This window comes from Pteropus medius, unplaced genomic scaffold, assembly GCF_902729225.1.
Source record: "Pteropus medius unplaced genomic scaffold, Ma_sr-lr_union100, whole genome shotgun sequence".
Classification (NCBI taxonomy): Eukaryota; Metazoa; Chordata; class Mammalia; order Chiroptera; family Pteropodidae; genus Pteropus; species Pteropus medius.
Genome location: NW_024351730.1, coordinates 43 through 144221, shown reverse-complemented (window position 1 = coordinate 144221; position 144179 = coordinate 43). Strand labels below are relative to the sequence as shown.

Here is a 144179-nt window from a genome sequence, read left to right as displayed (position 1 = left end):
GCACCTGATCTTCCTAGGTGGTCTTCCATCCAAGTACTAACCAGGCCTGACCCTGCTTAGCTTCCGAGATCAGACGGGATCGGGCATGTTCAGGGTAGCATGGCTGTAGACTCTATTTTAAGATTTATGAGATTGTTTTTTTCTTAATATGATAAAAGTCCTCAGCAAAGGACTTTTCATAATATTCATGATATGTATGTTTATTGATAGGTTTTTTCTTTTTAAAATTCATAAGCACATGATTCCAAAATTAGTTTATATAAAAAGATAGCCATTGGAAACTCTAATTCTCATCTTTGTCAGGGCCTACTTGACTCCTCCATCCCACCCTCCACCCTGTGGTATCCATTTTTATTAGTTCTTATTTATCCAACCATTGTTTATACAGAGGTAATCAAAAAGGAAAACAAAATATGTTCTTCTCTTTTATAGGTGTATTTTCTACAAATAGGATGTTTTATTTCCTCCATCTGCTTCAGTTTTCAATTAGAAAAAAATAAAATCTTATTAACAAATTCAGTTCCTTTCTAGTAGTTCTCCTTTACAGTATAGTGCTTTTCCTTTGGGAAGTCTAATATATGGCAGCAGGAGTTTCTGTCACAGGTGATTTTTAAAAAAATTCCTTAATCTAATTAGGTGAACTGCAGTAGATCACAGTATATTTGAAAATTATTGAGTAGGAAAAAATCCCTTCAAACTGAACAGCCCCTCAGTGTGTTCTGTGTTTATATATGATTTTGAAGGTATGATATACACTGTAGTAGCATTCTTTAAAAAACAAAGCATGATCTTTCTAGTAAATAGTATTCATTTTTGGTTAAGTCTAATGGCTAACTTTCCTTTCTTTTTATTCATTGTAGTTAAGGCAGTCCCAGTCCTACTGCACAGACACAGAATGTCTTCAGGAGTGTAAGTAATGGTGGGACAGGAGGAGGCTTGGCATTGGGGGCAGAATTAGAGGTCACATAACTGTGAATATTTATCAGATATTCTCATAGTCTGCTCTTTAAGGAATTGTTTCTCGGTAATGTATTTCCTACTAAATATTTAATTTTTTATCTTAAAAAATAGTGGAGTTTTTTTGGCTTCAAAAACAAACTCTGTTCATTGAAGAAAATTATAAAAATAACAGAGAAGAAAAAAAGAAAAGGAAAAACTTCCAGAATGCTAAAAGATAACCACTGTTGACAAACTTGATATAAACCCTTCTAGACCTTTTTCTTGGCAAATATATGTGTAACAGGGCACCTTTTGCTGGTTGAACTGGAACATTGAGGCTGCTAGTACCAATTCCATACTCTTTTCTTAGCATCTATTTTCATCCATTGCTAGCTTTGAGAACTGAGTAAAGAGAGGCCGTTCTTTCCCAAGGTTTGAAAACTTTGGGAGCCTGTGAAGTCATTCCTTTGGTTCTGACATTAGCATTCTCAAAAGGGCATGGGCAGTGGAGAGGTTTCTCTCCATGTGGCTTTATGTGCAGTAGTGATAGTAAAGTGAGAATTAGAGCAGGAAGATGCATCCTACATGGTGACTGTAGCTGACAGACCTGATGGCCATTATGTGAGGCATCTTTTTTCAGTACAGAAATAACTGGAAGGGTACATTAAGGGGAACTAATAACTAACATTTAAGCCTGTCATATTAATTTGACTATTAAGGATGGAAGTAAGACATTCACAGGATGGTGAAGCCTGGCACAATTAGATTTCATATACATTTATAAAAATGGGATTACTTTGTATGTATTGTTTTTCACTACTATATTATGATATATCGGTATATATTTATCTTAAAAATATATACTGACTAAATAATATTCTATTATGGGGATATACCAGTTTTTAAATGAAGCCCTTTTATTGGAATCTTAGGGTGATGATATATTTTTTATTATTGTCACTGTTAGGGCCAATCAGAGTTCAGTGTCGCCCCAACTGCAGAAGGGAGGGAGAGGGATAAAGATGGTGCAGAATTGTAGTTAGCATTTTCCCTTACATTTTCTCTCTGTTCTTCCTTAAATGACTTACAGGTCATTGAGATTTAATAGTTTTATTAAAGATATACTTTAGAAAGACAAAGAATACCCCAAAGAGGCACATGGTCCCAGCGCTGCAACCAACACAAAAAGGCCACAAAAAAGAGAACCTAGAAGGGGGAAAAGAGACCAAGAGTGGGAATGTCTGCCTTATATTTGGGCTATGATGGGTGGTTCCAAAGGCATTCCTAGGTGATTGGCAAATGAGGTCATTTTGGTTGACATCTGGCTGTTATATAATTCTTTGGCTAGTGCGCATGTGCATACCTAGAATTCTACTACCATTGGGGTGTTCTTTGGGCAGTCTCTAGGCTGGGCCCCTATTCCTTTGTTCACCCAGTTACTCATGTCTGACTAGCTACCTAACATTATTATAAGCAATATTTAAACATTCTTGTATGTACATTTTAAAGCTCTTGACATAGTGCTAAATTGCTTTTATTAATAGGCTAGTTGCTTTTTTTTTTTGAAATCTTATTTATTTAACCAGGATGTCTGGCATTTTTTCAGCAATTAACACATGTGCAAGATGCTGATATACAAAATCTATACCCCTCTCAGTGTTCCCCCAAAGTAACTAGCATTTTCTTTTCACAGAAGAAGTAGCTGGGGTTGAGCGAGGACACGGGGGCAGGGAGGGGGGCTCACCCAGGATTACCACTGCCCCCGCCATTTGTGGAAGCCCCGGGGTGGAAATTCTGAGTTCTCACAGCCTATCTGGAGTATAATGACAACAAACAGGGTCACAACTTAGGCTAATTGCTTTTACTTAACATCTCTGAAGCTGAGTTCCACATTGTTACATATTTGAAATTAAAACAAAACATAAGTACCATTATGAAGAGGCTTGTTATTACATTATTGTTGTTACTGCTGTGTGAACTGGGTGTCCCTTCAAATTCTGTAAATATTAACAACTTTGAGAAATAGGAGCTGGTACAGTGCTTTGCCCAAAGTAGAAATTTTGTCAAAACGTCCATTGGTGCAACAGGGCAATTATGCTTCTGGACCAGAAGGTAATGTTAATGTGCAGATGTTGTGTTAGGTTGTTAAGATGATGGGCGGTGGTTCCCCCACTTCACATTTCCTTATGTTGCTTCTTCAGTAGCATTCATTAATCTACAATGTGCCCTCTGATAAGCAACTTAAATTTTTGCCTCAGCCGGTAAAGCTAAAACTTATTCTTACTAGTGAAAATAATTTTACTGAATTCCTTACAGGAAAACTAGTGTTTATTACATTTGTGATATTTGTGACCCTTGAGGCAGCCCCACCTGTAAACCAAATAGACTCTTATTTCTGGGTGAAATTTTACTTCCTTAATCTAAAGGCAAACTCTAGATCTTGAATATTAATTTAGTCATATTGACCAGTTTTTTTTCCCCCCAATTCTTTTAACATTTGTTGGAAATCCTTTTTGAGAGCCATATTTTTAAATGATTTAAGCAGTTGTTTCCTCTGGGTAATAGAATCACCTTTTCTGTGTATTCTGAATTTTTTCCAGTGAGCTCAGGCTATTTTCATAAAATATAAATCAGGGGTTCCCACTGCCCCCTTCTCAGGTTCATTAATTTGCTAAAGTGGCTCAGGAAAACAATTAACTTACTGTCACTGGTTTATTGAAGATACAACTCAGGAGCAACCAAATGGAAAAGATGCATAGGGCAAGGTGTGGGAAGAAGGGATGTAGAGCTTCACTGTCTTTTCTTGGGATGTCACCCTCCCAGCACATCAGTGTATTCACCAGTTAGGAACTCTCTGAGCCCCATTGTTTAGGGTTTTTATAGAGGTTCCGTTCTATAGTCATGAATGATTAAATCATTGGTCATTGGTGATTAACTGGATCTCCAGCCTCTCCTCTCTCTAGAGGTGAGGGAGGGGAGCTGAACATTCCAATCCTCTAATAACACTGGTTGTTAAGCTCTGGGAACCCATCCATCCCCACCCTGAAGCTTTGTAGGGGCTCACCAAGAGTCACATCATTAGCATAAACTCAGGCATGGTTGAAAGGAATTTCTTATGAATAACAAAAGATGTTCCCATCATCCCTATCACTCAGGAAATTCCAAGGGCTTTAGGAGCTCTGTTCTAGGAACCAGGGTGAAAAACAAATGTATATTTCTTATATCACAATTTCTCATTACCCATTGGGCCTGCCATGGTGTGTTGCATATATTTGAGATGATTTAATTGAATAGGAAGCTCATTACTTATGCAGTTGCAGAATTTAATTGCAGTCTGTTAACAGATCTAGTTGTTGCATGATTCTTTACATTGGGCTAAATTTTACTTCATTATGATGTCCACCCACAGTTTTGCTCTCTACAACAATATAGAATAAGTCTGCTCACTCTTCTGAAAGACTGACTGTCTTTCAGATAAAGAGTTGTATGGAAACCAGCTCAGTCACTAACTTACTTTTGAAGTAAACGGTAGCTGTACTGATAGCAGTTAATTACTGTATATAATCCCAAAATTATAGGCTTACAGCCTGTTGGTACATTGTCCACTTTCTATTTCTACTTTTCCCACGGGAAACCTGTGAAAGCGTTTGGAAATAATCCCTCTAGATCTGGCAGCTCATAGAGCCTCCCTTTCTACTCTTTCATCTTCCTTTGTCTAGCTAAGCTAGTAGCTTCATAGGGAATGTTCTTTTTGGCATCTTATTTATAATACTCATGTTTGCTTAAAACCAAAGACTTAACCCTTAAGCGAAACAGAACACTGTATTTTGGTATATAAAGCCTTTTTATATTTTTATAATTTGACATCTTTCCAGACCATAAAGTAAAAACTATTTACCCTGTTAAGGCAAATAATTTCCAGGAAGTGAGAGAACAGATTTTATATCCTCAATGTGATTGAGTGCACCTTAATATTTATATGTACATAAAGGTTATCACAAAAAAGCCCACAGTGGCCTGATCATTTAAAGGCCCATTTACCTCTTCATACTGACCTTAAAATAGCTGCTCCTGATATTTGTTTATATCAGCTATATGCAGTGTCAGGAAGTTTGAGTAGCATACCTATTCTGAGACTTCATGAAGAAGTGGATCTTGTCATCAGGGACTGTGTATAATCACAGAAAGCCTACAGTGATTTTATTCAACCAGGGTCATTCATTTCTGTTCCTGAATATTTCAAGAAGTCTAAATCAATTCAGATACCAAGATATTTTAAGGCTACTTTTTAGTTTAATTGAATATATTTAATTTTAGATATGATTCAAAAATAAAGAAGTTAATTAGTATACAGTGAAAAGTTGTTTTCCTACTCATTCTCTCATCTGCTCAGGTTCTATCTCTAGGTGTTATTAGTCTTCTGTGTTTCTTCCCAGAATTTCATATGCATGTACAAGCAAAATATGTAATTTGCCCCCTAATTTTGGACACACTATTTTTCACTGCTCATTTTTTCCCCTGTCAAATAGCATTTCTCATGGATACTTCCTTCAGTTTCTTTTACAGTTTCATAGTATTCCATTGTGTAGACATACGATAATTTATGAATCAAACATACTTTTCTGACATTTAGGTTTGTTTCAGTTTTTTGTTAATAATCTTGCATAATATGCCCACGTGAAAGTATATCCTAGAGCCAGTGTTAATTTTTTGAGACCTCTACAGATGAAAAACATTGACTGTGATCAAGAGGTTTGACTTTAATTGGTCCATCTGAGATGAGCCTTCAGTTAATGGAGAAAAAGAAAAATGATCTTATTAAATCTTGAAGGTCAAAAAAACTATATCCATTTAGCCTTTTAAGTAGAGAAATTCTACTGCCTACTTACTACCCTTCAGAAATTTGGAGGCATCCTTAACTTTTTTTTCTTCCTCCTCTTACCACCTGTCCAGTCAGTCCAGTCACCAAGCGATGTGCTTCTTCCATACTAGGACTATTTGTTTTTGACCCTTTTCCATTCCTACTTCATTATCTTATCCGATTTAGTTATTCCCAATAGGATATATCTGCCTTTAGTCTTTTCTGTGCTCAAGTTCAGGGGTCCCCAAACCTGTGCTACTAACCAGTACTGGTTTGTGGCCTGTTAGGAAGTGGGCTGCACAGCAGGAGGTGAGTGATGGGCCAGCAAGCGAAGCTTCATCTATATTTGCAGCCGTTCTCTAGCGCTAGCATCACTACCTCAGCTTCACCTCAGATTTTTAGACATTAGGTTCTCATAATGCAATGGTTCCTGGTGCGAAAAAGGTTGGGGACTGCTGCTAGTTGACCCTAATACTGGTAATGGCTAGTATTTATTGAATACCTGCTGTGTACCAGCCACTGTGCTAAGTGCTTTTCATGTACTGACCATTTCAGTCCTCACAACTACTCTATGAGATGATGGTAATGTTTCTATTTCATAGGTAAAGAAACAGGCATGGAGTTTATATAGCTAAGAGACAGTCCCAGTTCTTAAAAAGTTAATGACCTAATTAGGAGAAATAGGAAGCCATTTCTTCAAACTAAAAATGTGACACTAGTCCAGAGAAGAAAGGAAAGAGTGGGCAGAGGAAAAAGAGGTTTTTACATAAGAGAGAGGAGTATAGGATATAGGTGAATAAATGGAGGTTAGGTATAAGAACACACCAGAAAGAGAGAAATAAAGAGTACCCTAGGAGTGAATTTGCAAAGTTGGCAAATACTCTCAGCCAAACTAGTACTGATATATTTAAGCTTTTAAAATAATGCTGGTTCCTGACTCCATTCCTGAGCTGCTCCTAGATTAGATGGTGTGAGACAGGGTCTTGGAATCTATTGTGTTGATATTGTTACAAGCTATTCTGATGCACAGGAAGGCCAGGAACCACTGGTTAAAGAAAGAGTTAATATAGGCCCTTATATGAGGAAATGCCAAGCTGAAAGAGTTCATAGTTAAAGCAGTAGGCAGTAAAGAGTGAGTCACTGGGTTGGTCAGCAGAAATATGTTAAGAGCAAGTGTCTTAAGCAGACTTTTCTGGCAGCAAAATGCAAGAAGGAAAGGCTGCAAAAGGAACCAAGCTAGAAGACAGTTACAGAGAACTAAGGGTCATAATATCACTATGAGACTCTTAAAAAGGAGTGGGCATTTTGTCAGAGCTGCTTTGTTCAGAAATATGAATTAGGAAATTTATGATCTGAGAGTTAACTCTCGGAAGCTTCAGAATTTTTTACTTGCAAAGAGTAGCAAAAAGTAAGGGACCCATTTTCCAAGTTGAATAACATATGAGTTTACATTGGAGTTACATTTCTGGTCTATGCAATCAATCTCGTATTTTATTTCTGAGAGAGAGAGGGATACTGTAAGAGGTGATAATGTATAGAAGGCAGTTATCTTTTTTGACTAACTTTAAATAATCTAGTTTTACCTAACAGTTAGTTAGCTTATTTATGAATAAGCTCATTTATATAAAACCCTTTTTAAATATTTTCCAATTTTACTACCTACAGGACTAATACTTTTTAGGGGTCTGCCTCACTATGTGATAGTTTCAGAGACTATGACATAGCAAAGAGGTCAAGAGCACAGGTTCTTTAGTGAGACTCTATATTTAAATCCCAGCTTTGCCACATACTACCTGTATGATATTGGGATTTAACCCACCTTTCTCCCAGTTTCCTCATCTATAAAATGAAGATATGGTAGTACCTACCATAAAATAAGATTGTTAAAAAGATCAAGAGAGATAAACCCTGGTAAAGAGTAACTACTGAAATTCTAGCTATTATTTAGTAATAAAAATAGATAGTATTTGATTAAAAAAAAAATCACTCTTGGAGCAGTGTAGAGGACAGAATTACAGGAGGCAAGAATAGATGTGGGGAGATCATCATCTCAGTAGACCAGACAAGAAATGATGGTAGTTTGAGCAAGTGTGGGAGTGGAGCTAGAAGGAGACAGATCTGAGTGATTATTTAGGAAATAAAATTGACAGAAACGTCATAATGGGTTAAATAGAGATGGGTCATTGAGAGAGAACAAAAGGTGTTTTTATAGGTTTCTGGCTAAGGCAGCTGGATGAATAGAGACCCAATTTGGTGGAGCTTGGAGGATGGGGCAGGGCTAGATGCTCATGATTTTAGTTTGGGATATTGAATATGTTAAGTGCGAGATGGAATTTAGTCATCTGTGTTTTTAAGAAGCTGCTGGATGGTTCTACTGTATACCAGTTTAAGAACTGTTGATGTGAAGATAAAAAAAAAACTGTTGACGTAGATAGTTGGAGATTTGAGTCTGAAGTTCAGAGAGGAAGGACTGGGTATAAATTTAGGTGTGGTTTGCATATTGAAGGTAAATGAAGATACAAGTGAGGATGATAGTGTATAGAGCAAGAAGAGATGGAACCTAAAGTTGACCATGATGAGTTCTAAAATTTAAAAGCCAGAAAGAGGGAAATGAACATGCAAAAGAGTCGCTAAGTGTTAGAAAGAAAATCAGGCAGTGGTAATGCACAGAAGACGAAGAAGGTGTTTTTATTAAAAGGGAGAGAGTGGTCATGGAAAATGAGAACTGAAATTACCCATTAGGATTAGCAGCGTGGAGGTGTTAAAAGTGACCTTTTGAAGAGCTTTTGAATGATAATGGAGGTAGATACCAACTAGAGGAGGGAATGAGAGGTAGTAAAATATAGGCACCTCTCAAGATGTCAGTTTTGATAGCTGGACAGGGAAAGGGGTTGAAGGAGGAATTTTTTTTTTTCCAAAGAAGAGATAAACTTGATCATGTTTAAGTGATTATGGGTTGGCTGCAGTGGAGAAGGGGGTGTTGAATATACAAGAGAGGGGATAGTAGATAGATCACTGCGAGAGCAATGGAATCCAAAGCACAAGTGAAGAAACTGGTCTTAGTTATGAAGGGAGTAATGTTTAATATAATAAGAGGGACCAAGGAAAAGAATGGATATAGATATAGAGGAAAAAAGCTGCTGATGCATTGTGTGATGAGTAATGCAATTTCGGTGACTCTTTAAGTACTGTGTTAGTTGTTTCTGGGGAAGTGATTGGAACAGAGGCTTCATTTCTATCCAGCCTGTTCTTGGGCTAGCTCAGCTCTTTGCTGGACTTTTTCCCCTTTGGTCACTAATCCTTTGGCCTTAGCAATGCACCCATCCCTTCCCTTTCTTGGGAGTGAGCTCTGGGCCCATGGACCCCAGTGCAATACATCAGCTTAGTTTGAACATCTTGTCTGGATTTCTTTCACTTTTTCCTGAGGCAAGGAGAACTAAAACCAAACTTGTTGACAGGCTATTTTGGTAACTAAAGATACTGTGTTTTTCTTTAGAAATCCAATCTTCTATAATTTTTATTTCTGACAATTGAGTTCTTTAATATACTTCAATAAAAAAATCTGTTTCATCTATTAGAAATTTTTTAAGCTCATACTATGGGCCAGGCACTATAATAGGTACTTGTTATTCTGAATTAAATAAGATATGGCTGCCTCAAGGAGCTGGGAAAGACTGATGCTTACACACACACACCCTGACTTATTTCTCTTATAAATGCATACATTTTAAAATATCTAAACCCGAATCCAACTTCTTTTTGCAAAAAAAGGTCAATTTAATATCTCTTTGAGAATATCATTAAAGAGATCTTTAATCTATACATTATACAACTCAGATGTTCCCTTTTCCTTGACCTGTTTTTTTTTCTTGCCGCTTCTGTAATTAAAATGCAGAATTTCCTCCCTTACCACCACCATCCAAAGTAAAGTGTCCTTACTGTGTATCAGGTGATCTTAACCCAGGTTCTGTAGATCTCAGCACATATATGGATTGGTGGTTTTGTGAGTCTAGGAATCTTTCACAATCGTGTGTAAAATTGTTGAATGTGTATACATGGATTCATGTGGTGGAAAGAGTCCTTATTTTTTATGAAATTCTCAAAGCATTTTATTACCCCAAAATATTAAGAAATACACTATTAAAATGTTTATTTAATAGGTTTTGGCTTTTGACTATTTTATACCATTTACTATTTAGATTTTCTCACAGGAAGAAAGGGAAAATGAAAGTGCAGTATTTCATAATCGCACTTCTTAAAATTGTTGATACAATTTTTTATATTAATACAATTTTTAAATTGTATAATCATGTTATAATCATGCTACAGTTTTTCTTGTAAATACATTTTTTGTTTGTGTTTAGTACCAGGACCCTCTGTTGATAATGGCATCAGTATTACCATGATTTTAATGGCCTGGATGGTTATTGCAGTCATCTTGTTTCTACTGAGACCTCCTAATCTAAGAGGATCCAACTTAACTGGAAAGCCAACCAGTCCTCATAACGTAAGTGTTGTGGATTAGAAACTCATTGCAGTGGGGTGATGGGTGTGGCCTTGTAAAGGGGGATGAGTTTGTCTTGACTGAAATAACTGCATTAGGAAAAGGAAGATTTAATTCGTGCAATAAATTCTTCCTGTGTAGTCCCAGTAAATCTTGTAATCCCAAATGGTTTAGTCTTCATGTAATTACATATAGAGAGCAGCATAGTAGCCCAAAAATAATTTAAAAATGAATTTCAATCTTAGTCATATGAGAAACATAAAAAATGATCCATTTCATGATAATTTACAGCAATATTTCTCAATTCTCAGTCCTGTACTCCCCAGTTCTATCTACTTCAAAATTGATCCTTTGCTTCTCATGCTTCCAGCTTCCTAAATTATACTAGCTGCAGTCCAAATGTTTTTCTCCCCTCTGTCCTAGCTATTAAATACAGTAGAGACACTGAGTCTATCTGGCTAAATCCTCTTTTCCTCTTGTTTTCTCATCCTATTTCTCTCAAACTCATTTTTCCAGTTTTGTATCATAGTAGATCAGCTGAGTTGACAAAAGCAGAGGTAGGAATCATTCATATTGATAAATCTTGAGAGTCATGATTATAACTATTTTTAGAATCTTCTAAATGAAAAAGAACCTCCATGATAGAATTCCTTTTAATAATTTTTAGAACCAGTATGTGTGTGTGTACACACACACGCGCGCGTGCGCACACACACACACACACACACACACATTTGATTTGGATATCTTTAAAAATATTTCTGTGACGGATTCACTTGTTGAACAAATTATCCTACTAATTTCTTTCTTCACCCTTCACTATGTGAAATTTCTAAAATAATTGCTTCTTTTCCCTAATCTTGTGTTTTTAATATAAGAAAGTTCAGTTAGACTAATTTCTCATATAAATATGAAAGCAAATGTGCAATGTTAATTGGTCGGTGTTTTGTTTTTTTTAGGATTAGAACATTTAGATATGTAGCATGCTAGCTAATTTAATTAAGAGGGCATCATTAGCACTATATAAAAAGTCTTAAATTTATTTTTGTTTCTTTTTGGAAAGAGGGGTACCCGTAAAATATCTTGTATATTTTTTGATAAAGTGCTTTCTCAGCCTTTTTCTTACTTTCTGTGTACAGTTTTATTACTTTCATATCAAAGAGCAACTTCCTTAGTGTTTGGAGCTAAAGCAATCCAATTAAATAAGCTGATGTAGAAGCCATTAAAAAGTGACAGAAATGCAAGATTACAGTCCCCTGAACCTTAGTTCATTGTAGGCCAGCAGTTCTAGGAATAGTAGTCCCACTGCCATAAGAATATGCAAGAAGACATTGACTAATTTCAAGTAGAAAAACTGATCCCCCTCAACGAGAGCCTCATATAGCATTGTCAGAGTAAATAAATGGAATCTTTCTGAAGATTCTTACAAGTGCTGATCTTTCCTCTACAGTTCAGATGCTTTCTATTCCAAGTAACAAAAATCAGCTCAACCTGGTTTAAATAAGTGCTTTATTGGTCTATACATCAGAAAATCCAGAGATAGGGTCAGTGTTTAGAAAGCTTAACAGTGTCATCAAAGACCTCGTTTCTTTCCTCATACCATCAGCTTCCCTTCATTCCAAGGTGGGTTCCCTTTGTGGTCATTAGATGCCTGCCAGTAGCAACTGGAACTTCAGGTGTTCCCATTAGCATAGTGTAGATAGAAACAAAATTCTCTAGCTTCACTTTGATTGTACTGTATTCAATCATCACCTTAGTAAGAAGGATGAAACCACCTTTATTGGTTTAAATATCACCTGTAGAGTTGTTAGGGAGAGCAATTTCACTCATAACATACCATTGTTACACAATTTCACTTTCTTCCATACTGCAGGGAAGAATGAGACAAATGTCTGTGAATCACAGTCTCAATCTAGTGTTGCTTAATGCAAAAATATATGAAAAGCCCAAATAAGAATATGACTTGTGGTGAGAGGGTGGAGGGCATTGCTGCTCAGTTCTTACTATATGTGTTAGATTGGTTCCACTGGGATATAAGAAGTCAGTTCCATAATTTCTCTCTTTCTTATGTCAGGGACAAGATCCACCAGCCCCTCCTGTGGACTAACTTTGTGATATGGGAAGTGAAAATAATTAACACCTTGCACGACCAAATGAACGAAGATGACTAGAGTACTCTCTTAATCTCATTAGAACTGTTCTTTTCGCATCTGCAATATGGGATGGTATTGTTTTCATAAGCTTCTAGGAATTTTACTTGCAAGCTTATTTTTGCTTCCGGTGTTATCACCACTCCTATTTACAATATATTTGAGTAAGTGATTCTGTAAAAAGTTACATGAGCCCTTTAGTTATCCTAAACGTAAACATTCCACTAATTCTGTTTGTAACTGTGATCATAATTTTTATGATGATTTCTGGCCTGATTGAAGGAAATTTGAGACTTCTGCATTTAAATATTTTAAATAGTTTTGATAGATTTTAAAATTACTTTTTTCATAGGTATTTATAAAGTTATTTGGGGTTGTCAGAGATTGTATGAAAGAAAATTAGAACCACGTTCTTGGGACTGTGGCAGCCTTTGGAATATTTTACAAGTTACAGCTAAAATCTGTATTGTCCACTACAACTTGTGACTAGAAAAGGAGGAAAAAAGAAATGAAGTAATTGTTTGCTAAGTTTTTTTATTCACATAAAAATATCCTTAAAAAACTTTGAATAAACATAATTTAAATATGATGGAGGATTTACAGTCCATTATGTAACATTTGAGCCACTGTACACTAACTAGCCTTACAAGGTTCATGAAAGGAGGAACTTTTTTTTTGCATTTGTCAGATATAATCTATACATTAATAATCTCTATTTTAAAAATAGGTGCCTCTCACAAAGCTTTTCTGATCTAACACTTCCCCTGTTAAATGAAACTTATAGTTGTATTGGGGGCCTCTTTGATTACTGCCATTTGATTGCTATTTACTTATTTTATACTTTGAAGAAAAAAATTTGAATCTTTTGTTACCCTTATGACTTTACAAATGTTTAATGAATTATTGGTTTATTCCAAGGGAAAAGGAGGAATATGAGAAACAAGGATCTTTTTCTGACCCGTATCTCATTCTTGTTGGGTAATGGGATGGACTGGGGTGGGTAGGAGCATTAATACAGGTAAAATTTTGAAATGTATAAAAAGTAAAAGGTTCCATTGTTTTGGTTAGTTTGAAAGAAAATGAATACAAATGGCATTTTTAAGAAGTCTGCATGACTTATGTGGTTATGGAATTTTTTCCTAGCAAGTGATTGCAGATGATTTATCGGGGCTAGAAGATATTTTGCATCAATGTAAGGGTTTTTTCCCCTTAGACCTGTCTAGCATTTTATTGTATCGATCTGAGAATCTGAGAAATTACTTGTATGAATTGAATAAACTTCTCTATATCATTGTACTGTTTTAATAGAGTCTCTGATACAATTGATGCCCTTAGGGTGTATTTTTCTCTTTATTATGATTACATTTTGGGCCATAAACATTGTAAGGGCTTCATTTCATTATATAATGCATTAACTGCTTGCATTCCTCCTGTGCTCTTGGCTTTGTGCTCAACTTCTTGAAATAATATAACCTACTCTTTTTTTTTTAGTATATGTGCTGCTGAAGCGAGCACATTATAACCTACTCTTAATTACTTGTGCTAATGAAGCAATGTTGTAACACAGGTAAGTCACATCCTGGATAAGTAAACACCATAGAGTTAAGGTTTTTCTTCTTGCCGTAGCCTACTGGAAGCCTTCCCAGCTGTATATTTAAAGCAGAAAGGGCATGAATGGGTTAAGATGGAGCTAACTGCCTAATGCATTCCTTTTTCCGCCCTTGCTCCCTGAAGGCTTGCACATATATCCCAACAGTTCTCTATGCTGCTCGAAAGGCAATCTCTGGCAGAGATACTGATGTATTCACTGAATCAACAGTTCATAAATAATCGAGAATTGGCTTTGGTAGAAGACATGGCTATGACATGGAAACAATGTCTACTGTTTGCTAGAGACCTAGAAATCTGGATTTTTATTCCTGGTTCTTCATTTCTGTCACATACACTTAATTGACATTACATCTAGAACATTAACCTTTTCTTATACAGCCCATCTATTTAACTAGCAACAAAAGTTTTTAGTGGAATAGTAAGTCTTGGTTTTTTGCTTGTAAAATTTCTCTGCAGTCCTGAAAAAGACAGTGTACTATAGCATATAAAGTATTACTGTTAACCTAACTAGTAATTTAGATTCTTTTTAATTCTTAAAGCTTCTACATGTAAAATGTTAACATCTTTTATTAAACAGTTTTTTATTGAGCACATTCTTATTCATTACTTGGCTTGTAAACATTCACCTGTACTATGGCAACAATCATAGCCAATCATTTGAAATAATCTGGAAAAAAGAAAGATAAGTCCTGACATTTTAATCACTTTGGACTCTTAAACATTCCACAAATGCCATTAAGAATTTATTTTGTTTTAGAGTCATTTAATGTTCTTTTATGCAAAATAATGTTTTTTTGCTTCCCATTTGGAAAAAGTTAACATTAGAACTGTGTATAGTAAAAGATTTTATTATATGTCTATCCAAGCACTGTCCTATGGTCTTGAAGTCACATTTTAAACAATTTGCAGAGATTTTCTGAAGTAACTATTAAGTTCAGCTATTTGTGGTATGTGATTTGATTTGATAATGTTTATGGAATTACCAAATTCTTATATTTTCAAAGGAACCTTGGAAATTTATCACTCTGAATGAAAGTCTGTCATTCTAAATGAGTATGCGCTAAAATTTGACCAGCTCAACTTAAGACAAAACAACTGGAAGGAGAAAGTTTACAGTTAATGGGTTAAATTTTTGTTGCATATTAGATTTAGTCAACATTATAATATCTCTAAATGAAAAATCATAAGTATTTGTTACCATGTGTGATGATTACTTTGTTAAAAGCAAAAGTGGTCATGTGATGTACTAAGTGTTAATTGCTGTTTTTAAATGTTTAAATCATGCCAAACAAATCCGTCTGTGCCACCCAGGGTTTATTGTAATCTTTTACTGAGTATTTGGATTGGGATAAAGGGCTTGTACTATGCACTTTTTATTAATGAATAAATAGAAGACATTAGTAACACTCATTGTTTTCTGTTTGGCTTTTGTGAGAAGAGAAACAAATATCTTTTGTTAGTAAAATGTTAACATCTTTTATTAAACAGTTTTTTTTGTAAGACTTTACCCCTAACTAAAGACTTTCCTGAGAGAGAACTTTCAGTTATAAGAAAAATATTTATATATTAGCAGTATGGGGCCAGTATTCAGAAGTAGGGATTCTAAGAAGCACTAGGAAATTAATTGCAACTACATTTCTTTCATAATTCTATTTTATTTCTTCCTATAATATAGGGTCAAATAGATATTTGCTTTTTGGGACTAATATCCAACAGTGTTAATTATTCGAGCAGACATATGTTACCTATAAAGAGCTATATGTGTAACTGTATTGAAAACACTCAAAAGTGAAAATTTGCTTTTGTTCTGTAACCTGGAATTGATCCATATACAAAAAATCATTAAAACCTATACATATGTAAAAATGGTAAAATTGCTCTGGCATGATTATGATGTCAGTGTGTGATACTTAAATGTTATTTCAAATAGCAACATTTGTGAAATACATAATTGCTGGAGATAGTTAATGGTTTTAATCTAAAGTTTGTCATGTGTGTATGTAAGTAGATAACTAGATCCTCAGTAAAACTAAGTTTTCATTTAATGACTCTGAATACTAGTACTCCTCCCAGAAAATGGAATTTAATAAAATAAGTTTTTTGCTTCCTGCCATTACACCTGGTTTTCTCATTCAGAATCTCAATTTCTAGAGTTGCCTCCCCCATAAATGTTTCATAAATACCATGATTATCTCTTATGCTAAGATTTTATTTTCACTTACAGTTGACATACAATATTAGTTTCAGGTATACAACATAGTGATTAGGCATTTATATAACTTAACAAAATGATCACCTTGTGCTAACATTTTGAAGAACTGGAGTGTTCAGTGTGATCTTTTCTCATGGGGAACTTAATTTTACATATCTTTTCTCAAATGAACTATGTTGGTTCAATAAACATCTCAGCAGGTGTTTTTATTGTTTACTGCTTAACTGTTTATGCTTTAAAATGTATGCTATTCAGGAATAGATTATAGAAATTATTTTAAACATCAGATGCCAAATTAAGATGTTTATTAAAAGGGAGGTAGAAGGAGATATCTGGGAGGCAGGGAATACCTAAAGGTGAAGAACAATATGTGTAGTTTTAAGAATAAAGCAACTTTGATATAAAAAAAAAATGTATTCTCTTATACAAAACTGCTTATTTCTAGGAATTTTAGGACTGAGAAAAAAACTTTAAAATCCCTGCCATGTCAGAGGCTTTACCTCTTAAATATCTGGTCCTATACTGCTTATAACTTTAGACACTCAGGCTGTATCTTGATGGTTAATGGATTTCAATTGCATTGATTCTATTTGTTTTGAAAAACTGAGCAGAATTATTTAAAAAGCACAAATACTACATGGCAGATTCAGCATTATTGAGTAAGTCTCTTATGTTGTTTTTAAAGAAATGAATCCATCATATGGTCTCTCATTAATTCAGTAACAAAGGAAGAGGGGCTTTCAATACAAAAGGCATTACAGACCCTAGTCTTAATGTAGCTTTCCTTGACAAATAATTAGTATATGAACATTAAACTTTGGAAGTCTGGATGTCTTAAAAGGGATGCCTTACAATTAATCATCAAGTGCAATTTTGTGGTTACAATATATAGAACATGTAAATCTAACAGGAGAGCCTACATCTCCAACAAATGGGCTAAGATTTATATCCTTGCAAGTGTTCTTAACCTTCATTTTTACTTAACAGCCTTAAAGACTACATTTTACTGTTTTGTCTCACATTGCACCTTTATCAGCATCCTTTTAACTTTCTCATTTTCACTAGCAACAGCTTATTGAAAACTTTAGCAGTCTCAAGCTTCAAGCATAATTCTGTTAGCCAAAGCTAAATCAGAAAATTTAAGGAAACCTTGGGCTAAATAAAGTAATATTGAAAACTAGTTTCTCCATTGAGGAATGGATAGAAATACAATTTTCTCTCTGCAACATCCAAGGAATTTTTTTCATTGTGTCACAATATTTTAAGAACTCAGTCACATAAATAGATGTAAACTGGCAACAGTTACTAGGTTGAGTTCCTTGTGCCCTCCCATATTAATTTCTGATGCTAATCTCTGAAAGCATTGAAGATACTCAGTGTTTTTGTTGAAGAAAGCTGACCATTTTTTTATCATTGTAATTTTCATCTAGTTCCCAAACTTCTATTTTCATTGTAGCAATTTGTGTGATAAATAAAAATATTTAGTATTGTCAATAATGTTTTAATCTTGGTAAAAAAAAAAAAACGTTAAAGTAGTTTTGTGTGAGCCTGAATTAATGTTAAGGCAAGCAATACAGATTTTTAGCTATTCTTACAACTAAAACATATACGAGAGGCTATTGCATATAGTGATAGCTATAGTGATTCTCAAACTCTCTAATTTGGGGACCCCAAAGAGCTTTTTTTTTTTTTATATGGATTATATCAATATTTACTGCATCCTCTTGAAACTTACTTGATTTTGTTAATGTCACCGCAGTAATTTTTAGTAAAAAAATTTTGCTGTATCCCAAATTTAAAACATTTAAAAGTGTTAGGTATTTTTAAATAATAAACCCAATAAACATTAATATAAAAATTTTAAATGAAAAAAATAACCATTTTCCAAAATGAAAATTTAGAAGAGTGGCACTGCCTTACATTTTGCCAATCTCTTTAATGGCTGGTTTGATAGAAGAAAGCTGGGTTATCATTTTTCTGCATTCAATGTTGCAATATCTTCCTTTCTTAAGAAACTATGTATGTCAGTTTTCATAAAAGACTAACAGTATTTTGAGCAGCCTATGCTTTGACTAGGGAGCACAAGTTATATAACCCTTAGGCAGCCCATTTAATTTGGAGCCTCAGTTTCATTGGATATGATACTACTTTGTAGCAAGCTGAAGTGAGGATCAAATGAAATGTTTGTAAAAATGCTTTGTAAAGCCCAAAATAAATGTTATGCAAAGGCCTTCACCATCCCAACACACACACCCTCCCTTTTCAAAACTAAGTTGTACGAAAACTATGGATTTAAGACACATCCATTGAATTTTACATTGGAAGGAATTCACCCTATGAGGAATGGACAATAGCACCTTTAGGTCAGTGTTTGGAATATGAAAAACATTAAAGATTAAATATCACAGTTTCCAATCAAGATTTTTAAACCTTGGTAGGTAAACTGTAAAGCAGATAAATTTTGACTAACAGATGAATAATTCCATTGTGAGAAAGGCTAAACAGCAAACCATTAATTAGGCTAGAGGTTCTCAACTTTTATTACACATTACACTCACCTGGAGAGCTTTGAAAACCACTGATGCCTTGGCCTCACAACTCAGAGGTTCTGGTATGGGGTTAATTGGTATGGAGTTTGGCCTAAGCATCTATAAGTGATTTCAGTAGCAGTTAAGGGTGAGAACCAGTGACCATAAAGAATGCTAAACCTTGTGTTTAGTTCTAGAGATGAAAAAACAGAAACAGAATAAAAAATAATTTTCTTCATACTAATTGATTTCTATATATGGGTAGGAGATTAACTGTGTTAAAGAAAAACAGGCCAAGGAAACAAAAACACTATTAAGGAATACAAGTGGGATTATTACTTTATAAGGAGTTGGATAACAAATTATGTTAACAGGGTAAATATTCATTACTCAACCATTAGACTTACTGGCCTTCAGAAAAATTAATTCTTGTGATGGTAAGGTCATTTGTTTTTAGTCCTTGTCCTCAGAAGTTTATATTCTATTTACAGGGTACAAATACAAAAGCTAACAAATAAGATGATTTCAGGGACTGCTAATTGCAAAGAGAAGTTAAAATACAAACAGTCGTGGTGAAAGAGCATTCTGAAGAGTGATTTGACTTGAGACCTGAATGATGCAGGTATGCAAAGATCTGGGCAGTTTTCCAAAAGAAAAGAGAAGTGCAAAGGCCCTCAGATTCAAACAGACTTGGCATTTTCAAGGGACGAGAATAAGGCCAAATGATCAGTATGAGATCAGTAACAAAGTTTAAATCTTGTAGGATCTTGGAATCCAAAATAAGGACTTTGGATTTTATTATGATTATAAAAACAAATGGAGTAGGGGTGGGGGATATATGATATGATCTAATTTATGATTTTTGATTTTTTTCAATTACAGTTGACATTCAATATTATATTATTGTTTATATTATAGTTTCGGGTGTACAGCATAGTGGTTAGACATTTATATAATTTACAAAGTACTCCCCCTGACAAGTCTAGTACCCATCTGACACCATATATAGTTATTACAGTATTATTCACTATATTCCCTATGCTGTACTTTACATACCCGTGACTATTTTGTAACTGCCAATTTTACTTAACCCCTTTCCCTTTTTACCCACCCCACAACCCACTTCTCATCTAGCAGCCATCAAAATGTTCTCTGTACCTATGAGTCTGTTTCTGTTTTGTTTGTTTATTTTGATCTTTAGATTCATATATAAGTGAGACCATATGGTATTTGTCTTTCTCTGTCGAACTTATTTCATTTAGCATAATGCCCTCTAGGTACATTTATGTTGTCGTAGATGGTAAGATTTCATTTTTTTTTATGGTTGAGTAATATTCCATTGTATATATGTACCACTTCTTTATCCAGTCGTCTTTAGATGGACACTTGGGTTGCTTCCACATCTTAGCTATTGTAAATAGCACTGCCATGCACATAGGGGTGCATATATCTTTTCGAATTTGTGTTTTGGACTTCTTTGAATAAATACTCAGAAGTAGAATTGCTAGGTAATAAGGTAGTTCTATTTTTAATTTTTTGAGGAAACTCCGTACTGTTTTTCACAGTAGCTGCACCAATTTGCAATCTCACCGACAATGCACAAGTGTTCCCTTTTCTTCACATCCTCACCAACACATGTTGTTTGTTGATTTATTGATGATAGCCATTCCGATAGGTGTGAGGTATCTCATTGTGGGTTTAATTTGCATTTCTCTGGTTAATTGTGATTTTGAGTATTTTTTCATATGTCTATTGGCCGTCTGTACATCCCATTGAGAGAAATGCCTACTCAGGTCCTCTGCCCATTTTTAAAAATTGTTTGTTTGTTTGTTTTTTTTTTTTTGATTAAATTGTCTGAGTTCTTTATAAATTTTGAATACTAACCCCTTATCAGATGTATCATTGGCGAACATCTTCTCCCAATTGGTAGGTTGTCTTTTCATTTTGTTGATGGTTTCCATTGCTGTGCAAATCTTTTGTTTGATGTAGTGCCATTTATTTGTTTTTCTTTTGTTTCCCTTGCCCGAGGAGATAATATCTATCTTTATATATATATTACTATTAGCAATGTCAGAGTTTACCACCTATGTTTTCTTTAGAAGTTTCATAGTTTCGGGTCATTCATTTAACTCTTTAATCCATTTTAAGTTTATTCTTGTATATGGTATAAGAAGGTGGTCTGGTTTCATTTTGTTGCATGTATCTGTCCAGGTTTCCCAACATCATTTATTGAAGAGACTGTCTTTACTCCATTGTATATTCTTGCCTCCTTTGTCATAGATTAATTGATCATATAGATGTGAGTTTATTTCTGGGCTCTCTATTCTGTGCCATTGATCTATGTATCTGTTTTTATGCCAGTCTCATACCGTTTTGATTACTATATTGTTTGATATCAGGTAGAATGCTACTTCCAATTTTGTTCTTCTTTCTCAAGATTGTTATGGCTATTTAGGGTCTTTTGCGGGTCCATATAAATGTTAGGATTATTTGTTCTAGTTCTGTGAAAAATGCCAATGGTATTTTGATAGGGATATCAAATTTGGGTATAGATATTACCCAAAGAATGCTTCCATTTATTTGTATCTTCTTCAGTTTCTTTCTTCAGTGTCTTATAATTTTCTGAGTAGAGGTCTTTTACCTCATTGGTTAAATTTATTTCTAGATATTTTATTTTTTATTTATTTCTGCATTTTTTTTTCCCAAAGCCTGTTTTGTTTTTTTTTTTAAATTTTTAAAATTTAGTTTCAGGTATACAGTACATTGGTTAGACATCTATATAGTTCATAAAACGATCCCCCCAATCACACCCTTCCTCCCCTCACCCTCTACCTAGCCAATGTATTAATGCTAACTGCATTCCCTATGCCATGCTCCTCATCCCCATGACCAACTATTAACTACTAATTTCTGCTTCTTTAGCTCTTCACCCCATTCTCCCAGCCCTCCAAACCTCCCTCCCCTTTGTCCATCACCAAATTGTTCACTATATTTGTGAGTCTGTTTTTGATTAGTTTGTTCTTTTTATTCCTTAGATTCTGCATATAAGTGAAATCATATAGTGTTTATCTTTCTTTGTCTGTCTTAAACACCTTCTAGGTCCATCAAGGCAGTATCCTTTTCCATCCCCTTCCTTTTCACATGTAAGGTTCTTGTTTTCTTACCTATTCAGCCACTCTCTCTTTTGGTTGGAGCACTTAATTCTTTTCCATTTGAGATACTTGTTGATAGGAATGTAGTTGGTACCATTCTTTATTCTTGTTTATCTGTCCTTCAACTTGAAATGATAGCTTTGCTGGAGAAAGTATTCTTGGTTGCAGATCCTAGGTTTTCACCATGTCAAATATTTTGTGCCAAGCCCTTCTGTCCTGCATAGTTTATTTTGAGAAATCATCTGCCAGTCTTATGGATGCTCCCTTGTAGGTAACTATCTGCTTATCTCTTGCTGCTTTTAAGATTCTCTCTTTGTATTTAAACTTTGGCATTTTAATTATGATGTGTCTTGGTGTAGGCCTCTTTGGATCCTTGGTTTTTGGAATTCTCTGAGATTCCTGGGGTTTTATGTCCATTTCCTTCACCAAGTTAGGGAAGTTTTCCATTATTATTTCTTCAAATAGCTGTTCAACATCTTGATTTTCTTCACTTACGATCAGACGAATATTTGGAGCCTTAATAGTGTCTCATATCCTCCTTAAATCGTTTTTATAGTCTTGGCCTCTTTTTTCTCGCCATTCTGATTGAGTGTCCTGATTGGCTTTCCCGTCCTCTAGCTAGGGCATTTGATCTTCTTCTTTATTCACTTTATTTATGTCTTTGTTTATTCCATTTAATATAATTCTTATGTCAGATAATGTGTTCTTCATTTCAGACTGGTTCCATTTTATAATTTCCATTTCCATTTTTATGTCTTTTTTCTCTTTGTTGAAGTTCTCACCGCATTTATCTACACCTCCCAAAAGTTCATTGAGCATCTTTATAACCAGTGTTTTGAACTCTGCATCTATTAGATTCCTTGACTCCATTATATCTGAATCTCTGTTCTGTTCTCTCATGTGGTTTCTGCTTCTTTGTCTTCCCATTTTGGCTGCCTTTCTGGATCTGTTTATGTGTGTTAAGCAAAGCTCCTAAGTCTCCTGGTCTTATTAGTGTGTATTTGTGAAGTAGGTGTCCAGTGGCACAGTCCAGAGAGGGGTTCAGCTGCAGACCAAATTTAGTCCAAGCCTCTAGCCCTCTGGGGCCATCTGTCAGGATTCAGCAAGTAATCCATAGATGCTGTGCTTATAGTTGCCTCAAAAGGCCACACCAGAAACCAAGGCTGCCTCCAGTGTGAGTCTCAGCAAGGAGCACCTGACTCTGAGGATACACCTGGATGTGGCTTAGGTCGAGCCACTAGTTGGGGAAGGTGGGGTTTCAGGGAATTCTCTGGGCTGGGCGTTATCCAGTTAGATGACATCACGGCAATGGTGGCGCTGTGTCTGCACACTGGGAGGCGGGAGGGCTCAACAGGGAACAATGGATACCGCCAGTACTTCTGTACAGAGCGAGCCTCACCTTGCCCTCTTCTGACACTGTCTCTCTGTAAGTCCCTGGTTCCCCCTTGTGCACAGCCGAATTGGCCCTGGTGCTCAGAGCGAGCAGGTCCGTCTACACAAAAATCTGCTCGCGGATGCGGCCCCTTTAAGAGGCTTTTGCTGCTGCCACTGCCGCTGCCTCTGTCTCACACAGTTGCTTGAGACCGGGGAGCCCTACATCTTCGCCCTGTCCTACCTTCTGCCATTGCAGGGTGCTTTCTTGGATTTCTCCCTAGTTGTATGGCTTGTTCATCTAGATCCCAGGCGATTTTTCCTTGCTGCTGCTCCTTGGTTTCTCACAACTTTGATTTGGTCGCCAGAGGGATGAACAGAGCCTTTATTATCCGTGCCATTTTTTTCTCCTCTTATTTTGTTTTTGGGTGCATTTATAAATGAGATTGTTTTCTTAATTTTTCTTCTTGATAGTTTGTTATTAGTGTATAAAAATACAACCAATTTGTCAATATTAATTTTGTATCCCGCAACTTTACTGAATTCATTTATCAGTTCTAATAGTTTTGGGGTAGAATCTTTAGAGTTCTCTATATATAGTATCATGTCATCTGCAAATAATAAGTTTTACTTATTCCTTTCCAATTTGGATGCCTTTTATTTCTTTTTCTTGTCTGATTGCTGTGGCTAGGACTTCCAATATTATGTTGAATAAAAGTGGTGAATGTCGAATGAAAGTGAACATTCTTGTCTTGTTCCTGTTGCTAAGGAAAATGCTTTTAGTTATTCCCCATTAAGTATGTTAGCTGTGGGTTTGTCATATATGGCCTTTATTATGTTGAGGTATGTTCCTTCTATTCCCATTTTGTTGAGAATTTTTATAAATGGATGCTGGGTTTTATCAGATGTTTTTTCTCCATCTATTGATCATATGATTTTTTTTTAATCCTTTTTGTTTATATGGTATATAATGTTAATTTACTGAAAGATGTTGAACCAACATCCCAGGAATAGATCCCACTTAATCATGGTTTATGATCTTTTTAATATATTGTTGAATTTGTTTTGCTAACATTTTGTTGAGGATTTTTGCATCCATGTTAATCAGGGATATTGACCTATAATTTTATTTTTTTGTAATATCTTTGTCTTGTTTTGGAATAGTTTGAGAAGGATAAATGTTAATTCTTCTTTGAATATTCTTTTAAATTCACCTGTGAAGCTATCCAGTCCAGGAGTTCTGTTTGTTGGGAATTTTTTGAGTAGTGATTCAATTTTATTAGTATCAGTCTGTTCAGATTTTCCATTTTGTCTTGATCTCAGTCTTGGGAGAGTGTATGTTTCTAGGGATGTATCCATTTCTTCCAGATTGTCCAATTTGTTGGCATATAATTGTTCGTAGTATTTTCTTATAATCCTTTGTATTTCTGTGGTGTCAGTTGCCACTTCTCTTTCATTTCTAATTTTATTTATTTGGGTCCTCACGTTTTTTTTTTATTAAGTCTGCTTAAAGATTAATCAATTTTGTTTATATTTTCTAAGAATCCACTCTTGGTTTTATCGATCTTTTGTATTGTTTTATGGGACTTTATTTCATTTATTTTCGCTCCAATCTTTATTATTTCCTTTCTTCTACTCTCTTTGGGCTTTGTTCGTTGTTCTTTTTCTAGTTCGTTTAGGTGTAAGGTTAGATTGTTTATTTCAGATTTTTCTTGTTTCTTGAGGTAGACCTGTATTGCTGTGAATTTCCCTCTTAGGACTGCTTTCACTATGTCCCATAGATTTTGGGTTGTGTTTTCATTTTTATTTGTCTGAAGGCACTGTTTTATTTCTTCCTTAATCTCATTGAAAACCCATTCATTGTTTACTTGCATGTTATTTAGCCTCCATGTGTTTACTTTTCAGTTTTTTTTCTTGTAATTAATTTCTAGCTTCATACCATTGTGGTTGAAGAAGACTTGATATGATTTCAATCTTCTTAAATTTATTGAGACTTGTTTTGTGGCCTGACATGTGGTCTGTCCTGGAAAATGTTCCATGTGTACTTGCTGCTTTGGGGTGAAATGTTCTAAAAATATCAATTAAATCCACCTGGTCTAATGTGTCATTTTTAAGGCCTCTGTTTCCTTCTTGATTTCCTGTCTGGATCATCTATCCATTGATGTCAATGGGGGTATTAAAGTCCCCTACTATGACTGTATTACTATCGATCTCTCCCTTGATATCCATCAATACTTGCTTTATAAATTTAGGTGCTCCTATGTTGCATGCACGAATGTTTACAAGGATTATGTCCTCTGTTGGATTGATCCCTTTATTATTATACAGTGATCTTGTCTCTTGTTATAGCCTTTGTTTTAAAGTCTGAAGATATAAGTGTTGCTATCCCAGCTTTTTAATTTCCATTTGCATAAAATATCCTTTTCTATCTCTTTAGTTTCAGTCCATGTCTTTCTATTGGAAATGGGTCTCTTGTAGACAACATATGTATGGGCCTTGCTTTTGTATCCATTCAGCCATCCTTTGTCTTTTTATTGGAGCATTTGAGCCATTTACATTTGAAGTGATTATTGATAGTTATTGCCATTTTATTATTCATATTTGTGTTCTCAGCCCCCCATCCCTGCTTCTTCTTTAACATTTCTTATAATACTGGTTTGGTGGTGATGAACTCCTTTAACATTTTCTTGTCTAGGAAGCTCTTGATTTCTCCTTTGATTCTAAATGATACCCATGCTGGGTAGAGTAGTCTTGATTGTAAATCCTTGATTTTCATCACTTTGAATAGTCCCTTCTGGCCTGCAAAATATCTGTTGAGAAATCAGCTGACAGTCTTATGGGAGCTACCTTGTAGGTAATTGCTTTTCTCTTGCTGCTTTTAAGATTCTCTCTTTATCTTTAACCTTTGGCATTTTAAATACGATATGTCTTGATAGGGGCCTCTTTGGATTTGTCTTGTTTGGGACTCTCTGCGCTTCTTGGACATGTGTCTGTTTCTTCTGCCAGGTTAGAGAAGTTTTATATTATTATTTCTTCAAGTAGATTTTCAATACTTTGTTCTCTCTTCTCCTTCTGGTACCCCTATGATGTAAATGTTAGTACACTGTATGTTGTCTCAGAGTTCCCTAAAATTCTCGTTATTTTGGATCCTTTTTTTTTTCCTGTTCCTATTGGGTGTTTTCTGCTACCTTCTTGCCTTGTTGCTTATTCAATACTCTGCTTCATCTAATCAGCTGTTGATTCCTTCTAGTGTATTCTTCATTTCAATTGTGTATTATTCATTTCTGACTGGTTCTTTTTTATGATCTCTATGTCCTTTTATACATTTATAATCTTTTTGAAGTTCTTACTGAGTTGATCTTTTCTTCCCATACCTTTGTTGAGCATCCTTGTAACGAGTGTTTTGAACACTGTATCTGGTAGATCGCTTGCTTCTATTTTGTTTAGTTCTTTTTCTGCAGTTTTCTCCTGTTCTTTCATTTTGGATGTGGTTCTTTGTCTCAGTTTGGCTACTTCTCTGTGTTTGTTTCTATGTATTAGATAGATCTGTTATGTCTCCCAATCTTTGTAGAGTGGCTTTATATAGTAGGTGTCCTGTGGGGCCTAGTGGCATGGTGTCACTGGTCACCTGAACCAGGTGCTCCAGGAGTGTCCATTGTGCGGACTGTGTATGCCTTCCTGTTGTTGTTGAGCCTTGATTGCTGTTGGCACCTCAGTAAGTGGGGTTGACCCTCAGGCTGACATGCTCTGGAAACTGGCCATGATCACAGTATGGGCTGACTCCATGGAGCGAGATTTGTCCCAGTGAGGCTCTGGTGCCTGCTATTACCACTCTCTAGATATTCCGTTTATAGAGCTAATCAGGTGGTGCTCTGTTGTGGTATGAGGCCAGCCACTGGGTGTGTTGGTTCTGAGGCCTCTTGGGAGAGGCTCAGGTGTAGGCCAAGTTCAGCCCTGCTTGTGCCTATCCCAGGGTAACCTGGTGGAGCTACAAAGCTATCTTTGGTTGGTACCTGCCTGTGCTGGGCCCAGAGGTGCATGGAAGAGGTGATTTTGTGACCCAAGGCTTGCTGCCACCCACACCGGGCCTGGGGCCACACAGCCAAAGGCACTGGGTAGTCTGATGTCAGTCACCATCTGCCTGGGGCCTGCAGACCTTGGAGAGTTTTTTAGAAAGTTTGCAGCATTGCTGAGATGCAGCCCTTGAAAGAGCCAAGTGTGGTGCATGAGTTGGATGGAGCACGTGTCCTGGGTGGGGCAAGTGGTGTTCACTAGGTTAATGCAGATTCAGATTTGGCACCTGCCTATGCCTGCAGGCTTTGTGGAGGGACACCTTAACAGGGACAATGATGGCCGAACCTCCAGCCCTTGCCCTGAATCCAAACAATTCAATTTCTCCCCATATGTCTCTAGCACCTTTCCAGCTGCTTTTCCTTTGCTAGAACTTAGGGTGAGTGTTTGTGAGTGAGAGTCTGTGTTTAGGCCCTTTAAGAGGATGTCTGGGTTTCCAGAAGTCCTCCCTCTCACTGGGATGGAATGGAATCCTTGCTGATTTTCACAGCCAGCTATTATGAGGACTCCTCAGCACTGAAGCCCAGTGTGAGGCTGGGACCCTTGCTCCTCAAGCAGGACCTCTGCAGCCAAGATATCTTTCCCAATTCTCAATCACCCAGTGTGTGGGACCACCCGGTGTGGGACGAGCCCATTTCATATCTCTACCCCTCCTACTGGTCTCCATTTGGCTTCTTTATATCCTTAGTTATAGGAGTTCCATTCAGCTAGTCTACAGGTGGTTCTCCAGACTGATTGTTCAATAATTTAGTTGTAATTTTGATGTGGTTATGGCAGGAGGTGAGCACAGCAATTACTTACTCTACCATATTGACTAGAAACCTCCAAAAATTATATGACTATCTTCACAGATGCTTTTCATTTAAAGGAAGCACTTTACAACTTCTCTTTGGCATATCTGAATTGCCGGTATTACTCTCTTGTGCATTGGGGGCATTATTAAGTAAAATAAGAGTTACCTGAATGTTAGCATTTCAGTACCACCAGTCATTCTGATAACCCAGACAGCTACTAAGTGACTAACCTGATTTATGATTTTACAGTCTCACTCTAGCTACTATGTAGAAGATGAACTGTCCATCAAGAAGGAAGGGAGGAAGCTAGTAAGTCATTGGAGTCCAGATAAGAGATGCTAGTACCTTTGACTAAGTTTGTGGCAATGTGAATTATAAAAGATCAGATTTGGGATTTATTTTTGAAGCCAATAGGCCACATTAATGGCCTGGCAACACATGGAATGGAAGGGAGAAAACAAGAATGACATCTGCTTTTGGGGCCTAAGCAACCACATGGTTGGTGATACAAATTGAGATGGGAAAGGTTGATGGTAAGGGAAATGAAGGGTGATACAGATTAGTAGCTAATATTAGTTAGAATACAGGTTAATTTGCTAGAACAGACTGCAGTGGCGCAATCCAGATAGACAACTCTCTTTCATGTCACGGTTCAAGAATATAAACAGTCTAGGGCTGAAATGCTTGCTTCAGATATTCATAACTTAGACTATCTTGTTGCTCCACTGACCCCTAGAAGAGTGCTGCTCAAACTGTTTGTCTTTGGACCACCCAATGTTCTCTGCATGTTCGAAGATAGTTCACTACAACACCCATTAAGTCAGTGTTATAGCCAGAGGGGTAAAGGAAAGGAAACATTTGAGGGCTTGCCTCTTTATGTAAGAGTTTATCCTGGAAGTTGTACATATCCCTTCCATTCATATCCCCTTAGCCAGAACTGTGCCATAGGACGATACCTAAAGGAAGCTAGACAATGTAGGCTTCATTCTGGGAAATATCCTCCCAGCTAAAATATTACTAAATAGAATTAGGGGTCAGCTGCAGTCACTGTCACAGAAGAAAAATAATACTTCAGTGTTGGCTATGATGATTTTGAGATGCCTACTAGACATCCAAGTGGAGCTCTTGAGTAGGTAATTGAATAGATATGTAGGGAACTAAGATTCCATCATAAAGGGAGATATAAATTTAAAGCAAACAATATAGATAGTATTTGAATCTTTGGGACTGGATAAGATCATTTAAAGAGACAGTAAAGACAAAGAAGAGAAGAAAACCCAGGAATAGGACCTGGGGTACTGCAATAGTTAGACCTCTGGTTGAGAGAGAGGAAACAACAGAGTAGACTGAGAAAGGAAAATCCAGTGAACGAAGAAAACCAGGTGACAGCTCAGTGGGGTCAAATTGTACTGATAAACTAGGGACAGAGAAATGAACATTTTGGCAGAAAGGATTCACTGGTGAACTTGATAAAATATATTTTGGTGGAGTGATGTGGAAGAAAACTCAGCTGGAGTAGTTAAAGTAGGGTAAAGAAGGAGGGCCAAAGTATAAGCAACTCTTTAGAGGAATTTTACAATGAACGGGAACAGAAAAATGGGCCAGTAACTTGAGTGGGATATGGGTCTAGGGTAAGAGGGAGTGGTTCTTATTGTTGTTATTTTATTGAGGTAGAAGATAAGAGTATCTACAGAATTATCAGGAGATACCCATAGAACCCCCTCCATTTCCCCATAGTGATATTACCCCTTTGTTGGTGTCAGCAGCACTATCATTTTGTTTGAGAGGAAGACCCACTGAGATCTACGTGTTTTTGCCAAGGTTCCCTCAAGCTTACCTTTCTACTCTCTTCCTACACTCATGGCCTTGCTGTAATAACTGGCCTTAGAGACTATTGCGATTAATCCTGTCATGTCCTATACCCATTTATTATCAGCATCCACTAGAAATCCAAGACTCCCAGGTTATTGCTCAACCATCTGCTTAAGCTGATTCAATCTCTCACCCTTCCTCATGTCCTGAACTTCCTAAACTCAAGGAATACTATCATCAGCAAAAGCACAATCTTCAATCTTTTCTCTGCATACCCACTCATTTCGCCAAAACCTGGCATCTTCTTAAGAGCACTGACTTTCCCATTGCCCTCTCAAATGGGAGCTGTTTTTTCCAGACCCTATAACCAAAGAATGTCAATACAGAGTGAGCTTTTCCCCAGTTTCTCATTTTGGCTGCCAGGCTATCCCTCTTTCCTCCCTTAAATTCTCTAACTCTTTGAATGCTCATGCTGACAGAGTATTCCACGTGATACCCTATTTTTTGCAGTCATTCATAGACATCTAGATTAATCCTCATTTCTTGAAGATTTTAGCACTGGACTTTCTGCCAGTTTTTTCAGCACTCTTCCTATCATGATTCTTGGTGATATCAGTATCCATGTAGATAATCTTTACAATACTCAGTCCCCTGACATCTCCTTCAATGATCTTATTTTCCACACAACTGCAGACATCCACTCCCATTGGCCTATCCTAGACCTATAGTTTCTACCTTTATTGCTTGTATATTCCTAAAAAAATTCTGAAAAACTATATACTGTCTTGTACCTTTTTTCCTTTTAAGAACTGCAATGCAAAGAATCTTAATGCTCTCCGTTAACAAAGGTTCATAAGTGTCTCTCCCACTTCAATAACTTGCTCAACTAACTATACTGTTGGTGTCATTTAATTTCCTTTAGAAGCTCAATTATCACAACTTGAGGAAGCATCCTGACCTATTATGTTAAATACTCCTATTGTATACTTTTATAAGACTATGTTTCTCCCCTTAATAAAGTCGTAATTTTACATTTGTCTGTGTGATTGATGTTTCCCCATAGAGTAAAATTTACAAAGGAAGAAAATGTGATTTTCTTAACTCACAATTATATTCCTGGTGACTAGCACAATCCTATCATGTAGTAAACACTTGGAGGAAATACTGAATGAATAAATGAATGAATAGTTTTAAACTGTAAAAGGAACCTGTTTATAAATTGAAATCCTACATGAAAATTGACATATAAAGCAGATAACAGTAGAACCGCTCTGAATTGGAGAAGGGAGGCAGATGTAGGAGGCCCAGAGCCCTGCCTGTTTCAACCTCCTACACATTCTCTTCCCAAGAAACCTAGAGCTCCATGAAATGGAATTTGAAAATAATTGACCTACATCAAGAAGTTCTTAAACTTTTTGTTCTCAAGACTCCTTTACACAGTTAAAATATAAAGACTCCAAAAAGTTTTTTCATGTTGATTATACCTATTGGTATAATATTAGAAATGAAAACTGATAAAGTATGAAAAATACATCAGTTCCTTTAAAGTGGCTAATAAGTCTATTACATGTTAACATAGTGTATTTTAATAAAAATCACTATAATTCCAAATAAAAAATCAGAAGATTGTATTGCTTGACATTTTTGTAAATCTGTAATATCTGAATTCATTGTTACAATGTCATATGTCAAAGAGCCTCTGGAAAATTCCACTGTATGCTTAATGACAGAATGAATAAAGCAAGTAACAGTAGTTTTATCAGCACATTTTGAGAACTACTGTAATAGATCCAAAGGTCCATTCTAGCTAGTATTGATATTCTTATTTAATTTCTGAGATGTTTTGAAGATTGAGTATTACCAAAATACTAACAAAGAATGTGAAGTGAATAATAGGCAGAAAAATGTTGAATTAAAAAAAAGGGAAAACTAATAGAAGAGTGGTTTTTATTAGAAAGCCAATTTTAATAGGTAACAAATCCATGTATAGCCAAGTTCAAAAAGATACCTCTATTGTAGTATGTCACATGCATTGCAATTACTTGTTCATTCATTTTGCGTCTTTGGTCTCTAGAATGTCTAACACTAAATATTTGATGGATGAATTTAACCGCCTACATACCCTATCACACTTTCTATAAATCACAGCAAACTATTTAATAAACATTCAGCAGCTTTTTAGAAGTCATGATCCTATCAAGAAAACCATCATCATCTATGTGGTATTTTATTGTCTTTATAAACTCCCAATCACTTTCCTCATGACGCATTTAAAAATGATCATTGACTTCAAGTAGATTATGTCATCTGACGTAATTCTTAATGAGGGAAACCAAAAGTCGTGACTTTTTTTCTTCTTAGATTTGAGGTTTAAGATGAACTTCAAGTAGGAAAACAGGAACGAACTGCTCTCCATATAAAAAGTGGGCATTTGTTAATTTTACCCTCCCTCATATACAGCACTTACATGCTGCATACTTTGCTAAATATCATGCACGGGCATCTCAGATCCCTAATTTGGCAGGAGTAATATCTCTGGAAAGTATCTCTGGAGGGCGTGGATGTCCTGCTTCTCCTCCCAGGGATCAGGGCGGGGGCACTAACTGGTCCAGTCATGCATGACCGGACTGAGCATTCGCCGGACGTGAGGAACCTCCTTTCCAGAAGCGGCGAGTCGCAAGGGATCTGACTAAAACTTAGGCCGTGGGCCTGCAGGGTGCGGCTGTCCCCAGGGCCCTGAAGGGTGTGGGAGGGGAGTAGGCCGCCGGCCGGGTCTAACCCGCCAGGTCTATTGGGCCTAAGCAAATGCCAGACCTCCAGGCTGCTGGAGAGACCGAAAAAGAGGGACGCGACATTCCGGTCACCTCAGGCCTCAGCCGGACTCGTATCCCCACACTCCGAGTATGGCTGGCCTGGCGCGCACGCGGCACCACCTCAGCGCCGACCGTCAGCCAGGACCGAGACACAGGAGGGAAACGGGTCCAGACAACACGACTGCCTCTGATTGTCGCACGTACCACGAGCCTGGGCCGCAGTCCAGCAGCGAAAGTTAACCCGCTACTCACGCAGCTCCGCCCAGCGCCGCTCGCGGCAGACGCGGAGCCGCTGATTTGGCCGGAGCGGATTCGCCCAGGCTCGGCCAGGGGCGGGGCAGGTTTCCCGCTCCCAGCTCTCCGATCTTGTAGGAAATAGGGCCTACTGTGGCGGGAGGAGGGGCAGGGTTTCGACGGAGGGAAAAGTCTGGGAAGGTCTGGTTAGGGAGGAATGAAGCCTCCGCCCTCCTGTGCAGAAGCCTTTAAATACGGGCCCGGGCCCGGGACTCGGGGTGAGGTGAGAGGAGATCTGGCGGATCGCAGGAGTGCGGCCCAGAGGGAGGAGCTGTCCAGGCGGTCCGGATAGGAGCAGAAGCCGCGCTCCGTGCTTGGTAATGGGCCTTTCCCCCGCTGGCCCCGCCGCGAGGTCGGGATATTGAGGGGTTCCGTCAGCATGTGGAGGGAGCGCAGCCGAGGTGTGCGCGCTGCTCGGGGTAGCTTCCTGTGCTTGGTCCCGGGCTTACCATCTCACGACCCTCACCTCCTCTTTTGGACTCTGAGCGGGAATCGCCCTTTGGATCTTTTACCCTGGGGATGGGATAGGTTGGGCTTTATGTTCAAGACTCTCGAGTCTTCCAGCCGCATCTCTTTCTGCTTTTTTCCACTTTCTGACTTAAGTGAGATTTTCCCGGCGCCTCAGAAAGCCGAACGTCCACTGAAGGAAGCGGCCTTCTGCTTAGGGACCCCATTTTGCTCTTAGAATTATAGTCTTTGTTTGTGTAAGGTCTGATCACCTGGGGCTCTGCCTCTTTCCTCACGTCACTTCTTAAGAAACTAAAGAGAATACGAAGCCAGAAAACCCTTTCGAGGGCGAAATCCTAAGACATTCTGTTGTCACATCTGAGCTGGCCTGGAATCCATTGTTGGCCGCCACTGTATGATGGTTTTATTTCATGTCAGGGAAGGCTTTTCTTGGGTGCTCTAGGAGATCGTGTTGGTGTGAGAGCTTGAATCTTCTTATGTAGGAAAATGATTGAGTAGGATTGAGAATTCTGGTATACAGAAAAGAGGAATTCACGGGAGCTTTTCACGGATATACAGGGGAGTAGCTGTCCACTGACTGCCCTCAAAGACACAGTGAGTCTTTGAGTTTCTTAATATCCTCTAAGAAATGGAGAACAGTAGTCTGGTCTGTTTCTTCAGGGAGATTCTGGAAATGAAAGAGCTTTACTGTCTGTTCTGAGATGTGCTTGGTTGTACCCAGCATCTAGTTCAAGGTAAGTAGTAGACAGCCCTGACTGAAAGGATGTCATTTCTTTTCTCATTGCTGCATTTCTTTCTGTAACATAAAATCTTTAGCTAATAATCACATTCAGTTCTCTCTCTTGCTATTTCTACAGTTTATATGATATCTTTTAGCTATAACGTTAACACCCTCTCACTGGTTAAGTATTTTTCCTGGGTCAGGCATCTGTTAGTGTTTAATTTTTGGAAATGATTAAAATGATTCATGAAGTTGATGTATCCAGCTATGACATCGATTTCTTTAGCTACTGGGTATGCAGAATATACTGAAGAGGGATATTTGTTAGCCATGTCTTCTAGATTGAAATACTGATCTGAATTTATAAAAATTTAAATGAAGAGTAGTTTTAGAATGGCCTGTTTTTTTTGTTTGTTTGTTTTTTTTTGTGATTTTCCCAAGATACAGAGGTAAAAACTCATTTCAAACTGGCTTATAAAGTAAGTAACCATTCCCATTTCCCTGACAGCACAGTAGAGAGGGTCAGAGGGTACATAGAAGTAGAAATAGAAAATGAAATCAGAAGACATCAGTGTTGGGGAAAATGTATCACCGACACTGTATCATGCTCCATATTAAAGCTTATTAATGATTTTATTGAAACTTCTAAGTGATAATTTATTTGGGTTTGCACAAATTGTATATCTACCTCCTTCTGTAAATTTTCCATTGTCATCTATAAGCCATACTTAGGAAATAGCAATGCAGGGATACCCACATGCAGTTCTATAATACAGGTTCACTTGCTATCAATAATTTACCCTAGCTGCTGTAAGGTAAGCTGAATACAGCCTGGCAATCAAAGTGGATAAAAAGTAACTGGGAAGACATGCTGAAGTTATACTGAAGAAGAGGAGATGATAGGATTCTGGACAGTCTCTACAAAAATACTAGGATTAGCCATCTGAACTAAATATATTCACATACCAACCAGGCTTCATCTCAGAAAGATAGGCCCTTATGGGGAGTTACTCATTCATTCAATTAATATTTATTGAGAGCCCACTGTTCTAGGTGGTGAGGTGAACAGCAGCAGATAAGAACTGTTAGTCTGGGAGCACATTATTAAACAATGAACTTCTTGAGCCCAAATTGCCTCATATAGACGTTCAATCCATGTTTATTAGGAATTTTAGCAGAACCTGTTCTGCTTGATTTGAGGGCATAGTCTGCCCTAATAACCTCTTGGCTATGGAAGTAAGTGATAACCCCAAAGATCCTCTGGTCCAAAAATACTTTGAGATATCAGATTTTAGGTATTCTAGATATACTGGTTTTTTTTTCTAAGCATTTTTTTATTGTTAGTTTCAAGTATACAGTACATTGGTTAGACATTTATATAGTTTCTTAAATGATCCCCCCTCTATTACCCCTTTGCCTCTACACATAGCCACTACATTACTGCTGACTGCATTCCCTATGCCATACTCCCCACCCCCGTGATCATCGCTTAACTACCAATTTGTACTTTAACCTTTCACCCCTTTCTCCTAGCTCCCCAACCCCCCTTCTCTCTGGTCGTCACCAGATTGTCCTGTGTTTGTGAGTCTGTTTTCTATTCGCTTGTTCTTTTTGCTCTTTAGATTCTACATATAAATGAAGTCATATGGTATTTGTCTTTTTCTATCTGACTTATTTCAATCAGCATAATAACCTCTAGGTCCATCTATGTCATTGCAAATGGTAGGATTTCATTTTTTTATGGCTGAGTACATATGAACCTTAATTTCTTTATCCAATCATCTGTCGATGGGCATTTAGGTTGCTTCCATATCTTAGCTATTGTGAATAATGCTGCCATGATCATAAGGGTGCATAGAGTTTTACAAATTATTGTTTTGGTTTTCTTTGGATAAATACCCAAAAGTACAATTGCTGGGTCAAAAGGTAGATCCATTTTTAATTTTTTCAGGAACCTCCAGATTGTTTTCCACAATGGCTGTACCAATTTATAATTCTACCAAATGTATGAGAGTCCCTTTTCTCCAACTTCACCAACACTTGTTGTTTTTTGATTGATGATAGCCATTCTGACAAGTATCAGGTGATATCCTATTGTGGTTTTAATTGGATTTCTCTGATGATTAGTTATGTTGAGCATCTTTTCATGTATCTATTCATATGTATTTCCTCTTTGGAGAAATATCTATTCAGCTCTTCTCCCCATTTTTTAATTGGTTGGTTCGTTTTTTGTTGTTGTTGTTGAGTTGTATGAGTTCTTTATTTATTTTGGATATTAACTCCTTATCAGATGTATCATAAAACAAATATCTTTTCCCATTCAGTAGGTTGTCTTTTCATTTTGTTGTTGATTTCCTTTGCTGCGCAAAAATTTTTTAGTTTGATGTAGTCCCATTTGTTTATTTTTTTCTTTTGTTTCATTTGCCCAAGGAGCTGTATCCGAAAATAAATTGCTCATAGCAATATGAGAGTTTATAGCCTATGTTTTTTTCCAGAAGTTTTATGGTTTCAGATCTTGCATTTAAGTCTTAAATCCATTTTGAGTCTATTCTTGTATCTGGTGTAAGAGGGTGGTCCAGTTTCATTTTTTTGCATATGTCTGTCTAATTTTCCCAACACTATTTATTAAAGAGACTGTCTTTACCCTATTGTATATTTTTGCCTCTTTTGTCATATATTAAATGAGGGTATAGATGTGGATTTATTTCTGGGCTCTCTATTCTGTTCCATTGATCATTGTATCTGTATTTATGCCAGTACCATGCTGTTTTGAATAGTCTTGTACTATAGTTTGATATCAGGTAATGTGATACCTCCAACTTTGTTCTTGCTCAAGATTCCTGTGGCTATTTGGGATCTTTTGTGGTTCTATATAAATTTTAGGATTATTCTAGTTCTCTGAAAAATGCCATTGGTATTTTGATAGGGATTGCATTGAATCTATAGATTGCTTGGGCCATGAGCATGGTATAGATATACTGGTTTTAATTAGAGAGAGAAGTTGGCTAGCTGTCTAGTAAAGGTGTTACAGTGTGTGGTAGTTCTTCATGTTCATCATAGTTCAGGACTTGATCGCCTTGCGTATCTGGAAGGTAGATTCCCCGCTACACCCTCATGGACCCAGAGTTAATGACACTTTAAATGTCAGCTTATAATAATTATACTCATAAAAGACTGATGAATACACTAGAATGGAACTTTGCTCTCACCGTAGGGAGATTTTATTCCAGTGCCTGAAATACTTGTGTATCAAATCCAGGCCATCCCTTGTTAGTGTTATGGTTCCTGGGAATCTGAATTCATAAGGCAACATGGAATCATTGGAGAATATGCCGTCCAAGCATTGGGAAAGGCTATTCTTGCCCCATCTCTCTGAAACTTGAATACTTTTGACTTCTAAATTCTGTGCCACTCTTCTCTAGACAATGCTGAAATAAACACTTATTCTTGTTCTTAACTCCCTCTTTTCAGGCTGATCCCCTTGCCAATCCCCTTTCCTTTTTTTTTTTTTTCCTTTAGTGGTGTTTGTTAGATTTTAGCTACACTATTAATGCCATTGGTTTTTAGGTTACTTTCAGCTATATATGTTACCTTATAGTATTAAATTATAGCCTCATGTATTGTTATTGTTATGCTTTCCTGAAAGGGGCATCCAAGACCCACTTTCAATTTATTTCCACCCTAGGAGACAATTATTGCCACTCACTACTTCTTAATACCAATTTTTTTGGCCCAACTAGGCAGATCTCACTTCTTTAGACTCATTTCCTCTTATTTTTTTTCCTATTTCTTTTTTTAAAATTAAATTTATTGGACTGATATTGATTAATAAAATTATACAGGTTTCAAGTGTACATTCAATAACACATCATATGTATATTGCATCACGTATTCACCACCCAAAGTTAAATTTCCTAGACTCATTTCCATATGTAAGTCCTTATTTATTTCCTTCTCATCTGGAATGCCCTCCCCAACTTACCTTTTCTTTCTATATCCTACTCATTCTTTAGGCCAACCTTAGATTCCGCCTTTGCCTAGATGTAGATGTCTTCTTATTTTGATTTTTTTTCCTTCTCAATCTTAACACTCGTTTTGACAACCAATTATATTGCTTTTTATAATTTAACCATATTACCTGGGTGCAACTAACTCCTTTCCATCTTTAAGTCAGTTTAAAAGTCACCTTCTCAGAGTCTTTCTTTAACTACCCTATCTAAAGAAGTCTTTTAATCATAGACAGCCGCTCCTCCAACATGTTTATTTTCTTTATATGGAATTTATCACAACTGCCATTATTTTGTTTGTGTGCATTCCTACTAGAATACAACTATGTAAAGTTAGGAATGGTATCCGCCATGTTCACTATTGTATCCACAGTACACAAGACAGTAGTGACAGTTACGTATAGTAAGGTATTGTAATGTTTTTCGATGGAATTATTTCCTACATAAATTGTTAAATACTTAAGTGTCAGGACCTATATTTTTCTATGGTCAAAGCCTCTGCTATGCCCACACAGTAGACTCTTCAGTTGGGAATATTAATTTTTCATGAAAGTGAAGAAGGGAAAAGGCCTGAAGAACTTTTTTGGAAAACAGATACCAAGCCTTTTCTATTATAGAGGAGGGAACAGCAGCAGTGAATGAATGCTGGAGACACATCTTACATCTTTGGTACGCCTGCTCCAGGCTCAGGTGTTCCTTCCACAGTTGTGAGCTTTTCAGAACATTCCCTTGAACTTAACCACTTAGCAATCCCAATGCAGTGTTTTCCTCCTGTGCAGTTTCTCTTTCTCCTGGCATATAGGGCACTTGAGGCCTGAAGAGTGATAAAGGGCAAACTGAAAAGTAAAGGGTGAGGAAAAATGAAACACGGATGGTTGCCAAAGTAAATTTTGTATTTTTGCTGGGGTTAATCTTGGAGTCCTAAACGTTTAACAGGAATATCATATTTTTATGGCTATACAAGTGATAGTAGGGAACTCTTAACCTACTTATTTAGATTACTAAGGAGAGAATCTATCAGATTTAGCATGGTTTTACTATTTCTTGGTAAGTACATCCACACAATGGAATACAGTGTAACTTAAAAAATAAGAAAGAGGAGAGGAAATGAACAGGTCTTCAGAATACCTTAAGTGAAAAAAGCCAAATGTTGATAGTATATATGGTATTCTACCTTTTAAATTTAGAAAGAAAGGATTATTAATACATATCTATTTACTGTACTGTATTGAAAACACTGGAAGGATACACATGAAACTACTAAAGGGGTTGCTTGTGGAAGCAAAGTAGGGGATAGCAAAGTAGATAGAGATGGGTAGGCGTGAGGCTTCTTAGTGTATAGACCTTGTTATACAGATGGAATTTTTGAGCCATATGAATGTATTACCTATTCAAAACAAAAAAATAAATTTAAAAAATTTCTTGATGTAGATCACTAAGAATTTTGCTTTCTTTTATAGAATCGTTAGATTCCAAATTCTGCTCATATACTGTTTAACTAAAATTCTGTTTCTTTTTATAGTTTAAAAAAGTCATTAGACATCAGACTTTATGAGTTGATATCTGCTAATAATGACCAATAAAGATCAATTTATAAGCCAAATTGTTTACTAATACAGACCAGGATACTTGTATGGGTTGGTCAGCTCATTCTCCTCTAGCAGGGAAATATACCCAGAGAAACAATGAAGATTAGAACACTGTTTGATTAATACAGGTTCAGTCTAAAGGTAATTGGATCATCTTAATTATGTGCTTGTATATCTTTTTTCATAATAGGAATATACTTGCTAGGCTTTGTAATTAGATGAACCTTCCAGAGTGCCTTCTCTGATCTATGCAGGAGTATATGAATAAATTCTTAAACTCTCTACCATTTTTATTTTCTTTGGAATCCATGAATTAGGACTTGGCAAGTACTAAAATTCTAAGAACTTGATGAGTTTCACAATTTTTGTTCTCATTATAATGAATAAACTGACATTCTTATGTATAAATTTGTTCTTTATAATTTTGATTAGTGTGAATCAGTTTACTTAATGGCTTTTGAAAACGTATCAAAATCTGTGTAACAGCTTTGGTAACTACAGAAATTACTTTCCTTTATCTTTGAAAACGAGTTTAAGATCATTGTCAAATACCTGAAAATAAACTGCTGAAGTCAGATTGGGTGGGGAATATACTCTCAGAGGCCAATTTTGAACTATGGAACTAATCTTAATATTTGTCGTGTTAGTCTAAACCTATCTCAAGGCCGACCTTTGTATACCAATATTCATTTAAGCAAGATTTGCACTGGTATGTTCACCCTTGAACTTTTCCTTCATCAAAGTTGCCCTACTGTATTAGAGGTGTAAGTAAGGTTTTATTTTGCTTCTTGATTTTCTAAATATTGTGTCATTATAATCTTGTGGCTCTTCTCCAGTAATATCAGTTACTGTAATTTTTCCATGTTTCATGCTAGTGCAGCCGAGAATAGGCTAGGTCATCCAGTTGGAATGTTATTTTTTATCACTCTTTTCATAAATCTTAATGAGTGTGAATGTAGAAAATCTTTCCATATATCTGTCACCTGACAGTTCTTATCAAGTGATGAATGTTCAATGTGATTTCTTTAAATTTTCTGTTTTTAATGGAATAATCTTACTGTTTCCCTTCTAGTATAATGATGTTTGAAATTAAGAAGATCTGTTGCATTGGTGCAGGCTATGTTGGTGGACCCACATGTAGTGTCATAGCTCAGATGTGCCCTGAAATCAGGGTAACAGTTGTTGATGTCAATGAATCAAGAATTAATGCATGGAACTCTCCTACGCTTCCTATTTATGAGGTAAACTATATTAAGCAACTCTTTGTTTCTTATGCTTCTTGTTTTCTTACTGTTTCTGTTAAATAATTTACTATTGATGTAAAAATTTATGACTGCAACTGATTAGAAATTAAATGAAAAAATTTAGATATACAGTGTTATGGACATTGTAATTACAATTATGTCGGGGGGCAGTGTCGGAAGCCAGCCGACCAAGTCAAACCGGGTACCTGAATGGGGGAGCGGGGACTGAGAAAAAAGAGAAGACAGACAGGGTGCAGGAGGGAGAACAGATCTCACAACTGTCTCTCTGAGTTTATTTCTTATGCTTCTTTTTATACATAATCTGTTCCTTTGTGTATCCCAAGATAACATAATTAAAGTAACATCCTGAAGATCGAGGTACAATCGACACTCCCTTTGACACTCCCTTTGTCTATACTTAATCTTCTTCTTCCTGGAATTCCACAGAACCAGCCTTTTCCTTTTTATGCAAGCAGGCCTCCCGAGATAAACCATGCACTCTTTTGAATTTGGGGAGCTTTATCTCCCTACAGGGCAGAAAAAATTTAATTACAATTATGTCAAGTATGGTCAAGGAAAGTGGAAAGAAGTATATTAGAAGTGTATGGCCAAGGAAAGTGGAAAGAAGTGTATATTAGTGCAGTGAGGGTATAGGTACTTTTTTCTCTTCTCTGTTTTCTAATTTTGTCTGTTACTATGGTTACCATATTATAATAGTAAAATTAAAAAGTAGTATTCTATAAACATAAAACAATAGATGTTTATAGTATTCATGTAAGTGTGTTACATTTTTGGATTATTGCACTTATATCAGGTAAACCTTAGATGGATAAATGGTGTCTTTCATACTTAGTGTTTAATATCACAAATTTGTTTAATTGGAACTTCAAATTTATGTGAATTCAGAGAATTTATAGTTGAGAAAATATGCTTTAACTATTTTATTAAGCTGGCTGGGTCCCATTTTTTATTATTTCACTGTAAAATGAGTTCCTGATATGCTCTTGAAGACCAATAGGGAAACATTTGAAAACTTCATGGTAGAATTCAATGTATCATATATATAAACGTTGGATAGGAATGCTTTGTTATTTATAAGACTGTTGTCAGCCATAGTCTTTGGGCATGATAGGCCTTTGGAAGGGAAGTCTCAACTCAGATCTATCTAGGATAAATCTTCCTGCTCTTTATAGGTATGTGAAACAAAATCCATGAAAAAGCACCCTTAGAACAGTGGCAACTCAACATCATGGATTTACTCATGTGAATCAGATTTAAGATTTTAAAAAAATACCCTCTGTGTATGTGGTAGCTTCTGTTTGTGCTTTACCCTTTCTTCTACCAAATGACCTACCTATGATGATAGTTCTTTAAAACCCCAATATTATAGCATTTCTTTCCTTGTTATAAGTATAACATTACTACTATATTTGGTTTGGGGAATTTTTAAAAACATTTTGGAATGATAACTTGAAAAAGCATTTTATAATTCCGATATCCATAAAAGGGCTACAAGTCATCTGAAATGCTGTAAGCCATATTTGTATCCAGTCATTTAGTAACTAATTCTGCCAGCAGTGTACTCTAGTCTTAAAAAACAAAAGGCAGCTATCAGAATGGCTAAAATTATTACTACTGACGATACCAAATATTGACAAGGATTTAGAATAATTGGAATTTTATACACTGCTGGTCAGAATGTAAATTGGTACAGCTGTTTTGCAATACCGTGTGACAGTATCTACTAAAGCTAAAACTATGTATAGCCCATGACACAGCAATTCCACTCCTAAACTGTATATCCAACAGAAATGCATACATATGTGTACCAAAAGACAGATATTAACAGTGCTATTCATAATAAACCCAAATGGAAAACAACCTAAATATTCATCATCAGTAGAATGGATACATAAATTATAGTTTAAATCCTGCAGTAAAACATTATGCTGCATTGAAAATCAGTGAGTCTTTCAGACTGACTGCGGGGCATGAGTTGACTCCCACCCAGAGGAGGCTCATGTGGGATTTCAAGCGGTTGCAACAGGACTCACCTATGGTGTCAGTGGCACATCATCTGAAAATAACATGCAGTAGAATGCAGTTATATTTTGATCAGAAGGGACACTCTTTGAAGATAGTGCTTTAAAACAAGTAATAAAATTTTCTGAAGAATATCCAAATAAACCACCAACTGTTAGGTGCTTATCCAAAATATTTTATCCAAATATGTATGCTGGTGATAGCATATGTTTAGATATTCTTCAGAATGGAGTCCAACATATAATATATCTTCTATCTTAACATCAATTCAGTCTCTGCTGGATGAAGCAAATCCAACCAGTCTAGCCAATAGTCAGGTAGCACAACATAAAAAAATATTTTTGGCTGCTGTTGAGTGAAGTTGAAATGATTAATAAAAGACAACTGGTGTGTTAATCTTTTTCATCACTGTTATATATAATTTACCTCTCAGTAGAAAGGCTAACAAATATTAAGTGCCACAGGTTTTAAGGATTCTGCAGAAAAAAAAATCCTTCAGTTTAGAACCTAAAAAACTTGTGTATCTTGATTAATGTACTTTTAATTGCATGGTATGAACTAAGCTATTGCTTACATAAATTTTTCATATCTCCTGTTTGTATTTTTTTCCAACTGTGGAGTTTTAATGACAATATATACATTTTGCAAAACTGTTCTTTTTCCAAATATCAAATCTTATTTTTAAATTCTTTAGATTTTCAAATTATAGAAATATATATGAATATTGCATATAAGTTGTTAAAATACATAACTACAAAAAATCAATAAAACTACTGCATACAAGAATATGGTTAAATTCTCACAAAAGTAGTATGTTGCCAGACACAAAATAACACCTATTGTATAATTCCATTTGTATAAAGTTCAAAAATAGACAAACTAATCTAATTCAGCATGATGGTAATTTGAAGGGTGGTAGTGGCTAGGAGAGGGCACATTGCAGGCTCTGATTTACTGTTAATATTCTAACTCTTGATGGATAGTTGTTACACAAGTGTATTCACTTGTGAAAATTGAGCTATACATTTTTTTATACTAATGTATATGTACTTATCTGTACTACCGAAGGGTGTCTTGTACTCAAAAAAAAAGTATACACCATCTGTAATATTTGGAATTATACAATTTTTTGGAGAAAACAAAAAATTAATTGGTCGGGCATATTCCCTGGCCAAGTTCTTATTTAGCCAGATTCTTATTATTGATATTACTATTTCTATTATTTGAAATCTGAAACTCTTCCTCCTAAGACTTCAGTGCTTTAAATTTAGGGTATATAGTTATATTAAGAGATTTAAGATCTAAAATGATTCATTTTCTATATCTTGTTTTTTCTCAATAACTTGCCCTTTATAAACAAAGAAACAAAAGTATTTCTAGTTGTTTCACACTTTTATGTCATACATAAATTTTTTCTTCTTTAAATTTCTCTAAATAGAATTTAAAAGATTTGAAAATCTAGCTAACACTGTGCTTATTAAAAGCAGTGTGTGAGTTCTCAAAACAAATCCTTTAATTGCATTGTCTTTACTTAATGGTTATTAGTTAACTAAATGGTTGATTATTTGGTTTCTAAAGTCTTACTTTCACCTTGCTTTTAATATGAAAATTAGTTGATGATAATATAGACAGCTGTTTCAGTTCTGCACTATTTGATGTAGCCTATAAAGGAAGTGATGGAATCTTTTTCCCCAAATCAGCTGGCTTTGCAGGTTAAAAACAGGGCACTACTACTTTAAAATTCTAGGAGAAATCTTCTTAGCAAGTAGAATGATTTTCCTCTTAGCAAGTAAATGACTTTAGGCTTATAATTTTCATGTGTCTTTCTTAGACGTCAGTTATTCCTTAAATTTATAAATAAAAAAATTTAAAAAAGATTTCTATAAGGTTGTGTTAAAAAAAAAAAACTTGGAGAAATGAACTGTATGATCCGATTATTCATTTTCAAAGATATGTTAGGCCTTTGTTCCATATTTATTCTTTATGTCGTAAATGTGACTAATCCTGCACATTTCCTTGGCCATATTAGTGATGTAAAACAGAAATAACTATAAAAGAAGAAAAATGAATGGCAGGTTTAAAAATGAAATGGCAGAGTTCATGCTGCTTTCTGAATTGCTTTATTGAGTAACATATATTGTTACTAGTTGTAATTTATTGAGTAACATATATTGTTACTAGTTGTAATTTTATATTGACCTACCTTGGACAATGAAAAGAAATATTTTTATTTCCAGAGCAACCTTGGAGATATTTGCAGTCAACTTTCTCCTGTAAATCTGTATCCTATAATGCATTTTTTCTATAATGCATTTTTAAATATACAACCAAATAGATATGTTTTCAAAGATACTATAAAAATCTGTGGCATTGCTTTTTCATGTTAGGAAGTCCCTGTTGGTGACTAAGGTTTAACTCATGGCCACTGATAGAGAAATGATAACTAATATATAATTATAATATTTAATGTGCTCTTTCAAGTACACAGCCTCTTTGAGAATGTTTCCGCCTTCACTCTGTTCACTCTGAGACTCACTATACTAGAGAAATATTTAGAAGGAGAAATAGTAGGACATCATAGTAGATAATATAAGATAATATAAGAAGGGGAAGGAATCTAGAATGATATCCAAGTTTCCAGTTTGGATAATGAGTGTATGACTGTGTCATTTATTGAGATCAAGAATTCAGGGTGTTGTGGAGGGTGGTGGGAGATGAAATGGTAAATTCTATTTGGTTTTATTTAGTTATAGAGGCTTTGGGATGTCCAAATAGAGGTGCTCAGGAGACTGTTGGATATATATCAAAAGTTTAGGCAAAGGATTCAGGGCTGGAGATGTAAAGTTAGGATTATGCAGGTAGTAGTTAAAAATCAGTGAAGCTGAGCTCTCCCAAGAAGAGTTTATAGAAACAACAGAGCATGGGTCAAGGATAGAACTCTGGAAAACTCTAATGGATGGTAGGTGTAGGAGGAAATACCATAGAGAATGAAGAGTATTTCAGAGGTGAACCAAAAGCCAGAAGAGTAGTGCAAGCTCCATAAAGATATTTTAATCTCTCTCTTTCTTTCTCTTTAGTTTATTTGTTGCAGAAACCAGGTTGTTTATCCTGTAGAAATTTTTGGTCTGGATTTTGCTGATTGGGCTGGTCTGATTAGATTTAGACCTAGTATTTTTTTTCGTTTGTTTATTTTATTTTTGTAAGAATACTTCTTAGGTGGTGTTGCGCAGCTTAATATTCTTAATATTACTATATTTCCTGTTACATTGTATGGGAAAACAAAATTTTCATTAGAATGTTTTTCTTATAATAGAGACTTAGAAAAAAATAGATGTTTATGTATGTGTAAATATTGACTGTTTCATAAGCAGTTGTATGATCTAAATTCTTGGGGAGTAAAAACCTAAATTCATAATGATAATGCAAAATTCAACATTTGTTTGAAATCACAGAAGACGTTGAATTTTCTGATAATCGTGTGGATACTCAGAGTTAATTATTAACTTATGAAATAGTCAGGCACATGGTAAACAATGACACAGCATTAAAGTGAGCTACTGCTTTAATTATGGTAAGTTCAATTTTGCTTTATTTAGTAATGTTACACAGTGTACATTTACAGCCTTTAGTATATGTCTTTGATTTTTCTACAAAGGTATTATTTGAGAGCAAGTCTAGGCCTTTAAATTACAGTATAAACTTCTGCTTTTAACACATGTAATTCTATACTATTAGGTTATTTCATATGACTACTAAACAGTATGTACAACTCTTTTTCTTTTTAGCCAGGACTAAAAGAAGTGGTAGAATCTTGTCGAGGAAAAAACCTATTTTTTTCTATCAATATTGATGATGCCATTAAAGAAGCTGATCTTGTATTTATTTCTGTAAGTATATTCCTTTGTTGTGTGAGTTTTAATGTATTCTTATCTTTATAGAAGTTTTACTTTAATAGTAAATCCATTGTATTAAGCCATAGCATTGCCCAGTATCGCATTGCCCAGTAAAATTTTAGTTGTCGCTAACTTTGTCCAACACTTCACCAAATCCTTTAATGACCATTTGGTCAAATACGTCATTTCAGATTATTGAACAGATAAACTAAGAGAAAGTTCTAGTCTGAGATCTAGAATTAGGAAGTGCTGGTAATGTGCGAGCACATATGGTGATAGTATATATATTTCATCGTTTTTTGTTTCTACTGGTTGGTAGAGGTGAGGTAAAGAGAATCAGGCAGAGTTTACCTGCAAACTTACAGGCATCTCCTGTCTAGATAAATTATATTCCAAAAGTCATTTTAAATTAATTGGAGGTTGGCATGTGTTGATTAGGTTATCAGGCTTGTCCACAGACACCTTTAGGTCATCATATGGTTAAACTGTTGTACCTTTGTAATGAAAAAGAAATAGATTGAATGTTTGGTAGTAAACTCTGGTAATAAAATATTTGAACCAAGGTAACTTATTTTTTGATGTCCTAGTAACCATCTACTCAAATATTCTGTGTGTGATGGTACAGTTATCACTGATTGGTGGCTGATATAGGGTGTTATATAATTCAAGACTTTTAGGGCCTTAAGGAATAAAGGGAAAGCCAGTGGTGTGAACTTTGACTGGGTCCTATGAGATAAAGGAAAGAAACACCATGAGGTCCATAGAGGGTAGATGCTGTTGAATTGATTATACATATTGTTAAGGACTCTAAGTCATTGATAAAGGGTTGTTTTCTAATTGGTCAGACAAAAGCAGTACTGTGAAGCTATATGAACTTTAGAAGAAAGTAGTAATGAAGCCAGTGCCAAAACTGTTATAAATTCTCTCTCTCTCTCTTCTTTTTTTTTTTGGCTTCCTTAATTACTTCAGAAATTGGTACAGCTTCTGTGACTCACCTACCCATCCTCTACTTAAGCTTGTGTAAGGTTAGGGTAGAGGCAGAGAAAATGAGAAAATACTTTGGAGTCGCTGGATACTTGGAGTTAAGAAGTTATCTTATTCCTCTAGTTTGGATAACCAGAGCCTGGAATAGCAATAGGGAAATTTTCTGCAAAAAAAAAACAAAAAACTTAAAAATACTTAAAAATAGTGTATTGTCTATGGTGGTCTGGCACGGATAACTGATTTTACATTTGCCTCTCTAGCATGAGTTGCCCTGAATCTTTCCAAGCTATCACTTTGTGTGCCTGTTAGGGTCATTATAACTCACATCTAGTTTCCATTCTCTGGGTCAGTTTCATTTTTTTTTTTAATTTATTTGCTTGTATACTTTTCATTATGGAACATATCAAACTTATACAAAAGAACATGGTAGTATTATGAACCCCTATTTACTCATTCTCCATTGTCAACAGTTATCATAGCTGGTCTTGTTTCATTTACTACTTCTTTTCCTTCCCTCCCACCCTAGATTATTTTCAGGCAAATTCCAGATAGGAATAGTTTTATACAAATCAGTTTTCAGTTGTTATCTTCAGAGCTCCTTTACCAGAGGAAGCCATTTGATCATTTCCCATCACTGTCATGTTTTACCTTATCCCACTAGCCAGATGTCATTGTTCTTCTGTACTCTATTGCACCCTGACTTCTATGACTAACTCTTTTCCTAAGTTGTTCCATGCATAAAAACAACTTTTTCCTCCTGCTTTTCACACCTCAACTCAATCTTCAAGTTTTAATTTATTTGGCTTGATTCCTTTAAGTCTCCCATTAGGTTATAATGGGAGACTTAAAGTCTCCCATTAGGTTATAATGGGAGACTTGTCAAGAGATGAGAATTGGTGCTACTTACTACTGGTTCAAAAATTATTCCTGTATAGAATTTTAGACTTTTCAAAGTACTTTTATTTTTATCAGAGTGTTATAAAACTTATGTGTTAGATTTTAGAGAGTGCGTTATCCCCATTTTTCAATGAGATCATTGAGGCAAAGGCAGCCACTGTTCCTCAAGGTTATACAATATAGCTAAGCCAAAACTGAATGCCTAGACTCTGGTCTCATGATTTATTTTTCTTTTATTTGCTAGTCTTTGTCTACATAGTATTCTGTGTCCTGAAGGTGCTAGATAATTTGTAGCTTTTATGAGCCAAGAAAGCATTTGTGAATGATATTGTAAATATTTTTTAAACTATTGATGTAAGTCTATAAAAATGGAAAGTAAAAAAGGAGTTTAAAGTTTAGTTTTAAAGACCATGATAATATACTACATACAATAGAGAGAGGAAAGAAGAGAAAATTTACATTTCATTTCAGATTATGAACTCCTTTAGGAGAAGAACTGTCTCATTCATCTTTATATACTCAGAGCTTGGCTTATAACTTGACTGCCTTGGTATCTGACCATGTATATTAGCTTTTCAGCAAACATTTATTGAATGAATTCTCCAGATGCTTCAACCTATTCCTTCTGGTGATTATATTTATAAAATGTATTATTTTCGAGGAACTAATAGAGGGTTAAAGTCAAGGGCACTGATTGTAGTTAACTTCCCATTTGACTAGCTAATTAGTGGTCTAAGGCCTATCTTGAAATCACTGAGCGTCTCACAGATAATCTGTTTTTAATCCCATATACTTTCACCAGGTGAACACTCCAACCAAAACCTATGGAATGGGTAAAGGCCGCGCAGCAGATTTAAAATATATTGAAGCTTGTGCTAGACGCATTGTGCAAAACTCACATGGGTACAAAATTGTGACTGAGAAAAGCACAGTTCCTGTGAGGGCAGCAGAAAGTATTCGTCAAATATTTGATGCAAACACGAAACCCAACTTGAATTTACAGGTATAAAAAAAGGAAACATTACAATCTAGTTTTTCATATGTAAATATTGATGCCTTAAAGTTGTCCATAATTAATTTAGCTTAAAACTTTCTTTGCATCTACGGCCATGCTACCCTGAATAAGCCCAATCCCAACTGATCTCAGAAGCTAAGCAGGGTCGGGACTGGTTAGTACTTGGATGGGAGACCACCTAGGAAAACCAGGGATTATAAACTGACAAGGTCCTTGCAATCTGTGAGGTCAACCAAGGACTGCCTCGCCTAAAAACAAAACAAAACAAAACTTTCTTTGCATTGGGATTCTAGGTGCTGTCCAACCCTGAGTTCTTGGCTGAAGGAACGGCCATCAAGGATCTAAAGAACCCAGACAGAGTACTGATTGGAGGGGATGAAACCCCAGAAGGCCAGATTGCTGTGCAGGCACTGTGTGCTGTGTATGAGCACTGGGTTCCCAAAGAAAAGATCCTCACTACCAATACTTGGTCTTCAGAACTTTCCAAACTGGTTGGTACATAGCATTCAATTCTCCATTAAATTTAAAGGGAAGGACTTATTTTTCTTAAACCTGATAAATTACATAGCTACTTTCTTAATATTAATAAAAGGTATGCTTCTGAAGATAATATTCTTATCCATTATGAAATAATTATGAAATAATTTTCACTGGGGGATCAAATATCAATGTATAAAATATTCTGGAAAATTCTAAAATTTTAATAAAATAAGATAAAATTGAGGATACATTAAAATAGTGATTTTTAAAATCATTCCTTTTTATCATCTTTCGTAATCATCTTTTCTAAATAAAACATTTTTCCTTACCAATCCATCCGTTGCCTTCTCAAATTGAGCCAGCCCATCAGTAACTTTTATATCTCTCTCAGTAATATGCATCAACTGAATGAAATATAATCCAGATGTATAAAATTGCTGTTTTAGCTCATTATACTTTCTTTAAAATTTTTTAAGGCAGCAAATGCTTTTCTTGCCCAGAGAATCAGCAGCATTAACTCTATAAGTGCACTCTGTGAAGCAACAGGAGCTGATGTAGAAGAGGTGGCGACAGCCATTGGAATGGACCAGAGAATTGGAAATAAATTTCTGAAAGCCAGTGTTGGTAAAATGAAAATATTTGGTATATAAAGTGGGTTCATTTAGCTAGGTCTCTAAATTTAAGGAAGTGTTTGTTTAACTTAATGCTCTTAAAATAATTATTCTATTTTATGTATAGCCTTTGGCCTATCCTATCAGGGACTTTTTAATGAGGCAATAGTTAATTACTGACTGATTAGTAGGATAAACATAGTTCAGTGTTTTAGGAGGAATATATTAGTATTTAGTAAGAACATTTAGGAAGAATAAATTTGGGAGACCACATAATAAATAACTCAAGTAATGCCTTATCAAAGCAGGTAGTAAAAAATTCGCTATCATTTGCTTTTCTTACTAACATACTTTTGGAAATGTGGCCTTGGTGAAATACAGTTGATCTTCATTATTTGTAGATTCTGTATTTGTGAGTTAGTTTACTCACTAAAATTTATTTGTAACCCCAAAATCAATATTTGTGATGCTTTTGTGGTCATTTGCAGACATAAACAGAGCAGCAAAATATTTGAGTCACCTGATACATACATTCCCAGCTGAAGTTAAATAAGACAATGCTCTTGCCTTCTTTCAGCTTTTGTACTGCAAACATGCGCTCTTTTTGTGGTGTATGAAGTGCCACGTCTTTTGCATTTTTGTGCTTTTTGTTGGTGATTTCACTGTTTAAAATGGCCCCCAAGTATATTGATGAAGTGCTGTCTAGTGTTCTGAAGTGCCAGAAAGCTGTGATATGCCTTAGGGAGAAAATATATATGGTTAGATAAGCTTCATTTTTGCATGAGTTACAGTGCTGTTGGCTGTGAGTTCAATGTTAATGAATCAACAGTACATATTAAATAAGGTATCTTTAAACAGAGACACATAAAACAATTTTATGTATTGATTGGTTGATAAAAATGTGACCAGAAACTCACAGGAATTTAACACTGAATTTCACCTAGGGGCAGCGCTTCAGTATTTGCTAATTCAGTGTTTGTGGCAATTATGTAGAAATAACTACCAGGTATAATGAAAACTGACTGTTTTTAATATATGTTAATAAAGTTGATGTAAAAGTAAATAGAGCCTTTTACAGATTAGGCCATAGGCAGCTCTTCCTGTATTTCTAGGGCCTTATGCCATTTCCTAGTACTGCTTTCTTTGGCTTTTTCTCTTTTTGATATTTTCTTCTAGCTACCATTTAATAAAAATAGCTACTATTTACTAAAGGCATATTATGTGCCAAGTTTTGAACCAGCACTTTATATATCTCATTATTAGTCCTTATAACCTGTTATGAAGGTGCTGGTATTTCCTTTATAGAGATGACTGAGGATCAGGGAAAATTTTGCAACTTGCTCACAGTCATAAAACTAATGAATGGCAAGGTGTTTCTGATTCCAGAGTTCATGCCAACCCTCACTGTATACTGTATTGCATTAGAACGGGGTGGGCTCACAGCTCGTTTTTGCAAATAATATCTTATTGAAACATAGCCATGTCTATTTGATTATATGTTGTCTGTGATTATTTTTGAGCTACAAAGGCAGAGTTGAAGAGTTGTGCCAGAGACTGTATGACGCACAAAAATTAAAATATTTACTATCTGGCTCATAAAAGTTTGTCAGCGCTATGCTAGAGTTAGATATATGGGGCAGTGATACCAGATGAATGAAGAAAAAAGTAGAAAATACAGCTATAATAAACTTTTAGCTAGAAAATTATTTGGAATTTATTTATAGAATTTATTATTTGCTTGCAAATTTCACACAATTTATAAACCCACTGATTTTCCAATATCCGAATTTTAGTATTAAAAATCCTAGGATATGCCCTCTGCTTTAGCGTGATGGAAATTTGTCACATTACTCACTTGTGTGGTTACTAAATGAAAATATAGTCATTTTTTTCTTTTTTTAGGTTTTGGCGGGAGCTGCTTTCAAAAAGATGTTCTGAATTTGGTTTATCTCTGTGAGGCTCTGAATCTGCCTGAAGTAGCTCATTATTGGCAGCAGGTATTAATCTTTATAGTCAACAACTTATTAATTTCTAATTAAAATGTTACCCTTTGTCTGTGAAATGTTTTTGATAGGATATATTTATTCCAGGAATTCAACTATTATATTCAATTTTTTATTTTAGGTTTATTTATCGGGTTTATGTGTTTTTGTCTTCTTTGCTAATCAGTTGTGATGGACGTTTCTGATAAAGCAGTATTTCTTCTAATTTTATAACTAAATTTGTTCCCAGAGTAAAGCAAGAACTTACTCTAAATTATAATTCTCTACCTTGAATGGCATAAAATCAAAATAATGGAAGAACCTATATTATAATGACTGCCAGTGGTTTGCATGTTCTGATATTTATTTGTCTTGTCCCTTTGAGATTCACAGAGCTAAAATTAAAAAATCTTTCCAAAATTGGAAATAGGGTTGACATTTATTGAGTACTTACTCTGTGCCAGGCACTCTTAAGTACTTTGCTTAGTGCTCATTTTAGTTCTCATTACTAACATCATCTCCCATTTGTGATGAGAAAGTTGAAACTTAGAGACGTTAAGTAATTTGTCCAAGATAGCAGCCAGTATATATACCTTTCCCAAATATTTCCCCAAGTTTATAGTTTTTCAGATGTCAGCAGTGAGTGGGAATGTAAGGAAATGGACTTTTTAAAAATGGAAATGTACACTTTTAAGTTTGTTTCACTCAGCCCATCATGATGGCTTTATCTTACTGTCCTTTGTGGGGAAAATGAAGATAAAAACTAGATTTTCCAACATTTTGGGCTTATTTCCCAAGTTCCCAGGATTTGATACACCCTCTAGAAGCTTGGAGTCTTAAAAAAAACCCCACAAAAACAGTCTCTTTCCTTATGTTTATCTGGTCACCAGTATGAAGTCTTGTTTATAAACTCTTAGGAGAATAACAGATAGGTGATTAGAGACTTTTACTTATAACATTTAGTTAAAAATTGCCAAGTGTTCATGGTATTATGCTTCATCCATAGGCAGCTGTTTGACTGTTCTTTGTCCACTTTCTGTTCACACTCAATTTTGATGAGGGTGGGGGTAAGCATATGAGGGAGTACTTTGGAATTTGATTGCTTATAGCCTTGCTTCCACAGAGTCTGCAGAAATTGACTAAGGAGAACACTGTTTTCTCTGTGCCTTATTTAGGCTATCCTCATATGGGGTTGAAACTTAGCTGTATTCCCTATCTTTACATTCATTCCAGCCTGATACCTGGAAAGATAAGCCATATGAAAAATAAAATTTTTAGTATAGCTTTAAGTGGGAGTAATTTATTTTTCAATCTGTAGATATTAAAGAGGTTGGTTAATCTTTGCTTCCTGTTAATTTATAAGGCTTGGATTCATATAGTAGTATACGCCATAAAACTGAGCAATGTATGGCACAAGCTGTACCTCTTTTAATTAATCATTGCATAATTGTACGTGTAATTTCAGGTGATAGATATAAATGACTACCAGAGAAGAAGGTTTGCTTCCCGGATTATAGACAGTCTTTTTAATACAGTGACTGATAAGAAGATAGCTATTTTGGGGTTTGCATTCAAAAAGGACACTGGTGATACGAGGTATCAGTTCTTTAAAATATTTCAACCTTGTTCAGAGTGTTAACATCTTATTCTGCTGTTTGATGGTGCATGAGTATGTGAAATACCTGTATATATATAATATAAACAATAAAAATAAAGTGAACATCTATATCCTCACAGGAAATAGAATCTTCCCTGAATATTAAACCCTAAGGTATTAGAATATATGCCATTTAAAAAGCTTAGTGATACTGATTTTTTTTCCTCAGAGAATCTTCTAGTATATATATTAGCAAATATTTGATGGATGAAGGTGCACACCTCCATATATATGATCCAAAAGTACCAAGGGAACAAATAGTTGTGGATCTTTCTCATCCAGGAGTTTCAGAGGATGACCAAGGTAAGGCTTTGAGTCTCATGAATATAGGCCCTAAAACTTGTTTGTTCTCCAAAAACCTTTCTTTATTCAGTTTTTATCATTTATATCATTGGCAGGCCCTGCTTTTGACCTCATTTCTCTAAAACTCTTAGGTATTGTTTTGTCAGCTTTAATTTAAAGTGATGAAGTTACTCTGATGATTTTTTTCTGCATATTCTAAAAAGCCCTAGAGGTTCCAAGGAGATGCTTCTGGGGCAAGGTTGGGGGTGCTGCAGGCCCCACATCATTATCCTCACTCACACTTCAACCAGACCATTCCATTTCTTTCAAACTCTCAACTCCTCTGGCAATCCTAGTCTTAAAATACATAGTTTCAAACAACTCCTTTCCTATTGCCAATTTTTTGTTGCTGCTGTTGTTATAGTGTCCCGACTCGTGACCATTTCTAAGGATCCATATGAAGCATGTGATGGTGCCCATGCTGTTGTTATTTGCACTGAATGGGACATGTTTAAGGTGAGGTGACAGAAATGGTATTAAGGAAAATTTTAGAGGTTTTCTAGTGATAGTTGAGGTTGAATATGTCCTCATGTAGGTGTTCTAATTATTCTTTTGGTACTGTCTTTATAGGAATTAGATTATGAACATATTCACAAAAAAATGCTGAAGCCAGCCTTTATTTTTGATGGACGACGTGTCCTGGATGGGCTCCACAATGAACTACAAACCATTGGCTTCCAGGTAATCATGATCATGGACTGGTTTGGTTTTGTTTGTTTGGTCATTTGCTTTTTAATAATGGCTTTGCATTTTAGAATTTTAATATTTTCTCATTTAGCTGTAACATGACTTTGGGGCAACATGATTACGAGTCAGTTCTCTGGGATGTCTCTGGAATTTTTGTACCTATTCCATTCTTTCCTTAAATTTGTGATCTACAGGTCATTCAATGTTTATTTCCCTTATGCAGTATCTAGGAAGTCATTAGTTGCCTATCACATAGGGACAAAATGTGCCCTGCCTTACTTCATATCACAAAGATTAAGAAAGAAAATATTAAAAACATTTTTTTCTTTGAACCACAGATTATTCTACTGAACCGTCTGTATCACACTGACCTTCTCAGAGGCCAGGTCTTTTATTCCTATACAAATGTCTTGAAAACTGCAAAATGCAATATAGTTGTCACATGTTGGTATAGGATCCTATGCTTTCTGAGTGCTTAGCACTGTCCTAGATATGAGAGGTCTGAAGGAAAAGTATGGGAGCTTCAGTGGTTCTGGCCCTCTTCTCATTCAGAGTTTGTTAATTATGGAATGCTTAGAAAACTGACAAAAACCTGCAAATAATACATTTACCTGTTGCATCTGTTTCACAGCAGTGAGTATGGGTGTGGGTGGCTCAGGTGGAGGTCAGGGAGGATAAGGAAATGTGCCGGGAGATTGCTATCAGCTAGTTTCTTAGAGCAGTGTGATAAGTTCCCCCCATTACACTTCATTATAGAGATTTTACATTTATGTGTTATAATTGTTAATAGCTTTCTTTCTAAAATCTTTTTTTTCCCCCTAGATTGAAACAATTGGCAAAAAGGTGTCTTCAAAGAGAATTCCATATGCTCCTTCTAGTGAAATTCCAAAATTTAGTCTTCAAGATCCACCTAACAAGAAACCCAAAGTATAGACCTTACCAATCTTTATTTATAATTTTTTTAGTACTTCAGGATAGAAAATATCCTTCTGATATTTAGTGGTAAATGAACCAAGTATTTTTAAGGAAACAAAACTATTTTTTAATAATCAGTTTACATTAGCTATATGGGAATCAGCATATCTGGTAATTATGAATCTAGAATATTTTTTACACATTTTTATAATATAGTTACCTCAGTGATTGGATGAGTGGCAAATAATCATGTTGGTTTTAATGGTGTCAATTTTTGTAAAACAAAAATTAAACTTTAAACACTTTTTACTTACAAAATATTCGTAGGCAGCACTTTAATATCACATTGTAAAGGGAAAGGTACTCTTCAATTTTTCTGATCATCAGTTTATTTACTTGTCATTAAATATGTATTCTAAACCATAAAAGGCTAACCCTGTTAACCTTTCAGAGATTGTCACTTAGAGGTTTCTGGCTTAATTGGGTAAGGGGTTTTCCAAGCCATTTCTTGTCTTTAGGAACTTAGGAGGAGGATACAATAGATAAAATGGGGCCTTTTGTGCTTTTCCTGATTTTTTTTTTTATTATTTTTTTTAATGCTTATGTTTCCTATGTTTCCATGTTAGAAGTAACCTTTTTGTTTTAATGAGCTGTTTCATTGGTTTTTTTGGCCCAAAAAAGTCGTCACTACTGTTTCCAATCAGTCCAGATAAGAGTAAAGGCAATTTCTTTTTTAGCTGAAGAGAAAAATCAATAATATGGTCTATTCCATTCTTCTTCACTTTTTGTTTTCCTCACTATTATTTTTTTTAGTTCAAGAGCCAAAAATATTTGTGACGTTGACTTTGCATTCTTATTTCTGTTATTCATTGCAATTTCCCCTTTTTAAAATAAGAAAACCAATATAAGCTCATGTATAAACTTAAAGACACAGATTTTATGAGTTATATATAGCATAATTTTAAAATAAGAATTTTTGTATGTATTTCCATCTGCTTTCTTCTTATGTCTCTTGTTGACTTATATTTGATTGTTTTCTATTTTATTTTTATTGAAATATGTCAGATGCCCATTTGCTGCTTAGGCTGTACTGAGAGTGTACAAACTGAGTTAAGCACATAGATACAGGCCTCATCTTTTAGGAATTAACGTAGTTCAATAAGAACAGACAAATGGAAGATGAGAACAGAGACATCTGTACAGATATCAAATACATAAATAAAATATTCTGCATCAACAATTGTGTGAGTGTATTTTTTATCATAGTGTAAGTAACTAATGAGTCATGACAGTCTGACATTAGGCAGGAAAAAAAATCACTTTTTAAAGAAAAGGGCATTATTTTATACTTTCAAAAAATGCAAGAAAGGGAAATTAGGAAATAGACCAGGTACCAGCCAGCTATAGCTCATGAGCCAAATCTGGCCAGCCGCCTGTGAGCTAACAATGGTTTTTACAGTTTTACATGATTACATTTTAAATGGTTACGGAAGTCCCCAATTTTTCCCCTTGGCCTGAAAAGCCTAAAATATTTGCTGACACTGCAAGAAAAAGTTTGCAGACCCTTGAAAGAGACAAACATCAGAGTGTTGGAACATAACATGATTCCTTACTCATAAGATCTGGAAGGATGAGTTTATTAATTAGAATTAGCTTTAGATTTCTGCTTGAAAATATTCTTGAAAATATTGCTTAATAATTTTATATTCTAGTAAAGGTATTATAACCCAAAAATGTCTTGCTAAAGCAGTTAGAATTAGGCACTGGTTTTTAGTTGCAGCATTGTTCAATGCCTACAATTGATAATTACATGTAAAATACAGTTATTGATTAAAAGTTAGGAGAATTGGTAAGTGGAGGAAAATGGGCAAAAGATGGCTCATAGAACCATGTATATTTGATGTTTGTGATGGAAAGAAATAAAACCCCAGTAACTAGAGAGGTAACACAGCAATTTGAGACTGTTGTGTGAAAAGTTGCAAGAATATGGTTAGCCTTTTCTTCCCCTACTAAGAACTTTAAAAGACCACTTTTTAAAATTGGTACACTGTTTCTATTTTTATTAGCTAGTAATTTTTTGATGGGGCCAATGTATATTGGTGAGGTTATTAGCTAATAATTAAAACTGAAAATAATACATGGAAATGGCAAAAAAAAAAAATTCAAATAGCTATAGAAGGGTATATAAAAAACTAAAATCTCTCTCCAACAATGTGCTCTCCAAAATCGTGTTATTCCACTTAAGACTTTCAGCTTTATATCTTGAATTCAGTATCTACTAGCATGTGATATCTTGGCTAAGTGTCACCATCTGTAAAAGAAATAATTCATCTCTAACTAAAAAAATTGTTATAAGGATTACATGAGATGAATGTTTACACAAATATTTTAATGGCACAGTGGCTGGCTAGGAAATGATGGGCACTTCTGTTGGACACCGTTAACAAGCTGGTCACACTGAACTACTGTTTCTGAAACCACTAAGAGTAATTAACAGCATTATAGAGCAGGCACTACTCTAAGCCCTTTAGGTGCATTTTCTCATCTATTCCTTACATAATTCCTTTAGGATAATTCCTTCATCTGCCCTTCAGATGAAAGGCTGAAGGCTGGAAAGATTAAGTAACTTGCTCATGGTCACAGCAGTTTGAATAGGAACTTTTCTTAAGTCAAAAGCATCCTAATTTTAGAGATATTAAGAGTGAGTGTGGCCTTAAGCAGAATGGAATAACATTCCGGTGAAAGAATCAGAAGATGGATAGGGCAGCAGCTGAGAAGGATGTGAGTACATTCCTTCATCTTCCTGGGAACTCCCAACTACTTACTAGAAAGGGGTCTGAGGTTCAACAGGAGGCTGGGAATGGGAAAGAGAAGGTAGGGTTCGGCAAGATGAGCTAGTGAAAGTAAGATCTAGCTGTCTAGGTAGCTCATTTATACTCACATTCAGGTAACCCTATTTAAAATGTTTCAAAGTAGGTGTCTGTGTACCCACAATAAGGTAAATGCTGTGAGGTGCTAAGAAAGAGGACATAGATGAATGAGAGCAATCTTGTAGAGAAGCTAAGACATACAGAAATGACTGACCAAATATGAAAATGGCCATGAAAGATAAAAACAAAATGCAGTATGCGCACAAAGGTGAAGTTTACTCCAGCTGCCTATTTGCCCTAAAGCAAAGTCAGCAGATCAAGACTGGACTGACTTTCGGTTGTAAGTATTGAATTAAACACTTGTCCCATTTTCATTATCTCCTGAAACCTTACTAAAATGGCAGCAAAAGAATAAAGCTATAAATAGACAAGGACAAAGAAAGGGAAAGCAGGCACCAGTGGATGAGCGATGCCAACCAATTTTTAGAATGTGGAAAGCAATGGGAGGCAAAGTAATAACAAAGAAGCGCAAGGAGAAACTTCAATGCCCACGCAAGGGACTGCCTTCTAGATGTAGATAATTGGCCTCTTAGATCTCAAGAACTGGAGGCACCAGATACAAAATGTGGAGCTGAAGTGTGGGCCTGAAAACAGGGGACTTAGGTGGAAGATTACATAAGGAACAGTTAGATGCACCCAAGTCTCTACACTACCTCACACAAAGAGAACCTTCCCCAACCTTTACTCTCATAGGATAGAGGTTTATTTTCAGGAGGAATAGAATAAGAAAGTTTCAGACTTGGGGAGTGTTAGTGAGATGCCAGACAGGAAACAAAGGAACTAGATTAAAGCCTGCATACTGAACAGAGACCCACACTTCCCTATCCTACTTGCTTTTATTCATCTAGCTCTGAGAAAGCTGGCAGCCAAGTTTATAACCCTCAAGGCAAGAGACTTGAGATTTTTTTGAAAAGCTTAAATGGCTTTAGAGAAATAATTGTGACATTTGGGAGTCCATTGAAAAATCCAGCTCACCCCCTAAGCACTGTACAGCAAAGCTCTATTAGATAGCTCCCCCACCCCAGCTTCCAGTTAGTTTTAGAGTGGCTCAACAGTTAGTATGCATGTAGAGCAAGGATCACCAGACTTTTGAGGAGCCTTCAACACAAAATGCAGAGACCAAAATCAACAAAAGAAACAGAGACAATGCTCAATGCAGAGGAACCGTAAGTTCAAAAATCTAATTATCCTCAGAGAGAAAAATGGGAGAAATTGTAGCTAAGAAACAAGTACAGGATGCTATTGGAAAAAAAAAAGAAAAAGGAATATCAGAGAAGAGCTCTTGAAATTAAAATGTGGTGGCCAAAATCTTAGCAAAAGAATCATTGTCAAATTACATTTTTATGGAAGCCCAATGTAAAATACATTAAAATGATGTATTATTAACATAAATATGTTAAAGTTGTGTAGCCTCTGAGTCCCCAGGGGAATGAATGACATGTCCCTCTTAGCTGCAGCTCCTGCTATTTTGCTCTACTCACATTCTGAATCTTTCTTTGGGTTGTTCCCATTTTTCTTCCTATGGCCACTAGTGCTCATATTTCTTAATGTAATAGCTCTAAAGGTGTTTTCAGCTTCAAGAAAGAGAAAACTATTCAGACTGGTTTCATTAATTAAGTCATTTATTATCTCACCAAATGGGAGGTGTGTTTCAGGGTTGGCTGATTCAGTGGTTGGAAAAGGGTCAGGGACCCCTATACTAGTTTTCTTAAAAGCCATGTGCATTTATCACTTTCGTTTTCTTAAAAATGCCATTTGTGCTACAGAGACAAAAATCAGACATACTGAAATGGGCACATAAATTTTCATATGTTGAAGACCACAGATGCATTAATTTCTGCTGTCTAATCAAGAACCTCTTGCCGTGTCTGTGCATTTAAATGTGCTTCTTATTAATTCATAATTGTTTAGCAAGGTCAAAGCTCTACCTTGGCCTTTTAAAATTCAAGTCTGTCCATTCTTGTACGGTTGTGAAAGGAAGTATACCTCTACAGCACATTCACCACTCAAATGTCCAACAAGACCCTGTCATTTGGTCACATATTCTAGTCATAGTATCATGGTCACTTAATGCAACACTAAGTGACTGAATAACAAATCCAGAATAGACTATTTGTGATTTCACTTTGAAACAAACATTTCCTGCTATTCCTCTTTCAAGTTTTTGGATTAAGTTTAACTGGAGAGTATTCTGAGTTTGCAAGAGGTGTTTTAATATTTTTTAAAATTAATTTCAAGTATACATACAGTACATTAATTAGACATCTATATGGTTCATAAAACCATCCCCCCAATTGCTCCCTCCCTCCCCTGGCCCTGCACCTGGCTATCATATTAATACTAACTGCATTCCCTATGCCATGCTCCCCATCCCCATGACCAACTGTCGACTTAATTTGTACTTCTTTAACCCTTCACCTCATTCTCCTAGCCCAACTTCCCTCCTGTCTGTCTGTCACCAAATTGTCCACTATATTTGTGAGTCTGTTTTTGATTAGTTTCTTTTTGTTCCTTAGATTCCGTATATAAATGAAATCATAAAGTATTTATCTTTCTCTTATTTCACTCAGCATAATAACCTCTAGGTTCATCTATGTCATTGCAAATGGTAGGATTTCATTTTTTTAATAGCTGAGTAATATTCCATTGTATATATGAACCATAATTTCTTTATCCAATCATCTGTTGATGGGCATTTAGGTTGCTTCCGTATCTTGGCTACTGTAAATTGTGTTGCCATGAATACTGGGGTGCATAGATCTTTACAAATTATTGTTTTGGTTTTCTTTGGATAAATACCTAGAAGTGAAATTGCTGGATCAAAGGTATATCCATTTTTAATTTTTTGAGAAACCTCCATATTGTTTTCTATAATGGCTGTACCAATTTGCAATTCCACCAACAATGTATGAGGGTTCCCTTTTCTCTGCATCCTCACCAACACTTGTTTTTTGATTTATTGATGATAGCCATTCTGACAGGCGTGATGTGATATCTCATTGTGGTTTTAATTTGCATTTCTCTGATGGTTAGTGACCTTGAGCATCTTTTCATACGTCTGTTAGCCATCTGTATTTCCTCTTTGGAGAAGTATCTGTTCAGGTCTTCTGCCCATTTTTTAATTGTTTTTTTTTTGTTGTTGAGTTGTATGAGTTCTTTATATATTTTGGATATCAACCTCTTATCAGATGTATCATTAGCGAATATCTTCTCTCAATCAGTCAGTTGTCTTTTTTGTTGATGGTTTCCTTTACTATACAAAAACTTTTTAGTTTGATGTGGTCTCATTTATTTTTTCTTTTGTTTCCCTTGACCAGGGAGATATATCCGAAAAGAAATTACTGTTAGTAATATCAGAGAGTTTACTGCCTATGTTTTCTTCTAGAAGTTTTATGGTTTTGAGTCTTACGTTTTAATATTTTTTATAGTTTACTATTATTTAGCTGTACCAATTAGGATTTTTCTTAGTACTGTGTAACCAAAACAAACCAAACCAAAAAAACCAAACCAAAACAAAAAACAAACAAACAAACAAAACAAAGGAATAAGACTGCTGAGGCTGACAAGACTGCAAATGTCATTCATGACTCCCAATTTTACATTTGTACCAAAATAGCTTTAGTTTGTCAGTTACTTTTTTTATATATAATTGTTACCAATCTGAAACTTTCACATTGTATTAATACAATGCCATTTTTTTTCTACATTGGGATTCCATGAAAATTGCATTTGACAAAATGATTCCTTCACTAAAATGTTCCATTACTATTACCCTCCACTGTGCAGAATTAGAAAATACCCAGATTGTGACAAAATCAGAGTCTAATCTATTATTCCCGTGAAAGAATAGATTTTAGGGAGTGGTTGCCAGAGATTAAAGTTAATGGGGTTAATTTTACACAGTGACATTTATTAGGATGTCTAAAGAAAGTGAGTCAAAGTATAAATGGTTCCCCTGAGTTAAATTGTAACTAATTTTCAAAGTTATGGATTATTTTTATGAAAAATACTAGTTCAGCCTTCTAAAGACTTCCTTTTTAAGATGTACTAGAAAGATAAGATTCAGAGTCAAAAGTTTCTCGTATTTATGAAAGAAACTCCTTCCTCAGGTCATTACTATCATATAATGGGAGAGTGCATGCAGATGTAGCAAACTATTATAAAATGAAGGTTAATATTGTTATTTTTAGGTTATATTTTCCAGTCTTGGACAACACCAAGGTCTTAGTTTCATAGAAGCCCTAAACAAGTAACTAATGTAAAACTGTTTTTGCAGGTCTAAAGTAGTGGTATCAAAGTAAAAATAAATCCATACTTAAACTCTTAAGTCTTTCTAAATTATTCCAATGATATTTTACTATTATGGAAAAAACATGTTAATCATAAGTAAACTGACCATAGTCTCAAACTATGTCGACTGATTCATTACGGCATGTCATTTTTCAGAAATGAATTGTGTCAATGATGTACAGGTAACAGTCTTGAAAGATTGTCTAGAAGTTTTTAATGTATTTTCTTAATTTTTATTTTTCAATTAGAGTTGACATTCAATATTATTTTATATTAGTTTTAATGTATTTTTAAATTATACTGTTAACAGTAAACTCATAAAGATGTTTTATGATTACATCATATAAAGTGATTGTTTATTGGGACATAGAAGACACGGTAAAAGACAAATAAATTACTATAATTAAATATGCATGGCTTATTGACATTTTTCTTAAAATAAAAAACGAGTTCATCCACTGAAGTGTAGGTATCCTGACACTACCTGTTATCAGTTGGAATCAAATTTTAAAAATTCCTGTGATCTTGACGTCTTGTTAAATGTTAGAGGGCTTTTGTTTTTCTCTTAGCCACTAGATTTTTCAGGAAAAATTCACCTATTTAAGAAAAATGAAAATATATTAGTATCACTTTAAAGTAATTTCAGAATAATTATACTTTAGTGTTTCCGTTTAAAGAAGACTTTTGTATTTATTGGCATTTCTCTCTTCTCAAATCTCAATGGCAATAATTTTCTAACCTCACATATCCCCTATATCTTTGGCCTTTTCCCCCAACAATAATGATCAGTCGCTGTTCTTAAAAAAGTTTTTTTTTATCACTCCAGTTTCTACTCTTCTTTCTAGTAACTCAATATTATAAAGGGTGACTATTGTATCGATGGGTCTGCTTCTATACATTTATTCCACTTTACATGTACTATCTGTTCCTTATCACTGATAAAAGTATTGCTGTTTGCACAATTAATTTCAGAGAGCAATTCTGCTACATTATTAGCCTGGATCTGATGTTTATAAAACAGAACTTGCTGCATTTGAGCAGACTCATCTGATGGTATCTCTTTAGCTTATTCTCCTCTAAGGGAAGCAAGAGATCTTTACTTATAATGGGCTTTCTCTTGACCCCTTAAGTTGTGCCTGTGCAATAAGTTAGCTGCTTTTCAGGTCCTAGGGTTCCATTTAGTCTATCACTGTTACAGCATGGCACAATGCTTACTGGCAGAGCTCACAGCACTGTAGGCCTGATTTTATGTGGAGTCTGATAAACTTTTGTCATCTTAATATACAAGCAGAATTGTGATGATCCTCTCCGTACACAATCACCAAGAATTCCAAAGCTCATAACCTAGTCAAGGAATGAAAAGAATAATGTGTGCGGCTCCATACCTCCTCTAAATCTGATAACAGTAGAATCAACATTATCAGACCCTAATCCATCATCTGAGTCTAATGTTCTACATACCAGAATTTGATCTTACTAGTAATTTAAAAAGCATTAAAAAGTTCATAATTCACTTCCTTATGAATTTAGAAATTTTCTGAAAAAAACCCACAAAAACTCAAATGATATCACTGTACTTTAAATACTCTGAAAGCTGATTTTTTTTTCTATCTTTTATATATAGTTTTAGCTTGCCAGTGACCACTTGAAGAATGAATCACTTGTAGTTACTGGTTTCCAAAGTCCCCACATCCTGTCAGTGTTGAATCAAATTCTTAGGTTTTGTAACTTGGATAAGCTGTTGTTAATACATTAAAATGTCTTCAATTTCTTTATAAGAACACAATGAATATTATCAATACTTGCACATAAATTTTTATAAATAGAATTTATGCCTAATTTAAACATATCTTTTAGACTCCAATGTCATTTAAAAGATCATTAATAGTAATATAGTTTATTACAAAATCAGAGTCTAATATATTACTATTATTACTAAATATATTACTATTATTTATTATTATTATATTACTATCCAAAAAATAACTAGCTGTATAGTCTTCAAAATTTTTAATTGTTAAGTTTAACTGACAGGGAAAACATCATAAACATTTTTTTAGATTAAATTCAATCTTTAGATATGTTCTCATTGACCTTTTGATGGCTATTACTACGTGACTTTTTATTTCTTGGAAAAGGCTTTTATTTTCATAAGTCAGCTCAAACTATTGACCAAATCAAGAGCTAAAATCACAAAGGTGTAAAAAGGCATTATAGCTAGTAAAAACACTAAAAATTTCTATAGGGAAAATAATCTTAAGCATTTTTTTCTGTTGCTTCTGGGAGGAAAAACACAAATATACTGGTGCAAGCAGCAGTGCTATTGAATAGATAGTTTTCAAGGTTTTAACTGATCTGAAATTGGGAGTTTGGAGAGACAGGTGATATCACTGTCAAATGAATATACATTTTTCCAGAAAACCATGTTATATGCCTGACTGATCTTTGTCATTTCTGAATAACCTATTATTGAAATCCACATATAGAGTAAACCGTTTACTTCTGCTTTCATCATAGTAACTGAGCTATTAAAGGAAGGGTCGGGGGAAGGATTTTTTCTTTAAGGAACAAAGCAGGTTTAAGAGAAAATTTTTCCTTAATATGACCCTTATGGAGCAAATCTCCTAAGGATGTTCCAGAAAAACACTTTTTACCCCACAAAAGACAACCACAGCTATTATAATTGCAATGTGGAAAGTTATGGTCTACATAAAACCATTCCTTGTGGTCTAACTTACCTGCTTTGTATGAAGAACGCACCAGAGGGCCACTTGCAGTATAATGAAATCCAAGTTCGTTTCCTACTTTTTCCCAGTATTTGAATTTTTCAGGAGTAATGTATTCTTCAACCTAGATTTAAAGAATTCTGATAGATTCTAGAATTTTCACAAACCATTTTGATTCTATAGAAAATCTATACCCATGCATTCAGTGTGGCTTTCATGTTATAATTTAACCAAGCGTCCCCAGGTTTCTTACTCTCCCTCCTCACTGTCCCCCACCCCACTTAGAGGGAATATGAGAGAAAAGAGAAAACTTTAACTTTGTATTATATTAACTACTCCAAAGGATGGAGAAAGAGAAAATGAGATTATAGATTATATATCTGTATCATTCCTTTATTTGGCTAATAGGTATAATAAAAAATTAGTCCCTTCTATAAGATTCTTAAGGACAAGATGGTGTCTTATTCATCTTGTATCTTCTGCTTAGCATTGTGTCTGGCACATAGTCACTACTCAAGAAAACTTTCTTGAATGAATAAATGTCTGATATAAAAATAGTAAGCCTGACTTTTCTTATCTCTGGCTCTTATATAACTCTAAAACAAATCGCAAGATTACCAAGTGAGTATAAATGCAATTTCCCAATTTTTAAAAAACTTTTAAATTTTAAAATTAAGAAGCTGCTGGCTTTTTAGTATAATGTTCCACTGTACATTCTCAAGTTAAAAAAAATTTTTTTGTAGGTTCACTTAGGTTATATAATTTTGGGGACAGCAAATAAGTGACAGTGTAGCTGCTTTATGCAGATAAAATGGAAACTGAAATTTGAGAATATACATGGAACATTATATTTTTGCCGACAGCTTCTTAATTTTACCTATGTACAATAAAGATTTAATTCAAATTACCAATAAACATTTGCCAATTCAAGGTTAGCTGTACCTTAAGGTGGCGCTTTGTTGGCTGCATATATTGTCCTAAAGTCAAACAGTCTACATTTGCCTCACGAAGTGCTAGAGAAAACAAGCACACATTAGCAGATGTTTTTATGATGCTAAAATTCTGGATTTAAGCTTAATTTTCCAGAACATAATTTTACTTCAGAACAGTGTGTCCTTTATCCTGGTCTATAATCCTGGTATTAGAAAATAAGACTGTATCTATCCATTCAAAGGTATTTATGTGCCAGGAAATATGGTAAAAATTGAAAATAGAGGAATAATTAAGACAGTCATGTGGGGCTGATATATGGACAAATGACTCTTAATTATAGACATAACATGCTGTATTAGGCTTTTGATAAATGTACAAGAGATGCTCTGGGGGATATGAGTTGATCTCTGACATCAGAATCTTTCTAGTAAAACTGTATGCATTGTGGTAAAGAGTAGCTTTTAATTACTATTTGAACTTATTACTTTTTGATCCAATAATTGCAAGAAGGCTAAGGACCCTCAGGTAAATAAAAGCTTTTATATTTTAAAACATAAAAAGCCCAAAACAAATAGGCTATAGGACTAAGGTTCGGCAAAGTCCGAAGCATATCATGTTATGTGACAATGCTACAAGTAAGCTCTTCCTCAAAGGTTTGGATTTATCATCTTTGAAATGTCAGTGTCAGCCAGAGCTCCTAGTACTGGATGGCTCTCAAAAATTGTCCAATGACTGAATAATACAAGTAGACAAAATCATATTCTTACTTGATAAAAGGGTGGAGAATAAAACAGGAAATTGTATATCCTGAACTTCCTGTACTTCATTCCATAAAGTTCTAAGAAAATACACTTCCTTTCCTTTGTATGCTGCTGTTTATAACCATATACTGTTTGTTTTTACTAGCACTTTCGCTGAGATTATGAAGGCATAACAGGGTCTTCTAAGTGGGGTTCCTGCTATTACGCAAATTAAACGGGAGTCTCCATTTTTCAATATCTTTACCTTTCATTGTTGCATATACTTGCTTGTCGTTCTCGCCTAAACCCAACATTATAGATGTTTTAGAAATAATATCAGGCCGAATCTCCTTGGCGTGTTTCAGCACCTGTAGAGACTGGTCAAAACTGGCCCGAGGATCACGAACTTTCCTTGAAAACAGCAGGGCTGTTGTCAGCAAGGACAAGCTCAACTAAGTACATAGTTATGCAAGCAACTTGAAACACCAGAAATTACATTCTGGACATTTTATCATATGATATAGTTCGATGGTAGAATTTGTGAACAAATGTCTGTTATTTTAGGGTAGAAAATAAGGCTTCATTGGGCCACCAAGCTCTGTTGACTTTCAAGTTTGGGCACCCGGCCACTGGTGGTGGTATCATGAGATATGACAGGGGCAGAGAAAATGAAAATGGAATTCAATTTATGAATTACTTATTAAGAAACCAGAATTTTAAAGCTCAAAATGAGTAATTATAAGAGGTATTGAAGGGAGAACAAGAGTAGAAGGAAATCTTGATGCTGAACAAAAAAAACTTTAACCTGCACCCACATTTCAAAGATCTGAAACTTTTATGTTCATTTCTTTTCTAAAGACTGAGCTGCCCTCTGCTGGTGAGTATGCAACATTGACATCTCTTGGTTAAAAAATACATGATTCTGGAATTTTCACTGGAAAGGATAATGTTTCTTAAGCAAAACCAGGGATATTGGCACCACTCACTGGTGGTGGTATCATGAGATATAACAGAGCTGAAACAGGCTGTGTGCCAGACTTCAACAGGGGCCAAACCATCATGGCTTAAATGGGGACAGGGCCAAAAGGACAGAAAGTTGCTGTTAAACCAGCATTCATTTGAATTCAAATGCACCTTCATTTTTTGTAATCCATTTGTTGTTGTGGCTGTTATTTTTAATGAGACCGGTTCACAGAGAAGAGAGGAAACAAATTTATGAATTTAAAAATAACCACAAAACTGATAATACAGAATATAATTACTTTCTGAAAGTATTTCTCCACTGAATTTGTTATGCTTCCTATTGTTTATGATTTAGTGGAAATAGTTATTGTTTATCATACTTCTTTCAAGTTCTCCAACAAAGAACAATGTAGAGAAGCTAATAAAATCACTACCAAATTACTAAAAAAAAGTTTTTACTTTTAAAAAGAGACTTAAAATACATCTGAATGATACCAGTTTTTCCTCAGTATTATTTATTGCATGTATTAATGCCAATAGCATTTTAAAGGTCTGTTTTTTAGAATTATAAGCAAAGCAACTGTTTGTGTAATTTTTTTTGAAAACTAGTCTTTGAAAAAATAATTGGCACTTGTAATACACTATTAAAAAGAAAAAAAGATGCTCATTATGTGTGTAACAAAACACATACATATATAAATACATAAGTATATATACGCTTAGATGTTAGTAATTGATATTACTGGGTAGAAATATCATGGGTGATATTTACAGTCATTTTGTTGGCTACATTTTTGATTTTTCTGTGACAAACATATATATATATATATATATATTTTTTTTTAAATAAGAGTTCACTTCTTTATAAAAGTCAGTTTTGAAGTTCTCTCCTGAAAAAAAGTGAGAAAATATAGCGGATTCTGACCCTCTAAATTCCCAATATTACTGTGTATATGTAATCACCTCTGTAATTCTGGAACTGTTTCTACATTATGTGCATACACATCTAATCCTGACAGAGCAACTTTTTCTATTGCTTTAAGATCTCCTCGGAAATCAGGGGTGAGACATTCCACAAGAATTTCTGGATTCCTATGGGAGGGATGGAAAAGATAAATATTAAACTGAGGAAAATAAATGACATAACTGCTGTTCAAAATAGAAATTGCCCGTACTCATTCTGTATCAGTTTCACCACAGTAATCTTTAGAATCCTGCCAAGAAAAGCATGAACTTACAAATGTTTATACATGAACTAGTTAATGGAAAAAACAAATAAATCCAAAATACTAAATTATATGTAATGGTTAAAACACATCTGCATGCAAATAATGATCAGAATAAATTTTGTGATTCTATAGGCTTTTAAACTGTATTGAGTAAATATTTAAAAAATACTGTCTAAAGGAATTAAAATATAAATATTAAAACATTAAACATATATTTTTAATTCTTTAGAAAGTAAATTGGGACATTTAAGTGAATGTAAACATTATTTTATTTGATTACATTAATTTATTTCTCTTAAAAAATTTATCCAATAGTGTCCTCCTCCCTTTCTCTAGACAAATATTATACAAGTGCTACGGGTTTCTATTAAACTTTAAAAAAATTTTATTACATAAAGGTTGTCACATAATATTTCACTACTTTGTACACAATTATTCTTACTCGCCACAAAAAGGCTGCTTTCTAATTCTCATCAGGTGATGGCAAGCACCTGTCTCCATGGTCTAAGTCGAAAGCAGCACATGGCTCTTGCACTTAGTTATCAGGAATGTACGAATATCTTTTTATTCAAAAATACAAAATAATTTATCTGTAGGCATGGACAATGACAGCAGTAAACCATTATGTTGTCAGTTGAAACCAGTAACTGATGGTTACAGTGAGTTTTCTTAAACATCAGGCAGCCTTCAGTTATTTTCCTCAACTGACTTCTCTGAAGTTACAGGTAAGGAGCACTGCCTTGAGCCTCCTCTCACAGATCTCATTAATAATGGTAAAACCTATTCTAAGAATTAGACCATGATACTTCTCATTCCACCCATGCTGCCGATTCCAGGGTCTTTCTCTTCTTTAGGAATTTCTGTGACTACAATTTTTGCTGTAGTTAACAGAGAGGCCACTCCAGTGGCATCCAATAAAGCAGTTCTTACAACATTAGTTGGATCAATGATTCCTTTTCCCACCATATTCACAAAATCTACAAGCACAGTATCATAATCAACTTCGAAGGAACTTTGCATAATTTTCTCAACTATCAACGATCCTTCAACATCTGCATTCTTAGCAATGGTCATTGCAGGAATTTTGAGTGTTTTAAAAAATAATTGCTATAACAATTTTTGATCATCATTAGTTGGGAGTTAATAAGTCCAAGGCTGGAATGCACAGAACAAGGGCAAAACCCCCTCCCAGAACAATGCCTTCTTCAACAACAGCTCGTGTAGCATTGAGGGCATCTGTTACTCTATCTTTTCATTCACTTCAACATCATTTGTCCCACCAACCTTCAGCACAGCTCCTGGGAGTTTTGCCAATATATTTTTCAATTTGAACCATGTCACCTTTTCTTTTCAAGAGCATGGCATTATTTTTGGTCACAATGATTTCGCTAACTTTTCCTAAGTCACGAGGCTGAATATCTTCAAGATTTAGAGTCAATCCTTCTTTTCCAATCAGTGCACTACCAGTATCAATAGCCATGTCTTTAAGCTGGTTCTTTCTGTTGTCACCAAAATCTGGAGCTTTGACTGCTACAACCTGAGGACCAATTTTTAGCCTATTCAAAACAAGTGTACTTAGAGCTTCTCCATCATCATCTTCAGCAATTATGACCAAGGGCTTACGGTGAGCACTGGCAATTTCAAGAGCAGGTACAATAAACTGGATATTAGAAATTTTCTTTTCACTCAACAGGACATAGGCACCTTGAATTCACCTACCTGATCTTTCAATGTATTAATAAAGTATGGAGAAATACAATCTCAATCAAATTTCATGCCTTCAATAATTTCTAAATCATTCAGTGTTTTTCCATCCTTTATTTTAATAACACTCTTTCTTCCAACCTTTTTCATTGTATCAGAAATGATGTTGCCAATTTTTTGGTCTCCATTTGCAGAAATTGTAGCAACCTGAGCAATTTCTTCAGAGGTTGTCACAAATTTAGACTGCTTCGTAAATTCAGCAATTATAGCATCAACAGTGAACATCACACCTTTCCTGATTTCCACTGGATTAGCACTTTTGCTAATTTTCTCAAAGCCTTCCTTGGCAACAGAGCATGCCAGTACAGTAGCAGTTATGGTGCCATCCCTAGCCTCTTCATTTGAGTTATTGGCAACATCTTGAATTAGTGGCCAATATTTTAAAATTTATCTTTTAAGTCAATGGACTTTGCAACAGTCACACCATCTTTTGTTACTCTGGGACTTCCCCAACTGTTTATTAATCACTGTTCTTCCCTTTGGCCCCATATGATGGTATAGTACCAGCTAAAAGGTCTATACCTTGAAGTATCAAGGCTTGGACATCTGCACTAAATTTTACATCTTTGGCATAAGCCCAAGTAAGATTAGGAGCCAGTGCCCCAGGCACTGGCTTAATCTGGCAAAGGACTTCGTGTAAATGTAGCATTTCTGTGAGGCGGTGAGGTAGGCCATCGACAGCAAGTGAATCATGCTATGGGTTTTACAAACTATTTTCTGAATTGCTGTGTCAAAAGCTTTGCTTAAATGAAATACAAGCTATTCTTCCTATTTATATTGTGGCTATGTCTATGCATTCAAGCACTAAAATGTGAATTAGGTCATAGAGCTGCTCCCTTTAACAGCAATAGAATGACTGGGACAGCTGATAAATTGTTCCACAAACCAAATGCAAAGTATCTGGAGCTGTTTCCTGAGAAAACAGATGTAGAAAGAATCACATACACAACTTGTCATTGATACTATGATATGTTGATAGAATACATCCTCTCTCACTGTTTTTTAACTGCAAGTTGAGACACATTAGTAATTTTTGAAATCAACTGAGTTACAAACAGAATTTTAAAAATAAACTATAAAAAAAAATAAGATAGAAAATATTGGAGGAACAACTGAAAAAACATTTACTAAGTGTGCCAGGTATTATAATAGCACTGAGCTGTAGGAAATTAGCATAACTCCTTTTTTAAATGCTTTTTAAATTGATGAGATTAAAATATTAATGAAAATGTGGATTATGGGTAAAATTCCAAGGCCATTTGAATACAGATAAAATCTATATGAAAACTTACATATTTTACTTAACAATAATATCTTACCGTAACTACTTCTAGATGATGATTTATTCAAAATCAGTGCTAGGAAGGCTGTAGTTTTATACTTCTTTTAAAAGTATTCAATGTTTAAAATGTTAGAGAGGATACGGAGAAAAAGGAACCCTCAAACACTGCTGGTGGGACTGCAAATTGGTACAGTCACTGTGGAAAACAGTATGGAGGTTTCTCAAAAAACTAACAATTGATATACCATATGATCCAGCAATCCCTCTACTGGGTATTTACCCCTAAGACTTGAAAACTCATATCCGAGAAGATATTTGCATACCGATGTTCATAGCAGCATTATTCACAGTGGCCAGGACATGGAAGCAACTGAAGTGTCCTATGATAGATGATTGGCTAAAGAAGCTGTGGTACATATATACAATGGAATATTACTCAGCCATAAGAAGAGATGAAATACTGTCATTTGTGACAACATGGATGGACCTCGAATAAATAAGCCAGACAGAAAACGTTCAAAATCCCATGGTATCACTTATATGTGGGATATAAACCTAAAAGCAACAATTGAACAGGACAAACAAACAGAGACTTATGGACACGGACTATAGACTAGTGGTTACCAGAGGGTAGGGGGTGGGAGAGGAGGATGTAGGTAGACGGTTAAAGGGGGTCAAATATATGATAGTTGAAGGAAACTGGATTTTGGGTGGTAAACACACAATAGAATATACAGATGTCAAATTATAATGTACACCTGAAAATTATATAATTGTATTAACCAATGTTACCCCAATAAACTTAATTTAAAAAAAATTATTCAGTGTTTAGACTAATACTCAAAATTTAAGCAGGGACTCTATGGACTAAAGGTCCATGGATAAGTTTGTGCCCCTGAATCCCTAAAATTTCTGCGAATATTGAATCTGTATGTTCAAATATTCTTTTCCTGGAGAAAAAAACTCCACATAATTTCCAGCACATTATCAGAGGGGTTTAGAACTACCCCCTGCCAAGAAAAGGTTAATAATCACTGCTTTAAGGTAAAAACCTTAAATAAACTGAATTTATATGGGTCAAAAAAAGTCAAATACATAAGCAATGCAAAAAGAAGTACCTTTCCTTTAAGTATGATACAGTTTTTGCAAAGTGCTCAGCTCCTCCATCCGGTATATCTAGAAACAAAAGAGTCCACTGCTTAACATGATGTCACAACTTAGTATGAGCCAATTTCAGGAAGTGGCAATGATGACACACTAACCATCTCGATCCACAGATGTCAGGACAACATAATCCAGGTTCCACTCTGCAATTGCCTTTGCAGTATTGTAGGGCTCATTGGCGTCTGGTGGAGGGGGCTTTCTTGCAGTCTTAACAGAACAAAACCTGCAACCTCTTGTACATGTGTCACCCATCAACTAGAATAGAGATGTTACAATTTAAATCAATGTAGATGAATTATCCTCAAGAATATAATGTTGAGAGAATAAAGCTGCAAAGAATGAATACAATTTGATTGTTTATAAGAAATTTGAAACATTTAAAGGTAAACAATATAGTTAAGGAATACAAATGTAATGTGGTAAAACCAGAAAGAAAAGGAAACAAACTCAGAATTAAGAATAGTGATAAGGGAAAAAGAAATGGGATGGGATCAGCAAAGGATACATAGGGGAGTTCAAAGATAATGTTTTCCTTTCAAACCAGAGGTATCAGGGTGTCTGTTGTATTCGTATTCTTAATAATTTACACATACGTTATACAGGTTCTTTTGTACCTATTTATTATTAACAAAAATGATTTTAAAAGAAATTTAAAAATTTAATTAACATATCAATATGCAGGTCTCTGTGGGAGTTAAACAGAGGCATAGCTTGTTAAATAGATGAAACAGAAAACATAAAAAGTTAATAATCTGCTTTCCATGGATACCACTCTTTCTCCAGGACACCGGTTCTGCTGCCACAGGTCACTACCAAGTTCAGCCCCCTTCTAAACACAGTCACTACAGATGTTCTGGGGCCACTGGAGTTTCAAAGCTCCAAAGTAGGGGTTGGGTTGTGATTGAGGGCAGAAAGCTCTTCTCCCCCTTTAGGTTTAACTATATCACAAGGGACTCACAGCAATGGTACTCAGGCCGAGCCTCTCAGTTTTATTGAAACAATGAACTCTCCCCAGGAACCAGTTATGAGTCAATAACAGAAAAGGGGACCAGGTAAGGGGTGAAACCAGAGACTTCCATTATGGAGTATTCAGAATCACTTCTTCCTTCCAGATTTGGGGTTCTGTAACTTGGATAAGCTCTGTAACTTGGATTGGCTCTGTATTATTCCAGAAAGAGCACTATCTCATAGGAATCCTAAATTCATTGTGTAAATAACCTCCTTCTGGTACAGGTCAACAGTTTATCAGACAGTCCCAGATAAATAAGAACTTTCAGTTGCATACAATTTAAGTTTAACCCTAATACCCCTTGGGATAAATATGGTAGAATGCACTGTTAATCACAATTTTTACTCCACCATATTAAGGTTATGCATCCCACCATTTGCCATATAACTTGTGAGGCCCTCCCATGGGAGGAAAAGCTTATATCTCTAACCCTACTGATGTCTGGCTTTCTTTGGTTAACAGAATGATAGTAGGCATGACCAAGCAGAAGCCTCAAATGTGTGTAGGTGGTTGGCTTGCCCTCTTGTACTTCTTCCATTCTCCAAGATAAGAATATGCCTTGAAAAGCTGCTGGTCCAAGGAGAATAAAGCTCTGTAGAGCCTACCCGAACCCAACCTACTTCTTGGAGTCCCGCTTAGCCCAGTCAAGATCAGCTGAACCTCAGCTAACTGAAAGACCCATGAGAGAGAAAAATAAATTCTTGTTTAGTGGGAAAAAGAAGTTAAGCAATCATAAGTAACATTTCTAAGAATTAACAGTAGAGCTACCTCAAGGCAGCACATGATTAGCTGTCAGACAGATGGAAGAATCAATAATAGATTTGTTCAGAGAACAATGAGATCATAACAGGCTGGATTACTGTCAGTTTTTCACATTTCTCATAAATTCCTATGTAATGAAAACTCTGATCAGATTTATAATGCATATTTTTAAGAGAAAGATATAAAATAGTTCTTTTCAGTTTCTACACTAAAACTTAAGAGTTTGAGGCTGGCCTTACCATGATTGTGGCTGTGGCAGTGGCATATTCTCCACCTCCCCAACACTCTCCAATATTGGGACATCGAGCTTCCTCACACACCTGTGAGTAAAAGGGAACAGAATTCAATCAGGCTGAAAATATTTACCAATTGAAAAATTAGTGATCTGGCATTTTACACTGCTCATCTTTACGACATATTTATGAAGAAATTCACTATATAAAAATAATGTTAAATTGCCAAACTTTGTATATATTAAGATCTCATTTTTAAATTAAAAACCATATGAATGTATATATTTTATACGTGCAAAGAAAAAGGTATGGAAAGATATATATTGAATAATTAAAGTGGTGTAGTTAACATTTGAGATTGCATATATAATGTTTCACATTTAATACTATACTCTTTCCAACAAACATGTTAATTTGTAATGTAAAACAAACCCTCATTTCCTAAGTTGCAGAAAAATCTCTTTATCTTTCACTATTAAATGAGAAGTGAAGAAATACAATTACTTTTTATTTCTTTTGCAGGGAAAATGATTTTTAAATATATTTCCATTACTGATAGTAATGCAACCTAAACATCTTTATTCACCTTCCTTACTGTTACTGATATGTGTATTAATTTTTCACTTACACATATGTAGAAACATTCTGACTATGGTTAAGAGAAATACTTAACACTTTGATAACTTACTGTATGGAGATTTAAATTCCGCAATGTTTTTTTCAGTTTATTATAATTTTTCCCCATGGGAATCTCTGTCTTTAGCCATGGAGGTAGTCTTAACCTGAGGAAAAGCCAAGCATTAACAAATACATTCCCAGATGATCGCACAGATTTGAAGTTACTTTGCTCTATTACAATTCCTAGTTAAGATGTTTTCTGCCCATAATCCTAGATTAACTCTTACAATTTTTGCAAAGGCACAGAGTAACACCATTCTAATAGAAGAATAAAGAAGCGTTGAACATCTCATTCCTCGATAAATAATACTGGCAAAAAGTTCTATATTTGTTCATAATAAGGAGAGATCCCATAGGTGTACTTTCTAGATTTTATGATGATGATTAAATAAAAAAAAAAATCTAAAATTTGGAGTGAATAGTATCAGACACCCCTTGACTTCCACCCATTTATGATCTGGAAGTTGTTGGGTAAAGTATCCAGCAAAATAGTTTGCCCTCTGCATGAAATTTCCTCACAATTCTTTGAAATTAAGGCCAGGTATTCGCAGGTCATAATCACATAGACTAGGAGAAGCAACAAGTTAGATTATCAACAACTAGTAACAATAAAAAACTGATAAATTTATCAAGGTCTAATAGACTAAGAACAAGGTGATAACCTTTACTTTCTGAAGAAATTCGATGGTAGATAGAAAACAGATGGACATACAGGATGGTTAAATCCTAGGAAAGCGGAAAGAAAACCGTCAAAGGGCACAGAAAAAAGGATTCCAACAATTTTACCTGATTACCTGTTTTATGTCTGTTATTACTTCCTTCTAATGCTTTTAAGCTAAATTTAACAAATCTGATTAAAAATATACTCTAGGGCAGCGGTCCTCAACCTTTTTGGCACCAGGGACTGGTGCTCCTATGAGAATCTAATGCCTGATGATCTGAGCTGGAGCTAAGGTATGATACTAGTGCTGGGGAACAGCTGCAAATACAGATGAAGCTTCACTCACTAGCCGGCAGCTCACCTCCTGCTGTGAGGCCTGGTTTCTAACAGGCTACAGACCAATACCAGTCTGTGGCCTGGGGGTTAGGAACCCTTGCTTTAAGACTTGGTTATATCTAAAAATAATGCACAATGAGGAAATGAGACATTAAAATTATCTCAAAATTTCAATTACCTTTCTCCTTTCTGGCGTTTTAAGTTTCCTTTATATTCATCCCAGGTGCTCTTGTCTGCAAGATCACCAGATACAAAATCGTGAAGGTCTGGTCCATTCTGTAACAATTCCTTTTTTTTATCTTGCAAGGAACTTACTGCTCTGAGTGGACTGCATAAATATTTTACAAAAACCTAAAAAGAGAGTTCATTGTGACATTTATTTAGTGGGGTTTTAACCTATTTAGTAATCACCGTTCCCTGCCCCCCATACCGAAACCCAAGGATGCTCAAGTCCCCTATATAAAATGGTACAGATCAATGCAGATCAAAAACAGTATAAGTACTGATTGAAAAAAAATCCGGGTATAAGTGGACCTCAGCAGTTCAGAACCATGTTGTTCAAGGGTCAATTGTGTATATTTGTTGCCCGTAAGAAACCATTAGCATCTAAATCTGAACACAAGTGTGACCATCCAGCCAAACACTAAAATTCACGAGTCCGTAAACATAACGCAAAAGAACCTTCAATAATTCAAAAAGAGCTCCTGTTACGGTACTGCACGATGGCTACTCCACTTGTCCATGTCTCCCACTAAAGCCTAGAGAACAAACAGGCTTGTGTCCTCAGCATCCATAGTGCTGTCTAGCACAGAGTAAGAGCCCAACGCAAAGTAGTTATTTGGGGGTGCTCATGACAATGCTCCTATAGTGCTCCAAAAAATACATGGTACAAATCACTGATAAGCAGGGAAAAAAGCTCTCAGCGCTAGCCAGAGAACCTATAAACAAACCATTACCAGAGATTCTACCTCATAGGGGTGTCGGGAGAATTAAATGAAAAAGTTTACAACAGTGCCTGGCTACAAGTAAACGTTCAGTTAAGTGTCGTCCTTGTTACTGAGCGCTCTGAAGAATGGGACCCCCATACCTGACGCCCGCACCCTGCTCCCCCGCCGCTCACTCGGGGCCTCACCGTGCGGACGACGCTCCCGTAGCGTATCGACATCTCCCTCTTTTGTTTCCTCGTAGGGTTGAGGGATCACTAATTCCCGGGAAAAGGCAGATGGACAAACCGTCGCAGTTTATACACAGCACCTGAGCCACCACTGACCCGTTGGGACTTGAGCTGCCTCGCGATTGGCTACTTTAGCCTAGTACCGTCGCGCGCTCATGACGCCATACGCAGAGGCGTTACGGCTACAAGAACGTGATGACGGAGGTCGGTCTCTCTCTGCTGCAGCTACTGCGAGGTGAGGTTGTCTCAGTACTTGGTGGGCTGCGAGAATCTGAAGCCATCCGCTCTAGGAAAACTAGCGGCGCGCGGGTCTGACGCTCCGAACGTTTATTCTGGTTGTACTCCTGCGCCCGAGCGCCTTATGTTTTTGATGGCTTGGGATTCGAGCCCTATACTGGGCTTTTAGGCCTGCCTCCGAACCTCAGCCTCGCTGGGATGGCGCCTCCCTGATAAAGTTTCACAGGGTTGCGCTGAGCTGGAGTTCGCCCGCTGGGCCTCGTGTCACCCGCTTAGTAGTTGCTCCTTGCAAGCTAGGACGCACCAGGGGGCCGCTCTCCGTGTAGGTGCTTATATACGTTCCCCGGACTTTTGCCTGCCGGTTTCTGGTGGGAGTGGAGCTTAGGATAGATTAGTGGAAAGCAGACTCTGCCGGCCTTCTTACCCAAGTGTTTATTTTTCAGGATGAAGACCATTCTCAGCAATCAGACTGTTGACATTCCAGAAAATGGTAGGAGACTCGATTTTTATTTATTAAAAATTTTTTATGTCTACTACCCGCTGTACACCTTGTTCCGAGGCCTGACAAATGCATTCTCTCTTAGTGGATATCACTCTGAAGGGACGCTCAGTTATTGTGAAGGGCCCCAGAGGCACCCTGCGGAGAGATTTCAATCACATCAATGTAGAACTCAGTCTCCTTGGAAAGAAAAAGAAGAGGGTGAGATGTCTTTTTTTTTTTTTTGGACACTTCAATTGCTTGTTTGGAAGGTTATGATTCAATAGCATCAAATTTGGTTGCTTTAAAAATTAAAGAATTGAGGTTTAATGTTTTAACTTAAAATCTCGCATTCAAAATTGTAGCAAGTTTCAGTGTTACTGTTTTAGCGAAGTTGGAAAACCAAATTCTGAGTGGATTATGTTCAATACTAGTAGTCATCATTAATGGAAGGTCTTAATACTATTACAAGTTGTGTTTATTTTTCCTTATGATTGTTTTGTAAGAATCTTAGGAACTGGGCAGTAGACTTTAAATCTAGTATTTTAGCTTTCTAGAAGTGAAGTTTGATTCAAGTTGTACAAAGGCAGGTGTTTCTAGGTTGTCATTCCTTTATGAAATTGTGTACCTGTGATAAGTAGTAATAAAAATGTTAATTATTGAGGACTTACGTGGTTGCATTTTTCCAGTTAAAATCATGCACTTTAATTATGACATACTAGAATTTAGAGTGATTATGTGAATAATGCTAAAGTTTTTGTTCTGTTACAGCTCCGAGTTGACAAATGGTGGGGAAATAGAAAGGAACTGGCTACTGTTCGCACTATCTGTAGTCATGTACAGAACATGATCAAGGGTGTTACACTGGTAAGCAGAGCGATCAGACCACTTTGTTTAGGAAGGGGAGGTTTCTTGGCTGTATTTTGTGCAACATAAGTACTGCAGTGACTAGATTATGCATGTAATTTAGTGAGCTGCTTGAGCTCTAGAACATGGAAAAGTGATTTTGGCAAATCTGTTTAATAGGTATTCTTAGGTCTTTAGGAATAAGTGAGAAATACAATGAAAGTCCAAATGGTCTTAGTAAGCTGATGGGTTTTTTTTTTCATGCAAAATTAGATTCACATCATCAGGGTGTGTTTTTTTAACAGAAAATGTAGCAGCACATAAGGTAGGCTTTGATTTGTTGGTATCTAACATCTGAGTTCCCTGTCCATTTCCCCAAAAGCATGTTTTATATCACTATTCTCTTGCCAAACCCCGTTCCCCTCAGCCTTTAAGATAAAATTTATGCTTCTGCCTTTACTGAAATGTTTTTCTTTTCATTGAAACTCTTGAGTATATCTGATAATGGCACTCTGTACTTATCTCTTTTATAAGTCTATCTTGTCACTTTCCCCTTGCTCCCAAGCTAAGTTCCTTGAGAGCAGGGCGCCTGTCTTGATATTCTCAATTCTTGCCTTCTGGCGTAAGCAACTCAGTAAATGTTAGTCTGATGCTCAAGATGAAGGGCTTTGGGGCTTTTAAAAAAAGCTAGCATTGTTTACTGTGGGCATAGGAGGTAGTAAAAATAAATTCTTCCTTATGGAACTTGATAGTCCAGAGGAGACACTGAAACATGTTTGTGTGTAAAATTTTCGTTAGGCTTCTTTCAGGTGACAGTTGTTATAAAACCTTGACAATGAGTGCCATGTGAGGACTGTTTCATTTTAAAATTATAAGTCTGTAAGGACTCTAAAATTTAAAACCTGAATTTTTTTCAAACTTCTCATCATTGTTAATTGCTTGCTTAACATAGGGCTTTCGTTACAAGATGAGGTCTGTGTATGCTCACTTCCCCATCAACGTCGTTATTCAGGAGAATGGTTCTCTTGTTGAAATTCGAAATTTCTTGGGTGAGAAATACATCCGCAGGGTTCGGATGAGGTCAGGTATGTGCAAACTGTCACATATGGTTCAGAAATTTTTCCTTTACATGTGTGAAGGCTGGTGTATCGGGTTGGCTTACAAATAAAACCAAATTGATTTCAAGATTGACTTTTGATTATGCTTATAATAACTCTTAGCGGTAGGTAAGCCTTATATATCATACCAGTTGGAATTCCCGAAGGCTTTTTTACATTCAAGTAGTTCGCAGAGCATGGTAGCTGTGGTTTTTTTGTTTGTTTGTTTGTTTTTAAACCATTTGAGTAGTGATTAATAGCATAGACTCTGCCTAGGTTCAGTTCTCAGATCTCACTATCAACCTTGGGCACATTACCTCTATGTAGCTCATTTTACTCATCTGTAAAATGAGGAACATCTTATGATTAAATGAGTTAAAATTGAAATGTACTTAAAACAGTTCTTGCCTGATAACATAGTAAACAGAAGCATTAGAAAACTTTAAAACAGTGTTCAGGGCTTTTCGATTCCTTTGGGAAGGATGGGAAAAAGGGAATTTTAGTACTAATTTAATGGCTCTATGGGAATGTTACATATGGTCAGCAACATTTAATTAGATAGGACCCTTACGTAAACTTTGAGGGATACTAAATATATGTAGTAGAAATAAAACTTTATATAAGCTTTGTACAGCTAAATCTCACTAGCTGAGTACCATCTTCTCATACTCCTTAATTGAATCACAGAGTCTGTTAAGTACTCACATTCATTCAAACAGGAATGCAAACAGAACTTTGGCTCAGATAAATCGGATACTGTAAAACCAAAACTCAGAAGTTTCATTTGTTCTGTGGAATTTTAAATGGAATAAGTTGCTACTTAAATATATTTAAATTAAATATTTCCTCTGAAGATTTGATTTTATGTTGACATTGTAAATGCCCTCTCCCCTTTTAGGTGTTGCTTGTTCAGTATCTCAGGCCCAGAAAGATGAGTTAATTCTTGAAGGAAACGACATTGAACTTGTATCAAATTCAGGTTTGTATGTTCTGCCTACAAAATTTTGTCTAGTAGTTGAATGCATGATATTCTGTTAATTCAGTGAGCTTTTTTAATTGTGGAAATTAAAAAGCTATCCCAAAGGTGCTCATGTTTTCTAAGTATAACGTATTTATATATAAAATGCTTTCTTTTAAAGATAGGTTTGGCTGATAAAGTAATTGTCTTATGTTTTACACTCTTTAACAGCTGCTTTGATTCAACAAGCCACAACAGTGAAAAACAAGGATATCAGAAAATTTTTGGATGGTATTTATGTTTCTGAAAAAGGAACAGTTCAGCAGGCTGATGAATAAGGTCAAAGGTAGGTCCTCGTAGTATCTATAAGTTTTACTGCTTTAGTTGGGGATCTTAATTTACTAAGAAACAAACTGGAGTTGTAGTAATGCCACAAAATGAAGAAGTGTGTTCTGAAGCACAGTAAATTTGGCAGAATAAGAGCTGGAATTGACTCATTTTTAATATGAACCAGTAAGTCATCATCTTAAAGTATGTTTTAGATTATTTAGAGTAGAACTTTTCCTGGGCAAGGGCATTGATGGAGATTTACAGGCATTTCAATTTCTTTTTACAGTTGTCCAGCTACAGAAATGCCAAGATGTTGGATGATTCCTGAGACTTACCTGTGAAATTTAAAAGGCACAATAAAAATCGTGTATCGATTTGGGACTTTTTTCTTAAACTGATTAACCTTTCCAGCTATTTGGCAAGTAAACAGTTAAGTAAATTCTAGTGTGCAAAGAACAATAACAGAAGGAACAGAACAGGATCTTATTCTAGTAAGACTTCATGGGAGAAGAGAATTGAATCTGGTTTTAGAAGGAATATTGGGTATTTCAGGCAAGAAGAATATGGTACCAGTGACAGGCAGCACTAGTTGTTTATTGGATGCAGAGTTGGGGGGTGTTCTGATTTCACAGAGGCGTGAATTTGAATATTTGTGAGGCAAGTGTGCCTGAGTCATTCGTGTATACCAGTAACTTTATGAAAAAGCAGCTGGGAAGTGGAACAAAGGACACAGCCTTAGCAAGTATTGGAAGATGGCGTTAATTTATGTTTGTGAATATGTGGTTGTTGTAGTCCAGGATCTTCTCAATGTTATTCTTTATCCTGCCTCAGCCATTTACTCCCATGTCCTAGTCCTTGATATTTTTAAAAACTGATAATCTTCCCATAATCTCTTAATTCTAGTGTTATACATTAAATATATAATCTTTGGCTTGATGATTATAAGTTTTTAAGAAATGGATGGAGTGATATAGGATTTGCTTTGAGGTATTTGAGGTGGAGTTGGGGTAGGCATTGTATGGGATTGTCGGTGAAACAAGTTACTCATAAATTTATTTGTTGAAGCTGAATGAGGATTCACTATATTGTTGATAAAGTTTTGAAATTTTTCATAATGTAGCAATGAAACAAAAAGCCCTGTATATTTTACGTGGATTAGTGTACTAGCCTTGTAACTGGTAACCTTTGCTCCTTCTTTCCCCATGTTCTCAGCAGCAGCCAGAATGCTTTTTTTCCAAACTGCTCTCTGCTAACTTTTCTGACTATACTGACTGAACTGACCTTCCTGTTTATCAGTATCGCTGCCTCTAAGCCTTCCAGTTGTCACTTCTCTTTGGAGTGGCCACTTCCATTCTAGTCAAATGTATTCAGTGAAGCCCACCTTGACCACCTTGTGCTCACTCTATACCTGTATCCTAGTATACTGTTATCCTACTTGTTAGTGTCCATAGCATTTATAATGTAATATTTATAATTTACTTTGTTTTATATTATATGCTTTTTTGGCTGTTAGAATGTAACCTTCATGAGGGTGCGATTTTTTTTTTTTAAATACCTGGAATAGTGCTTGGCGCACATAGCTATTTGCCAAATGAATGGTACCCAGATTGCCAGGGACACAAATGCATATTTAAAGACATGGAAGAGAACTATACTCTTTCAAGTTATAAAGTTTCAAGTTATAAAGACCCAAGACAGTAATAGCAGTGAGACTGGAAGAGATGTTTTGGAAGGTTTTGACAGGATTTCAAAGCTAAATGTGAGGAAGAAATTTTCAAATGACTATCACAGGAGCTTAGAGGTATTGAGAGTCAGTCTACAGGTGGTAGTAGCAGCTGTGGGAGTAAATGTGATTTCCATGAGTAAAGTGGGTTGGTATTCTGGGTGAGACCTTCACAGGAGATGACTATTGGAGGTTGGTTGTAGCTAAGGAGTGATTTCCATTTAATAACTTGAGTGTGGTAAATGAAAATATAGTTCTCTCCAGAGATGTCTTCCATGTCTTTAAATAAGCATTTGTGTTATTTCCCCAACTTTGAGGTGTAGGAGTCTACATTTTGAGAAAATCAAAAAGAATCCAGTGTCACACATCTTGGGAGGATGGAAGGGAGGCAGTGTTGGGACAGCAAGTCTTGTTAGTGAATGACAAGGTTATATTTAATACATAAAATGTAACATAAGTTAATTAGATTTTAAGATGTTTTTTCAACAAAACTCAAAAACTTAAATTCTAAAACTCTTACCCTGTCAAAAGCTATCAACAGTTTCTTGCTGACCTTTTATGATTTTTAAATGTTTAAGATAAACCTGAATAGTATAATTGATCATGGGCCAGAGTATTTACCTAAGGATTTTTGAATGGTGATGGCTTAAAAACTAGTAAAATAATTCCTAAGTGGCAGAAAGGGAGAACTGTGTAAGCTTTGGGTTTGGGACTTTAGTATTTGGGAGTTTATGGCAAGACAAGTTTGAAAAAAGAGGACCTAAGTTTTAAGTTTAAGCTCTAAATGTAGAGACATTTAAAAAACGATGGTTATGGACTCGTAAACCATAAATACAAAATAAAGACTAGAAAAGCAAAACTAAATTCCAAATTTTGTTATGGCTGAATATGCATTTCTTTTTCAGAAGGTTGGATGTTACAGAGATCTTAAAAAGTTGGTAATGAGGTATTTAACTGATAATTCCTAAAGAATATTCATTGGAGCTTGGGTCAGTGAAGCCATGTGGCACAAAGGGGAAAAACAAGCCAAGGGATTATTTAAAACGAGTCTTTCCACATAGTTCATGTATTAAAAAGTTGGCCAGATATTGTAATCATGTATAGCCTCAGGCCTATTTATTTCTCAAAGAAAATATCAAAAATTACTTGCAAAGTCTCTCTTGGAAAGAGCCACTGTTGGAGTGGATGCAGTGGGGGCAAGGAGAGAAGCAAAATTGTAGTATTTGGCCAGCCAAATAGCAAATTGATTTCTCATTCCTTTTGCATTTATTTGAATTGACCGATTGTTATCTCTTTGCAGTATCTTTAAAACATTGCTATTATCAACAAGAATCTCATGTATGAAATTTGGCTTAAGTGGACATGGGAAACAATCACAATTGCTTGAATTCAGGGTATTGTTTCCTACTAAGGCTTTTTTGAACCAAAGAGCTTTTCTTTTGATTTTAAAGAGTCTAAAATTTCTGGAGATGGTAGACAGTGACTAGTTACTGTGTGTAATGGGTTATTTTAAGTGTTGATTAAAGAAAACAGTTGGTATAAATAGGTTTACATTCAAGGTTTCTTCCTCCAGTGGTTAGAATACACTAAACAGATCTTAAGAATAGAGTTTAAGAGTCAGACTCTTCAAGTTCAGATTTAAGAATTTACTTAATCCCAGCTTCAAAAAGTGCAATGTAAAAAACAGTTTTAACTCGTTCAGACCATCAACTTTCTGAATTGCATCCAGAGAGTCACATTTGCTAGGTACAGATACTACAGCTGCATTTACATGTGAGGGCATCTATGCATATGGTGTCAGAACAGTGAAGCTTCTTAGGAGAGAGCAAGTCTTATGGAATAAAATGGCTTCTTGTCTAATGATAAAACCACAACTTTTTAGAATGTTTAATTTTTCTAAGTATGCTAGGTCTGATTTTGTTACCTTATAAGAATCAAGTGAGGAAAAAATGTCGATTTGTCTAAGAAAGATGCCGTACTGTGAGGTTGAGTGACTACTCTATCTTCACAGGCATTTGGGTCTAGTTCTCCTTAATATTATCTTTCCACGAGATGAGTTGTGGAGTGGAAGTGAACATGTTACTTTTTAAAAAATCAGATCTGATAAAAGACCTCAAAATTAGATGCTTTATAAATGCTTGACAATTTTTATTTCTATTGAGTCAAACTAAGAGATTGATGATATGCTTAAGAGTCTGTGCTGTAACTGCCTATAGGCAAGCACTACTTAACCCTGTTATGTTTTTTTCTTTCTGTTTGAGAACCACTGACTAAAGGGGAAAAGCACCTTGTTTGAAGTCACAGACTGTATCACTGACTATCCAGTGTTAAGAAGAGATTTAAATGTTTGCTATGGAGTCTGTTTTTCAAAAACAATTTCTTTTATATAAGTAGCTATAAGTATTTATAAAAGATAGTTAGAGAGTAATGACAGGAAGCAGCTCCTAGGTGAAGCCTTTATCTGTAGATCCAAGAACTGAATTCACTGATGTCAATAGTCAACACCTAAGGGAAAATTCATTTGAACCACGTAGTAGAGAGAGACATTGATTGTCATCACCTTGGCTACCACAAATATCAAATTGTCTTCTTTCTATGATATAGGTATATCCTCTGTAAGTTACTGGTATATGGAACTGGAGTGAATTTTTAAACTTTCTGTCGTGCAGACAAAAATGGGGCCAGTTCAGCCAAGAACTCTCTTGTGGCCTTTCTTTAATGGTATGTGTTGTAAGTTCTTTGCTTTCCAAAATTTTCTTCTCTTTCGCTTATGAAAAATGATAATTGATAAAAGAACCAAGGTGGAGAAGAAGCAACAACCAAAGAATATCAATGGTTTCTTCTGCACAAGAACTAAGCACGCAGTACACTCTGTGTTCCTTTGAGTCTGACTGCATCCAAGACTATTCATAGATGGGAAGCCACTGTTGCTGATCAGTTTGTTGTAAAACTTAGTTGAAGATTTAGCTTTGAAATCGGATGTGTAGAATCCAAATCTGGGTTTAGATTTTTCTTCAGTGAGTTTGAATGCATAATAGCCTTTGATTTTGACTTTATCAACCAGGTATGCTGAAAAATATCAAATGAACATTATTAATCACAAATGGACTAAAATGAATAAGAATTGTTTTCACTCATGCCCACAAAAGTGATTTTCATTAAAGGTCTTTTTTTGGCATTTTATAATGATATAAAGAAAGAGTGTGTGTAATTTAGGTTAAAATTTGAAGTAAAACTTTGATCTATAAATGATTGATAAAAAACATTTGGAGTGAGGAAGAGGGGAGGCAGGAAGCAAATTTAAGAATTGGAGCCATGACGGTAAAAGGACTATCGTTTTGTTCATAGGGTCACATGCAGAAAAATGTGCCCTTGGTATGGCCCAATAACCATACTTGGTTTCCCCAAATCACTCTCCTGGACCACGTCACACTTTTTCCATGTCCTCAAACGACCTCCTCTCCCATCCTTGCTTTAAAGTGATGACCTTCCTACTTCACTGGAAATCCAAAATACACAGGGCATTTCTTCAATCTCCAGTCACATCTACCCACCTACTGGTATCTGTACTCATTCTGCCTTCTCTCTTACTTGCTATGGATGACCTGTCCATTCTCGACCTTCATTTACACCGTCACTTACAGTTTTTCTCGTCTCCTTAAGGACATTGCTCCATCTGTTCTCCCCACTCTTCTCTCCTGTTAATTTGCCCTCTCTAGTGGGTCATTTCCATATAAACATGGCTGTAACTTGGTATCTTACAAAGCAAAAACAACTACCTCCCTTGATTGAACATCTCCCTCTAGTTATCTTTTATAGCACTGGCTCCTGTTCAGTCTTTTTAGCTGATTTCTCATCTCTGACTTCTGAATATTGAATTGTCCTAGGGCTCAGCCCCCTTCACTATGCTTGCTCCATGATTTCATCAAGCCCTGTTTTAAAAATACCGTCTATTTGCTCTTGAGTCCCCAGTTTGTATCTCAGCCCCAGGCTTCTCTGAACTTGAGATTCTTGTATCTGTTAGCCTACTTGACATCTCTAACTGGAGGTCTAAATAGACATCTCAAACAACCTGTACAACAACTCCAAAAACTTGTGCCTGTCAGTCTCCCCCAACATGGTAAATGGCCACTTCTTTTAGTAACTCAAACCAAAATGTTGAAATCATCTTTCACTCTTCTCTCACCTTATATCCAATCCTGTTGACAACCTTCAATATCCAGAATTCAGCCACTTTTCACCATCTCTACTCTTGGAGGTTCTGCACAATGTTTATTGGTTAACAGTAACACCATCCTCGTCTATGCCCCAGGGGGAAAAGTGCACCTTTCTTTCTTAAAAATTTTACCCAGCATTATAGATGAAATAGGTTATCGTATGCTCTTATTTTGGATCCCCCAACTTTTGGCTTCCAAATGCAGTAACAGTCCTAGTATTGTTTGAGGCAAGTGAAGGTATGCTTCCACAGTTTGCACCGAATTAGGTCTAAAACTGGGAATGAGAGTGAAGAGTCAGACCTTTGAGGTCCAAGGCTTAAGCCCTCAGGGCTGTTTCTCCTATGCCTAAGCCTCAGAACTGTTTCTCGGTTTCTGTACACTGGTTAAAAGGCACCTCCACCCCACCCCAGGAGCAAGGGTCTGCATTGAACCAATTGCAAATGTTTGCTCAAGTTCTCCGCCTTTCCCACCTCCCCACCCCTGGCCAAGACCCCTGCCTCGCTGCGCACTGTACCCTCTGTGTTGACTGTAGCCAGTGAGCAGTTAATGTTATTCCTTCCTTTACACAGGATGTCTGTATTAGGACATCTGGGTCAGCAGGTTTCCAGGGCTGTTCCCTGCAGTCCTTTGGGGGGCCATCCTCAAGTTTTGGTGTCCACAACACCCCTAAGACTCAGATTGCTAAGTTCTCATAAGGGAACCACAAAACAGGTATTTCAGGGGACAGGTAGCTATGAAGGTGGCGAAGGTGGCAGAGGTGGCAAGGAGGCCGTAGAGGCCCTGGCCAGTGCGTCACCCCTTCAGTGCTGGGATGGTTGTACCATGATGTCACTGGGCTTATTCGTTATAAAAACTGGTTGTGGCTTGTACTACAACCTCTTCCGTAGCACGCATCCTATAAGTTGAGATAGAGCTGGTGTTGGCAATGGCAGCTGCACAGCCAGCAAGCAGTGACCACGCTCCTACCCAGCTCTGTCCCACAGCTCCTACCTGCCTTTGCCCCTCCGCCCTTGCTCCGGCTTTGTTCTGCTTCAATGCTGACTATGACTCATACTCCTGCTACAGCAGCGTCTCCCCGGCGAAGCGACAATCTCTCCCACTACCACTCAGCCACCCACTCCTCCAGCTTGGGTTCTCCCGTCAGTGCGCAGGTAAGGCTGGCTTTGTGCTGGTTTTGTGCCGCCAGGGAGCCGGGGGCTCGGGGTCACCAGGGAGGAGGCACCTGATGGGACGCTTAGGATGGCTCGTCTATCCTAAGGGTACCTCTTTCGCCAGGGAAGGAGGCTGTCCCCATCAGAACAGCCCTATGTCGGGAGCCTGGTGTTTTGAACTCCCTTGTTCAGAGCCACACTTGTTCAGTGTCTGTTCCAGCCCCCCACTCCTCCTTCCTCACTCCTCTCCACCCTGCTCATTCTGAGCTGCCCTCAATCCTGTGCTCTCTGGTCTCTCTGACATTAGCTGGGGCGAATGTGTCCCAAGCCAGAGACTCCACTCTTAATAAAGTGATCCAATCCACCATTATTTCTTACTTAGACTAGCTCAACTTCCCATATTTCTGTTTTGCTCCATTAGAGTTGACAAGAAAAAAAAATTGAGATGTACTAAATTAAATTACAGCCCAACAATGGGAAGAAGAGACAAGGAATTAATCAGTTAACAGAGCCCAAAACAAACAAACTTCCAGGGAGCTATTTCAACTCATCTAAAAGCCCATCACCAGACTCTAACACATTCTGCTTATGTATGAACTTTCCAGACTGTTGCCCACACCAATCCAGAAGCAACAAATACTTCCTCATGGACTATGTACCTACCTCAGAACTGTCTCCACTTAATCTCCCCACCCCTCTTTATCTACGGCCAATATAAATTCTTTCAAAACAACGTCTTTCTTCCCTCAAACCCGTTGAATAAAAATTCCAGTGGACATGTTTGTCTTTCCATTTAGCCATGCTACTGATGGGTCAGGCTGCATGCCCCAGGACCTAGTTCTTTTTTTCTGGCTAGCATGTGGCTCAATAAACATTTTCAGAAAAGCTTTCAGCCTCAAAAGTTTTTGTTTATCACAGTGTATTCACAAAAAGAGCAGCCGGAGTGATTGTTTTAAAGCATTAAGTTAGATCATGTCACCCTTTGATTTGAAACTTTCCAGAACCTTTCTATCTCACCCAGAGTAAGAGCCACAGTTCTTAAAATGGCCTACCAAGCGCTACCTGATCTGCCTCTTCTTTATTTCCTTGGCCTCATCTTCTTACTTCACTCCTTCCTAATTCTTTTCTAACCACTCTGACCTCCTTCCTGATCCTCAGGCCAGGCATGCTCCCATGTCAGGGTTTTTGCACTTGCTATTCACTCACCTGGAACACTTCAGATAACTGCACTGGTTTGCTGCCTCACTTCTCCAGATCTTCGAAGACTTCCCTAACCACTCCTTTTAGAATTGTAACCACTCTCCTATCCCCAACCCTGGGCACCCTCTTCCCTACTCTGTTTTTTCTCCATAAACCTTTTCACCTCTGACACTATATCTTATCTGTTTGTTGACTTATCCCACAAAAATATAAGCTCCATAAGGACAGTAATCATTATTTTTTTCAGTGGTGATATAGAGCCGAGGACAGTTTTTGCCCATATTAGAAGTTCAATAAACATTTGTCAAGCGAATAAATTTCTAGGGACTTTTTGCTGTTTCAACAAGACAATCATGAACATTTAAAAATAAGATTAAAAAATGATAATAGTCAATGCTGGGAAGAGTATGTGAGATAAGTACTCTCAAACACTGCTGTTTATAACATTTGACTAAATTCCATATTGGGCAATCTATCCTAAAGAGATAATCAGCAATGAAGACAAAGATACCTATTTTTTAGTAGTTGAAAAAAGAAAAACTATTAAATGTTAGAGGAATGGTTAAGTACATGGAAATGTGTCCGTGTGATAAGATATTAAGTAATCATTAAAATAATGTCATCAAGGAACTTTCAACAACATGGAACACATTTATGATATGATATTAAGAAAATGTTGACCACAAGACTATTATAGCATAAGCTCAATTGTAGTAAAAATGTCTAGCAAGCACAAGTCTAGGTGCTTGTTTGAGGGAGTGAGATTTTGGGTGATTTTTTTTTTCTTTAAAAAAATACTTGCCAAATTTTCCACAATGAGCTAACACTGTCATTAATTAGCCTATTTCCCTCATTCTTTTGTTCATATTAGTTGGGAATGTCATACTTCACTGTATTTGAAATGGCCCCTGAACTCACCTTTCAAGGCTTCTTGAATGTATTTCTCTAAGTAGTACTTTCGGAGTTCATCATTTTCCAGAGACTGGTCGTCGATGCCATTGGCTGTGATGTAAACATCCACATTTCCATAGTTCCTCTGGATCCAGCTCAGCACCTTCCGCTCTCCCCAGGGCAGAACCGCCAGGCGGGTGGGGGAACTCAGGCAGGTGATGTCCTGCAGAAACTGAACATCCCTGTCCGCATCGTAGCGGCTGCCATTCTGGCGCGCATGCATCACAAACCTGGTGGTGAAGTGGTTCAGGGCGTAGAAGTCGGCAGCGCCCTTGACCAGCCTCTTTTCCTCCTCGGTGAAGTGAGGCAGCGTGGAGCTCGACAGCCCGTGCCTATTCTTGAAGGCGATGTACTCTCTCATGGCCAATGGGTAGTCTCCGGTCTTGAAGAGGGGTTCTGCGAACCAGGCAATTTCAAACTGGAGAAAGCGCTCGGCCGCCTGCCAGTGTGAGTCAGCGTAGGGGTTGGCAGGTTCCGCCCAGTCTGAGTGCAGAGACAGTGACACGGCCCCGTGCTGCGCTGGCCTATACTGCTGGTCATAGAGATGCCAGGCCAGGGCGTGGGCCATTAACAGGTTGTGTGCTGCCCTGTAAGTGTCGTTACTAGTGCGGTTGTAGATGTCACTCAGTCGATTGGGCTCATTGATGGTGATCCAGAGCTTCACCAGGTCCCCCAGCTCTTGGAAGCACAGCCCGGCATAGTCTTGGAAGGACTTGGCCATAGATGGGTTCAGCCATCCCCCACTCTGTAGTAGCGGCATGGGGAGGCCTAGGTGGGCGTGAGTTGGGTAGTACAACGTGACCATTGTGGAGATGTTGAATTTCTGTCCCTCACTGACCACACACCTGTAGTACCTCAGAGCTTGTCGGTTAACTATGGACAGGTTGCCAGTGGGAAGGATTGAGGGCCAGTCCAGAGCAAACCGGTAGTGGGTAACTTTCATCCTTGCCAACATCTCAAGTTGTCTTTTGATGCTGACAAAATCCGAGCATTGACCTGGCCGTGTTTTCAGCCTTACTCCTTCCACTGGGTGCAACAGTCTGTTGCCTGTCACATTCCACACATACAGATGAGGATCAGTGAACTGTGGGGAGGAAGCCACCAATTCCGGCTGTGAAAAACAAGCATATTCAGGTAAAGCACAACCCGATGGACAGACTCTTAGCATATATCATCTGAGAGGGGGAAGGGCCTGATCATATTTTGCCTCTCACTGACAATAGAGGAAATAAATGATGCAGGAAATAAATGATGCGTATGTCCTTCATAATGACCTGTGTGTTCTAGCTGTTCTGGTGATGACAGAGAAAAGGACTGATTGATTATTCTCCCCTCCGGTCCCAGAAATTTTCCAGGGAAACCAGAAAATGAAAGAAACACACCCAGGGCTTGGCTTTTCAAATAAGCGGCTTTACAGGAAAACACTGAGAAGCTGTTTTCCAGTTTACGTGCCTTAAAAATAGGTCATATCATGGGGTCTCATGTGATTCTATTCAAATGCATCAGGTATGGGCTTGGTAGCCTCAGCTGAGGGGAGTCATGAAAGACGGACTTCAAACACTGCCATAAATTGAAGGCAAAGTTAAAATTCCAGCTGTAGAGGATTTCACTGAGATCAGCACTTGGGGTTAGAGAAGGCTGATTGACCCCAGCCACAGTTCCTAAAAGAAGCCAGTGAAATGGGATAGGGAATGAATTTGCTGAATGCAACTCTCTAACACTTTCTATTTGAAAAGTCCAAGTGCTATCACATGTACATCATTATGTTCTTCTCCATCCATGTGTCTATGAGGACATAGCATTTAATCATCTAACAGGAGAATACTGAACGCCCTCTTTATGTAAGGTACTTGGCTTATGAGCAAAAAGGACAGAAAAGTACCCCTCAGAAACTCCCAAGCTGACTCTTGGATCTAATGATGTCTCATCCCCTGCCTCTCCACCAATGAGTCAGCCCTGGACTCCTGTTATAGTTCTGCCCCTTTAAAACAGGCTTGGCAACTCTACATAGTGACGAGCAATCGCACCCACCTAACAGGTGTGCTGTGAGGAGTCAATGACTGGCAAAGTGCTCTGTCAACTCTAAAGTACTTTACAAACATAAGGTAGACATGATTTGGATTTAATTTTTCCCTGGTTGCAATAATTGCCTGCTGGGCCCATGTGTTTAAATTAGAAGAGTTTAAGAAAAACATTTCTAAATTCAAGGTTAATAAGAGAAAGTAAAAGTTTTAAAAATGCTTTAAGTACTTGTTTTAAAATATTTTTTCTTCCCCTGGCCGAAGTTAAGTGCACCTAGAAAAATGATAATTAACCTTTGGTAAATATTTTCCCTCTAATTTTCTCATGTGTCATCTTTCATAGTCTAATTACAAAGCCATATCAGTGCTTGCTTGCCATCTGTCAACCAGTTATCTAGAACATTAAACTGAGAGAACACTGATCAGGTGATCTTGAAGTTAAATCTGTATATAATTATTTGAGTAAAATCTTCCTAGCCTGTATGGCCAGTTTCAGTGTCTTGAAACATCAGAGGATCACGGTACTAGAGTGTTTACAAAAGCCAATCTGCCATAAGGTAAGGCAGGATCAAATGAAAATCTGTCTGTCTTTTAAAAAGCTCCAGAAAGCATTAGTCTTAGCAAGTGGGTATAATCTGCTAAGAGATCTAGTTAAAAATGATGCACCCTAATCTCAACCCTAGCTCCCAGAGCTTGGTTCTAAAATTCTATTCTACACTAAGAGGATCCTGGGCTCCTTGGAGAAATGGCTTTTTCTGTCTGGGACAAGAAAAGAATGAGGTGATGTGGCACATCTTGTGCCAGAAAAATTAGGAGGTGCTTGAAAACTGAAAGGGAAATATAAAAAAGACACAGGAACAGCTTGAAGAAGTTCCATTGGCCAAATTTGAGATAATTTGAGCATCAAAAGTTCTAATGAAGTAATGAAAACAGTGAGTTATAACACATTGAACTTATAAGAAACCACCTTAGCGGGGTGTTCACATTGTAAGGTATAAAAATGTCAAATCACTATATGGTACAACTGAAACTAATATAACCATTATAATATTGTATACCAACTACACTTAAATAACAAAAAATGAAACCACTTAGTAAGCGTAGAAGAAATATTTTAATTAGAAATTCGCCATTTTGCAATCTACAAAGTAATAATTCAGGCAAGATTCATGAATCAATGTTAAGAATTGGGTGAAATGTTGGCGAACAGGATATTTATATGATCCTAAAGTATCACCATCAGATTACTTCATTACAAATAGAAAAGGTAACTTAAAATTAAGAGATCTGGCAAATGCCACCTTAACCAAGAAATCTAGTGACTACTACTTTAACATCTTCAGTATTGAAATAAACTGATATGTGCCTTCTGATGTGATGTATTGGGAAATATATATCATCATTTATGTAATATTATTTCCAGAAATAGTTGACTGAATCTGATTAAGAAACAATCAGAAAAATCTATGAAGTATTCTATAAGCAACTGTTCTGGACTCTTCAAAAATGTCAGTACCATGAAGTTGGGAAATTGTTCTGAATTAAAGGGGGCTAAAGATACATGAAAGCCCATGTGTGATTCTTGTGATCAAATTAAAAAAAATTTATATATAAAGGAAATTTTTGGAACATTTATGAAAGTTTGAATACAAGTTTTATGTTAGATGATATTAAATCAATACTAAATTTCATGGGTTTGACATTATAATGAGATAAGAGAATGTCCTTATTCTTAGGAGACACACTGAAATATTTTGGGGTGAAGTGTAATGATGTCTGCAACCTTTCAATGGATCATAAAAGAGAGACAGATTAAGCAAATGTGGCAATATGTTAACAACTGGTCACAACTTGGTGAGGGGAATATGGGTGGTTGTTTATTGTACTGGTTTGAAGTTTATCAAAATGTTGGAGGAGAAAAGAATGCTAAGAGGCTGGGGGAATATAAGATGTATGGGTAGGCACAGTAATATTTTTAAAGTGTTATTTTCATTTTGTCAGTCTTCCTATAGAGGACATCTAGGTAGTGCATACACAGCATCTATTCATACATCCTTTGGCTGATTTTTCAAAAAAGCATCTTAATTTTTCTTGGCAAACCATCCATCCTCACTCTTGGTCAAAGTTCAAGGAAAGCTGACTCCTTGCTGTGCTGTAAGTATGAGCATGAAACTCAGGCCTGGTCAATTACAGAATTACTTTCCCTTGATCCAAGTGATCAGCTCTTGCACCTAAGAGTAGGAGTAGGGTCCTCAGAATGGGGCAGACATTCATATCATCAGTCAATGGGGAACAGATGTGGGTCTTCAGATGAAGCAGGAACTTGCAGGCTGGGGCACATACATGCAGGGACTCTTGTCTCTCTTGGGATCTCTATTTGCTGGGCCTGGAATTTTGGAAAATATAAACCCACTTGAAGTGGTAGGGAAAAGATGGCCGCCCGCCTATGCCACGTGGAGGAGGAGTTAGGAACCGGTAAGTAGGTGGCTCCATAGGGGACACAAACAGAAGGTGAGTCACTATGTTAATATTACTCTCTGTATCTTTTCCCCTTTTATCACCTGTGAGACTTTACTAAAATCTTGTTTAAATATTGTGCAGAGGTTGAGATTCATAACCTCTGAACTTTGCTCACTCATGGTTTGAGCCCTTTTGTCTGGTCCCATCCTTTGTACATTTTGTTGTCTTTCCACAAGCTTCTCAAATACAGGAATAGTGTAGTACTATGAGGTCTTATAGCAAAGTGGTTAGGAAAAGACAGATATATAACCTCCCTAAACATCAGTTTCCTAGCCTGTAAAATGAGGGGTTTAAGATAAGGTAGAGAGAATGTGCATACACATAGGAGTTAAATGTTTGGCACAAAATAAGGGCTTAAAAATAGTTATTATTTTGGAAAGAGCACTTCTGGGGGCTTGAGGGTTGCCTGTTACAGTTCTGCCACTATTAGTATTACCTTGGGCAAGTCATTTAGGTCTCAATTATTAATTGACGCATCATACTTTCCTCATCTGTGAAATGAGTTTTGGAATAGGGCGTCCCTAAGATCTCATCTGGCTCTAAAAGTTTACCTTATTCATTCACTATGCATTGATCACCTGTCATGTGCCTGACACTGCTCTTGTAAGGGATATAGCAGGCAGCAAAGCCTCTAACATCTCCACCTTTGTGCTGAGAAAGTTTGCATTCTAGTGCGGAAGACAAGTGATAAATAAGAAAAATGTGCAAAGTGGTTACCAGGGGCTGAGAGGTGGAGGAAATGGCGAGATATTGGTCAAAGGGTATAAACTTCCTAGGCATCTAATGTACAGCAAGGTGACTATAGTTAATAATACCGTATTATATACTTGAAAGTTGCTAAGAGAGTAGATCTTAAGAATTATCACCACAAAAAAGAAATGGGAATTATGTGATGGTATGGAATGGTAGCCTATGGTGGTAATCATTTTGTGATATATAATGTATGAAATCAACCCATTGTATGCGTTACACTTACACAATGTTGTATGTCAATTATATCTCAATAAATATAACCTGGAGAAAAAGAAATGTTTAAAGGATGTAGTATGTTAGATAGTGATGAATGCTATATAGACAAATAAAGCAGGAAAGTGAAATGAGAGGTTATAATGATGGGGTTATAATTTTTTGGAGTGGAGAGAAGCCTTTTTGATAATGTGACATTTGTAAATATCTGAAGAAGGTGAGGAATGAATGGGAGCCCCCCCGGGATATAGAGACCTCATAAGGATATCAAATAAAAGGAACCATTTAAATAAAAGGCCACTAGGCCACTAATGATTTGATTTTGGCAATACAAAAATCTACATTTTTTTCCTTGTAATTTCAACACTAGTAATAAGTGCCTCTTACAAAAATGACTGTAATTGCCTCTAGTCTATGTTCCTTGACAGCAACCTCTTCACCTCCATCACCAAGTTCTCCATCATGAAAGGCTCTCAGTAAATATTCTTCTCTTCCTCTTCCTTCCTCTTACCCCAGCTTCCCTTCATAACCGCCAAGTAATCATGGTATTTGATATTGTCTGACAGCTATCTCTTAGCTGCATTGAGTGAATGAAATAAAATATTGCGTACTATTTGCCCCACTTTATAGTTAATTCATAAGTAGCCACTTACCTTAAGGACAGACTCAGTGACACCCCAGGAGAAATCGCAGGGAAACTGACCCTGCACATCTGGTGTGGACTCTTTTAAAGTAAAACCATTTTCTTGTATGATCTGTTTATAGTAATGTGCTGAAGACTTGGGCTTTCTTTCTTTTTGCTTACTATTAAAGTCCACATAAAATAATCCTCGGCGAGTGGTATAAGCATCCTGCCATTCAAAGCCATCCAGGAGAGACCAGACAGTGTAACCAAACACTCGTATTTCATCAAACCTTATTGCTGCACAGAGGGGAAAAAAGCAGAGATGTTTGGAGGCCTAAACATGTTGGTTCATGTTTATGACTTCACTAACAACATGCCAGGGACAGCATATTGTGAAACCATCTTTTTCACTGATTTGTAGGCCCATTACATCAAATAGAAAATTTATGTTTATACTTAAAAAGTGGCAGTTATTTTCATCCAGAATGGTCCTCCCCTAACAAGTGAATGACACAGTTAAAGGATCAAACTGAAAATATCCCTGAGATTTAGTATTTAAATATATGTCAGAGGCATGGTAATTTCCAGAACTCTTTGAGACCAGTGTCTATGATCATGACTAAGGGTTTCTCATTTCAAGCATGAGTTGGTTCCCGCTTGTGGACAAACTATCTTCTATGAAACTATCCTTCAGGGACTGAAAAATCAGCTTTGAGAATGAACACAAATGCATATAAATGTAAGGAAGAGAAAGAAGCATAGTGATGTAAGAGAACAAGAACTCACTGAGCTGAGGGGCAGAAGGTGGGAGAATGCTACTGGGCAAGCTTCTTGACTTTGGTTTCCTCATTTGTAAACAGAAAAAATTGGAAAAGATGATCTCTAAGGACCTTTCTGGCTTTAAAACTCTGATTCAATAACTTTTAAGAATTGGGTAAAAATGAAATAAGAAAATTGACAGCAGCAATAAAAGCAACAAATACCCAAGTCAATCACAAACCATTTTTCTTTTCTAAAAGCTTCATTTCTCTCATAGAAATGCCTCGCTTATGCAATTTTGGGATTTTATCACTGACATTCTTTTCCTAAAAGATAGAAAATCCATGCCAAGAGATTTCTGTGAGATAACTACGTTTTAACAGGTCTTGGTTTTAGTCCCTTTGGTTTTATAGGATGCTGAGGAGAGGTGGAATGGTAACACCTGAGAAATCACATCTTTTCTGCCTGAGTGAATGAAATTTAGCACAGGTCTCCTGCTCTGGAGGCCCCCATGTGCCCTGTGGCTGGGCGTGGCTCTGTTCTATGCCACTCCTTCCTGAAGGTTAGGCAGCAGGGTCTTGCCCTCCCTGAGTGCCCTCCCTGAACACTCTCTCCTGCAGAACCCGAGATTTTTCTCCAGGTTGTGACTTTTAAGGAAAGCTACAGTTTTAGAAAGATCCACCAAGAATTTCTTTGTATTTGAGTGAATGGAGTCTAACTCTGTAGACAGAACCATTATAATTTGAGCTTGTCCTCTGCTCCATTGTTTTAATCAGCCACCTATAGATGTCACTACTTGAGTAATGGAAGAAGAATGAAGGCTATAAGTAGGGGTCAGAAAAATATCCAGGAGCAATAGGAATTACTCAGCTTTGCCATTCATGGCTCATTCTTTGTTTTCAGACTTTTTTTTTTTTTTTATCATTTAGTCACGTAATAAGGTGAAAAGAACACAATTTCAGGAAAAGCTTTCAGAATCTTAGACTAAAGTACTACTGTTATAAAACTTTGGACATATCTCTTTTTAAAAGAATGAGACAACATTTTGTTGCCAATTAAGGATGTATCTACAGTCTAAAATTATTTTTCTTTCAGTCTACTAAAAAAGGACATGAGACTAACATTAAAAAATTCTCTCAACCTTGGACAATACCAAAGCCCAAAAACAACAACAAAAATCATATATTTGAAGGTGATTTAAAATATATTATAGCATATTTAATTGATTTAATTTTTAAAATTGAGCTAATATACAACCAACCTTGAAGAACCTGGTTGAGAAAATTCTTCATCATGTAGATGGCTGTGGTATCTTCTGTTTTCACATGACTATCTGTGAACCAGCCATTCTCAGTAATCAAGATTTGGGGGTTGCCATATTCCAGTTTAATCCAGTTCAGCACTTCTCTTAAATTGAGTGACACATTTTGTCCCATTTTAGCCATGGTGTTCTGGGGCTTGAAATTATTGGGTCCAAAGGAAAAAGCAAAGAAGTCAGCTGTGCCCCTCACCTCATTCTTCTCTGCTTCAGAGAAAAGGGGCAGAACAGAGAGCAACCTCTTTTTCATCACCTCTGGATAGTCACCATCCCCATGGATAGGATTTGCAAACCACCCTAGCACAGAAACCATGGACTGTTGGCACTTGAGTATATCCATCATGTTTTCTGATCTGTTTGGTTCAATCCAATGGGATCCCAACGTGATCGATAACCAACCCTTCTGACGTGGGCGGAAATTTCTGTTGTAGTTATGCCAAACTTTTGAATGAGCCTAAGAAGAAGAAAATATTATTAATCTTTATTGTCCTTACAAGGGTTGTGCCTTGGCTAGTAGAAGGTCTTTTCGTGAACAAATTAATGAAACATAGGGTGATGCAGGGGGGAAAAGCTGCCAGGGAGCCCTAATGACCTCAAAGTTGGCTCTTTGTCCACTTTCCTTGTGCTTCCAAAGCTTCTCCTACAGGATTGCTGAGGAGCAGACCTAGAGCCCTAGTCCATGTTCCATCTTACTTCTCTTTTCCCTGGCTCTCTTCTTGGGGCCAGGTGTAGGTGAGATACTATGTAGATTATAGGGTTTCTTCGTCTGGATAAAAAGACACGGAGCAGCATTAAGGAAAAAATAGGAAATGGCTAAGCACTCTGAACACACACACACACACACACACACACACACACACACACTCAGAGACCAGTTATCTTTTACTGTTCTATAGAATCTCCTTTTGGACCTAATTTAGAGTACAGGATAATGCAATCTCTAAATTCTGTAAATGAATACTACTAATAATAGAACCTACCTTGTAGGCTTGGTGTGAGAACTGAATAAATTCATGTATGTAAGAGGCTTTAGAACAGTCGCTGGTACAGAGTAATCTCTATAAAAACTTTAGCTATTATTACAATTATTATAAAAGGGTGACAGGCATTGCACAAAGCAAAAAACCAATGGAAAGAGTGTGAGCCTTGAGCTCAGCACATTTGGGCTTGAAGTTCAGGTACTTACTGTGTGGCCTTAGATAAGTTACTTAATCTTTCTGAAATCGCTTAGTATCTTCAACTATAAAAATGAAGTTAAAAATAATGATACCCCTTGTAAAGTTGTCGGATGTAGAGCTAATGTATATATTAAATATATAGTACAGAATAGAGCATCTAGGAGTTACTGCCTAAAGATAGATGTCATTATTATTGACCCTCCCTGAGTTTACATTTCTGGTTGAGTTCTTATAACAGAGCTTCATGATTGGCATCCAGCCTTTTTAATAGGTAACTCAATGCCTATCTTGGCTGTCCTGAGGTTGAAATAAGTGGCAGAGGAACTTGCCCTCAGGAGCCAAGAATCTTATTGGGAAAATAAGACTGAAAAGTGTGAAAGAGAAATATATAAATGACATAAAATAAGGCATTAAATAGAAAAATAATTAAAAGCCAAAGGCATGGTTCCATAAAGAGCCATAAGCTATATCAGAGGGAGGAGCAAACATTAAGGACTCCAGTTAAGGACTCTAGGCCTATTAAATGCCCAAGCCCACTCCTCTGTCCTGGCCAGTCATAAAATCATCCTTTATCTGTGTCCATTTCTCTTTCCTTCAGTATTTGACTTGCTCGCCTCTTCCCAGGCCTCTCAATTTCTCCTCTATTTGGCTGTTTCTAAAACAAGTGCACAAACCCTTACTTTTAACCCACAAAGTCTGCTTTCAGCTTTGTTTCTTAACTTTCCTTTTGCTCATTAGAGATGTCTTATATTGGGTTGAATTATCTGTTTTTTAATCATTTTTTTTATTTTTCAATTACAGTTGACATATAGTCAAATTATCTGAAAGTGCCTTTTTATAGGTCAAGAACAATCAAATATACGCAATAGGTCAAGCCTAAAAGGCCTTGTGGACATTAAAAATGTTCCATAAATCCTGTTAGGGTTGGGGAAGATAGGGATTAATGTAAGGGGTAAGGATAGAAAAACTGATGCCTCCTTGCTTTATGCAAGAAGAGCTAATTTAAATCATTCCCTGAAAGATTTTTCTGAAATAGATGCCTTGAATTTATCACCTCTGTCTACCCGATCTTACTTGGTTTTCATTGGAAGATCCTGGAACCATTTAGCACCCAAATGTTCCCAAGGACCCCTAAGAATTCTCTCCTCTCAGAGAAGTTTTTCAGGCTGTAGCCTTCTCCCTTGCCTCCTGAAGTTGCAGCTTATGGAAAGAATCAAAGGGGAGCTGGGGACAGACTCCACCTCAAGTGGTCTCAGCTGCTCTCTCTGGGATTTTCTGGGCCTGGAATCACAATGTAAAGTATTGAGAATTGCCTTTTTTTTTTTTTCCTGATTTGAAACGAAAGCAGTCATGAATTCGTACTAGAATTCAAAGGAGGCATTCTTTGCTTTATTCTAATCAGTCACTTAATCCCTTGGTAACCTCAGTGCTTTCATCCACAAAAGCCTCAGTGATCAGTGCATCTCTCTAGGGCCCTTGTGCACCACTGATGTGTAAACTGTAGAGCTCTGAACACATGTAAGATTCTGAGCCAGAAACTAGCTGCTTTGCAAACATGATGCCATCAGATAGTAAAGGGATAGTGAGAGAGAATCAGTTTAAATTTATTAAACCAATTCTAATAGCAATGAGCCAGACCTAATAGGAAAAAGAAAGGGAGGGAGAGTTTCTTTGAAATAGATGTTCTACTGCATATTTCAGCGATTATATGAAAGCTGTGATAAAATCTTGGTTGCATCAGTGTTTTAATGAGAAATTGAACAGCTTAGAAGACAACAGACATGTACCTTTGTAATATCTTTCTAAGCAAGTATGTATATGTGTGTTATATATATATGAATGTTATTATGCTTCAAGGTGACCTTCATGTTCGGTAGTGTCTCTTTCACCTTTGCCGCTATTTGCAGAGGCTATCAAAGTATCTAGGGTTATCTTTTCTCTGGGCTAAAGACAGCCTCTTCATTCTCATGTAGAGAATGTGGGGGAGTTCTTTGTGCTGTTTATAGTTATAACTTGATCTCATTTGTCAAGTAATAAGATAAAAAATATTGCTCAGAGATTGTGAATTTGACATAAATCTTGATGAAACAGGAGTATCTACATATGTCCCTTGTTCTGATGCTCATAAAAGAGGTCTGTTGGGAAAACTAAAATAGTATTTGTAGGGGAGTGCAACCTGGGCCCTGCAACCTTGCACAATAGTCATTCTGTGATTTTCCAAGGTTACCCTCTATCTATACAAGGCCATCTACCTTTGGAATGATTGATTTAAGGGAGCTTCAACCTTTGGTCTTTAGATTCAGCAGCTTAAAGGGGAAGTCAGCAGCTTTTTCTTTTTGAGCCAGCTATCAGGGGCTTCATGTCATTGAGAGACAGCTGCTAGTCTAATGTAGTCTTTGATGCCCCTGGATATCCAGCCCTAGATAAGTTCTGTGGATGATAGGAAGCAAATAAGATAGCTGGCAAACTTTAGGAACAAAGATGAAGAAGGGGTTAGAGGTCAGGAAGACATAGCCGGACACTGGTGGAAGCGGGTACTGTTGAAGGCATGGGTTTAAGACAGATGAGCAAACTTAGCATATTATATGTGTCTGTATTTAAGGAACCCACAATTATTTGTCAAATCTGTGCATGATTTTAGTCACATTTTGGCTGAAATAGTTTCATGTAAAAGAAAATTTACTTTAAAACTCCGTAACACAGCAAACTTTTCATATTTCTGTGTTCCCTTCCAGCTTTTCCAAATATATTTCTCAGCTCAAATTACTTTGAACATTTTGCATATTGTTTTAGTCTTCCTTATTCTCTTAACAGTATAATAATTCACCAATTTGATGAAATATGATTTACTTAGTCATCTCTTTTTTTGATAGAAATTAGCTCTTCCTTCCTTCCTTCCTTCCTTCCTTCTTCCTTTTCTTCCTTCCTTCCTTCCTTTCCTTCCTTCCTTCCTTCCTTCCTTTTCCTTTCTTCTTCCTTCCTTCCTTCCTTCCTTCCTTCTTTCCTCTCTTCCTTTCCCTTTTCCTGTCATAAATAATGATGTAATAACTAACTTTGGGCATATAACTTTTAATTTATTTGATTTATTTCCTTTTGTTAATTCCAGAAATGACTATCTAAGGATTTTTAAAGTTATTTTACATATTGCTTTCCAGTACATTTTGTCCTTTGGTGTTCTTGACAATCTGCTTTGATACACTGATGGCTCTTTTTAGGTCATCAAGAATGATATTAAGGTGCTACTCACCTACATGGTACCATAGGAGACAGACCTGGATCTTGAAAGCAGGACACCTAACCTCTAGTACTGGCCCTGCTACTAATTAGCTTTATGGTCTTGGATAAATCATGTCCCTCTCAGCAGCCTCAGTTCCCTCTTTCATCATACTAAGCTAAAAACAAACAGTCTAGAGTATTGTGGTGAGGATGAAATGAGGTAATATACGTGAAGACCCTATGAAAACTACACAAATGTAAATTTGAAGTACTTTGAAAGAGCAAGCTGAAAATAATTTAACTTGGTATGGAAAACAACAGTGGGAAATCTGTGTGGGCATGAAGAGTGTTCTGCAGATAGTTCTCCCTTACCTCTTGAATTTCATGGCTAACATGTTTGTTCACTTATTTTTTTTTTTACAGATGATTGAGTTTTATTCATTGTCCATTTGGACTGGGGTTCATTTCAGTTTGATTCATTTTTTCATCTACTTGGCACTTCTTTATATTTGTGTTATTTTCTACTAATTACAATTGCTGCTTTCCCAGATTATTTAACATTCATTCATTCCACAAATATTTATTGGGTGCTTAAGGTATTTGAACTTAACTGTTTATTGCTAAAAAATGTGACTATTATTTCCTTAAAAGGTATTATGTGACTGTTATTTTCTTAAGTTTTTTGGATAATACTGAAACACTCTTGGAAACTGTATCTTACCCTCATTATTCTTAAGAGAGAATTTAAATATTAACATAGTTACACCTTTCACAAAGCAAATATTTACCCATCCTATTTTTAATGGTTCAAATTCATGTTTAAATAACTCAGTAATAATCATATTAAAATTCATTTTAATGAATTTTTCTCCTACTTACTTTTCAATTATTATATTTTCAAATAATTTTAATAACTTGTTGATTGTTTTCAGTTTGTGTAGTTTTAGGATTTCCCCATAGGAATCACATAAAAATTAAACTCTAACGTATTGTTCCTTCAAAAAACTGGTCCAATTATTATTATAGATTCTAATTTCCAATAATATTACTGAATTAAATGAATGCCTGAGCCAGAGTCTAAACCTGGCAACACAAAGGGAAAAAGGTCTAGTATAAAGTTCATAATTAATTAAATGAAGCATCTCAGATATAGAAGGGAACTTAGAAGAAATCAAAATTAGTTAATTGGTGCTTTACTAAAGTTCAAGTTCCTTGACCAGGGAGAACATCTGCATGCTAATTTTGCAGACGGTGGAATAATATTTTAAGCTGTTATTACTAAATTAGTAATAATGATCCTGTTAGTATTTTTTTATGCAAAATGACCATATCTCAGAATATAATTGAAACTAAAATAGTCTGGATTGGTGACTTTGAAGCCCTTCCTTAGGATTTAGGAATGTGAGTCAAAGGTAGTCAATATAGAAACCACTCTAGAAATTACAAATAATGTAATTATTACAATAGCATAAATAAGACCTACCATTATAGGGCCTACAACAAAGGCAGATTTACCAAGACCCTAAGGAAGCTAAAGCTTCAGGGCCCCTACCGGCATGGGTCCCTATAAAATGTTCTAGGTGGGTTGGGAGCCAGGTTGTGATTGGAAGCATTTCTAGGTAAATGTTTCTGATAAATTCCCTAGAGACCTCAGAAAAAAAGGGATCTGAATCTCCAAGACTACAATAATTTGTTATATTTTTTCTCATTCCAAATATATATTCACTGTTGTATGAACTTTGTGTTTATAATTTTACATATATATTTTTTTTTTTGAAGAGTGCCCCCAGATTATGTCTCAGGCTCATGCAACATAAATCCATTCCTGGCCAATGAGCTTCTTGAGTGCAGGGACTATATTTTGTTCATAGTTGTACATACAGATGTTCAGGGGAAAAGCCTGGCATAGGTTCCTTGTTGAATGAATGCCCACTAAAAGTCAGCTAGGTTGTTGGTCACCTGACATTTATTTTTGATAATACAGTCTCTGCAAGGTGAGTTTTATTTTTTCCATTTTAGAGAAGAAACTGAAGTTGCAGAGGCTGAATAGTGGTAGAGCTAGGATTTGAATCCAGGTTTCCCTGATCACTTTATTAAACCATCCTGCTTTCTGTATGTTCTACTAGTTCTAAATTTTGAAGCTGTTGGGGGAAGGCCATGAGACATGAACCATAACATACTGTTTTAACATTATATTTTCTTTCTGCTGTACTTCGTTATTAAAAAAAATTCTAGAATGAGGGTACCACTCTTACATGCTATGTATCTGGGATTCAGGATCACCTAGAAAGATCCTGGAAGACCTGCCAGCAAATATGGTATATTCGAAAAACCATGTAGTTGTCCAAATGCCTAGCATGGCATGTAACATTTATGTGTAATTCCTTGTGCCTCTTTCCTAGAACCAGCAATATTGTCATTGGATACTGTCCTCACTGGTATGAGAGGCTAAATAAATGCCTTATTTCTACACTTGGCTGTCTTGACTGAGGATGTGATCTTTACACCATTGTCAGTGTTAGACTGAGAGGGCAGGGATGCCATACTTTCACAGTGTTTAACACAGCACCACCTTCGAACAAATCACAATTAAATGGTTTTTAAAGATGAGTAACTTTTATGATAAAATATAACAGAATAGCGATTAAAGAACCATAGGAAGTTAATACAATAAGTAGTAATAGGAACTAAAAATCTTACTGACAAAAATAAAAATCTAGTGTCAAATGTGCCAGGCACTGTTCTAAGTGCTTTCCATGTACTATCTCATATAATCCTCATTTAAATTTCTTGAGGTAGGTACTGTTATCATTGCCATTTTAGAGGAGAGGAAACCAAAGGATAGAGAGTAACTTGTCTAGTTTCATGAGCTAAGTCAAGCCCAGGCTGTACTGCTCCAAATTCTGTGCTCTTGCCTGCTAATTTAAGGATGGACCTTAAAGGTCATTTGGTTCAATTAAAAATTTTTTTTCTGTTATAGATAAAGAAGCTGAAGCCCCCAAAATAAATAGCCTGCCTGAAGTTCCAGTTAGTGGCAAAGCTAGAATGTAGAACTAAGTATTTCAGCCTTCTAGTTCACTGTCATTGTATCTTTGAAACAGACTTTTACGTTTTAGACCCAAATATGATTGAACAAGCTATGAGAAAGCAAGGGCTATTTAACAGCTATGGCACAGAAGCAAGGGCCAGTTGACTAAGAAAGCTGTACGACAATGTTTGGGTGCTAGGAACACACTAAAGAAAGCAGTCTGAAAGTTATAATTTGATTATGCTTTTATCCCACCTCACCCATGGGAGCATCGCCTCAGTACCCAATCACACAGAGAATTAATCTGTATTACCTTTTGTGCTGTTTAACTTTTTTCCTTACAGAAACTATATACAACATCGAAAGCAAGTTTAGAATAAATCATTTTTATTTATCTAAGTTTCCTTCAACCCACAGCTATTATTTTATTATTTTTTTTCATTCTTCATTCATTTACATTGATTGTTTCCTTAAATTCAAGTCTATAAAACACTTATTTAACAAATAAAAGGCACTATGGTAGTCATTTCAAAAAAAGAGTAACATGATAGCTTCTGCCTTAAGATGACCTATGACCTCAGGAGAGAGAAGTACAAAAAAAAATAGAATAAAATCAGCATAATTTTATGTTTCAATTAATCCAAATGATAACCATAACAATGTGACAATATGATTCAAATTAAGAAAATTTTTTGACTATGTGTCTATATATACATACACAAATATTTGGGCATTGAACAAGCTGCTAGCAGTCATTACTTCTGGGGTATGAAGTTAGGGAGTAAGGAAAAAGAAGACTTTGTTTTTAACTTTATTTCATTATGTATTGTTTGAATGTTTTGCAGTAAAAATGCATTATTTTTGTAATTTAAAAAAGTCAAGAGAATTGGTTAAAACAGATAGTTTTTGTCAGTGAATTTAATTGCTGCATGCTATCATTCTTCAGTTTCTCCAAAGTTCCAAAAATCTCAAAGGAAAAAAAGGAAGCAAAAAGTTGTTACTCTGGATTATATATTAATGTTTTTTTTTACTCCATAACAATATGTAGATATTTAAAGGTAAAAGAAGGAAACATACAATGCTTATGCAGTTAACATGAAAGAAGAACTGTTAACAAAAAAACCCAGCCCTTTTTTTTAAGACTCAGTCACATAATCTCTGGTCAAGATACAACTCTATGAAGAACCAACCAATGGACTCCCCCAAATACTAAAAGATCCTGGGTTTCATCAACCTCAAGGCACCCCTATACCTCAAATTTTCAAGTAGCACTACTAGATCACCCAAGAAGCACTTTAATTACTTTTGTGATTCACTCTTACTGGTCAATAAGTTAAAAGCTAATCTATTCACAGCATCTTTACTACTTTTCAGCATTAGAATTATTATTAATGTTCATTAGTTTTAATTATACTTTTTTCTTTTAACATAGACTATTTTCTAATGTTGAGTTTTGTCAGTAAGATTTTTATATGCAATTAAATGATTTATTTTATACTATAAACTAATATAAAGTTTCTCTCAGTTCATAGGTTCATCATGTCTAGTATTGTTTCCATTATTCAATATTTTCCGATCTCCAGTTGGGCCTAATTTTCCATGTATGAGAGTGTTCATATCAAATCAAGCTGTTTAAACATGATCACAATGTTATTCTCTGAGCGTTTATAATTACATTTATTTAAACTCTTGTTAATCATTCACTGAAGTGTAACTTTTTCTACTTAATGATTAGAAAAAGTAAATATTGCTCTCTTGAAGGTTTTAGGTACCAGTTGTTGTCTACAAATAGTTTTTTTCATGACTCTTTTATCCAACAATGGTATTCTGGTTATAGAAACTATCTTTGGCGATTCTTATCTGCAAGTAGTTTTCATCTTTTATTCAAATGTGATAAGAAACATCTGTAAGAATGCTAGTTTTAACTTGTTTGATCATTATTTCCTATATTTTTTAGCGGCATCTTAGGTCCTTTTGGAGATGGGTTGGGATTATAACATAGGTACTATGCAGTAATTAAATGAACAATTGTGTTAACATTTTACATAGTATTGCCAATGGCACTCATATGTAATTTAACATCACTTTAATGGAACACTAAAGTTTGAGCAAATAAAAATTAAAATCATAGGAAGAAATGAAAACCCTCATGGTTAATGTGTGAGTCAGGGATAAGTTGTTCATTGATTTCTCTGTGGACAAATAAAACATGTAGATAGATTGTTTTGGTATTTAAATGGGCAAAGTGAAGTCAAATATCTGTTGAGTCAGTATCAACGCAAGTGGCTGCCATGGGTATCAAGCTGTAAATTCTTCTTTTTCATTGAAGCTAGGTAGCTAATTCATGTCATCAAATCTTGCTAGCTTGAATTTAAACAGATGACATTTGAATTTTGGCTCTGATACTTATTATGGAGTAAAAGACCCACTTATACACCTGTATAACCTCAGGCAAATTTCTCTGGGCTTCAGTTTTCATCAACTGTAAATGACTATAAAAATACTTACCTGGCAGGTTTATGTGAGAATTGAGATAATATATGAAAAGCACTTAATACACAGTTTCTGACACTACTGTCAGTATGCAATAAAATATTTTATAATAATAATAATTAAGAATAATATTATAGAATGTCAAAGTTATCTGTAATAATTATATCAATCCTCCACTTTCAGAATTAAGACCTATATTAGTTCTTTCTTCTCTCTATTTCTTTTTTTCCTTTTCTTTTTTTGTGTGTGAGTGGGAGGGGAAGGTGGTGAAAGGTAACAAATAACAAGTTTTTTGTTTGTTTGTTAACCTTCTTTTTTTTCTGTCCTTGACAAAAAAGCTTGGGCTAGATTTTTAGCTACCAGATTTAGCAAAAATATGGTATGTTATTAACTTGCAACCCAACTTTAACAAGGGAGTTTATAAAAATTCCTTTAGTTTATGGAAAAAACCATTTTAGATGATTTTTGAAGATTTTGCTTCTATCTAACCAAGACAAATTAAAAAAGACTTCTGCTAGTGTTTCCATTTCAAAATATTATACTTAGTCTTTAAGACATTGGTGAGAGGGTGGGCAGAAGAGGTTTAAAAATGACATTTAATTTATAAAAATGTGCCTGTGAAACACTGCAGCCTTCTTGTTCAAGAAAGCAGTTGCAGCAGTCTGTTGGCAAAGAAGTCTTAGCTATTAATTATGTAAATGGTGGCTTTTTTTCACAGCTGTTTTTGCAATTCTTGCACTAAATTTTGGTTAAGAATTTTGACAGAGCCTTTAAGAAGTGTATTATATAGAGGTGATTGTTTTATTTTCTTTTATTTAAAAATATAAAATACTCTATCTTCTATTTTATTTTTTACTTTTAATAGTAGAAATTGTCATAATACACAAAAATCTAAGGAATAAAATAGTGAACCCTCATGAACACATCACTCAGCTTTAAGAGTCATCGACATTCTGCAGCTTGTTTCAAGATGGGGTTTTTAAATGTAAAATATTTCATAGAAATGGGCATACATAATTGAGTTGCACATCCTGAAAAGACTATATGTTTCTGTTGGATTATATGTTGAGATATGTGTGTGTCTGAAATCCACTTCTATTCAACTGAAAATTTAAATCCTTTCTGGAACAAGGCAGATCTTCTTTAAATAGAAAATAATCAGTTGAGTTATTTATGAATATCTAACACATATCTGCCCTCGTTTTAGCTTCTCTGAGGGAAAGATGCCAAGAAATGCTAAGATAAAGTTTCTCGAAGAGGTGGAAACATAGAAAAGAAATAAATATCCCAGGCTCAGGAACAAGTTGGTAAGCCCTTGACCTAGATCAGTGTTTCCCAATATTTCTTGTCCTGTAAGCCTCTTTCACGGTATTAAGCAATCTTTTGAATCCCTGAAGAATTTTTAAAATCCTTTCATCATTTGTGTGTACTATACAAAAAGTGTTGACATATATTTATTTATATGTCTAATTAAAGATTAAATTTATTTAAAATATTCAGAAAACAAATTATGAATATTTAAAATACTCATACGAACATAAATATTGGCATTTTCCCATTTAAGAAACACTATTGTATTATTTAAATTATTTTAATTACACATGAAAAAGCATTTTATGACACATTTTAAAACAATATCCTGTGTTTGTTTTTAGGACAAAATGTATACTAAAATACAGAATAAAATTTACACATTCTGTGGTATTTTCCAAGTCTGGTACAACTATCTCTTTTTTTTGTATGGGAGATGACATTAGATATAACAAAAATGAAATTAAAAAATTTTAAATGTTACATATTTATTTTAAGGGTATTAGAAAATACTGGTCTCTCATGTATAGTAGGATATAAAGTTTCCTTTCAAAACAAACATTTTATAAAAAATGGTTTAATAAATAATAGTACATGAGGTATTTGGATATGCAAACAAACAAACGGGCCAACATGAAGTGATGCACAAAAAACTAAACTTTGTGATTTGTGGAATGTGATGTTATGGCATCAAAATGGATAAAAATTATTTATATAACATTTTGCTTAAATTCTTAAATTTTGCTTTTTTAAAAAGTACAAGCTTTCATAAAGTAAGTTTAGTGACTTATTCATAAATAACTACATATATAAGAGAAATAGTTTGGGGCAGCTCTTTCAAGAATTTCACAAATAACACGAGCCAATAAGGACAGTCTTTATTTCAAATATGTGAAAAGTCAAACTAGATCTACTCATCATTATTTCCTCCCTTAATATTTCTTAAAGCATTGTTTCTTCTTCCAAAACAACTTGGTATACTATAAATTAATTGTGAATTTTGTATGCAACTTATAGATCTAGTGAGAATCTCCTTGGGGCAATTTTGTAAATTATTATCATTTTTATGTCTCTCATACTGGCTATATTTCAATGTCCTTGCTCTTTATGTTTTGTGCCTTTAATCAGTTGTCTACTATAGGTACAAGTCAGTTGTTCTCAAGGGAGAGAAGACAGAGGAATTTTGCCAACCCAGGGCACATATGGCAATGTCTAGAGACATTTTTGGTTGTCATAATTCTGGAAACAGGAGTACTACTGGAATCTAGTGGTTAGAGGGTGCTAAATATTCTGCAATGTACAAGGCAGCCCACCACAACAAAGAATTATATTGCTCCAAATGTCAATAGTGCCGAGTTTGAGAAATCCTGGTATTATGTAAACAGTATATGTCTATGAAAGACAATTTGGAACCATGAAATCATCAAAACTATCATGGAAGCTGGCAGTATTTAGTGGAGTAATAAAATGAATAAGCTATCATCTCATAAACAAACTCATCTTCCCCACCCTCTGTGCATGTTTACTCAGGCTCTGAAATGTTACATTTTTAGCAGGGGAGAAATCTACAAATCTAAATTATGCATATTTATTGATCTAAAAATAAAATGAAAACAGATTCCATTACTGCCTTTGCTTATGTGGAATTTTGGGGCTTTGCTAATCTGAGGGATAAAAGCATAGGCCAAACAGCTTGGAATTTAAAAAACTAAATTTAGGACAGAGAAATCTTTCCTCTATAAAGGAGAGAATGAGGCCAACCCACAAGAAGAAATGGATATGAAAGACCAAGACAAAGGGCTTCTGAGAGTGTCCTGGTTACTGGGTTACTGACTATACAAGTCTATTCAAAGATGCATAAATGACCCTAAAATTATAATGCAATTCATCCCTGTGATTTGGTTACTGAGCCAGGAAATTGCTCATTTTTGCTTAAGCTAACTTGAATTAGGGTTCTGTCATTTGCAATCAAAATAGCCCTGATTAATATATGCAATTTCAGGAATTAGTAATAATGTAATGAAATATAAATTTTGAACTTGAGATTAGGTCTTTGATTACAGGTTTAAGATAGCAATTCTAAACCACTCATTCAACAAACATTTATACCTAGCATGTACCTAATATTCTGTACAAGGTGCTGAAAATATAAACACAAATAAAAAAATAGCCTCTCCTTTCAAAGAACTCTCAGTCTAGTTGGGGATACAGAAAAGTAACATATGATATGAGTACTATGCACATCTTATTATGAGAGGCCGCAGTGGGGGCACTAACTCTGACAGGTCAAGAAAAACTGTCTAAAATGAGTCTTGGAGGATATTCTATAAACAAAGCAGGGAATAAGAAAGACATTCTAGCCAGATAGAACACTAGTAGAGGTGGAGTGGAGAGGAATAGTAAGGTAAAATCAGGATAGTGCTAGTAGTGCATTATAGTGGAATGTGAGGTACAAGGGCTTGGCATTAGTGATGGGAATGAGTGGCCAGGAAGGAGGCTGGAATGGAAGCCAGGTTGCATCCTGAAGATTTTGATGAAAAATTGGGACTTTATTCCAAAAGCTTTGGGGAGTCACAAACAGGGAGTGACATGATGCATGTTAAAAATATCATTCTGTAAAATGGGGAAAATAATAGGTAACTTTCAAGGTTGTTGCAAAATTATAGATAGATAAAGTGGAATTTAAATTCCAGCTCAGTCTCAGGACTGGCAATATAATTTAGGTTTCCTCCAAATCAGGACATTTCAGACTGAGATCATCCTAGAACTTAAAAGATCCCGATAGCCACTATGCAATCTTTTCAATGTCTGAGGATTGGAGAATAAGTGGTCTATAAGCAACCATAAACTTAGTTTTATATTAGGCTTTTTGTTTTAATACAGATTTTCTTCGTTTAAAAACTAATCCTAAAGAAAGCTTCTTCTGTGTCACAAGGTGGTGTAATAAGGAACAAATACTTAATTGCAACGTAACATATTAAATTAATCGAAAGAAAACCAAAACAATAATTAGTAAAGATCTATGCACCCCTTGTTCACGGCAGCACAATTTACAATAGCCAAGATATGGAAGCAACCTAAATGCCTATCAACAGATGATTGGATAAAGAAATTATGGTTCATATATACAATGGAATATTACTTAGCCATTAAAAAAATAAAAGCCTACCATTTGCAATGACATGGATGGACCTAGAAGTTATTATGCTGAGTGAAATAAGTCAGAGAAAGATAAATACCATATGATTTCACTTATATGTGGAATCTAAGGAACAAAAAGGACAAACTAAACAAAAACAGACTCACGACTATAGAGGACAATCTGGCGACGGCCAGAGGGGAGGAGGGTTGGGGGTGTGGAAGAAAGGGGTGAAGGTTAAAGAAGAACAAATTAGTAGTTGATAGATGGTCATGGGGATGAGGAGCACAGCATAGGGAATGCACTTAGCATTAATGTAATGGCTAGGTGGAGAGTCAGAGGAGAGAAAGAGCAATTAGGGGGATTGTTTTATAAACTATGCAAATGTCTAAACAATGTACTGTATACTTGAAACTAATAATAAAAATTTTAAAAATTAAATTATTCTTTTTTTTTTTGTTTTTGTTAAAGGAAAGGCAGAGAGGGGACAAGTGGGAAAAACAAGTTCATCTCAGGCTACCAAACCATTGCAAGATTTCTCTATGGTGCTGTAAGTCACTGGGTTATGCAGCATATTTCACTTTCTGACTGATTTCAAGGAACTCCTTATTTAGATTAGTGATTTAGAAATTTTAAAGAGATAGAAGAAATTATTTGGAAAACACAATTTAAATATGTAACCCCTCAGTTTAAAACAAAGTTTACCTCACTATCAGAGTGCTTAATTTTGTATTAAAGGCAGAGTTTTTCTCAAATTAGAGGAAAATTAAAAATATCTGAAAATATAGCATTTTATATGCTGTTTGGAAACAATGTCTATTTGTTACTACTTTTTCCTGTGTATTTTAAAAATCTATTCGCCAGTTTTAAGGCTTTAAATTAACCACTTAAACATATTTTTCATGAAAATTCTAATTGTTAACACTCTTTTCAGGTAACCCAAACTTTTCAACAATTTAGACTTTTTTTTAAAATAAAAAGGTTAAATAAACATATATTTACATGTATTTGTATAGAAAAGTTTAAAAAGACTATAAGAAGACTATTAACAGTAGTTTAAAAAGACTATTAACAGTAGTTTCCTCGAAGTTGGGATTGTCAGGTAGAAAGGAGAGAGGAATTTCACTTTATTCACTTTATATCCTTTGGTATAATTAGATGTTTCTCAATTTACACAAGCATGTATTGTTTTAATAATTAAAAGAACTAGATAAAATGAATCGTTTTCTAACTTATATATGCATAATCTTCATAGTTAATAACTATAAGTTTCTTCCCCTTTAAGGTCTTATTTCTCAAATCACAGTATACTCACACATTAATACGTTTTATATACAACTCTATTCAAAGATACATATATGACCTTAAAATTATAATGCAATCTGTTTACTGCAAAGGCAGATATGATGAATCATAGTATAATGCACAATGATAATAGTCTAGAATGTTCACAAAGAAAAGAAAGGTAGCAGATATTTTTTTATGTGCAAATTTAGAAATAGAGTAATTTTATGTTTCTATACATTTTTTTATCTTTCTATATATTTAACAGTTGATTATTAAAAATTAGATTACTTCTCTTAGCACATAATAAAACCCCACTAATAGTTTTCTCATTTAAAAAATGTAACAGGTGTCCAGAGTAATTTATTTTTCTGAAGCAAACTAGCTGACTCAAAAAGTTAAATTCGATTCTAGATATTAGCCTCAAAAATGTGAGGCAAACTCTCTTGAAAGTTCCCCAAAGATTGCTTCCTCTTTTAAAAACATTCTTAATAAAGACATTTAATGTTTAATTTTGTTGTCATTTATAAACCCCATGTTCACAACAGCTGCATTTTACTCTGTAACCTGGGCACGTTATTGAATCTTACTAAGCTTCAGTTTTTCTCATCTTTAAAATGAGGACAATAATAGGACCTAGTTCATAAGGTTATCATGAGAATTAAATGTGATAGTGCATGCAAAAATGCTTAATATAGTCTGTGGCACATAGTAATACTCAATGCATATTAACTATTATTTTGCTTACATTTTTACTATTGTTTAATAATTTTAACATTTCCTAACATAAACTCTAGCTTTTGAACTATACTGCTTTAAAACAGTAGAGTTTATTCTTCCCAGTTTTTATATTACTAGTGTAACTCCTAGAACAATTAATCTCATCTTTTCTGCTATGTAACAAATAAAACCAAATGTGGAGTATGATTATTTCAATTCCTGTATTTAGTATGTATCACTTAGCTAACATTTATTTAGCTTACTATAGCTAAGTACAATTAAGAATAGGAATAGTAACAACAAATACATATTTGAAATGGTCATGTCTTAACATAATTCTGAAATGGTTACATGTTATACTAAAAAGGTTTCGTCAATTAAATTTGTAAAGTACTAGTTTTCCACAGAATGAAAGTAAACTCATATTCTCATACTTTAATGTATAATTATAGATTTTAAAATAGTTAAATAATTTAAAAAGTACAATTTTTAAGGAGGATAATTGGACTAATATATTAGTAATAGCTTAGTAAATAAAACATACAGTACTTTAAATATAAAATTTGAGGATAGAACTTGTGAGTTAGACAAAAATTAGTTGAGTTTATTTCAATAAAGAGAATTATTTAAACAGAAGATACATTTCTTAGTCTACCTTTTTAACTCTTGCTCCTTATATTCTGAAGCTATTATATGAAGCCAGCTGTACAGTACCTTGATCAGGTTGTGTCCCACAGTGTAGATAGCTGTTAAATTTCCTTTCTCTCCAGGGGCATGCATACCTGTCCCATACCCATGCCAAGCAACTAGATATGGGTTGTGAATTGTAATCCAATATTTGACACGGTCCCCAAACATCTGGAAACAGTATGTGGCATAGTCATTGAAGATATCTATTATGGTTTCATTTTTCCACCCCCCATATTTTTCTTGCAGTGCCAAAGGCAAATCCCAGTGGTATAAAGTAACTATAGGTTCAATGTTTCTAAGTACTAGAGCGTCCAGAAGAGTATTATAGTACTGGAGACCTTTTGCGTTGGCAACTGCTACTATTCCATCAGGGAAGAGCCTTGGCCAGGAAATTGAAAACTGATAAACTGAAACTCCTATAAAATCCAAAGCTGATAAGTCTTTTTCCAGAAAAACGTAACTGTCACTGGAACTGTTTGTGCCGTTGACATTTTTAAGGTGTGTATGGATGAAATAATCCCATATAGAGGGACCTTTCCCATCTGTCTTCCAATTCCCTTCCACTTGAAATGCTCCAGTCCCAACGCCCCAGAAAAAGTTTTTAGGAAAAGTGTCGTAGAGAAACAGCTGACTTTCATTTACCGGACTATAATTAGGATTTTTAGACCATATAGCTCTTCCGTCTCCGGAGAATCCAGTAACAGCTCGTAGGAGAATAAATGCTGACAGGATGACATATCTTTGCAGTCCCGCGTTGGACATTGTCTTCCTATAGCATATGTTTCTTTCATTGGTACCGAAGAAAATCCATTCATTCCCTGGAGATCCTGCCGCACAGCCTGGCTTCATTTGCCACTAACTAGCTGCTCGACTGTCTTATCAACGCTTCAGTAAGAGCTTGTGATTGTAAAGCTCTGTCAATGATTAGCTTGAACTGTGAGACTCAGGATGGGTCATGGAGAGCAATGTAATTTGAGGGGGGTAGCTCTGTTTCAGCCACTAACATGTTTTATTCTCTTATTATGGGAAAAATTAGATAAAAATGCACCAGTGATAATAGTTTGATGTGTAGCTAAACATATTAACAATGAATAAAAAAATGCCATATTTTCTTTGTAGCCTTTCATATTGACCCAAATCTTTTCTGAACATTTTGAACATTATTACCTATAGTAAATGCCTTTTCTATTTTTATAGTTTTTGAGTTTTTATTGTTTCACATTTTAGGAAAACAATCTTAAATGCAAATAAATAGCATTCCTACATGCCAATAATAAAGAATTAGAAAACATCATATGATATCACACTTCCACAAAAATTACAGCACATCTAAGAATAATCTTATTAAATGTTACCTATTTTAAGAAAAGTATAAAAATGTATTGATAAATTTGAACGAAAATGAATTAAGAAATATATAGCACTTTTTAGGTAGAAACACTGAATACTTTCCTTTTTAGTTTATAAATTTAATGCACTTTTAACCCAAAACTTCTAATCCCAAATTTTAAACAAAATTATTGTGAAAGTTCACTTAAAGAATAAATAGGCAATAATTACCAAAAAATCTGAAAAAGGAAATAGTAAAGGCATAAACTATCTTCACATATGAAAACATTAAAAAGCACATTTTAAACAGCATGATTCTGGAATAAGAATAAATAGAAAGAAATATTGTATAGCATCTACAGCCTCTAAATAACCTTGAAAAAATTGTTTTAAATAGTTGAAGTACACATCCTAATGAGAGGCAGAATGGTTAAATGTTTGGTCTCTGGAGTTAGACTGCCTGAGTTTAAATACAGCTACGTGACTAGGAACAAATTGTTTAACTTTTCTGTGCCTCCATTAGATCAATTAATATATGTAAAGCACTTAGAACAGAGACTGACACATAGTAAGTGCTCAATAAACATTATTCTTATTTTTATGTAAAAGGGAAAGATTATTCAGGAAGTGACACTAGGATTTAGCATAAAAGACACTATGTTCTGGCTCCTGCCTACATTTTTAGAATCATTTATCATCAGTTAACTACAGTAGCACACTTCCCTATGGCTATAACAAACAATTTTTAATAACTAATACACATCTTGATCATTCACATCTCTGTGCCTTGGTGCATGCGCTCTTGACATAGTAGTTCCCCAACTTCTCTAGCTCATATCTACCTATTCTTCAAAACTTCAGTACTTTCTCTGGAAGCCTTTCTGACTCCTGGTTTCTTTCATTCATTCATTCATTCATTCATTTAAATTTTAAAAAAGTGTTTGCAGTTTATTAATTTTTTCATGAAAAATCTGCACAACCACTGCAGATAAAGTCACTGCAGAATATTTACTCCTTCTGTTGTCCAATCTCTAGCTCACTTTTTGCCAGCACCAACATTGGCCTTTGCAGTCCCCCTGACATTCTTCGTTTTGTTCTTACATTCCTTTCTGTTTTCTTGAGGTCTGTTTCTTCTCATACAAGCCATCTCTAGCTAATCTATGTCTGGGTTCATTTTTTTTTTTTTTTTTAGTGTAATCCAAGGAATCATAAATTGTGTTGAAGCCAGTTGTCTTGCCATTACCAAAATGGTTTCTGAATCCAAATACAAAGATGACATCTGGTGTGCTCTTGTACATTTTAACTAGTTTTCTCCAAATTTCTGCCTTAGGTACTGTTGCCTTCTCAGGGTAAAGGATGTCAATGACCATTTGTTTTTGTTGAAGTAGTCAGTTAGTTCAGACAGTTATTGTGTTCTTCATGATGATGGTTGATCCAAATGCAGCCAGAGAGAAAACAAGCCAGTTTGATTTGATTTAGATGGATCTCTTTTGTGTTCTCATGGCAGCCCACGCTTTCTCTCTTATGATACTCATCACACAATAAATCAATAAACCACACAATAAATTGATCTGTATCCTCTATTTAGTGTTCTCTCTCTCTTTCTCTCAAAAACAAGGACCATGACTGTTGGTTCTCTGTTGAATATATGGGGCCTAGTAGTCACTAATATATGTTGAATAAATGTACCCATAGTATACTATGCATGCCTCTATCACTGCATTTATCATGTAATCCTGAAATTATTTGTCTCCCCCACTAGACTGTAAGACTATCATTTAAACTTTTATCATTGCTTACCATAGTAAATGCTTAAATCAAATCGTCTATTGAATGAATGGAGTTGGTACAATTAATTCACTATTTATAAAATAAAAAATTTCAAGGTTTATCGAGATATAATTGACATATAATATTGTATTACTTTAAGGCACACGATGTAATGATTTGATATATACATATATTGCAAAATTATTACTAAAAATAAAAATTTTAAACGGAATAATTTAAACCCTCACAAATACATTTATTTCAAAATATACAGCCATGGAAATGATTAAGATGGTAAATTTTATGTTATGTGTTTTTCTTACCATGATTAAAAAAACATTAATAGTCACAGTATACTAGAAGAAAATATAAGTAAATATTAAATTATATAAATATATGGTTTATGTGATCATATGTAATTTAACTATAATTAAAATATATGACAAATAAAAATTGAGAGGCAAATAACAAACTTGGAAAATCTTTGAGCAAATTTAGAAGGCAGTGGCCAACTTTTTGTTATATGTGTAATTCATGGATACCAAAATATGAATAAAAATATACAAAGAGGAAATGCAACTGTATACTTAAAGAAAAAAACTTTAACTTACCAGTAATTAAAAACACATAAAAATAACTGTAAAATTATCAAAAATAAAAATAAATGATGAAAACCCATGTTGATGATATTGTAAAACATTGATTGGAATATCAATTTGTATGCTACTTAATCTATAGAGTCAATGCAATAAAAATCCCAGCTAGTTATTTTGTGGATATTGACAAGTTGATCCTAAATTTTATGTGGAAAGGCAAAAGACCCAGAATAGAAAACACATTTTTGAAGGTACTGACAATCCAAAGACTGATGTTACCAGACTTCAAGGCTTACTTTAAAGCTATGGTAATCAAGATAGTATGGTTTTGGCAAAAGAATAGACCCGCAGAGCAATGGAATAGAATAGAAAACTCAGAAATACACTCACGAAAATATAGTTGATTTATCTTTGACAAAGAAGCAAAGACAATTCAATGGAGAAATGATAGCTTTTTCAACAAATGGTGCTAAAACAATTGGACATCCACATGCAAAAAAATGAACCTAGACACAGGCCTTACACACCTCATAAAAATTAGTTCAAAGTGGATCATAGGCCTAAATGTTATAGGCAAAACTATAAAACTTCTAGAAGATAGTATAGAAGAAAATCTAGAAGACCTTGGGTTTGGAGATGACCTTGTACCCGGAACACCAAAACACAACTCATAAAAGAAAAAAAGTGATAAGATGGACTTAAACAAACAAACAAATAAACAAACAAACAAACAAACAAAACTTTTGCTTTGCAAAAGACACTATTAAGAGAATGAAAAGATAAGCACAGACTAAAAGAAAAATCTGCGACATCTGAAAAAAATGGCAGGGATGATAGAGGCTTTGTTCATCAATCTTGTGACCAAATCAAAATTCTGACAGAAACACAGAGCAAACAGCAAGAAAAGTTGCTTGGGATGTAGACAAACAGAAGCACTACAACTCAGGAGAGAAATAATTAATCAACCTACAACAGTAGAAGGTAGGAGGGGGCGAAGATGCAAGGCTGCCCAGTCCCAGCGGCTGAGTGGGACAGAGGCTGCGGCAGTGACAGTTGACAGCTGAAGACACATCTTTAAGGGGCCTGTCTGAGAGTGGACTTTCCCAGCGACAACCTGCTCACTCTGAGCACCAGTGCCCAATAGGCAGCATGGGGGGCACCAGGAACTTACAGGGGTACACTGAATTGTCAGAGTGAGGGTTGGAGGTAAGACTCTCTCCCCCCGGCAGAAGTGCCAGCAGTATCCATAGTTCCTCTGTTGAGCCCTCTACCCTCCCAGTGTGTGGACTCAGTGCCGTCATAGCTGAGATGTCATCAATCTGGATAACAAAGTTCGCTCTGCTCAGAGGATTTCATGAAACTCTGCCTCCCTCAACTTGTGTCCCCACCAAAGCCACATCCAATTGTGTCCTCGGTGAGTACGATGCTTGTTGCTGAGCAGCACCAAGACTCACACTGGTGGCAGCTGGCCTCGGTTTCTGGTGTGGTTTCTTGAGTCAGCTATAAGCACAACATGGATTGCTTGCTTAATCTTAACAGGTGGCCCCAGAGAGGCACAGGCTGGGGCTAAACTTGGTCTGCAGCTGAACCCCTCTCAGGACTGTGACATTGGACACCTACTACACAAAGCTATGCTAAATAGACTGGGAAACTTAGGAGCTTTGCTTAGTACTTAGAAATAGACACAGAAAGGCAGCCAAAATGGGAAGTCAAAGAAGCAGAAACCATATGAGAGAATAGAACAGAGATCCAGGAATCATGGAGTCAAGCAATCTAACAGATGCAGAGTTCAAAACACTGGTTATAAAGATGCTCGGTGAACTTAGGGGGAGTGTAGATGAATTTAGTGAGGATTTTAACAAAGAGATAAAAAACATAAAAATGGAAATTATAAAAGAGAACTAGTCAGAAATGAAGAACACATTATCTGAGACGAAGAGTAAATTATATGGCATAAAAAGAGTGGATGAAGAAGAGGATCACATGATCTATATAGAGGATCAGAAAGCTAAGGACATTCAATCAGAACGACAAGAAAAAAAGAAGCCAAGACTATAATAATAATTTAAGGAGCCTATGGGACACAATTAAATGTAACAATATCCACGTCATAGGGGTACCTGAAGGAAAACAAGATGTCGAACAGCTATTTGAAGAAATAATGATGGAAAACTTTTCTAACCTGGTCCCAAGAAAGAGGAACCCAAGGATGCCCACACCAAGACACATCGTAATTAAAATGCCAAAGTTTAAATACAAAGATATAATCTTAAAAGCAGCAAGAGAAAAGCAGTTAGTTACCTGAAAGGGAGCACTCATAAGCCTGGCAGCTGATTTCTCAAAAGAAACTATGTAGGACAGAAGGGCTTGGTAGAAAATATTCAACATGATGAAACCCCAGGATATACAACCAAGAATACTTTCTCCAGCAAAGCTATCATTTAGAGTTGAAGGACAGATAAAAGCTTCTCAGGCAAAAATAAGCTAAAGGAATTAATTACCACCAAGCCAGTATTACAGGAAATGTTGAAGAGACTTCTTTAAGAAGAAAAACATGTATTAAAAACAGGAATAAAGAATGGTAACAACTATGTTCCTATCAAGAAGTTCCTCAAATGGAAAAGACTTAAATGCTCCAACCAAAAGAGAGTGGCTGAATGGATAAGAAAACAAAACCCTTACATATGCTGCCTACGAGAGACTCATTTCAGATTAAAAGACACACACAGACTTAAAGAAAGGGAATGAAAAAAGATATTGCCTTGATGGACCTAGAGGGTATTGTGCTGAATGAAATGGGTTGGATAGTGAAAGACAGATATCGCATGATTTCACGTACATGTGGAATCTAAAGAACAAAATAAACACAACAACAACAAAAATGGAAATAAACTCATAGATACAGAAAATATTTTGTGGGCTATTAGATGGAAGAAGTTTGGGGGAACAGCGAAAAAGGGCTCAGGAATTAAGAAGTACAAGTGTATAGATACAAAATAGACATGGAGATATAAAGTGTAGCATAAGGAAAACAGTTAATAATGTTGTAATAAATATTTAAGGGAGAAGAGGGGTCTAGATTTAGTAGGGTGATCACTTTGTGAGTTATGTGGATCTCTGATCACTATGCTGTACAACTGAAACTAATATATTATTGTATGCCAACTATAATTGGAAAAAAAGTCATTGAATTGTACAATGTAAATGCGAACAACTAATTGTCTATTATATTTCAATAAAGCCAGAGGAAAAAAGAAAAATCTTTGCAAAAGTGATAAATATCGGATAAAGAACTGGTATCCAAAATGTACAAAGGACTCTTAAAACTAAATAATAATAATAATAATAATAATAATAATAATAATATAATAAAGAAGGGCAAAGATCTGAGCAAACACCTCAGCAAAGAAAATATACAGATTACATAAGCATATGAAAAGATATTCCACATCATGTTATTAGAAAATTAATTAAATTAGGGAATTAATTAAAGAAACGATGAGATACCATTACATACCTATAAAATGGTCAAAATTCAAAACACTGACAACAACAAATGCTAGCAAGGATGTGGAGCAACAGGAATTCTTATTCATTATTGGTGGGAATGCAAAATGGTACATTTTGGAAGACAGTTTCGAAGGTTCTTGCAAAACTATTATAAATTTCTTACAAAATATATTCTTATCACACTATTTAATAATCCTACTCCTTGGAAAGTATAAAACATCCATACAATGGAATATTATTTAGCGATAAAAAAAATGAGTTATCAAGCCAGGAAAAGACACAGAGGTACCTTCTTGCTTATAAATGCATATTGCAAAGTGAAAGAAGCCAATCTAAAATGGCTACACACGATATGATTCCAACTATTTGATAATCTGGAAAGAATAAAAAAGATCAGTGTTTACCAGGGACAAAGGGTGGAGGGAGAAGGATGAATTGGTAGAAAACATGGGATTTTTTAAGGCAGTGAAATTATTTTTTGGTAGGATACAGAATGGCGATACATTCATCAAAATCCATAGAATGTACAACACAAAGAATGGATCCTAATGTAAACTATAAACTTTAGTTGATGACAATGTATCAAATTGGATGATCAATTGTAACAAATATACTGCACTAAAACACTAATACAAGATGTTAAAAATAGGAGAAATGAGGGGGGATGGAGTAAAGTAAAATATGAGAACTCTGTAATTACAATTGCTCAAGAAAAAGTTTATTAATTAAAAAAAGGTTATTGACAAAGGCTGTTTTAAAATGTGTGTTTAGGATGTGTAGCGGTCAACACATCTGCTTTACATGCAGAAGGTCCTGAGTTCGTGCTCCAGTGGAGCCATAGTCCATGGTCTATGGCCATGCCACCCTGAATAAGCCGGATGTCTGATCTTGGAAGCTACACAGAGTTGGGCCTGGTTAGTACTTGGATGGGAGACCACCTAGGAAGACCAGATGCTGTAGGCATAAATAACAAACAAACAAACAAACAAACAAATAAAATGTGTATTTAGTATTTATTTGCTAGTAACCAATAATTTATCATTAAACTATTTCAGGTTTCATATAAGAAAACAAAGGAAATAGATAATTGTCAGAGCAAGTTCATTAACTGATTAAATCAGAACATATGCAGAGAAAAATACATAACTTTATACCTATTAGGTTGGCTATTATGAAAAAATACTCACCAGAAAACAACAAGTGTTGGTGAGTACATGGATAAATTGGAACCCTTGTGCATTGCTGTTGGGAATGTAAAATGGTGCAGCTACTGTGGAAGATAGTATGGTGAGCCTTTTATATGTAAAATATTCAGTAAATATTTGGCAATTGTTTAGGAAAGATGAAGCCCCTATCTTAATTCACTAATTCATGATAAATATTTCAGAAATCTATAATCTATCTTTATAAATATTTGAGAATTCTTTAAGCCTCAGTATTAAGTCATTGTCATCACAAAGGTTTCTTCATATATATTTTTTCTCATTCTTTCAAAAAGAACGTTTCATTGTGGTAAATATATATAACATAAAATTTACCATTTAGTCATTTTTAGATGTACCTTTCAGTGGTATTAAGTATGTTTATATATTGTGGAACTATCATCACCATCCATCTCCAGAACTTTTTCATCTTCCTAAACTGAAACTCTATACCCATGAAAAAATAACTCCCCATATTCTTTTTCTCCAGCTCCTGGAAACCACCATTTTTCTATCTTTATAAATTTGACTACTCCAAGTATCTCATATATGTAGAATCATACAATATTCTGTCCTTTTGTGTCTGGCTTCTTTCACTTAGCATTATATCTTCTAGGTTCATTCATGTTATAGCATGTGTCAGATGTAATTCCTTTTTAAAGCTGAATAATATTCCATTGTATGTATATACAACATTTTGTTTATCCATTCATCTGTTGATGAATGTTTGGGTTGTTTCCATCTTTTGGCTATTGCTGCTATAAACATAGTGAATAATGCTGCTATGAACATAGGTATACAAATATCCGTTGGAGTTCCTGCTTTAAATTCTTTCGGCTATATACCCAGGAATGGAATTGTTGGATAATATAGTAATTCTATGTTTACATTTTTGAGAAACTATATACTGTTTTTTACAGTCTCAATTCTTGCTGTGTATCAGAATCACCTCTTGAGCTTAAAAAAATATGTATGTTCAATCTCCACTTCTGGAGATTGTGATTCAGTAGTTCTGAGTAGATATCTGACTTCCATTTCTTCTTAGAACTCATATTTTAAAAAATATTAGTAATAAATTATTAAGAGGTGGGTTTAAAAGAGAGAAAATAAAAGAATGTGGAACAAAAAGTTAAAGTCCTCCCTGTTAACATTTGGAGTGTATCCTTCACACACACGCACATGCACACACACATACACTTTTTGTAGTCTTAAAAAAACCAAATGTGATCACATACCATACACGGTACTCTACAACATGCTTTATTCTCTTAACAATTTATTTCGAAGATCTTTCTATGTCAGTATACATAGGTCTAGTTCAATGTTTTTCAATAGATACATAATATTCCATGGTATAGGTGCACCATACTTTAACTATTTACCTATTGGTAAAAAGTCAAATTTTCCATTTTTTTTTTTGTTACAAACAATTCAGCAATTAATGAATTCATGGCTGTGCATATGTAAAAGATACAAGAGATTGCTAAAACTAGAATTGCTGGAATTTCTTTGTTCATCAGAAAAGCAGTTGATATGTTTAAGCTCCTACCATTAGTATAAGAGAGTCAATTTCCTCTATTCTCAGTACTGGATATTACCAGTTTTTTTCTTTATTGTCAATATGGTAAGGAAAAAAATGGCATTTTATTTTTGCATTTATTTGGGCTTCTCTGATTACTGATTTTTTCGTATTCTCATTGGTTCTTTTTATTTTTCCTCTTGCAAGTTGCCTTTTCTTCTCCTTTGTTTACTATGCTATGTTTTGACTTTTTCTAATGAATTAGAATGAGCTAGAATGAGCTCATTATATATAAAGCATTAAATCCCTTATCTGATATATATGTTGTAAGTATTTCCTCCCAACAATTTGTCTTTTAACTTATTTAAAAAACAGCTTTATTGAGATATAATTCCCATGCCACACAATTCATCCACTAAAAGTATGAATTTAACAGTTTTAATATATTCAGTATATTTAGAGCTGTGCAAGCACTACCATGATCAATTTTAAAAGATCGTTTAACTCTGTCTTTACTTTTTAAAAATTTTTATTTATTTATTTTTATGACGACATTGATTACTGAAATCCAGTAAGTCTCAGCTGTACACTTTAACAGTAAAGCGTATATATTTACACTGTGTGTTCACTTCTCATAGTTAGATTTTTTTCTGTCACCACGTATTTGACCCACTTTACCTTGTCTACCTCCCCCATTCTCCTCATACCCTACTCTCCGGTAACCACTGATCTATAGTCCATATCCATGAATCTCTGTTTGTTTGTCCTGTTCATCGGTTGCTTTTAGGTTTATACCCCACATATAAGTGATATCATGTGATTTTCAACTTTTTCTGTCTGGTTTATTTTGTTTAGCATGATTATCTCCAGGTCCATCCATGTTGTCGCTAATGGCAGTATTTCATCTCTTCTTATGGCTGAGTAATATTCCAGTGTATATATGTAACACAGCTTCTTTAGCCAATCATCTATCGTAGGACACTTCGGTTGTCCTGGCTACCATGAGTAATACTGCTATGAATATCGGTGTGTAAATATCTTTTTGGATATTGATTTTCAAGTCTTTGGGGTAAATACCCAGGAGGAAGATTGCTGGATCATATGATAGATCAATTCTTAGTATTTTGAGGAACCTCCGCACTGTTTTCCATAGTGGTTGTACCAATTTGCAGTACCACCAGCAGTATACGAGGCTTCCTTTTTCTCTGCATCTTCTCCAACATTTGTTATTATTTGCCTTGTTGATTATAGCTATTCTAATAGGTGTGAGGTGAAATCTCATTGTGGTTTTGATTTGCATTTCCCTAATAGCTAGTGAAGTTGAGCATCTTTTCACATATTTCTTGGCCACTTGTATGTCTTCTATGGAAAAATGTCTGTTCAAGTCCTCTGCCCATTTTTCGATTGAATCCTTTGTTGTTTTTTTTTTTGTTGTTGTTATTGAGTCGTATGAGTTCTTTGTGTATTTTGGATATTAGGCCCTTCTCTGAGGCATTGCTTGCAAACATATTTTCCCATTCAGATTGTTGTCTCTTTAACTTGTTGCCAATTTCCTTTGCTGAGCAGAGCTTTTTAGTTTGATGTAGTCCCATTCATTTATTTTAGCTTTTACTTCTCTTGCTCTTGAGGTCAAATTCATAAAATCTTTAAAGTCCAAGGTCCTTGAGTTTAGTTCCTCTATTTTCTTCTATACATTTTATTGTTTCAGGTCTTATTCAGGTCCTTAATCCATTCTGAGGTAATTTTGATGTGTGGTAATAGACAACAGTCTAGTTTCATTCTTTTGCAGGTGGCTTTCCAGTTTTCCCAGCACCATTTATCGAAGAGGCTTTCCTCTTTCCATTGTATGCTTTTTGCTTTCCTTTTCCAAAAATTATTTGCCCTTATAAATGTGAGTTTACTTCTGGACTCTCAATTCTGTTCCACTGGTCTATGTGTCCGTTTTGCTGTCAATACCATGCCATTTTGACTACTGTTGCTTTGCAGTATAATTTGAAGTTGGGCAGAGTGCTGCCTCCAGCCTCGTTATTTTTTCTGAGGATGACTTTGGCAATTTGGGATCTTTTGTGCTTCCATTCAAATCTGATGATTTTTTTTTCTATTTCTTTAAAAAGTATCGATGAGATTTTGGTGGGGATTGCATTAAATCTGTATAATGCTTTCAGTAATATGGTCATTTTAACTATGTTGATTTTTCCAATCCAAGAACGTGGAATATCTTTTCATTTCTTTGTATCTTTTTCTATTTATTTTAATAGGGATTTGTAGGTTTCATTATATAGGTCTTTCACAAGGATCTATATTTAATTTGTTCCTAGGTATTCTATTCTTTAGTTGCAATTGGAAAAGGAATTATTTTTTCCACTTTTTTTCTGATGCTTCATTATCAGAGTATAGGGACACTTGGATTTTCGAACGTTGATTTTGTATCCAGAGACTTAACTGTATTTGCTTATTGTTTCTAGTAGTGTTCTTGTGGGGTCTTCAGGGTTTTCTTTTTTTTTCCTGCTCTCTTTAATCCCCCCACCCCCATTTCTACCCCTGACCTATGGATGTTGCTGTTTCTGCTTAAGAACTGGGTATCTAAAGGCGGGGCGTCTCCTCGCAAATGCTCGTGGCATGCACCTGGAGCCTGGCACACTGGGGCCATGTGTACCCAGGGCCTGATGCACCGGAGCCTGATGCACCCGGAGCCTGATGCACCCGAGGTATGGTCCGTGGCTCCACCTGGGGTGTGAACCCAGATCATCTGCATGTAAAGGAGACGTGCTAATCACTACACTGTGTAGCCATCCCTAGGGTTTTCTATATAGAGAGTCATGTCATCATAAACAATGACAATTTGACTTCTTCGTTTCCTATTGGGATGCCTTTTATATCTTCCTCTTTCCTAATTGCACTTGCTAGGACCTCCAATGTTATATTGAATAACAGTGGTCATAGTGGACAGCTTTGCCTTGTTCCTGATCTTAGAGGGAAGGGTTTTAGTTTTTCACCATCAAGTATCATGTTGGCTGAGGGTTTGTCATATATGGCCTTTATTATGTTAAGGTACTTTCCTTCTATACCAATTTTGTTAAGTGTTTTTATTATAAATGGATGCTGTATCTTGTCGAAGGCTTTTTCTGCACCTATTGATATGATCACATGATTCTTATTTTTTAATTTGTTTATGTGGTGATCACATTAATTGATTTGCGTATGTTGAACCATACCTGTGTCCCTGAGAGGAAGCCCACTGATCATGGTGTATAATCTTTTAAATATGTTGCTGTATCCTAAATAGTATCTTATTTAGGATTTTTGCATTTGTGTTCATGAGAGATATTGGCGTGTAGTTTTATTTTTTTGTATTATCTTTACCAGGTTTTGGTATCAGGGTAATGTTGGCCTCATAAAATGAGTTGAGAACTATTGCCTCCTCTTCGATTTTTTGGAAGAGTTTGAGGAGAATAGGTATTGAATCTTCTTTGAATGTTTGTTAGAATTCACTGGTGAAGCTATCTGGTCCTGGACTTTTACTTTTGGGTAGGTTTTTGATGATTGTTTCAATTTCCATACTGCTGATCGGTCTATTTAGATTTCTCAGTTCTTCTTGATTCAGTCTAAATACTGGTCCATTTCTTCTAGGTTATTAAATTTGGTGTTATGTACTTTTTCATAGTATTCTTATATGATCCTTTGTATTTCTGCAATGGCAGTTGTAATTTCCCCTCTATCATCCCTGATTTTGTTTATTTGTGTCTTTCCTCTTTTTTCTTTAGTGGGTCTAGCCAGGGGTTTGTCAATGTTATTAACCTTCTCAAAGAACCAGCTCTTCGTTGCATTTATTTTTCTATTGTTTTGTTGTTTTGTTGTTAATTTCATTTATTTCTGTTCTAATTTTGATTATTTCTTTCCTTCTGCTGACTTTAGGCTTCATTTGTTCTTCCTTTTCTAGTTTTCTAAGATGAAGCATCAGGTTGTTTATTTGGGCTCATTCTTGTTTTTGGAGATAGGCCTGTAACGATACGAACTTTCCTCTTATGACCGCTTTTGCCGTGTCCCAAAAGTTTTGATATGTTGTACTATCATTATCATTCATTTCTGTGTATCTCTTGATCTCTTTTTATTTCTTCTCTGACCCAGTTATTCTTCGGTAGCATGTTGTTTAATCTCCATGTATTTGTGGTTCTTCCTGATTTCTTTTTGCAGTTGATCTCTAGTTTCAAAGCATTATGATTAGAGAATATGGTTGGTATGATTTCAATCCTCTTATATTTGTTGGGGCTATCTCTGTGTTCCAGTATGTGGTCGATTCTTGAGAATGTTTCACATGCACTAGAGAAGAATGTATAAGCAGCTGTTTTTGGATGGAAGACTCTGTAAATGTCAATTATGTCCAGGTGGTCTAATGTGTCATTTAAAGATATTATTTCCTTATTGATTTTCTGTTCGGATGATCTGTCCATATCCGACAGTGGGGTATTTAGGTCCCCTACTATGATAGTGTTTTGGTTTGTTTCTTTCTTTAGTTTTGTTAGTAATTGCTTTACATATTTCGGGCCTCCCTGATTGGGAGCATAGATATTAATAAGTGTTATGTCTACTTGGTGCAAGATTCCCTTTACCATTATGAAGTGTGCCTCAGTATCTTTCTTTCCCTTTTTTATTTTGAAGTCTATTTTGTCCCATATTAGTACCGCTACGCCTGCTTTTCTCTGAATGCCATTTGCTTGGCATATCATTTTCCACCCTTTTACTTTGAGTCTATATTTGCCTTTGTTGCTGAGATGTGTCTCCTGGTGGCAGCATATGGTTGGGTTTTGTTTTTTGATCCATTCTGCAACTCTGTGCCTTTTTATTGGTGAGTTCAGTCCATTTACATTTAGAGTGGTTATTGAAATATGAGGTCTTCTGATAGCCATTTTATCTTTTGCTTTCTGGTAGCTTGGTGTTTCCATTGCGTCTTTGTCCTTGTGTTTCTGTTTTCTTTATTTTGTTTGGCTTTTGTGGGTTTTGCCTCTGGTTCTTCCTGTTTTATGTTATGTAGTTCAGTTCTGAATCTTTGGTGTGTGGTTACCATAACGACTATGTAAAGGGTATTTATATACAGTCGTCCATTTTCTTCTGCACGTGCCTTATCTTCATTCCCCTTTGAGAATTTGGATCTTTGAATCCTCCCCTTTTCAGCCATTGTTGTCTCAATTTGTCCCTATGTATGCTGAACATTCATTACTATCTTGCTATAGCAGTTCTCTTCCTATTTAAGCTTATAATGCCCTGCTCTTAGGAAGGGTTGCACTCCTCTGCTTCTATTTGCCTGATAGTCGCTTTTTATGTATTTTTTTTTGTATTATGTTTTTTGTTTTTTTTTTTTGTCCTTTTGTTTTAGGTGAGCTGACCCCTTTCAGTATTTCCTGTAGTGCAGGCCTCATAGTGGAGAATTCCCTCAATTTTTGTATGACCGGAAGGTCTTTATTTCTCCTTCATATCTAAAGGAGAGCTTTGCTGGTTCCATTATTCTTGGCTGGTAGTTCCTTACATTTAAGAGTTTGTATATTCGATTCTACTCCTTTCTGGCTTGTAAGGTCTGTGCTGAAAAGTCCAACGATAATCTAATGGGTTTTCCTTTATAAGTTACTGTTTTCTTCTCCCTGGCTGCTCTGAGAATTCTGTTTTTGTCTTTGATTTTTGATAATTTTAATACAATGTGTCTTGGTGAAAGCCTTTTTGGGTTGAGATAATTGGGTGTTCTGTTGACTTCTTGAATTCCAAGCTCCAGCTCATTCCTTAGATTTGGGAAATTCTTGTCCACTACTTGTCTGAAATGCTTTCTAGTCCCTGCTCCTTTTCCTCGCCTATGATAATGCCCATTATTCTTATGTTTCCTCTCCTGATGGTATCAGCTAGTTCTTGCATTTCTCTTTCATTATTTTTCATTCTTTGGTTCTCTCTTCTTCCTGCTGATTTATTTCTAGATTTCTGTCTTCGCTATCACGGATCCTTTCCTCCATTTGGTCGACTCTATTTCCCAAGCTTGCTGTTTCCTTTTTCATCTCTTATAAAGGAAACTTATAAAGGAAAACCCATTAGATTATCGTTGGAGTGTTTTGTTTTGTTTTTTAATCTCCAGAAGATCTATTCTGTTCTTTTGGAGGGTTTCAATCTCCTTGCTCTGCTCATCTGGTGTTTTTTCAATTCCTGAAATTGTTGATATGACTCGTTTGGGAATTCACTGAGTGTTTTCAGAAGTACCATCCTGAATTCTCTGTCATTTAAGTTGCATATTTCTATGTCTGTAAGCTTATTTTCTGGAGATTTTTCTCTTTCTCTCTGAGGCGCTTTGTCGCCTTGGTTGTTCATGGTGTTTAATGCACTATTTCTCCACCTGGGCATTAATGGAAGTGTATTCTGCTGTTTTTCCAGAAAGAAGATTTATTATATAAAGGTTTCTCTTTAGCCTGTTACAAAGAAGGCACTTTTCTTTTGCTTTCCAGTAGGTGGCGTCTAAACCTCTTGGATCTCTGCTTTATATAAAGCCTTAATAATGCCTTTTTATTTTCTCGTAGATATTTAATCACGCTTGCTACCCTCAGTCTCAGTCCCTGTCAGTATTAGCGAGTTTGGGTAGCGTTCGGTCAGATTCCCCTGGGCTCTGCGGTGTTTGGTCTCCGACGGTATGGTGGGAGGGGCCCTCTGGGTTGGGGGTTGGGGGTTGGGGGTTGAGGGCTGCAGCTGGCTCAGCCTCGGTTTTGCAACCACGGCTGGTAAGAATCAACTGTTCTCTGCCGTCCTGCTTCTCTGCTTTCTGTCTTGACGACTGGACCCTGCTGCCAGCCGCGTGGAGCTCATAGCACTCCCAGGTAAGGGCTGTTCAGGGTACTCGCCGCACCCTTTTCCCCCCTCCTCCTCCTCCTCCTACAGGGAGCTCCAGAGGCTGCGAGATGCAGCTTCTTTATTTCTCCAAGTCCACCGCCCGACACCCGGCGTTCTGACCCGTGGTAGCTCTTATGCGCAGATCGCATGCACAGACGTGCTGGTGTGCAGTTTGGGTGTATTTTCTTGAGTTTTAGATGTTCAGCCTATTGTTGTTTTAAGGGGAGAGATCTGCTGATGTCTCTTATTCTGCCATAGTTCTCCAAATTCTAACTGTTTTAATGTATTTATATGTGTAAAAGATTTTAATTTTATGCAAATTTATTATTTATCCTTTAATGTTTCTGGACTAGGAAAACCATGTCCTCTCTGAAGTTATATTGATATTCTCATAATTTTTTTAGTACTTTTATAATTTTGTTTTTCATGTTTGATGTTTTCAAAATTTATTTTTATTTTTTAACATCCTTCCTCTTCTTAGTCCCCTTCCCTACTTTCAGCTCTTTTAGCTGTCTTGAATTTGTACAACTCCATATTTACACTTTGTATAATATTCACAAACTGTTATCTTTCAAGTGATTAATTTAAAACTACCTATTGATTTCCTATTATGGTAGGCAAAATTTAGCTTTCTTACATTAAATTTCCTTTTGCTAAAAAAATTTACTTTTTTGGTTAAATGATATTTAGGGTTTACATTATTTTTACATAAATATTCATTGCTGAATATTGTAGTATACTTTGATTTTGTTATCTTTATGTTTTTCTTATAGTTTAATAATTGCCTTTTTTTTCCATTTGCTTAGTTGTCTTTGTACCTATTGCTAAAGCTTCCCACACCTGCAAATAGCTCTCAGTAAAATTCTCCACAGGGCCTATCACCTCTATATTAGTTTCAGTATTTTCTCTTGGTGTTAACCCTTTTGGAGATCTTTGTTCTCATCTATCTAGTAATGCTCTGCCTATTTGCCGCCTTGGGACTTCCCTTTGCTGATATCTTAGATATTCTTTACTTTTCCCTTGATTTGAATCTCATTCTTTCATTTTTCTTCATTAGCACCCTCATGGAGTTTGTGCCCCAGTGGCACTGTCCAGAGGGCATAGTTATGACAACCCTGGTTATGTTGCTGCATCCAGACTGCTTGCCCTCTACACCTGGTACCCAGCTTCCACCTGGTGATCCCCTCCCTTTTCTCCTGTGTTAGATCACCTATTTTCTGTATCCCATGTCTTACTCTTCTTTGTTTTCTCCTTCATTTTGGTGAAGCAAGTTTTCCAGTAGTTTTTGAAAAAAGTTACAGAGGGAATACATTTTTTCAGGGCAGAATTACATGTCTTTTTTCTACCCACACATTTATTTGTTTGTTTGACTGGGTTTAGAATTCTAAGCTGGGGATCGTTTTCATACAAACTTTTGAAGAAATACAGAGGTGATGCTTCTGGTGGTGGTGGAGGCTGATGAATCACCTCTGGCATCATGAGTATTTGTAGCAGCTGCCTCATCTTAGAAATGTCTCAAAATTCATAAGTGTAGGAGGCTGTGACAGTGGAAGTGGTAGTGTCAGCAGCAACAAGAGTTGCAGTTTCCAAGTATAATATTAAAGCCAAAAGTCTACTGACGATGTCTGGCTTCATTTTTTCAGCCTCTGTACTTCCAACGTATTATGTACCAAATTCTCTGTTAAACAAAAACAAAAACAAAATATTTTTTCTCAACAAAATATCTAGAATGATTTCTGTTTCTACACTGAAGGCCAACAGATACAATGTTCCTCTTTGTGATTATGTCCACAAATACTGCATACATAGCTGTTCTATATTCTGAATTGCTATTCTGACTTTCACTCACAATGCTGGTAATGTTTGGTAATCTTTGATTGTGAGTAGAGATTTTGCAGTAGTGAGGGTATGAGCCATACAGATATCAGGGGGAAGAGCACTCCAGGTAGATAGTGCATAGTGAGTAAAAAGTTCTTGAAGCATAAGCATGTCTGGCACCTTTAAGAAATAATGAAGAGGTCAGTGTGGCTGGAGTTGAATGAATGAGAGTAGTAGCGAGTAAGTACAGAGAGGTAATGGGAACAGATGGTGCAGGAGAATGGGGAGGAATTTGTCTTATACTCTTAATGAGAAGAGGAGCATTGGAGAGTTTTTAGCAGAGTGCACTGTAAGGGGAACAAAGGCAAAATTCAGGGCTATCTTTCAAGAGACAATAACAAGAGAAGAGATGATGGTGGTTTAGTGGTAGATGTGGTGAAATTCTGGTTATATTTTGAAGGATGAGCCAACAGAATTTGCTGTGGATTTTGTGTGTGTGTGCGTGTGTGTGTGTGTGTGTGTGTGTGTGTGTGTGTGTGTGTGTGTGAGTGGCACATGTGTGTAGCCAAGGGGGGGGGGAGCGAAAGAGAGAGAGAAATCAAGAATTACTTCAAAATTTTTGGCCTGAGAAAATGGAAGGATAGGGGTACTATTAGTCGAGATGCAGATTTGTGAGGGAATATCAGGAGTTTAGTTTGAGACATTTTAGCTTTCATATATCTATTAAATAGCCAAATGGAGATGTAAAGTTGGAAAATGGATGTACAAGTCTGATGTTCATAGGAAAAATCAGCGGTTGATAGAAATTTAGAAGTGTCAATATTCAGATAGTTTATAAAGCTGTGATATTGAATGAGATCGCCAGGCAGTGAGTATAGAAACAAGCCCTAGAGCAATCAGGTATTAAGAGGACAGGTAAATCAGCAGTCTGAGGAGTGGCTATTGAAGAAGGAAGAAAACCAGGAGACTACAGAAGTCCTTGAAACCAAGTGAAGAAAATATTTCATCAAGAAAACTTCTCATTGAGAGATGTTTTGTTGAAATCATAGACATTTAAGTACCAGGTATTTAATAATTTATTAATTATGTCTTCAAGTTTTTTAAACAAAAGATATTTCTTAAAAATTTCAATAAGCTTCACAGCCATCTTACACATTATTTAGACACAAATACAAAATTTCTAATTTCTTTGCTCAAGACTATTTCTGTCATCCCAAGTCTAATAGACATTTCAGAATCAACATGCTCAAATTCTTGTTTCCTATTCCCAGTCTTGCTTGTTCAACAACATAGCCATCTACCTTGGGGTCATCATTTTTTTTAAAGCCTAAAAAATATTATGCTTATAGAAAACTTACAAAAACATTACAGAGTTTACACATATTATTCATTCAGTTTTACTTCATGTTAATTTACATAATCATTTATAATGATCAAAACCAGGAAATAAATATTGCAGTGATACTATTTACTAAAGTACAAACCTTATTCAAATTTTACCCATTTTCTTTCTTATGTCCTTTTTCTGTCCAGGATCCCACACTACATTTAGTTACTGTATAATTTTAGTCCTCTCCAATCTATGACAGTTCCTTAATCATTCCTTGTCTTTCATGAACTTGATACTGTTCATGGAACCTAGTCAGTTATTTTATAGAATATTCTCAATTTTGGTTTTTCTGATATTTTCTAATGATCAGATTTATATTATGGTGGAATAAAGGAAAAGAGGTGGAAATCAATTATAGTAAGGAGTTTCAACTTATGGTAATGTTAAGTTTTGAAAATCACACTCTTAAACTAAAATAAACATTTTCTAAAAAATATCTAGGACATTCCAGGTATTAGTAATAATGCTGTATTTACTTTACCAATTATAGTGCTTACCACTATCCCAGAACTAATGTTAATATTTCTATAAAGGCATTGATCCAGATATAGTATTTTAAAATGTAGAGTCCAAAGCACTTGACCTTATTTGTCTTAAAGAAATTTAGTTCTCTCTATAGTAGCTGGCAGTTTAAATAGATGTATTAAAAACTATTATTTATATCTTTTTGTTACAATAAATCAGACTTTGAGTAATTTTTTTTTGCTGTGTATTTTATGGAAGATGTGAATTTATTAGAGTTCTTTTGTCATGACGTGTCTTATATTCTGACTTGAGTGCATTTACAAGATTTTTTTTACCTCTAAAATACTCAACTCTGTATAAACACTGATAATATTCAATTCTACTTAAACTGCATATTGAGAAATATGACCTCAGATTTCCACAGAAGTTCAAAAAATTGTTATTGCAAACATTGTTAAAATATAAATGAGGATCCTGGGCATACCTTATCATAGAAACTCAGATTCTCAAGGGTCTTAAAGGTCTGTTATATCCAAGTATGTGGTCATTTTTACTATAGCAATAGTTCTCAGATAAGTGATGGCAGTGCCCTTAATTTACTATGCCTCACATTATTTCTATGAAACAACAAAAAAACTGGAATTACTTTGATTTGTAGGACTTGAAGAATGAAAGATTAGCCTAATTATAAAATCTACTATCACCACAGAATGCTGTTACTTTGTTTATACACACCCTTTAAACTTCCAATGAATATTTTAGGAAATTGATCCACAATTTAAGATACATTATATATAATGTGTAGGTTAACAATAAAGTTATATGCTTTTTGGTAAATTTACTATTTTAAATGTAAATTTCTCTTCTAACCTAAATGAAGATACTGATTTACTTGGGAGAAAGTTTCTATTATTTATAAGATATAAAAATTATCTGGTGAGTTTATATAAATTTAGATTACTTAAGCATAATCATATTAAGAAGTTTAACTGGATATCATCCATGAATTAAGATAAATGATATAGTGCCTAATTTCCTAAACTGAAATATGTGCACTTTAATGGTGACAGATTATGACTTAATAATTATGTTCATAAATGGATTACAAGGTCAACATCACCATCTGAATCTGCAGTCATCACAAACACAGAAGAGGACAAGCTGCCTAACAAACTATTTTCTATAAGGAAAATGTTCCAATAAACCCTGACAAAGCAGGGCATGCTAATATTTATCTAGAGGGCAAAAAGTCACATTTGTTGTTGCACAGTGAAAATTCAATTGATTCCTGTTGACTTATAAAAGTCTCTGTGAAAGATAGTGAGACAACTGTGCTTCTGAGAAGGAGTACAAAGTGATTCCAAGTAAAGAGTTATTTCTATCACACAGATATGTTAGATAACTTAGATAACCAAGGCAGAGGCATTAACAATGAGAATTTTATATTGACCTTTGCAGTTGTTTTCCACTTACACACAGTAGTAGATAAGTTAGATTACAAAGGATGACCAAATTCAAATAATGCACTTTCTAATGAATACACAGCTTTCAGTCATTTCAGGAGGACAATGATTTAACTCTCCGTACATGTTATGGAAAGAGAGCTAATTATTATAAGCATAGTCTAGCCATTTACAAGTTTAGAAACATACTAATAAAAATGTTAATGTCTATATTCTGACTTTGGGGTGAAGAGTTCTTCATGGATTGTAAACAATTCTTCCACCAGTGATCTATCCTTAAGTAGGGGAGAAAAAGAGATTCCCGACTTTTACAAAATTGGCTTTGTTGACAGTTTTCCCTGAAGCCCCTCCTTTTTAAAAAATTTAATTAAAAAAATTTTCAATTACAGTTGACATAAAATATTATATTAGTTTCAAGTGTACAACATGGTGTTTAGACATTTATATAACTTATGAAGTGATCACCCTACTAAATCTAGTACCCGTCTCAAATCATTCATAGAAATTGCAACATTGTTGACTATATTTCTTATGCTGTATTTCTATCTCCATGACTATTTTTTAATTAATTAATTAATTTTTTATGGTGACATTGGTTAATGAAATCCAATGTTCCATCTGTACACTTTAAGAGCAAGGCGTATATGTATTTACACTGTGTTAGATTTCTTTCTGTCACCACATATTTGACCCCCTTTACCCTGTCTTCCTCCCTGTTCTCCCCACACACCCTACCCTCTGGTAACCACTAGTCTATAGTCCATGTCCATGAGTCTCTGTTTGTTTGTCCTGTTCGTTTGTTGCTTTTAGGTTTATATCCTACATATAAGTGATATCATGTGATTTTCAACTTTTTCAGTCTGGGTTATTTCACTTAGCATGATTATCTTGAGGTCCATCCATGTTGTCGCTAAAGGCAGTATTTCATCTCTTCTTATGGCTGAGTAATATTCCATTGTATATACGTACCACAGCTTCTTTAGCCAATCATCTATCGTAGGACATTTTGGTTGCTTCCATGTCCTGGCCATGATGAATAATGCTGCTAGGATCATCGGTGTGTAAATACCTTTTTGGATACTGATTTTCAAGTCTTTAGGGTAAATACCCAGGAGGGGGATTGCTGGATATATGGTAGATCAATTTTTAGTATTTTGAGGAACCTCTACACTGTTTTCCACAGTGGCTGTACCAATTTGCAGTTCCACCAACAGTGTATAAGGCTTCCTTTTTCTCTGCATCTTCTCCAACATTTGTTATTACTTGCCTTGTTGATTATAGCTATTCTAATAGGTGTGAGGTGGCATCTAATTGTGGTTTTGATTTGCATTTCCCTAATAGCTAGTGATATTAAGCATCTTTTCAAATATTTGTTGGCCATTTCTCATGGCTATTTTGTAACTACCAATTGTACTTCTTAATCACTTCACCTTTTTCACCCATTCCCTCAACTTCTCTCCCATCTGTCAACCACCAAAATATTCTCTGTATCTATGAGTTTGTTTCTGTTGTGATTGTTTATTTTGTTCTTTAGATTCTACATATATATATGAACTTATATGGCATCTTTCTTTCTGTTTGACTTACTCCACTCAGTACAATACTATCTAGGTCCATCCACGTTGTCATAGGTGGTAAGCATTCATTCTTTTTTATGATTGAATAACATTCCATTGTACATATGTACCACCTCTTCTTTATCAGTTCATCTATTGATGGACACACAGATTGCCTCCATATCTTGGCTATTGTAATGAGGTATTGAACATATGGATACACATGTTTTTCAAAGTAGTGTTTTGGGTTTCTTCAGATAAATAAATACCCAGAAGTGGAATTACAGGGTCCTTCTTTGTCTCTAGTTATAGCCTGGTTTTAAAGTCTATTTTGTCAGGTATGTTTTGCTGCTCCAGCTTTTTGATTTTGTTTCAATTTTCATGAAATATCTTTTTCATCACTTTACTTTTAGTTTGTGTGTGTCTTTCAATCTAAATTCAGTCTCTTGGTTCAAATTGGAGAAACATGGCAAAATGAGAGACATCCGCAGATCTCTCCCCTTAAAACAACAATAGGCTGAACATCTAAAACTCAAGAAAATACACCCAAACTGCACACCAGCACGTCTGAGCATGCGATCTGCGCATAAGAGCTACCACGGATCAGAATACCGAGTGTCGGGCAGTGGACTTGGAGAAATAAAGAAGCTGCATCTCGCAGCCTCTGGAGCTCCCTGTAGGAGGAGGAGGAGGAGGGGGGAAAAAGGTGCGGCGAGTACCCTGAACAGCCCTTACCTGGGAGTGCTATGAGCTCCACGCGGCTGGCAGCAGGGTCCAGTCGTCAAGACAGAAAGCAGAGAAGCAGGACGGCAGAGAACAGTTGATTCTTACCAGCCGTGGTTGCAAAACCGAGGCTGAGCCAGCTGCAGCCCTCAACCCCCAACCCCCAACCCCCAACCCAGAGGGCCCCTCCCACCATACCGTCGGAGACCAAACACCGCAGAGCCCAGGGGAATCTGACCGAACGCTACCCAAACTCGCTAATACTGACAGGGACTGAGACTGAGGGTAGCAAGCGTGATTAAATATCTACGAGAAAATAAAAAGGCATTATTAAGGCTTTATATAAAGCAGAGATCCAAGAGGTTTAGACGCCACCTACTGGAAAGCAAAAGAAAAGTGCCTTCTTTGTAACAGGCTAAAGAGAAACCTTTATATAATAAATCTTCTTTCTGGAAAAACAGCAGAATACACTTCCATTAATGCCCAGGTGGAGAAATAGTGCATTAAACACCATGAACAACCAAGGCGACAAAGCGCCTCAGAGAGAAAGAGAAAAATCTCCAGAAAATAAGCTTACAGACATAGAAATATGCAACTTAAATGACAGAGAATTCAGGATGGTACTTCTGAAAACACTCAGTGAATTCCCAAACGAGTCATATCAACAATTTCAGGAATTGAAAAAACACCAGATGAGCAGAGCAAGGAGATTGAAACCCTCCAAAAGAACAGAATAGATCTTCTGGAGATTAAAAAACAAAACAAAACACTCCAACGATAATCTAATGGGTTTTCCTTTATAAGTTTCCTTTATAAGAGATGAAAAAGGAAACAGCAAGCTTGGGAAATAGAGTCGACCAAATGGAGGAAAGGATCCGTGATAGCGAAGACAGAAATCTAGAAATAAATCAGCAGGAAGAAGAGAGAACCAAAGAATGAAAAATAATGAAAGAGAAATGCAAGAACTAGCTGATACCATCAGGAGAGGAAACATAAGAATAATGGGCATTATCATAGGCGAGGAAAAGGAGCAGGGACTAGAAAGCATTTCAGACAAGTAGTGGACAAGAATTTCCCAAATCTAAGGAATGAGCTGGAGCTTGGAATTCAAGAAGTCAACAGAACACCCAATTATCTCAACCCAAAAAGGCTTTCACCAAGACACATTGTATTAAAATTATCAAAAATCAAAGACAAAAACAGAATTCTCAGAGCAGCCAGGGAGAAGAAAACAGTAACTTATAAAGGAAAACCCATTAGATTATCGTTGGACTTTTCAGCACAGACCTTACAAGCCAGAAAGGAGTAGAATCGAATATACAAACTCTTAAATGTAAGGAACTACCAGCCAAGAATAATGGAACCAGCAAAGCTCTCCTTTAGATATGAAGGAGAAATAAAGACCTTCCGGTCATACAAAAATTGAGGGAATTCTCCACTATGAGGCCTGCACTACAGGAAATACTGAAAGGGGTCAGCTCACCTAAAACAAAATGACAAAACAAAATACATAATTAAGAGTAAAGTGACTATATCAGGCAAATAGAAGCAGAGGAGTGCAACCCTTACTAAAAACAGGGCATTGTAAGCTTAAATAATAAGAGAATTGTTATAACGAGATAGTAATAAATGTTCAGCATACATAGGGACAAATTGAGATAACAATGACTGAAAAGGGGGGGAGCGGGATTCAAAGATCCAAATTCGCAAAGGGGAATGGAGATAATGCGTGCACAGAAGAAAGTGGATGACTGTTTATATATAACTATCCTTATAATATTCGTAATGGTAACCACACACAGAAGATTCAGAACCGAAGTATATAACATAAAACAAGAAGAACCAGAGGCAAAACCCACAAAAGCCAACCAAAATAAAGAAAACAGAAAAACAGGACAAGGAAACAATGGAAACTCCGAGCTACCAGAAAGCAAAAGATAAAATGGCTATAAGAAGACCTCTTATTTCAATAATCATCCTAAATGTAAATGGACAGAATTCAG

General features: G+C 35.8%; 5 protein-coding genes, 1 non-coding gene and 2 pseudogenes across 13 annotated transcripts in view; 3 read left to right on the top strand and 5 right to left on the bottom strand.

Annotated features, from left to right (window-relative positions):
- The window catches only part of LOC120588407 (5S ribosomal RNA), a 119-nt gene extending 8 nt beyond the window's left edge, over positions 1-111 (bottom strand). The window contains exon 1 of the ribosomal RNA XR_005649242.1: positions 1-111. This exon is cut by the window's left edge and continues 8 nt beyond it. This is a non-coding gene — a ribosomal RNA (5S ribosomal RNA).
- Positions 1-15475, top strand: part of SMIM14 (small integral membrane protein 14) — a 66265-nt gene extending 50790 nt beyond the window's left edge. For both annotated transcript variants that reach the window (XM_039844991.1, XM_039844990.1), the window contains 3 exons: positions 861-909; positions 10165-10307; positions 12379-15475. In XM_039844991.1, coding sequence (XP_039700925.1) covers positions 861-909; positions 10165-10307; positions 12379-12411 — 225 coding nt within the window. In that variant the 3' untranslated portion in view covers positions 12412-15475. The remainder of the gene's footprint in view (positions 1-860; positions 910-10164; positions 10308-12378) is intronic.
- Positions 15476-32612: 17137 nt separating this feature from the next.
- On the top strand, positions 32613-57887 carry UGDH (UDP-glucose 6-dehydrogenase). Of its 4 annotated transcripts, none has more exons than XM_039844989.1 (12): positions 32613-32721; positions 40970-41138; positions 46970-47071; positions 49761-49961; positions 50267-50464; positions 50930-51077; positions 52967-53061; positions 54512-54642; positions 54873-55006; positions 55410-55501; positions 55616-55726; positions 56555-57887. In XM_039844989.1, exons 2-12 carry the CDS (start codon positions 40974-40976, stop codon positions 56663-56665), a joined length of 1488 nt encoding a protein of 495 aa, XP_039700923.1. In that variant the 5' UTR covers positions 32613-32721; positions 40970-40973; the 3' UTR covers positions 56666-57887. The 4 variants fall into 4 exon arrangements, with proteins under 4 accessions (XP_039700923.1, XP_039700922.1, XP_039700920.1 ...); XM_039844988.1 differs by lacking the exon at positions 32613-32721 and adding an exon at positions 33181-33335; XM_039844986.1 differs by lacking the exon at positions 32613-32721 and adding an exon at positions 33201-33429.
- Positions 57888-64128: 6241 nt separating this feature from the next.
- On the bottom strand, positions 64129-79645 carry LIAS (lipoic acid synthetase). Of its 2 annotated transcripts, none has more exons than XM_039844979.1 (11): positions 79435-79645; positions 78526-78698; positions 77361-77454; positions 76679-76759; positions 74767-74923; positions 74623-74680; positions 70193-70321; positions 68532-68677; positions 67536-67606; positions 66606-66717; positions 64129-64463 (listed from the first exon to the last, which is right to left on the bottom strand). In XM_039844979.1, exons 1-11 carry the CDS (start codon positions 79510-79512, stop codon positions 64411-64413), a joined length of 1152 nt encoding a protein of 383 aa, XP_039700913.1. In that variant the 5' UTR covers positions 79513-79645; the 3' UTR covers positions 64129-64410. The 2 variants fall into 2 exon arrangements, with proteins under 2 accessions (XP_039700913.1, XP_039700914.1); XM_039844980.1 differs by having other exon boundaries at positions 79480-79645.
- Positions 70820-73715, bottom strand: LOC120587983 (60 kDa heat shock protein, mitochondrial-like; annotated as a pseudogene).
- On the top strand, positions 79643-83841 carry RPL9 (ribosomal protein L9). 3 transcript variants are annotated; one of them, XM_039844981.1, is made up of 8 exons: positions 79643-79756; positions 80202-80248; positions 80343-80458; positions 81008-81103; positions 82035-82167; positions 83078-83158; positions 83369-83483; positions 83754-83841. In XM_039844981.1, exons 1-7 carry the CDS (start codon positions 79677-79679, stop codon positions 83473-83475), a joined length of 660 nt encoding a protein of 219 aa, XP_039700915.1. In that variant the 5' UTR covers positions 79643-79676; the 3' UTR covers positions 83476-83483; positions 83754-83841. The 3 variants fall into 3 exon arrangements, with proteins under 3 accessions (XP_039700915.1, XP_039700918.1, XP_039700917.1); XM_039844984.1 differs by having other exon boundaries at positions 79732-79830; XM_039844983.1 differs by lacking the exon at positions 79643-79756 and adding an exon at positions 80068-80092.
- Positions 83842-83968: 127 nt separating this feature from the next.
- On the bottom strand, positions 83969-119019 carry KLB (klotho beta). The gene is made up of 5 exons (XM_039844985.1): positions 118002-119019; positions 100862-101372; positions 98870-99138; positions 92677-93820; positions 83969-88259 (listed from the first exon to the last, which is right to left on the bottom strand). Exons 1-5 carry the CDS (start codon positions 118824-118826, stop codon positions 87877-87879), a joined length of 3132 nt encoding a protein of 1043 aa, XP_039700919.1. The 5' UTR covers positions 118827-119019; the 3' UTR covers positions 83969-87876.
- A 1209-nt stretch (positions 119020-120228) lies between these two features.
- LOC120588358 (40S ribosomal protein S24-like) lies at positions 120229-120727 on the bottom strand (annotated as a pseudogene).
- Between the last annotated feature and the right edge of the window lie 23452 nt (positions 120728-144179).

Bases quoted from the DNA above. Each gene is read 5' to 3' on its own strand.
- UGDH (XM_039844989.1), top strand. From the start codon at position 40,974: ATGATGTTTGAAATTAAGAAGATCTGTTGCATTGGTGCAGGCTATGTT. The intron at 41,139-46,969 runs GTAAACTATATT...TTTTCTTTTTAG, and splicing joins CTACGCTTCCTATTTATGAG to CCAGGACTAAAAGAAGTGGT. The intron at 50,465-50,929 runs GTTGGTACATAG...AAATTTTTTAAG, and splicing joins CTTCAGAACTTTCCAAACTG to GCAGCAAATGCTTTTCTTGC.
- LIAS (XM_039844979.1), bottom strand. From the start codon at position 79,512: ATGTCGATACGCTACGGGAGCGTCGTCCGCACGGTGAGGCCCCGAGTG. The intron at 76,760-77,360 runs GTAAGTTATCAA...TTTTACTCACAG, and splicing joins GGAATTTAAATCTCCATACA to GTGTGTGAGGAAGCTCGATG. The intron at 74,681-74,766 runs GTTAGTGTGTCA...TTTTGTTTCTAG, and splicing joins GACATCTGTGGATCGAGATG to ATATACCGGATGGAGGAGCT.
- RPL9 (XM_039844981.1), top strand. From the start codon at position 79,677: ATGACGCCATACGCAGAGGCGTTACGGCTACAAGAACGTGATGACGGA. The intron at 80,459-81,007 runs GTGAGATGTCTT...GTTCTGTTACAG, and splicing joins TTGGAAAGAAAAAGAAGAGG to CTCCGAGTTGACAAATGGTG. The intron at 82,168-83,077 runs GTATGTGCAAAC...CTCCCCTTTTAG, and splicing joins CAGGGTTCGGATGAGGTCAG to GTGTTGCTTGTTCAGTATCT.
- KLB (XM_039844985.1), bottom strand. From the start codon at position 118,826: ATGAAGCCAGGCTGTGCGGCAGGATCTCCAGGGAATGAATGGATTTTC. The intron at 101,373-118,001 runs GTACTGTACAGC...TCTTCTTCTTAG, and splicing joins TGGGACACAACCTGATCAAG to GCTCATTCAAAAGTTTGGCA. The intron at 99,139-100,861 runs GTTGGTTGTATA...CCCTCTGTGCAG, and splicing joins TCTCAACCAGGTTCTTCAAG to CAATAAGGTTTGATGAAATA.